Source organism: Lathyrus oleraceus, chromosome 6 (genome assembly GCF_024323335.1).
Source record: "Lathyrus oleraceus cultivar Zhongwan6 chromosome 6, CAAS_Psat_ZW6_1.0, whole genome shotgun sequence".
Classification (NCBI taxonomy): Eukaryota; Viridiplantae; Streptophyta; class Magnoliopsida; order Fabales; family Fabaceae; genus Lathyrus; species Lathyrus oleraceus.
The window spans coordinates 248,552,668-248,696,846 of NC_066584.1; positions in this window are offsets into that span (position 1 = coordinate 248,552,668).

Genomic DNA, 144,179 nt, shown 5'->3' on the forward strand with positions numbered 1-144,179 from the left:
GTTTGCTGTTGTTTGTTTTGGTGTGGATGTTGGTAACTACATGTATACCCTACTGCTGTTTCGCATGAACATAACCATGTCCAGAAATTCACTTTGTTTCATACTCTGTTTGTTGGTTAACATTGCCTAATGATGATATTACCTTGTCATGATTGATCATTGATGCTGTTGTATTGTTTGATCATGCCTTTGCTGCTTAAACCTTAAAGTTTCATTTGAAAAAACCAGAAATTTGAACTTGTTTGGCCATGTACTGTTCTATTGGCTGGGAGCCAATCAGAACATTTCGTTTTGCCTTGCCAAAACGCAGTAGTTTTGATTAATGAACCCAGAATTACTAGTTTGCCACTGCGTTGACCTATGTTGACCAATTGCCATGCCATGTTCTTCATGTTTCCATTCAAATTTCATCCAACTTCCACAATTCATTTCTAATTCATTTTAACTCCAAAAATTGTGAAATTTTTTCCTCATACTCATGAATGTGTCTAGAATTTTATGGTGAATTTTAACTAATTTTCCATTGTTCTGAATTTTAAATGATAATTATTTTCTTCACATGTGTGCATAAATGATACTTTGTGCCATTTCAATTGTGAAATTCTCATATTGTATCCAACGCCTTTGAAATTTTTTGTGGTGAAACTAGACACATTGACCTTCATTTCCATATAAAGTTTGTGCATTTATCATTTGTGGATTGAGAGCTTTGATTTTTTGAAGTTATGTGTTACATTTGGTGCTATACCATGATTATGCATTTTCCCAATTTTTGTTCACATACTTCCTCTTATCCAATTGACCCCAAATTTTGCATGAATCATATATCATATGTCTAGTTTGTGTATGAATTTTCTTGGAATTAATCTTGCTGTTTTCCATTTGATTGAGAATTTTCTTCCATATGTGGTCATTTGTTGACTTTTTGTGCTATGCATTGCCAAATCTTTTGTGAAATTCTCAAATCTTATTGTATGACCATGAAATTTCATATGTGATAACTAGACATATCAAGCTTTGCATTGGTGTTAATCTCATTCATTTCTCTTCTGTTTTCAATTTGATATGATTTTTTGAAGTTGACCTATGCTTGTTGACTTTCACCATGCTTACTTGAATTTGGTTTGACTTCATGATTTTACTTGACTGCCTTCCTCTCATCCAAATGCCATGAAATTTGACATGTATACCATGTTAGATGTTAGGATTGAGTGTGATTTATTTCATAATTTTTGGGATTGTTTGAGTTGACTTTTGAATGAAGTCTTTGCTGTTGACTTTTGTATGCTTCTCTTGCCATGCTTTGCATCCTTTTGCATATGAAATGACCATGATGCATGATTTGGTTATGAATCCAATTGAGAATACTTCTTGAATGTTTAGACTTGGTTTGGGTTGGCTTTTCCTTGCTGCCTTGACTTTTTCTCTCATCTTTGACCCTAGGCTAGCCCTAGTGGTCTTCTAAGCTTATGTTGAGTTCATCTGTTTCAGGTTAAGCACCAATGCCTTGAGGATCATTCAAATATTTGTTTGAGTTGAATTATATGATGTGCTAACATTTGTTTTGTAGGTGACTCATATGCTTGAGTCTTTGTGCCTTGCACAATTGGTCCCTCTGTGGTTGACTTTTGGGTTATTTCCTTTGATTTTGACTGTTGAACTGTTTACTAATTGGTTTGACTTTTGCAGGTGCTTTAGTTGCTTAAGTTCTTTGAACTTGCTTGCTTTGCTATTTAGCATTTGCTTTGAGGTATAATTACTTCTTCTTCATGTAGTCTGGAGACCCGGTCTGTTATTTGACCGGGCAAACTGTCTGAAGTCCTCCTTAAGAGGCAATGCCTGTGTGTGTTTATATTTGTCCTAAGCAGGAAAAGTCCTTCAAGTAAGGCAATTGGTGGAAGGTAGGGATAAGTAATCTATCCCCCACTATTCAGTGTGTCCTCTCTTTGCTCCCATTACATGGTTGAAGCAATGAGATAAATACCCAAGATCTAATCGAGTCAATAATGTGGAGAGAGTTCCTACTTTCTGAACTCCCACACTTTCTTTGATGCTCTCTCTGATTTGAGATAGAAGCAATGAGGCACACCCCTCATTCTCCTTTTCATCTGCTTCACCTAAGCCCCTCAATGGCCAGGTTAAGAGCAATCCTTACCTATTACAGTGGACTGTTAAAGTCAAACCCTCTTGTGTGAGCCCCCCATTGTTTGGCTATAGAGTGTGCTGTTTGATATTCATTGATTGACTGATTGCTTCATATGCACTTGTTTGCCTGTATGCTATGCATTTATCATCATCATCAATTGCCATTAATGCATGATCATCTCATTTATCTTTGTGATGCTATCATTGTTGTTTGCCCATTGAGGACAATTGTAAGTCCATTGCTTTGGCATTTGCTCCTATGATATGGAAGTGAGTTGTAAGACCATCATCTTGGCCACTCATCTTATCTTCTGTTTATCTGTTTGTATGTGAGGATACAGTTATAAGTCCCTGTAAGTTGGCATCTGCTTTCCTGTGATCATAGTTTGTTCATCTGTTTGTATGAGAGGTTGCAATTATAAGTCCCTGTAAGTTGGCATTTGCATTCCTGTGATCATATTGTTGCTATTGCTCTTGTATGTGAGGATCCATTGTAAGTCCCTGTGATGTGGCATTGGATTTCCTGTGAGCATACTGTGAAGTTAACCTAAGTCCAGACAGATTGGCAGTTGACTTCCATTTCCCATCTTTGTTTTTCTTTTGAGGAGATTAGTGTAAGTCCATTGAGTGGCATCTGACATCCATTTCTGTTTTAGGAGACTGGTGTAAATCCATCTATTGGTATCCGGTATCCGCTTTTATTTTCTTTGCCTGTGGAGATTAGTGTAAGACCATTGAGTGGCATCTGACATCCATTTTTGTTTTAGGAGATTGGTATAAGACCATTGATTGGCATCCGATATCCGCTTTTGCTTACTTTGCTTGTTTGTTATTATTAATTGCTATTCCAAAGGACACACTTGAATCATCTGCTATATGATTTCAAGAAGTGAACCTTCTAAGGAGTTTTACTATCCATCCTTCATCCATTCATCATTCATTACGTCCTAGACTTTTTCACACTTTATCTTTTAAACTTGACATAAGTGTTGTGCAAACATCTTCATGTTTTCTAACTAAAAACCTGGACTCAAGTCCTTGACCTTTTTCAAAACTCCATTTCATAATACTTATTTGAATTGATCTTAATTATACTTTGACTTCACTTTTCATAATCACAATCAATTAACTTCACTCATTCACTTTTTTTGGCTCTGTCCATTGTTAATCTTTTCACATTAGCCATAGGTTTCAATTATCTTTGTGGTTGATGTAAATCTTGCCTATCCTTAGTGAGTCGACAGTAAGACTTCCGTACTTCAAACAGGGCTAACCCCTCTAGTACGTCGAAGCTATCCTCGCATGGTGGATGTTGTTTTTGGTCGAGTTTTCTCCCATTGATAATGAAAAGCCTCAGTGCTTGTGTTTAAAACCGAATCCACCAACTTTTGGAAATCTTTTAGCCGAACTACGGCGTTCTGATCCTTACCTTTGATGGAAGGTACGTAGGCAACGGGTTCATCCGTTCGAACCCAATACCCAATAACAATAAAACTTGTATATTCTTTTCTCATCATCCCAATCATGTTTGCACAACATTTATGTCATAACAAATAATAATTTAGCATAACAAGTGTGAAAAGGGCTCCCTAGGAGTACCTAGGACGTAGTGGGTGCCTAACACCTTCCCATTGCGTAATTTACCCCTTACCCAGAATCTCTGATCTTTTTATTGGTTTTCTACGTGTAAAACTTCTTAGGCTTTTGTTCGCTTTTTAGCCAATCCTTTGGATAAATAAAAGTGCGGTGGCGACTCGAAATTTCAACGTATCTCTTAGCTTATGATTTAATCGATAGATCATATAGCGACGAATACACCGTCACAGAAAAGTGGCGACTCTGCTGGGGAGACCTCACCAGAATCCCTGGTTGTATTGCCTACTTTTCACCCTTGTTGTGCTATATTATTATTGTTCACTTGACATATTTTTGTACAATTTGGGATCACTGTATTGATTGTAATGTGTGAATTGCTTGATATACAATTGCTGTTTGCTTTGGTGATCTGTGAGATGAGTTCTGTACCCGAACTCGAGTGCTCTCTAGGATAGGAGAATGGCATAGTCTTGTTGACTGGTGTGGAGTAGTCCTTAGCCAGTTGACTTGCGAGCCCATTCACTTGGTGGAGGTCATGTTGAACTAATAATGTCACACAAGTTATTTGTGGATAGGCATTATTCTTTCAATCATGTTCCGCAGAAGCCAAGGACCTTAGTTTACCAAACCCATCTTGGCCTATTTTTAGGACTGTAGTGCGGAGGTCGTTCAGATGTCAGTTCTGATGCGATTGTTACGCGATACTACACTCATAAGAGTTTCTCTTGAGAATATTCTTGGAATACGAGTATTCGTTCCTCCGAAAATATTCGAAAGATGGAACGATGATTATGGGAACCTCTGATAGAACATGTCTGGCAGGTTTAAACCCTAGTACACTCCCTTTGGGTGGTTCTTAACCGAAACCCCATGCTCGTGACTCTCAACAAACCCGTGATTCGTGGTTGAGTCGTTCAAACATTGTTAATATCAATGGATCCCGGATCAGGTGTAAAAACCTAAAATCCACCAAAGCGGCTGGTTGATATTAAGAATGTTAGAACCGGTTCATGTACCGTTAATATCAATGGAACTTGGGTGTCGATAAGGTGAAAACCTAAATCCACCAAAATGGATGATTGATATTAGGGATACATAGAGCTTTCCCACGACCTTTGTTTGGTGTGCTTTGCTTGATCCTTGAGTGTGTTTGTTGCATTCATACATTCACGCATTCATCCGCATTCATGTCATCAGAAAAAGAAAATTTTCAAGGAACTCAAAGGAGTTTATTTGCAAAAATTTTCAAAACATGAAAAAACCGGGAAAATTTTTTCACCTGATATATCTGATGAGATATTCTCATGTATGATCAAAATGCTTAAATCTTTCAAAGTTTGCAAATAAAACCCTCGGGTTCCTTTGAATAACAAACAAGCATATGCATAAACACTTCATGCATCATTCGCATCAACAGGTGTTTTGTTCCGGTCTCCCGTCCTGTGGTCTGACCCTGCGGTCTTCATTTATTTTGAAGACGCATCTCGCCGGTATTATACAAGAGCCAACTCTGCCAGATTGATGGATCATCTAGGGGCAAGAGAATTGTGAACTCAAGGAGATTTTGGCCAGCCTAAGTGCTTTTAATGGATTTATTCCTGTTGATGGATTTATTCCTGCTGATGGATTTATTCCTGTTGATGGATATATTCCTGGTTAACAATCCCGGGCTGGCATTGGCTACTGTTCTGGGGCACTTAACGAGCAAGGTTTGTTCACAAGTGGAAGATTCATCCATGTTGATCAACCTTAGAAAGCTGCTGCTATCATTGAAGAAGAAGGTGCAGAAGACTTGAACAATTTTGTCATTCCTGGTGGTGTCTTGCCACAATTGGGTCGCTGTGGATGTTCCTACGGTCATCCCTAAATCAGCATGATTTGTTCACTTTGCTTAAAACCCTTCTCCCATGCCAAAAGGAGAAGTGATGACATTGTTGGCAGCATTTAATACAATGATGTTTTCATTCAATTAATGCATTGTTTAACATTTGTTTTTCCATTTGTTTTCACTTTTTGCTTTTGCATGAAATCAGTGATCACAAAAAACCATAGAAAAACAATAAAACAGCTTTTTCATCTGCATAAATGATTTGCTTGTTTAAAATTCAAAAGCTTTTCATTATCCAGAATCATTATGCAGGGATTTCTAAACCCATTGAACATAATGATCCAACGCCATCTCCCAATCTTGAAGTCCTTGTATCTGAGGCAGAGGAAGATGATGTTGAAGGGGATTCCTGATGAGATTACCCGCCTTCTTGAGCACCAGAGAAGCTCATTCAGCTGTATCATGAGAATCAGCAAACCAGTCAAACTGGGGCAAAAAAAAAAAAAAAATCAAAAAAAAAAAAAAAAAAAAAAAAAAAAAAAAAAGAAAAAGAAAAAAAAAAAGAAAAAAGAAAGAGGGTGAAAAAGATGAAAAAATCAAAAACCAGGAAATTTTTTTTTCAAAATTTTTCCAAGGGAAAAAAGAAAAAGTATACCCTCAAGTCCCTAGTTGACTGATGCTGAATGGATTCAGAGTCGTTATGACCAGTTGAATTTGATTGAAGAGAAACGATTAACTGCCATGTGCCATGGTCAGTTATATCAGCAAAGAATGAAGAAAGCATTCGACAAGAAGGTCAAGCCTCGTGTGTTCCGAGAAGGTGACCTTGTGCTCAAGAAAGTTTTGTCTTTCGCGCCCGATTCCAGGGGCAAGTGGACTCCAAACTACGAGGGTCCATATGTTGTTAAGAGAGCCTTTTCGGGCGGAGCTTTGATGCTTACAACAATGGATGGGGAGGATTTCACTCGTCCTGTGAATTCAGATGCAGTTAAGAGATACTTTGCCTAAAAAAAAAAGTATATGCAAATGAAAAAACAAATGAAAAAAACAGAATAGCTCGCTAAGTTGAAAACCCGAAAGGGCGGCTTAGGCAAAAATGAGCGTCTCGGTGGAGAACCCGCAAGGGTAATCCAGGCAAAAATTAGAGACTTGAAAAAAAAAGAACATTTGCATCCCGCTAGATTGAGTACCTCACACTGGGGCAATCTAGGCAAAAATTAGGGATTTGGCAAGTAACTGCATCCTGACAAGACTTTCTGGTTCATCAGTCGTCATTTCGTCAGAAGATTCTCGATTCGTCGTCAACTGAAGTTTCGGATACATCGAGATTCAAATTGGTAGAGAAAGGATCATTATGTTCAATGTAGCCCTCTTCCAATATATATCACTGATTTCAAATTTGTACAGATCTATGGAGTCTTGCCATTTGCAGACTACCATTCTATCAAATCAATTTGAGCTTTTTATCCAATTATTTGCACTCTTATTTGTTTCAATTCAACAAATGTTTTGCATTGTTTTAAATTGATAAAATGTCATTGTTTTAAAATCAAATTTTTTCAAAATTTTTGTTTTAAACAAAGTGAACATTCACAAGATTGAAAGGATACTCAAGAATATCTCAGTGCTCTCCCGAGGGTGGCATGATTCCCAATAGGTAAGACATTTGTTCATATTCCTGGTTTGGTGGTATCTTCTTTCTCCAGATTTTTGTTGGGGTTATTCTTCAAGCAGAGTAGTTGTTGGGGTTGTTCCCTGGTACAGTCGCGAGTAGGTGTTGTTGAAGACTTCGTTCTCTCCAGCAGCAGTTTTTTCCCCAGCATGGGTGTTTTCTTGTGAAGTTTCGGTGGTTGATGGTTTGTCATCCTGGTGTCCCGTCACTTTCTCTAGTGGGTCGTATTCCCCGGACTTTATTTGTCCCCTCAGCACAGTCATGAGTGTAACTGATTGATTGATACTCCCCTCGGAGTCGCGAGTATAGCTGTTATTAATACCCCCACCAGGGTTGCAAGTGGAGTTGTTACCGCTTTTCCCAATGCAGTGTGCCAGCAGGATTTGTCTGTTCCCACAGCACGATCGCTTTCTTTTTTGAAGATTCGGTAAGTCAGTGGTTTGATACCCAGTACTTTACCTTCTCCCCGGCGAAGTCGTCTGTGGAAGTTTTGCTATCTCTCCATCAGAATTATTCTCTCCAGCAGAGCGGGATTTATTTTCCTACTCAGTGGTTATTTGGGTTGACGTCCCAGTATATTGCAACCATCTTTCCCTCAGCTTAGTCTGCAGATTGTTTGTTGCGGCATCTTTGCCTGTTGAATACTCCTTCAATCCCAGTATGGTCGGATGATGGCTTTAGCCTCCAGTGAACGGATTTGATTTCCTGACCGTCTGTGATCCCCAGTAGAGTGGCTTGTATTGCAGAATCTACTTGTTGTGATCAGTTTGCTATGTATATTCTCCCCAAGTGGAGTGATCTGTTGCAGAATCTACTTGTTTGATCTGTCCTCCTCAGTGGTTTGTTCCCAAGAGAGTAGCCGACAGTTTTCCCCAATAGAGTTGCTTATGCAGTTAGATTCTATCTGGATGATATCATCCTCCCTCAGTGGGTTGTTCCCCGGTGGAGTTGTGTGGATTTGCTTCTACAGCAGTTCGTGCTTGTGTAACGCGCTTGTTGTTTCTCAGTTGACACTGGGATCCCCTGCAGATATACTTTGGGATTTCCCTTGTTCCCCTACAGATTTGTCTTGGTGGCTGTCTTGCCCGTTGTGACCTTCTGTACCCTGATTGGGTTGTTCCCTGATATCTCTGATTCTCTGCTTCTTCAGCAGTACCTGCAGATCTTTGCTCTTCAGCATGTAGATCTCCGCAGATTGGCTCTCCAGCTGGTTTTTCCCCTGGAAGTATAATACTGGACGTTTGTTCCTGAACCTGTTTGTGTTAGAATTGTCTGTTTTGTCAGCATTCATCAAACATCAATCACGCATATTCATGCATATTCATAAACATTCAGATATTCATGTTGCATTTCTCGCCATATATCTTTTGTTTGTCGTGTCTCCTGCTATGGTGATATAGATCTCTTTACAGATCTCCCCAAGCAGATGTTGGGTGTTTAAAATCTCTCCATATAGAGTCAACCCCATAAGCAGAAAATGCGTTTGTCTTTCCTTCTGCAGTTCCCCACTGAGATATATCCTCGCGGATGACGGTTTCTTCCGTTTCCTCCCAACACATATATTGGGATGGATTTTTCCTATTTGAGTTATATCCTCATTAGGACGTGTCTTGATTCAGTCTGTCTTTCGGATCGTTCCCGAATTGGCTATTTGTCAGATGTCTTGTGTTTCCCAGTGGGTTGTTCCCCAGCGGAATGTTTTTGGGCCTCTACCCTCATGCCCGGTAGTTGTAAGTCCTATCTTTTCCTGGCTTTCTTAACAGAATTTGTGGTTATACACCTTTTATTCTCCAGCCAGAGTTTTTGGTTTTCTACCTATTACCCGGTAGTTGTAAAATCCTATTTTCCTGCTCTTCAGCAGTTTGTGGTTTGTTATAAACCCTATTTTGGTTTCCCGTGCGGATTTGTGATTTGTTCTATCCCCACGCGGAGTTGTTGGTCTTCCACCCCGTATTCGGTAGATGTAAACCCTAATTTTGTGGTTATCTTCATTCAATTTTTGATGATGATTTTCCTTTGCTTGTATAAGTTGCTTAGATCAGCACTTATATCTCCCAGCAAGTCTTTTGCGGATAATTGCCGTATGCTAGCAATTTTATCCCCAGTGGGTCTTTTCACCGTATGCTCGTGATTTGTTCCCCAGATCATTGGTTGTATACCAATGCATCCCCAGCTAGTCTTCTTTGGATAATTGCCGTATGCTTGCAATTTATCCTCAGCGTTTCGCCTTTCATTTACCCTTTCTGTTGGTAATGTCTGTTGCTCCTTTTGATTGGTTATCATTATATACCTAGTTTGGTATCCCGATGCCTTTCTTTTCGGTTGATTTATCCGTTGTTAACCCAGTAACCGGTTGTGGATAGTCTTCCATGCGAGTATATTATTCACGTTCTGACGGTAATGAATAGTATATCTCATGCACTCTTCGGTCGAAGCCTTTTGTGTTTCCCCAGTCGAGTAAGATTCGTTATTTCCCTTTATGGAGTCGAATATTTTCTTGTTGTTGGATAATTGCCGGATGCTTGCAATTTATCCCTTTGAGTTGTCTTTCGTTTACCCGTATGCTTGGTATCGATTGTCTCTCTTTTTGGATAGTCACCTATTATATACCCAGTAACCGGTATCTCTGGTGTCTTTTCCTTTCGAGTATATTATTCACGGTCTGCCGGTAATGAATAATATTTCTCATGCGCTCTTTAGTTGGAATCCTTTGTTGATTTTCCCCAACTGAGCAAGATTCGTATTCTTTGTAGAATCGAATAGCCATCTTTAACCAATTTGTGTTTTGGATGATGAGTGTTTTGGAAGTGAAAACCAATTCACGTTTCGGTAGATCACCTATTATATACCCAGTAACCGGTATCTCTGGTGTTTCTTACCATGCGAGTTTATTATCTACGTTCTGACGGTAATAGATAATATATCTCATGCGAGTATCTTATCCACGGTCTGCCGGTAATGGATATTATATCTCATGCACTCTTTGGGTTTGTGTCCCCATTTGAGTAAGATTCGTTTTCCCGTTGTGGATTCGAATGCCCATCCTGTAAGTCGATTTGCTTTTTCAAGCCCTCCTTCGGATGATGAGTGTTTTGGAAGTGAAAACCAATTCACGTTTTCGGTAGATCACCTATTATATACCCAGTAACCGGTATCCCTGGTGTTTCTTGCCATGCGGGTGTATTATTCACGGTCTGCCGGTAATGAATAATATGTCTCATGCGCTCTTTGGTTGGAGTCCTTTGTTGATATCCCCCAGTCGAGTAAGATTCGCATTCTTTGTAGAATCGAATGTCCATCCTTTAACCAGTTTGTGTTCAGGATGATGAGTGTTTTGGAAGTGAAAACCAATTCACGTCTTCGGATTTTATCCTATAAACAACCCAGTAACCGGTTCAAGATGATTTTCCTTTCGAGTATATTATTCACGGTCTGCCGGTAATGAATAATATGTCTCATCTGAGTATTCTATCCACGTTCTGACGGTAATGGATATTATATCTCGTTCGCTCTTGAGTCAATCTCTTGATTGTTTTCCCCTCAGAGTAAGATTCATTTTCCTTGTGGAATTGAATGTCCATCCTATAAACAAGTTTGCTTTCGCTCTCTTCAGGATGATGAGTGTTTTGGAACACACACCAATTCACGCCTTGGTCGGTCACCTATTATATACCCAGTAACCGGTATCCTTGGTGTTCCTTCCTGTTTTTGTTACCCTTATACCGATAACATCTCATTCCTTTGTTGCTTCCCTCAGTGGAACCTTTTGTTGTTTCTCCCCAGGAGTCAGCTTGTGTCTTTCCAATGGATTTATTTTCCTTTGGAATTCTTTCCCCAGTGTGAGTTCTTCACTCCCCAGTGGATTCTCCAGTCTGTTTTTCTGTTTTCTAATCAGAGTCGTGTTTTGTCCACGTTATGTCAGTTTTATCTTCCCCAGTTTGGAGTCGTGTTTTGTACACATTTCCATTTCTTTTATTATCCCCATAGAGTCTTGTTAGAGTCTCTGTTCCTGGTGAGTGTACTACTCCGATGGATCGTCTTTTCTTCTGTGTGAATCATATTCCCCACGGAATTTGTGTCTTTTGCATGCATACATTTGCATCATGAGGTCTCTTAGGGACCAAAATTTGTCTCATTACTGTTATTTAAGCCCATTCTACCGCGTCGAGATGAAGATTTCTAAACTTCACTTCTCCGGCTAGAATGACCTTAAATAGGGGCATCTGTAAGACCCCAATTTTGGGCCCTAAGATCCCTCATGGCCCATATCATTCATATCATAACCTCAAGGATCATTGCATGCCTTTGCTTTCCTCTTAGTGGATAGATTGCCTTGTGGGTTTGTTTCTTGATCACCAAGCATACTTTGCATTTGTATATGCTTGCTTTTCATGTGATTATCATTCAAAAAGTACAAAAATATTGTCAGTCTAACCTTTTTGCTTGCAGTTGAAGCAATCATCAGCAATTAGGTCAAAGTCAGTCATTGATCAGTCAAAGCAATGGATGATGGCCATTCTTGTGGAATTTGGGCATCATGATCAACAATCAAGAGCTCATACAACTTGAGACATCATTTGAAGTCAAGGTCTCAAGGAATTAGGGTTTGGAATTCATCAGAAGAGGATCAATCAGTCCAAAACCCTAGAAAAGTCAACAGACAGTCAACCTTGGTCAACTGTGGATTTAATCAAGATGTGATGGATAGAATTGATCTGAAGGAGCTCATTCATGCTTGTATAAGCCTCATATATCATGTTCAACCTCATCATGGAAGAAAATCAAGCCAATCAGAAATTTTTCCAGAAATAGAAAGTGGACCTGTAATTTCAACTGCCAAAAATGGAAACTGCTTGATCTTAAACTTACATCATGATACAAGCTTCAAATGAATTTTTGCCCAACATGAAAGTTGAAGATCTTGTCTTCCCATTTTCAAAAAGTCCAAGAACATCAAAATCCCATGTATGGTTGTCAAGATATGATCAAATCATTTTCACCAATTTTTGAACTTCAACAAGCCATATCTCTCAAACCATAAGGCCAAATTTGGTGGGGTTTTTTCCTACAAACCACATTCTTCATCCTCTTTCCAAAAATATAAATTTCATGACCTAAAACCTTACCATTCAAAATGGCATTTTTTGGACCTTTTGCATTTAAAATCAAAGTTTGACCAAACTTTGACTTTTGTTCCTTTGACTTTTTCTTGATTTTGCCAATTGGGAAATGTTCTAAATTATATTTGTGACTTGTCTCAAGCCTTAAACCATCATCATACCACCATTTTCCCATCATTTTGAATCAAAATGCAAATTTGGCAATGTTGCAAATAGAAGTACAAAAGAGTAAAACCAGTACAGCATGCTGCAGCAAACCACAAACAGCAATTAGAATGTGGTCTGTACAGCCTGTAGCAGGCCCAAATCTGTGCATACAAACACACCTCCACTTCATTTGTACATAACTAGCAATTTGGCAAATGGTTTCATAAAAAAGCAAAAGCAAGGACAGCATTCATGAAACAACCAAAACAGCAATTACTTAAATGATTTGCAGCTGTTTGCAAGGCCCAACTCGAGCCAGCTTGCACCTCCAATTCCACATTCTTCCACTTAGCAAAAATGCAATTGGTCTTCATTAAGCAAAACCAGCTTACCATTTAATTAAGTGATGTTAAACAGGTGATATATAATTGTTTTTTCTGTCCAAACAAACCCTAGTTTTTGCAGCAGCCACAACCAGAATTCTCTCTCACTCTCACATAGTGCATTTTGCTCAAAGTGATTTTCTGCAAAAATCCTAAAAAACCCTCGAGCTTCCTCTTGTTCCCTTCATCATCCATCATCATAGTAAGCCCATTCCCAGTGTGAAACCACACCTGTGCAGCTCTCTCTTGGCTCTGTTTTTCAATGGGCATGACAATGGTGAACTCAAGGTTTGAGAGTTTCAGGCAAGGGTGAGCTGGTTTTCTTCAAACATTCAGCATTGCCAAGCATAAGAGCCAGCTGTTTGCACTCATATCATCAAAAGCATCACTGTTTCACAACTTGCTTCAAAAACAAGTAAGTTTTCGAGTACCTTCTTTCTCCATGCCATGATATGCTTTAGCTAGTTTGAGTTGTGCTGATTATCATGAACTTTAAATGGTTTGAAATGGTTGATTATGCTGAGAGAAACATGGTTTTCATTTTGCATGCTTGAGGTTGTTTCCAATCGATTTGCTCACATTTGGTTGATTCGAGAAAAAACATTGCTATATTCTTGTTGTTTGTTGTTTGATGATGCTACTAGCATGGTTGATTTTCACTTCTGGACATTTCGAAATTTCCATGTTGAATATTGAATGATGAATGCTGCTGTTTTAATCCCTTGTCATGTCCAGAAATCCACCTTGGTTCATGTGCTGTTGTTTGTTGTGCTTGATTTGGTGATGGACATTGGATGATGAATACCTTTGCTGCTGTTAAACTACTTGCTATGCCCAAAATCTTTTTGTCATGCTTGTGTTGTTTTGGTGTTTATGACATGAAGCACATTGAAGTTTTCTGTTTGCTTGATGCCTACATGATGATTGCATGATGTTGCTTGGTCGAATTTGGCATGATGTTGACTGCTTGAATGTTGCAAATACCATGCTGTTGTTGAAACACTAGTGACTTTCCAGCAAACTTGCCCTGTTCACATACTGCTATTGTTGCCTGTTATTGTTGTTTGTATTTGCTGTTATGTTGAATTTCAATTGATTATGATTGATTTCCATGCTCTGCTGTTCAAACCTGACCCTGCCTAGAAAATCTATGTTACATGTTCAATACCATGTTGTTGCCGTTGTTTGTGTGCTGCTTTTGTTGCCAAGCCATGCTGCTAGAACCATGTTGCTGTCTTGAACTGGCCCATGAAAATCCATATGATTTGTTGGTCATGCTGATTAAACCTTGCTTGCTAAATCCATGCTGTTGTATGCTGTTGTGTGCTGTTGTCTGCTTTTGTTTGGGTTGCAGCATGAACATCCCCATGAGCATGCTTGTTCCAATGTTGGTTGATGTTCCATGATGATTGTTGTTTTGGCTTGTTGGATTATTGATGCTGTTTTGTTGTTTGGTCATGCCCTGCTGTTGCTTTGGATATGCCCATGAAAATCCATATGTTTTAAGCTGCCATACTAATTATGCTATGTTGTTGTATGCTTAGTCTGGTTTGGTTCATTGGATGATGAATATGCTTTGTTGCTGTTTTGAACTTGCTCATAAAATCCACATGCTGCTATTTGTTTGCTTGGTCGATTGGTTGATGTTGCTTGATGTTGCCATACCATTTCCATGCTGCTGTCTGTTCTGTTTGGATGTTAATGCACACATGACACTACTGCTGACAAAACCATGCTGCATTTTTTTGAAATCCCATGAGCATTGTCCTGAAAACCATGTATACATGCGTGCTGTTGTTTGATTGCAGTAGGAACATTACCCATACTATGCTGTTGCTTAATGTTTGTTTATAATGCTAACATGATGATGGTTGTTGCTGTTGTTTTTGAAACCAATACCCTGACAGTTATTTCCATGCCATGTGGTATGCTATTGATTGTTTGATGTGTAAACATTGCCCATGCCATGTCAGTTGTTTGCTGTTGTTTGTTTTGGTGTGGATGTTGGTAACTACATGTATACCCTACTGCTGTTTCGCATGAACATAACCATGTCCAGAAATTCACTTTGTTTCATACTCTGTTTGTTGGTTAACATTGCCTAATGATGATATTACCTTGTCATGATTGATCATTGATGCTGTTGTATTGTTTGATCATGCCTTTGCTGCTTAAACCTTAAAGTTTCATTTGAAAAAACCAGAAATTTGAACTTGTTTGGCCATGTACTGTTCTATTGGCTGGGAGCCAATCAGAACATTTCGTTTTGCCTTGCCAAAACGCAGTAGTTTTGATTAATGAACCCAGAATTACTAGTTTGCCACTGCGTTGACCTATGTTGACCAATTGCCATGCCATGTTCTTCATGTTTCCATTCAAATTTCATCCAACTTCCACAATTCATTTCTAATTCATTTTAACTCCAAAATTGTGAAATTTTTTCCTCATACTCATGAATGTGTCTAGAATTTTATGGTGAATTTTAACTAATTTTCCATTGTTCTGAATTTTAAATGATAATTATTTTCTTCACATGTGTGCATAAATGATACTTTGTGCCATTTCAATTGTGAAATTCTCATATTGTATCCAACGCCTTTGAAATTTTTTGTGGTGAAACTAGACACATTGACCTTCATTTCCATATAAAGTTTGTGCATTTATCATTTGTGGATTGAGAGCTTTGATTTTTTGAAGTTATGTGTTACATTTGGTGCTATACCATGATTATGCATTTTCCCAATTTTTGTTCACATACTTCCTCTTATCCAATTGACCCCAAATTTTGCATGAATCATATATCATATGTCTAGTTTGTGTATGAATTTTCTTGGAATTAATCTTGCTGTTTTCCATTTGATTGAGAATTTTCTTCCATATGTGGTCATTTGTTGACTTTTTGTGCTATGCATTGCCAAATCTTTTGTGAAATTCTCAAATCTTATTGTATGACCATGAAATTTCATATGTGATAACTAGACATATCAAGCTTTGCATTGGTGTTAATCTCATTCATTTCTCTTCTGTTTTCAATTTGATATGATTTTTTGAAGTTGACCTATGCTTGTTGACTTTCACCATGCTTACTTGAATTTGGTTTGACTTCATGATTTTACTTGACTGCCTTCCTCTCATCCAAATGCCATGAAATTTGACATGTATACCATGTTAGATGTTAGGATTGAGTGTGATTTATTTCATAATTTTTGGGATTGTTTGAGTTGACTTTTGAATGAAGTCTTTGCTGTTGACTTTTGTATGCTTCTCTTGCCATGCTTTGCATCCTTTTGCATATGAAATGACCATGATGCATGATTTGGTTATGAATCCAATTGAGAATACTTCTTGAATGTTTAGACTTGGTTTGGGTTGGCTTTTCCTTGCTGCCTTGACTTTTTCTCTCATCTTTGACCCTAGGCTAGCCCTAGTGGTCTTCTAAGCTTATGTTGAGTTCATCTGTTTCAGGTTAAGCACCAATGCCTTGAGGATCATTCAAATATTTGTTTGAGTTGAATTATATGATGTGCTAACATTTGTTTTGTAGGTGACTCATATGCTTGAGTCTTTGTGCCTTGCACAATTGGTCCCTCTGTGGTTGACTTTTGGGTTATTTCCTTTGATTTTGACTGTTGAACTGTTTACTAATTGGTTTGACTTTTGCAGGTGCTTTAGTTGCTTAAGTTCTTTGAACTTGCTTGCTTTGCTATTTAGCATTTGCTTTGAGGTATAATTACTTCTTCTTCATGTAGTCTGGAGACCCGGTCTGTTATTTGACCGGGCAAACTGTCTGAAGTCCTCCTTAAGAGGCAATGCCTGTGTGTGTTTATATTTGTCCTAAGCAGGAAAAGTCCTTCAAGTAAGGCAATTGGTGGAAGGTAGGGATAAGTAATCTATCCCCCACTATTCAGTGTGTCCTCTCTTTGCTCCCATTACATGGTTGAAGCAATGAGATAAATACCCAAGATCTAATCGAGTCAATAATGTGGAGAGAGTTCCTACTTTCTGAACTCCCACACTTTCTTTGATGCTCTCTCTGATTTGAGATAGAAGCAATGAGGCACACCCCTCATTCTCCTTTTCATCTGCTTCACCTGAGCCCCTCAATGGCCAGGTTAAGAGCAATCCTTACCTATTACAGTGGACTGTTAAAGTCAAACCCTCTTGTGTGAGCCCCCCATTGTTTGGCTATAGAGTGTGCTGTTTGATATTCATTGATTGACTGATTGCTTCATATGCACTTGTTTGCCTGTATGCTATGCATTTATCATCATCATCAATTGCCATTAATGCATGATCATCTCATTTATCTTTGTGATGCTATCATTGTTGTTTGCCCATTGAGGACAATTGTAAGTCCATTGCTTTGGCATTTGCTCCTATGATATGGAAGTGAGTTGTAAGACCATCATCTTGGCCACTCATCTTATCTTCTGTTTATCTGTTTGTATGTGAGGATACAGTTATAAGTCCCTGTAAGTTGGCATCTGCTTTCCTGTGATCATAGTTTGTTCATCTGTTTGTATGAGAGGTTGCAATTATAAGTCCCTGTAAGTTGGCATTTGCATTCCTGTGATCATATTGTTGCTATTGCTCTTGTATGTGAGGATCCATTGTAAGTCCCTGTGATGTGGCATTGGATTTCCTGTGAGCATACTGTGAAGTTAACCTAAGTCCAGACAGATTGGCAGTTGACTTCCATTTCCCATCTTTGTTTTTCTTTTGAGGAGATTAGTGTAAGTCCATTGAGTGGCATCTGACATCCATTTCTGTTTTAGGAGACTGGTGTAAATCCATCTATTGGTATCCGGTATCCGCTTTTATTTTCTTTGCCTGTGGAGATTAGTGTAAGACCATTGAGTGGCATCTGACATCCATTTTTGTTTTAGGAGATTGGTATAAGACCATTGATTGGCATCCGATATCCGCTTTTGCTTACTTTGCTTGTTTGTTATTATTAATTGCTATTCCAAAGGACACACTTGAATCATCTGCTATATGATTTCAAGAAGTGAACCTTCTAAGGAGTTTTACTATCCATCCTTCATCCATTCATCATTCATTACGTCCTAGACTTTTTCACACTTTATCTTTTAAACTTGACATAAGTGTTGTGCAAACATCTTCATGTTTTCTAACTAAAAACCTGGACTCAAGTCCTTGACCTTTTTCAAAACTCCATTTCATAATACTTATTTGAATTGATCTTAATTATACTTTGACTTCACTTTTCATAATCACAATCAATTAACTTCACTCATTCACTTGTTTTGGCTCTGTCCATTGTTAATCTTTTCACATTAGCCATAGGTTTCAATTATCTTTGTGGTTGATGTAAATCTTGCCTATCCTTAGTGAGTCGACAGTAAGACTTCCGTACTTCAAACAGGGCTAACCCCTCTAGTACGTCGAAGCTATCCTCGCATGGTGGATGTTGTTTTTGGTCGAGTTTTCTCCCATTGATAATGAAAAGCCTCAGTGCTTGTGTTTAAAACCGAATCCACCAACTTTTGGAAATCTTTTAGCCGAACTACGGCGTTCTGATCCTTACCTTTGATGGAAGGTACGTAGGCAACGGGTTCATCCGTTCGAACCCAATACCCAATAACAATAAAACTTGTATATTCTTTTCTCATCATCCCAATCATGTTTGCACAACATTTATGTCATAACAAATAATAATTTAGCATAACAAGTGTGAAAAGGGCTCCCTAGGAGTACCTAGGACGTAGTGGGTGCCTAACACCTTCCCATTGCGTAATTTACCCCTTACCCAGAATCTCTGATCTTTTTATTGGTTTTCTACGTGTAAAACTTCTTAGGCTTTTGTTCGCTTTTTAGCCAATCCTTTGGATAAATAAAAGTGCGGTGGCGACTCGAAATTTCAACGTATCTCTTAGCTTATGATTTAATCGATAGATCATATAGCGACGAATACACCGTCACACCCTTGAGATGAAAACCGGATGACAGATGCTCTTGTAACATTGGCTTCAATGGTTGTGGTGAAGTTTTGGAATGAAGTTCCTAATTTGACCATAATGCGTCTTGATAGGCCATCTCATGTGTTTGTTGTTGAAAAGATCAAAGATGAGAAGCCATGGTATTTTGATATCAAGTGTTTCCTCCAAATTCAGATTTACCTTCATGGGGCATCTTTGAAAGATAAGAAGACTTTGAGAAGATTAGCCGACAACTTCAACCTGAATGGTGATGTGCTATACAAGGGAAATTTTGATATGATTCTGCTCAGATGCGTGGATAGACACGAAGCATACCCATTGATGACTGAAGTCCATAAAGGTTCCTTTGGTACTAATTCCAATAGACATGCTATGGCAAAGAAGATGTTGAGAGCAGGTTACTATTGGCTGACAATGGAATCTGACTATTGCAAGTTTGTGAAGAAATGCCACAAGTGTCAAATATATGCAGATAAGATTCATGTTCCTCCGACACTATTGAACGTCGTTTCCTCCCCATCGCCCTTCTCCATGTGGGGAATTGCTATGATTGGCATGATTGAGCCCAAATCTTCGAACGAACATTGTTTCATTTTACTGGCTATTGACTACTTCACAAAGTGGGTTGAAGCGGCATCGTATGCGAATGTAACCAAGCAAGTTGTTATAATGTTTATCAAGAATCAGATTATATGCCGATATGGTGTGCCAGGTAAGATCATTACTAATAATGGATCAAAATTGAATAAGAATATGGTGGAAGCTACAAACACTTCAAGATTGCACATCATAATTCTTCTCTCTACAGCCCAAAGATGAATGGGGCTATTAAAGCTACAAACAAGAACATTAAGAAGACCATTCAGAAGATGGTTGTGACGTACAAGGATTGGCATGAGATGCTCCCATTTTCCTTGCACGGGTATCGTATATCCATCCGTACTTCAATAGGGGCAACCCCTTTCTCACTTATTTATGGCATGGAAGCTATGCTCCTGGTAGAAGTTGACATCCCATCATTGCGTGTGCTGATGGAAGCCAAGTTGACTGAAGTTGAATGGTTTTAATTGAAGAAAAGAGGTTGACTGCCATGTGTCATGGACAATTATATCAGTAGAGAGTGAAGAAAGATTTGTATAAGAAGGTCAGACCTCGTTTGTTCAGAGAAGGTGATATTATGCTCAAGAAGTTTCTATCTTTCAAACAAGATTCTAGGGGAAAATGAACTCCTAGTTATGAAGGCCCATAGGTTGTTAAGAGAGCCTTTTCAGGTGGTGCTTTGATTCTTACAACTATGAATGGTGAAGAGTTCACACGTCTTGTGAATACTGATGCAGTCAAGAAATACATCGCCTAAAAGGAAAAGAACAACTTGCTAAGTTGAAAACCCGAAAGGGCGGCTTAGGAAAAAATGAGCGTCTCGGTGGATGGAAAACCCGAAAGGGCGATCCAGGAAAAAAATAGAGACATAAAATAGAAATTTATCCCGATAAATTGAGTACCCCACCTTGGGGAAATTTATGCAAAAATTAGGGATCATGGCATGTAACTGCAAGCTGTCGATCTTCAGTTTTGAAGACATTCTTGAGCATAATATTTGGTTATGATTCATCTTCAACCAAAGCCAAGATCACAGTGGATATTAAAGTTGGTAGAAGGATTAGTGATCATTGTATTCAATGTAGCCCTTTTCCATGTAAATTACCATTTTTCAACTTTTGTAAAGATCTATGGAGTCTTGTCATTTACAGACTACCATTCTATTAAATAAAGTTGAGATTCTATCCAATTGTTTCTACTCTTATTTATTCAGCTTAATAGATTTAAGTTTTATGATGATCATTTTTTGAAATTGAATTTTTAAAAATAAAAATCATGTTTTCTTAAATAATAAATGCAATTACTTTTTACAGAGCAATCGATTTCATTAAGGGATGTTCAAAGCGGTCCGAGAACAGGTAAGCCCTAAAATGCGAAGCATTGTTGGTGTTTCCTCAAGTAGTGGGCGTGATCTCTGTTTCTTCCCCATCATCTTTACAATATCTCTAGCCGAATTTTGTTGGTCTCCCCAACTAAGTTTGTATTTTCCTCTCTCGAGTTGTAGGCGCGTCATCACAACAGTTTGCACAATTCGACAGATTTTGTTTCCCCACAAGTCGCCATCAGAGTTGTCCCTGACCTCTGTTAGCCCTGACTCTTGAGCAATATTTTTGATTCTCTGCAAGGTTGTCTCCCATCATATGTACATATACATATATATTCATAGATTTCATTACTTGCATACATTTTGTAATTCATTGTTTCTCCGATCCTCTACTATGGTGGTGTCCCTTCCCCCATGCAGACTTGGTATGTCTGTCCTCTTTCAATTGTAGAGTGTTAGCCCATTAAGAAGAAATAATTTAACCTTTCTCATCCCCCATTGAGTTATTTCCTCTTGGATGATTATTATTTCAGTTTCCTCCCTAGTTGATTATCTGGATGGAACCACTCCCTTTGAGTTAGGTCCTCATTGGGTTGAGTCTTTGATTGACCGTTTCTTTCTAGATCTTACCTAGATAGATGTTTTTGGTTCCCTGAGAATTCATTACCCAGTAGCTGGTAATTTTCTTCTCAATTGCAAGTATTTTACTTCTGCCCTAAGACCCGATAAATGTAACCCTTTTCTCCCCAGCGGATTCGTTTTCACGTCTCCTAGGAAGTTTATCCTTGATATGTTCATCCTAACCGATGACGGATATTTTCTTCCCCTGCTTTAAGTTTATCCTTGATAAGTTCACCCTAACCGGTGACAGATATTCTCTTTTTTGGTATTCTACTCAGTAAAAATGTAGTTGTAATCCCTATTTCATTCCCTAGAGAGTTAATCCTTTATATGTTCATCCTATCCGATGACGGGTTTCATTCTCTTTGCGGTCTTCTGTCCAGTAACTGATAGTTTTAAATCTTGTTTCTCCCCTCTGAGTCTATCCTTGATATGTTCACCCTAACCGGTGACAAATTTCTCTTTTTGGTATTCTATCCAGTATCCGATAGATATAATTCCTACTTTTTTAGGCAGTTTATCCTTGATATGTTTACCCTAACCGGTAACGGGTATTTCTTCCTAATGTCCCTAGGTTAGTCTATCCTTGATATGTTCATCTTAATTGATGACTGATATTCTTCCATTTGAGTTTATCCTTGAAATGTTCACTATAACCGGTGACGGGTATTCTCTTTATTTGTGATCATATGCCCAGTATCTGGTAGTTGTAAATCCTATTTGGTTTTTCCCTTACATTTTATTCTTACCCAGTATTCGGTAGTGAATACACCTCCTAGTTGACCTCGGCGAGTCATCCTTGATATGTTTACCCTAACCGGTAATGGATGTCCTCCTTGTCATATTATGTTATCCCTTACCCGGCAACCAGTAATGGATAATATATTTCTGCTACTCCTGTATTGAAGATCGTTTCTTTCCCAATTGAGTTTGAGTGCGTATTTCCTCAGTGAAATCGCCATTTCCTGTTTGTATCGAGTATTTCAGCTTTATGCTAATCTGCCTAATTCCCCCACAGATGTCCTTTTATTCCCCGACTGAGTCTTTCCAGTGATTTATTTTCATGGAATCCCTTGTGTCCCCCAGCTGTTTTAAAGTCGTAGCCTGGCCTACACATAACCTTTTTCCCTAGAGTCTTTGTCTTCCCAGTGAGTTTTCCTTACGGAATGCATTATGCTCCTGCGGACTTTCGATCTCTCCAGGTTATTTTCCTTTGTGGCATCATTTTCCCCACAAAGATTATTTTAACATTCATATCATATGCATCACGAGGTCTCTTAGGGACCAAATTTTGTTTCTATATGTTGTTATTTAAGTCCATTCTAATGAGTCGATGCGAAGATTTTAACCTTCATCTCCTCAGCTAGAACGTCCTTAAATAGGGGCAACTATAAGACCCCCAAATATTGACCCTAAGATCCCTCATGCTATTCTCATCATATGCATTAGTATTGCGATCATACGTTGGCATCCTCCTTACCGCTCATTCATTAGGTTTGCATAGGGAGAGATCCCCAAGCACCATTTGATTGTATAATATTTCATTTTTTTACTAACCAAAATATCAAAAATATGTCATTGTATAGTCTAACTATTTTGTAGGTAGTACACATGCTCGCCTATGCTCTATCAAGCTCACATCCAGGGCTTAAGACCCTCAATGCAAGGAGCTCAATTAATATTGGTTTAATATAGCTCTAAGTATCACATATGGATCCCTAAGATCTTCACATGTTATTTTGGTCAAGAAATCATCAAGAAGTTGGAGTTGGTTTGCCTTGGAAACCCTAATTTATCTGGGTATCTTATGTGACTTCTTCAACAAGTTTCTTCAACAATTTATCAGATATTTCAAGGGATACCTCACATTATATCATCTTGTGCATATATGATTCTCCATGAGTTCCAAAATTCAAGAGAGTGTCAAGCTAGCAAGTTGGTTCATGTTGGTTGACTAGAGAAAGCCAACTAATCAAAACAGGGGTTACCTAGACCCTATCTCCTAAAATATTTGTCATATGAAAATTATTCCAAGATAGAAGTTACACTAAATGACATTCCAAACAACTTTCATGTTTAGGTCTAGATCTAGTTTTGCTTGGAAAGTCATTTTTTATGGTGAAAGATTATAGGTCATTTTGTCTAAACCCTAATTTGGAGGTCAACTTCCCAAGACCATAACTTACTCAATTTTTATGAGATGAAATCCATTCAAGTTTCATGATCAAATTCAAGATGTCTACTTCAATTTTCATGTTTGGAGTAAGTGCAAATTCAACTTGAAAATGTATGTGATATGAGGAAACATTATAGGTCATTTTGGGCAAATACCATTGAACAAGTGATTTTCCTCAACTTCTAAAATGCATAACTCCTTCATTCTAAATCCAAATATGGTCAAATTTCAAACCACAATTAAGGGATTTGGAATATATACAACTTTGATGAATGCACTTTTCTCATTTGAAGTCCATAGAAAAAGTTATCCAATATGGAGGAAGTGAACATATGGCTTGGTACTTAGATTTTTTTTTGATATGTTTGATTTTCCCAATTTTCACGTCCAAATTCATCATGATCCAAGCTTCAAATGAAAAAATGTTCAACATGAAAGTTGTTCCTCTTAATCTAACCTTTCCAAAATTTCGAATTTCATCCCATCTGGACAAATAATAAATGACTTGCGCATGGCTTACAATTTAATGACCATTCAGAAGATTTGAAATTCCACTTTCCATACACAAATGCATGGCCTTTCCACACGACTTCAACATTTCTTACACTCATTTTTGGACCTAAATGCATCATTACGTGGGCCTATCACACGCCCATGCATCCATGCAAAGGTGAATTGGTATTTTTGGAATTTTGAAAGGAGGGTGTGAAACCTATTGCATTGCCTATAAATGAGACCCTTCATGCTCAGAATTATGGACCCTGGCGCGCAAGCTTTGAATCAGCAACCCTAAACCCTCACATTGAAAGGATAAGCTGAAGGTTGAGAAAAACAAGAAAGGGGGTTTGAATTGTTTTGGAAATAAAAACTTTTTCAGAAATCAGACACACACAAAATAAAAATGAAATGACACAAAATTTTATACTAGTTCGCTTGAAATTCAAAGTTACTCCAGCCAACCTGACTAGGGTGATTTCCCCTTCAAAAAGGACTTAATCCACTAATCTTGAAAGATTACACAACCAATCGTCTAAGAGAATAATCTCTCAGCCCTCTCAAGTATTCAGACTACACAGAGTCACTTGAGGAAGTAGTTCAAGCAAGAGTATAGATTGTAATGTAAAGTGTTTCTAACAAATAAGCAAGAATTACAGATTGTAAGAACAATAGCTTTTCACGTAAGAGCAGCAGCTTGTGAAAGATGAGAGAGAATGAATGAGATTTCTTGCGTGTCTCAGGTGTATTTTCTTGTGAAGTATTTCGTCCTTTATATAGTCGTTGTGAAGGACCGTTGGAGTGATGACAAAATCTTGGTCATTGAAGAATGTTTAATGTCATTACTCTCCTTGTTTCTTTCTAAAACATTTTTGAGAGCCTTATTATTTCCTTCTTGAAATAGTTTCTTTCCAAATACAAATTTCTTTTCGGTTACACATTTTGAGGTGGTGAGTCTACGTTAGAGTCTTGATAGATAAGAGTTTGCCTACAGAGGATAAATATGTCTAATTGTATCAAAGTTTCTCAATGTTCTAGTTTTCTTCAGATTCAGAGTCTGGATTCAGTATTCTTTTATCAGAGTCTGACTTCTTTATGTTACGCTGGGTATCTGTGCTGATTATAATCAGAGTCTTCTCAACACATTCTATCTAAGTAGCATCTGATAATAGAATATTTTCTATCTGATGTAATTTTCTATTTTATGTTTGATCAGAGTCTTGCATACTAAGAAAAAATCTCGTTAGAGTACCATTTTGTTTCATCCTTTGTTATCATCAAAATCTTAGAGATATATTGTAGAACCAACTTTGTTCTTACAATCTCCCCCTTTTTGATGATAACGAAATAATACAGGGTAAAGATGAAACATTAAAGAAAATCTTAGATCAAAAATATAGGAAAGTGGGCTCCCCCTGAGTTAGATCCTTGGATAACTCAGATGTTCTTACCGGACTTCCTTGGTTTAGTGCTTTAGCTACTTTCCTGCATATCTTTAGTCATGATTTAGTAATAGTTTATTGAAAATGTTTGCAGTGCTTGAGAGGATTTAGTTATGTTTTCATCAGAGCTGTTTTAGTTCTCCCCCTTTTTGTCAGAATCAAAAAGACATAGCAACAAAAAAGGTTGATATTGATAAAAAAGCATTTACAGATAAGCAAAGAGAATAACAAAAAAGAGAAAGCAACAAGCAAATAGCCTAGGTGCCTAAGGGTTTAGGGGAAGAGGCATCCTTTGGAGTAGCTGGGACAATATGTTCTGAATGTTGACGTTGACTGAGTCTTGTTGATCCAGCCTGGCCGAACTATTGTTGTTCTTTCTGCAGTTCCTCTAGAGTATTCAAGACTAGAGGGACAAACCCAGAGTTAGAGTGCTCCCCCTGATTCAGTTCGTCAGCGTTGGCTTTGGCAACAGCTTCTTCAGCGTCGGCTTTAGCTTTTGCCTCATCCTTAGCAGCAACAGCATCAATAATTGTCTTTGCTTCAACTTTTTTAATTCTATGAAGTTCTTCTTGGCTCACTTTCTCTTCAACTTCCATCCTTTCCCGTTCCTCAGCTTCTCTGGCTAGGCGCTCTTGAAGTCTAATCCTAGCGTCTCTGATAAAGTCGTTGCGGACTTGTTAAGAGACGCCTTTCAGCTGAAAGGCTTCAGAGGTTATCCAACTTATAACTCTGTTCCAGTGGATCCTTACAGCAGAGGGATCATCACTGATACCAGAGTTGATGGTGTGAGACTTGACCTTCTTAACTAAAGACTCTGCAAAAACCTGGATTGCTTCTTTAAGGGTAGGAAGGGTAGTTTCTGGTTCGGTGGCAGATGCTGGGGAGGGTGAGGAGGGTGAGATAGGGGCACTTAGATTAAGTGTGGGAGTTGTTGGGTCAGCTGAAGTGATGGGTGGTGGTATGTCAGAGTGGGTCTGTGAGGATAGTTTAGGTTGTGGGGTTGGTTCAGATGTTGGTTGGGTTGGTTGTGGTTCAAATGGTGTTTAAGGTGGTTCAGATGTGGTTGGATTTTGATGTTCCGGAGGTGGGGATGTAACTTCTGGTTCACGTTCAGGTTCAGGATGTGATGGTTGTTAAGAGGCCGGAGCACGGGCTTGGAGCTGAGCCAGGATGGGGGATTGAGGGTCAGATGGTTCGGTATCAGATGAGAGTTCGTAGTAAGATGGGGATTGAGGAGATGGTGATGATGATGTTGAGGTGGTTTCATTCAGCATTTCTACTTCTGAAACTGGTAACGTTGTGGTGGCGAGGTTGAATTTCAGAGAAGGTGGGTTAGAGGATCTGGTGGTTGAGGGAGGAGTTTCAGTAGAGGTGTATATGGGAGTTGTTTGGGGAAGACAAGAAGCAATTAGTTTAATTTTGACAGAGCGAGGGAGAGATACAAACTTACCTGGAGAGACATCCAGAGGAACTGGGGGTCTTGATCAAGAGGATTCTCCCAGCTTAGCTTTCTTCGCCTTCTTTGATTTCTCAGAGGGCTCCCGCATCCTCTTCATGAAGTGAGGTGAATGCTCAGGAAGCCAATCCATAGTGAATTCAGAGATATCCACCCCTTGATTGGCAAGGTCCTATAGATAGTAGGCTACTACCTCTAGAGGGTCAATCTTGGAGAACAGGTAAAGTCCGTTGGGAATCTCCCTCTGATCTATGAGTGCTTCCCAAGAGGTATCAAGTGTTGGTTTGGCTCTGACTTGATCAATGATTCCCATGCTCTTCAGGTTCCGAGCGTTCAGAGGTCTTCCAGTGTCAATGGTGACATCTTCCATGAGTCTGAGCTGAATCGGGTGGTCCACGAGGCCACTCTCGACCAATACATCAGATATCAGTCTCCCTAGAGGGATGTAGTTCCTTGTCTTCATGTTGTTTTTGGTGTCTTTAACTGAATCTCTGAGGTACTTGAAGAGAAGTGCAGGTAGACAGAGTCTCAGACCCTTGTGAATGCAGTACAAGATACACTTCTGATCTGTGTTGATGTAGTTAGAAGAGTTTGAAGCATGACGATGATGGATGGTGCCTAAGATGATCTTCAGCCAGACCCTGAGGTTCTGATGTAGTTCCTTGTTCTTGGAATGCTTGTCTTCAGCACTCTGTTGGAAGATGGTAAGGTTGATTTCCTGGGACAAGTACTTTGACTTAGGGTTTATGTTGTAGATGCGTCTTCCTCCTGTCTCCTCCATGTTCAGAAGGGAGGCAATTGGTTTTTCAGTGATGACTATCTTGACTCCCAGAACGTAGGAGACAATGTAGTGATCATCTAAGTCTGAGAAACGCCATAACTCCTTCATCTAAGTCTGTTGAGAATCCATGAAGAACAATTGAAGATGATGATGAATGTTTGAAGATCTTGATGAAGACTGCATAAATCCTTTGAAGGAGATGAAGAACTAAGAGAGAGGGTTTTGTGAGGTCGTGGGTGTAAAGTGTGCAAATGTAGTTTGTGAAATGAGTATATACACATTTAGGGCGCATGCAAAACCACAATAGAAAGTGAGTTTAATAGTTAAGAAATTGAATGCAGCATGTTAACCAAGTAAGCACGTTTGGAGGAGAATGATTACAACCCATGATGGAGGTCTAATCCCCAAATCAGAACACTGCTCGAGGAGATATAAAGAGTCTGTCTCTTGATTTCTGCTAGACAGCTGTCTAGAAGTTCCAAGGTCAGATGCAAGGCGTACCACGTGTTACTTTATCTGATCTTCAAGAATACCAAAGGGTTGGATCCTGAGGATTTCTGACTTAGATGACTTCTAACTGGTAGTAGCATCAGAGTCAGATATAGATTCCATGTGTTTACTTCAGAGTCTTATTTTGCTATTTCGGAGGCACATTCATTCTGGACAATTTTGAATGTTTAGATTTTTCAAGATAAAAAAGAATCTATCTTCAGCCAGGGGTTTGGTAAAAATGTCAGCCGATTGATGATCTGTATCAATAAATTTTAAAGTGATTACCCCCTTCTGAACATAGTCTCTAATGAAATGATGTTTTATTTCTATGTGCTTAGCTCTGGAATGCAAAATAGGATTCTTACTTAAACAGATGGCAACAGTATTGTCATAGAAAATAGGAACGTTACTCTAAAAAATCAGAAGATCTTCAAGTTGATTCTTCATCCAGAGCATCTGAGTAATGCATAGTGATGTTGATATATATTTTGCTTCTGCAGTGGATAGAGCTATGGTTGATTGCCTTTTGCTTGCCCATGATATCAGATTCTTTCCCAAGAACTGATAGTTCCCAGATGTACTTTTACGTTCCATTATGTCCCCTACGTAATCTGCATCACAATAACCATAAATTTTATACTCTGATGTTTTCTCATACATCAGGCTTAGGTTAGGAGTTCCTTTCAGATACTTGAGTATTCTTTTAACAACTGTTAAATGAGATTCTCTAGGATCTGATTGGAATCTGGCACAGAGACATACACTAAATAGAATATCAAGACGTGTAGCATTCAAATAGAGAAGAGAGCCTATCATACCACAATAGAGCTTCTGACAAACCTTCTGGCTAATTTCTTCTTTTTCCAGAATGCAGGTTGGATGCATAAGTGTCTTAGTAGGTTTGCATTCAGCCATTTCGAATTCCTTCAGAATGTCTTTTATGTATTTACTTTGATAAACGTAGGTAGCTTCTGAAGCTTGATTGATTTGAATCCCTAGAAAGAACTTTAGTTCTTGCATTAAGCTCATTCCAAATTTTGCCTGCATTTGCTCAAAGAATTCTTGACATACATAAGGGTTAGCTGAACCAAAAATAATGTCATCAACATATATCTAGCATATCATGAGATCATTTCTAATGTTTTTATAGAAGAGTGTAGAGTCAACCTTTCCTCTAATAAAGTCATGTTCCAGAAGGAAGTTACTTAATCTATCATACCAAGCTCTGGGAGCTTGTTTTAAATCGTACAGTGATTTCTTAAGTTTAAAAATGTGTTCTGGACATTTAGAGTTTTCAAAACCTGGAGGTTGATTGACGTAAACTTCTTCTGATCTATAACCATTAAGAAATGCACTCTTGACATCCATTTGATATAGTTTGATAAAATGATTTACAGCAAATGAAACAAATAAACGAATAGATTTTAACCTGGCGAATGGGGAAAAGGTTTCGTTGTAGTTAATGCCTTCTTGTTGACTATACCCTTGTGCCACTAGTCAAGCTTTATTTCTGACAACTTCTCCTTTTTCATTCAGTTTGTTTCTGAACACCCATCTGGTTCCAATAATCTGAGTTCCTTTAGGCTTTGGAACAAGATCCCAGACGTCATTCTTTGAGAATTGATTTAGATCTTCTTTCATAGCTAGAACCCAGTCGTTGTCTTGAAGTGGCTCATCGCAGGAAGTAGGCTCAATCAGAGATACTAGTCCTAGAGGAATTTCTTCAGGTACTTTGAATGTTGACCTAGTTCTGACAGGTTCATCTTTGTTTCCCAGAATTAAATCTTCAGAGATGTTGGGGCGGCTTCTTGATTTCTTCTAGATAGTTGAGGCTTCAGTTGCATCTGGACTTTGTTTATCAGAAACTTCTGGTGCTTTGGTCTTTTCGTCAGAACCTGCAAAAGTAATCTCCAGATCTGCAAGTTTCTCAATTAGCTTTGACTTTTCAGGGTCAAGCTTATGATCAAATATAACATGGATTGATTCTTCCATAATTTTGGTTTTTGTGTTGTATACTCTGTAGCCTTTAGAGCGTTATGAGTATCCTAACATAATACCTTTTTGTGCTTTTGAATCAAACTTGTTCAAATGTTCTTTAGTATTCAGAATAAAGCAAGAGCATCTTAAAGGATGGAAATAAGAAATGTTGGGTTTTCTTCCCTTACACAGTTCATAGGGAGTCTTTTCCAAAATAGGTCTTATAGAGATTCTATTCTGAATATAACACGTTGTATTTACTGCTTCAGCTCAAAAGTGCTTAGTCACATTTGTTTCATGGATCATGGTTTTGGCCATCTCTTGGAGTGTCCTATTCTTCCTCTCTACAACTCCATTTTGTTGTGGAGTTCTAGGAAAGGAGAAATCATGGGATATTCCATTAGAATCAAATAGTTCTTCAAAAAATTTATTTTCAAATTCTCCACCATGATCACTTCTGACTCTGATGATTTTGGAGTCAAATTCATTTTACACTTTGGAGCAGAAGCTAGGGAATATGGAGTGAGACTCACTCTTGTGCTTTAGGAATTTTACCCATGTCCAGCGACTAAAATCATCAACAATAACTAATCCATATTTCTTTCCATTGTTCTGACTTACTCCATAAATCATGGATGCCATTCTGCTTCTCTCTATTCCATTTTTCAGAAACTTTTGAAAAGATTTTTCATATTCATATATTATTATGTTCGAAGATTGTGGAGCTTGAGATAACGCTTCTTCAAGTTTTGAGCATTGTTTCTTTATGGAATCTCTTTCTAATATCAAAGTTCGGTTTTCATCTTTTAGTTCTGAAACTGTCATCTCAAGTTTACCACATTCTTCGATGGTTTCTTCAAGAACCTCTTTTACGACTTTAAATTTTTGTTTAAGTTACTGATATGAGTTTAGAGTTTCAGAAAGGCATGATTCAAGGTCAGAGCAAGAAAGATAAAAAAATACCTCTTCAGAGTCAAATTCTCCATCTGATGTATTTCTGGAGGTGATAGCCATGAGCGCAACATTTGCCTATTCTTCAGAGTCTAATTCTGATGAATCAGATCCATCAATCCCTTTTTAGTTATGAATGAGCTTTTCTTAAAACCTTCTCTTCTCGAGCTCTCTTTCTTTAGCTTGGGACATTCATTTCTGTAATGACCTGTTTCCTTGCATTCATAGCATGTTATATCTTTGTTTGACTTACCTCTGGAAGTGGATTCTGAGCGATCTACCTTGGGTCTTGGTCTTCTGAAGTTATTATTCCTTTTTCTCCAGAGTTGTTTTACTCTTCTAGTAAAAAGGGATAACTCTTCTTCATCGTCAGAGTCTTCCTTCTCAGAGTCGTCATTGCCTTCCTCTTCAGCTTGGAAGGCTTTGTTTCTTTCTGGTTTGCGTCTTTCAGATCTGGACTTTAGTGCTACGGACTTGATCTTCTTTTGAGGCTCATCTTCCTCCAGTTCAATCTTGTGGCTTCTAAGTGAGCTGACAAGTTCCTGAAGGATGATATTGTTCAGATCTTTAGATAACTTTAAGGTTGTGACCATAGGTCTCCATTTCTTTGGCAGACATCTGACAATCTTTTTGACATGATCTGCAGTTGTGTAGCCTTTGTCCAGCACTTTGAGTCCTGCAATTATAGTTTGAAATCTAGAAAACATTACCTCTACAGCTTCCTCGTCCTCCATTTTGAAGGCTTCATATTTTGGGATTAGAGCTAGAGCCTTTGTCTCTTTGACCTGAGAATTTCCTTCGTGAGTCATCCTCAGAGAGTCAAGTATTTCTTTAGTTGTTTCCCTATTGGTGATCTTTTCATATTCATTGTGGGAAATGGCATTGAGTAGTATCGTTCTGGCTTTGTGATGGTTTTTGAATTCACGCTTCTGATCATCCGACATTCTGCTTCTGGGAATAGCAACGCCAGCGTATGTCATAGGTGGTGTGTAGCCAATTGTGACAATATCCCATAGATCAGCGTCGTATCCTAGAAAGAAACTTTCAATTCTGTCTTTCCAGTAATCAAATTTTTCTCCTTCAAAGATTGGAGGTTTAGCATTGTAACTATCTCTTTCATTGGTGTTGGCCATAGTTTTTCTCACGCTGGATCTCTCTACACTGTTAAGTGTTTGATTAGAAAATCAATAACAGAGTCGTAGCTCTGATACGAATTGAAGGTTGAGAAAAACAAGAAAGGGGGTTTGAATTGTTTTGGAAATAAAAACTTTTTTAGAAATCAAACACACACAGAATAAAAAGGAAATGACACAAAATTTTATACTGGTTCGCTTGAAATTCAAAGCTACACCAGTCCACCCGGCCAAGGTGATTTCGCCTTCATAAAGGACTTAATCCACTAATCTTGAAATATTACACAACCAATCGTCGAAGAGAATAATCTCTCAGCCCTCTCAAGTATTCAGACTATGCAGAGTCACTTGAGGAAGTAGTTCAAGCAAGAGTATAGATTGTAATGTAGAGTGCTTCTAACAAATAAGCAAGAATTACGGAGTTGTAAGAACAATAGCTTTTCACGTAAGAGCAGCAACCTGGGAAAGATGAGAGAGAATGAATGAGATTTCTTGCGTGTCTCAGGTGTATTTTCTTGTGAAGTATTTTGTCCTTTATATAGTCGTTGTGAAGGCCCGTTGGAGTGATGACAAAATCCTTGTCATTGAAGAATGTTTAATGTTATTACTCTCCTTGTTTCTTTCTAAAATAGTTTTGAGAGCTTTTTTATTTCCTTCTTGAAATAGTTTCTTTCGAAATACAAATTTCTTTTCGGTTACACATTCTGAGCTGGTGAGTCTACGTTAGAGTCTTGATAGATCAGAGTTTGACTTTAGATGATAAATATTGCTAACTATATCAGAGTTTCTCAATGTTCTAGTCTTCTTCAAATTCAGAGTTTGGATTCAGTATTCTTTTATCAGAGTTTCATTGAAAATCGGGTTTGAATCTCCCACTATTTTTGAGATTTAAACTCCAAGAGTCCATCACTTTCCTTGATCCATTTCCACTCCATCAAGCATCTGAAGCAAGGTCAAGCACCATTGAGAAAAAGATTGTGTCCATCTGATGCTGTAGTAAAGGTGAATTTCTGAATTTTTCATCTCTTCGATTCTCACTCAATTCTCCATTATTCTTGTTGATTTTTCGTTATCTGAAGTCCTACCAATGTAGGCAACAAGATTGAGTTGCTTAGAGGTCAAATCGAAGCAACTAAAATCTTGATCATCAAATTTCAACTCCCTATATCTTTCTATATACTTGGAGTTAGACAAAATTGAGTCCAGATTCGAGCTCCTGAGCATTTTTTCTTTAAATTCATGTCCTCCTTTTTCATTTTGGTGATGGTTGAGGGTGGACCATTCCGACGAGGTCCACCGGAGAAGAAGACCACAGCTCTGGCTCCGGCAGTGTATTGGCCCGCTTCTGAACCACATGATCTATTTAAATTATTTTAATATGGACCGTCCAAAGTGATTACCACGCGTGTGGGACATTTGACTTGGTGTATGGTGGAACGCGCGCTCAGATCCACTTGATCTGCCACCTCAATTAATGAGGGAGATCAAGTGGTCCACGTTTTTTTGTATTTTCTGATTTACATTTTAATTGCTATATTTTCATTAATTCATATTAATTTTAATATTGATCCAAAAAATATGGGACTTTCACCAGATATTTTAAAATATTTTGCTCTTTCATTTTCTGAATTAAAATTATTTTTTGGATCAATATTAATATTTTTTATGATTTAATTGTTTTTGTGCACATTTTTAATTGTTTAAAAATACTTTTAAGTTTCCAAAAATAATGAAATTTTTTCTTTAAGGTCCTTTGACCTTGTTTGACCTATGATAAATCTCTTGGCCATTTATTTGGTGTTTTGAAGAGGTTTTTGGTTTTTGATCAACCATAATTTAATTTAACGCATTTTTAATTGATTATTTATTTGTTTAATTGGGAATAAATTGTGTTGAGCTATTTCCATTGACTTATTGAGTTTGACTATTGTTGTTGGGCCTTGGTCAAGGTTGATTTGACTTTGTTGGGTTAAAATAATTAGATTTAGGGGATTAATGAATGTACCTTTCATCCCCCAAAACGAATGAATAATTTTAATTTGATGAAAGTCCTCCCATGACCAATTTGTGTTTGTCTCATTTCTCCTCCCTCTTCATATTCAATCCTCTTCTATCCCATTCATTTTATTGACCTATGATATCTCTATATCATAAGGCTAATTGGTTACAAAATCAATACAAGTATGAATGAGATTAGGTCCACCCTTTTGCCATTTTCTTTTTGTGTGTGGTATGTTTTAGGAGTATGGTTCATTATATCATATCTCTAACATGCATTAACACCAAAATTTTGATTGTCCGACCTCAAGTAGTTGTGACTTCTATATAAGTCCAATTACGATTGCTTAACATAGTGTAGCGGGGTATTCGTTACCTTTAGGTTTATTGACTAAACCAAGAGTAAACATACAATTCGAGTCGCCACCGCACTTTTATTTGTCCAAAGGAAAGGCTAAAAAGCGAACAAAAGCCAAGTAAGAAGTTTTATCAAATCAAAAACTAATAAAAATTTCAGAGATCTAGGTAAGGGGCTTGGTTATGAAATCGGAAGGTTTTACGCACCCAAAACATCCTTAGTACTCTAAGGGAACCTATTTTTTCAAACATTTGTTGTAGGTTGGTATTTGTGAAAAAATGTGCAAAAGATTGGGGGGATGAGAAAAGAATAGATTATATTTACAATTTTTGTTGTTTGAATGGATGAACCCATTGCTTACGTACCATCATAAAGGTAGGGTCAAAACCTCGTAGTTCGGGGTAAAAATCTCAAAGATTGGTGAATTCATTTGATCAAAAGCCTTAAGGTCTTTTGTTATCAAAGGGAGAAAACTCAACCTAAACCAACAATCCACCATGTGAGGAGAGCTTCAACATACTAGTGAAGGGTTAACCCTATAATATGTTGGTGTAAGCCCTAGAGGAAAATACTTTTGGTACTTGTATCGAATTATTTATTAATAATAAAAGGCATTTTCTTTATTATGGTTGATTAATAAAGTCCCTGGAATAGATAGTACGTTTAATGTATTAAGTGTGACTTAATCATGAGAGCACATTAAACATAAGGACACTATTATTAAAGTATCCGTAGTCGAGCTTTAGTGTGAAGTGGGATAACATTAAAGCATTAAGACTATTATGTTTGTAGACTGATGATCACATCTCATGGATCATGGATAAAGAGTTATCAAGTGTTAAACATAGGTATGAATATTAGGAGTAATATTTATACTGCATTGACCCGCTATGAGAATACTATATAGAAAGTTATGCAAAGTGTCATAAGTTATCCTCATGGTGATAATAGTGTATATCACTCTTCGACCTGAAACCACTATGGATCCTAGATGTAAAGTCGAGTGCTTTATTGCTGATCCAACGTTGTCCGTAACTGGATAACGATAAAGACAGTTGATGGGTACTCCACAAAGCATGCTGAGGAACATGAGTGTCCTAGATGGAATTTGCCCATCCTGCGTAACAGGATAAATGTCTATGGGCCCAATATTGAACTGGACAAGGGTGACACGGTCTATACCTTGTGTTCAATATAGACATAAGGGCAAAGGAGTAATTATACACATAATTATTATCACAGGAGGTTTTGTCAGATCACATGACATTTTCGTGACTTGGGTAGCAGTGATGTGTTGTTAGATACCACTCACTGTTTATTATGTTAAATGCGTGATTTAATATAATTGTTAACGTCGCAAAAACCTACAGGGTCACACACAAAGGACGGATTGATGAGAGATAGAGTAACTAAGGAACATCGTAAGGTACAATGCACTTAAGTGGAATACGAAATATGGTAAGGTACCAAATACTTAAGTGATTTTGGCATATTATGAGATATGGACCAAAATACACTTAAGTGGGCTTTTTAGCTTGAAGCCTACACAAGTGGTTCTATAAATAGAACCCTTGGTTAGAAGCATTGTCACTTCACTCAGACTCAAACTCAAGTGAAGAGTTGGAGTTTCGTTTCCCTCTCTCTCACTTAAAGCCTTCATTCGTACCAGCTAGCACTGAGATTGAAGGAATCCGTTCGTGTGGACTGAGTAGAGACGTTGTCATCATTCAACGTTCGTGATCGCTCCGTGGATTTGTATCCAAGGTTTTGATCGTTACAAGAGATCTGCACCAAAGGTTTGAATCGCCACAAGAGGTAACGATTCTATCACTGATCATGCCGATTCGTAAGGATCACTAAATGGAGAAATGTTTAAATTCCGCTGCGCCTTGGATGGCAATTTTCCTTCAGTGGTATCAGAGCCACTTACAAAACCATGAATCTGATAACTGTTTTTGTTCTGTATTAATATGATTAAAGACAGAATGAATCAAAGATTAAATTGAGTTCGATCAAGTCATATATGTGATATATGTAATCCTGATGCAAAATACATTATATATGATATAGTGTTCTCGTTTCGTTCATTCAAACACTCAATGATTGTTTTCCTTTGAGCGATCAATGGTCATTTGCTTCTTGATCCGACATTAGTATGGTGAAGTAATGACGTGTTGATCAATCATACTGAATCACCAATCGAGATATGTTTGACGGTCTGAAATTGGTGCATCAGGGTTAGTGACGGCACAAGGGTTGTGTTGTCAGAGAGTTATGCGATTGGGGTTGTGATTGCACAAGTGTTGTGCTTTCTAAACACTTTTCCGAACAGTGTTAACCGGTTAACGCATAAGGGTAACCGGTTAACGCAATACGAAATTAATTTTTTAATTTTTCAAACAGTGTTAACCGGTTAACGCATATGGTTAACCGGTTAACGCAAGGCGGAAAACAGTTTTCCAAGACATTTTCAAACAGTGTTAACCGGTTAACGCATTTGGTTAACTGGTTAACGCAATGCAGAAAAGAATTTTTTGAACAGATTTCAAACAGTGTTAACCGGTTAACGCATATGGTTAACCGGTTAACGCAAGGCAAAATTCACCCGTTTGGCTAACTCAGTGCTTTAAAAGTATCAAGTGTTGATGCGAAAAGCGACATTGATTTTAAATGAATTGTTCATTAAAATGTGGTGATCGATCGTCGAGATTTAATTTGGTTTTAATTAATTAAAGGAATTAATAATAAAAATAAATTTTTTATTATTTTCTTGTGGTGATCGGTTATGGCTTTAGTCTTCCTTTATTTTGTTTTGGGTTTTAAAATACGACCTGCGTGTCGTGCCTCTCTCTTAATCCCCCAAATGTAACTTCTTTTCTCATCTCACTCCCTCGTATGTAAAACGAGTTTCTTTTACGTAATGTAATGATATGAAGAAAGCAAAAAAGTCAGTGCCAAAGGAGGACAACCTTGAAGATATTGCTTGGAGAAACTTAGATCGTTGTTAGGTTAGCTTAGGTTCTCTCATTGGCTTGGGAGAACAATTGCGCTAGGGGCCATAACTGTTTCATTATGTACATATGTATGTTGATGCATGTGAATGTATGTTGATGCATGTGAGAGACGGTTTATATGATAAACAAGCCGGTGAGATCAGAAAAATTGCAATTCCCTCAAAATAAATATTAAGTTTATGCTTTCCAAGTTTTAACACTCATCAAGACTAGTATCGAATAATGTAGGTTTCGCCTACGCGAGGTGCATGTTCTATATTAGTAAGGTGCGATGGGATAATTGTAATATCCAACTGTTAAAACAGTGGGTCAAACTTAACTAAACATATTATAATAAGATTATATATATGTTTAGAAGCAAGAGTTGGGAATGATCCATATGATGGATTGGAATAAGGAGTTATTCACCCAATTGAAATTTTCGAGAATTGTATGAGATACAATTGGAAGGAGTTCCTACCTAAATAACCTAGTTTTGTGTAATCCGCCTACGCGGACTTAGAACGAAGTGAAATATGGATCTTGACCCACAAGAAAATCTTCCAACGGGATTTTCCGAATCAAATGATGGGGGTCATTTGTTTTGAATAAAATAGTGGGAGCATGTTTAATTAAAGGCCTAATTAAATATGTCAATGATACTTATATTTTCATTAATCCTTATGTAGGTAACCATGACAACAAACACCTCTAACAACATATTGCGATCAAACCTTGAGAAGGAAAAATTCTCTGGGACAAATTTTCTGGATTGGTACCGAAACATGAGGATTGTCCTCAAACATGATAAAGGGAAAGGCAAGGAAAGCGCCAAACCCAAACCCACTATTGCTGCTTTGAAGCCTAGTCGAAGCATAGAAAAAGAAGGCACCTGCTTCCATTGCGGTAAGACCGCACACTGGAAGAGGAACTGCCCAAAGTACCTGGAAGATAGGAAGAATGGAGTACAGACTCCAACTTTAGGAATTTTTGTTATTGAAATTAATTTATCTACTTCTGCATCGTGGGTATTAGATACTGGATGTGGTTCTCACATTTGTACAAATGTGCATGGACTAAAAAGGAGTAGAGATTTGGCAAAAGGTGAAGTCGACCTACGAGTTGGCAATGGAGCAAAGGTTGTTGCCTTAGCCGTAGGAACTTATGAATTGACTTTACCTAGTGGTTTAATAATTCAGTTAGAGAACTGTTATTATGTACCAGCAATTAGTAGGAATATTATTTCCATTATGTCCCCTACGTAATCTGCATCACAATAACCATAAATTTTATACTCTGATGTTTTCTCATACATCAGGCCTAGGTTAGGAGTTCCTTTCAGATACTTGAGTATTCTTTTAACAACTGTTAAATGAGATTCTCTAGGATCTGATTGGAATCTGGGACAGAGACATACACTAAATAGAATATCAAGACGTGTAGCATTCAAATAGAGAAGAGAGCCTATCATACCACAATAGAGCTTCTGACAAACCTTCTGGCTAATTTCTTCTTTTTCCAGAATGCAGGTTGGATGCATAAGTGTCTTAGTAGGTTTGCATTCAGCCATTTCGAATTCCTTCAGAATGTCTTTTATGTATTTACTTTGATAAACGTAGGTAGCTTCTGAAGCTTGATTGATTTGAATCCCTAGAAAGAACTTTAGTTCTTGCATTAAGCTCATTCCAAATTTTGCCTGCATTTGCTCAAAGAATTCTTGACATACATAAGGGTTAGCTGAACCAAAAATAATGTCATCAACATATATCTAGCATATCATGAGATCATTTCTAATGTTTTTATAGAAGAGTGTAGAGTCAACCTTTCCTCTAATAAAGTCATGTTCCAGAAGGAAGTTACTTAATCTATCATACCAAGCTCTGGGAGCTTGTTTTAAATCGTACAGTGATTTCTTAAGTTTAAAAATGTGTTCTGGACATTTAGAGTTTTCAAAACCTGGAGGTTGATTGACGTAAACTTCTTCTGATCTATAACCATTAAGAAATGCACTCTTGACATCCATTTGATATAGTTTGATAAAATAATTTACAGCAAATGAAACAAGTAAACGAATAGATTTTAACCTGGCGAATGGGGAAAAGGTTTCGTTGTAGTTAATGCCTTCTTGTTGACTATACCCTTGTGCCACTAGTCAAGCTTTATTTCTGACAACTTCTCCTTTTTCATTCAGTTTGTTTCTGAACACCCATCTGGTTCCAATAATCTGAGTTCCTTTAGGCTTTGGAACAAGATCCCAGACGTCATTCTTTGAGAATTGATTTAGATCTTCTTTCATAGCTAGAACCCAGTCGTTGTCTTGAAGTGGCTCATCGCAGGAAGTAGGCTCAATCAGAGATACTAGTCCTAGAGGAATTTCTTCAGGTACTTTGAATGTTGACCTAGTTCTGACAGGTTCATCTTTGTTTCCCAGAATCAAATCTTCAGAGATGTTGGGGCGGCTTCTTGATTTCTTCTAGATAGTTGAGGCTTCAGTTGCATCTGGACTTTGTTTATCAGATACTTCTGGTGCTTTGGTCTTTTCGTCAGAACCTGCAAAAGTAATCTCCAGATCTGCAAGTTTCTCAATTAGCTTTGACTTTTCAGGGTCAAGCTTATGATCAAATATAACATGGATTGATTCTTCCATAATTTTGGTTTCTGTGTTGTATACTCTGTAGCCTTTAGAGCGTTATGAGTATCCTAACATAATACCTTTTTGTGCTTTTGAATCAAACTTGTTCAAATGTTCTTTAGTATTCAGAATAAAGCAAGAGCATCTTAAAGGATGGAAATAAGAAATGTTGGGTTTTCTTCCCTTACACAGTTCATAGAGAGTCTTTTCCAAAATAGGTCTTATAGAGATTCTATTCTGAATATAACACGTTGTATTTACTGCTTCAGCTCAAAAGTGCTTAGTCACATTTGTTTCATTGATCATGGTTTTGGCCATCTCTTGGAGTGTCCTATTCTTCCTCTCTACAACTCCATTTTGTTGTGGAGTTCTAGGAAAGGAGAAATCATGGGATATTCCATTAGAATCAAATAGTTCTTCAAAAAATTTATTTTCAAATTCTCCACCATGATCACTTCTGACTCTGATGATTTTGGAGTCAAATTCATTTTACACTTTGGAGCAGAAGCTAGGGAATATGGAGTGAGACTCACTCTTGTGCTTTAGGAATTTTACCCATGTCCAGCGACTAAAATCATCAACAATAACTAATCCATATTTCTTTCCATTGTTTTGACTTACTCCATAAATCATGGATGCCATTCTGCTTCTCTCTATTCCATTTTTTAGAAACTTTTGAAAAGATTTTTCATATTCATATATTATTATGTTCGAAGATTGTGGAGCTTGAGATAACGCTTCTTCAAGTTTTGAGCATTGTTTCTTTATGGAATCTCTTTCTAATATCAAAGTTCGGTTTTCATCTTTTAGTTCTGAAACTGTCATCTCAAGTTTACCACATTCTTCGATGGTTTCTTCAAGAACCTCTTTTACGACTTTAAATTTTTGTTTAAGTTACTGATATGAGTTTAGAGTTTCAGAAAGGCATGATTCAAGGTCAGAGCAAGAAAGATAAAAAAATACCTCTTCAGAGTCAAATTCTCCATCTGATGTATTTCTGGAGGTGATAGCCATGAGCGCAACATTTCCCTGATCTTCAGAGTCTAATTCTGAGGAATCAGATCCATCAATCCCTTTTTAGTTATGAATGAGCTTTTCTTAAAACCTTCTCTTCTCGAGCTCTCTTTCTTTAGCTTGGGACATTCATTTCTGTAATGACCTGTTTCCTTGCATTCATAGCATGTTATATCTTTGTTTGACTTACCTCTGGAAGTGGATTCTGAGCGATCTACCTTGGGTCTTGGTCTTCTGAAGTTATTATTCCTTTTTCTCCAGAGTTGTTTTACTCTTCTGGTAAAAAGGGATAACTCTTCTTCATCGTCAGAGTCTTCCTTCTCAGAGTCGTCATTGCCTTCCTCTTCAGCTTGGAAGGCTTTGTTTCTTTCTGGTTTGCGTCTTTCAGATCTGGACTTTAGTGCTACGGACTTGATCTTCTTTTGAGGCTCATCTTCCTCCAGTTCAATCTCGTGGCTTCTAAGTGAGCTGACAAGTTCCTGAAGGATGATATTGTTCAGATCTTTAGATAACTTTAAGGTTGTGACCATAGGTCTCCATTTCTTTGGCAGACATCTGACAATCTTTTTGACATGATCTGCAGTTGTGTAGCCTTTGTCCAGCACTTTGAGTCCTGCAATAAAAGTTTGAAATCTAGAAAACATTACCTCTACAGCTTCCTCGTCCTCCATTTTGAAGGCTTCATTTTTTGGGATTAGAGCTAGAGCCTTTGTCTCTTTGACCTGAGAATTTCCTTCGTGAGTCATCCTCAGAGAGTCAAGTATTTCTTTAGTTGTTTCCCTATTGGTGATCTTTTCATATTCATTGTGGGAAATGGCATTGAGTAGTATCGTTATGGCTTTGTGATGGTTTTTGAATTCACGCTTCTGATCATCCGACATTCTGCTTCTGGGAATAGCAACGCCAGCGTATGTCATAGGTGGTGTGTAGCCAATTGTGACAATATCCCATAGATCAGCGTCGTATCCTAGAAAGAAACTTTCAATTCTGTCTTTCCAGTAATCAAATTTTTCTCCTTCAAAGATTGGAGGTTTAGCATTGTAACTATCTCTTTCATTGGTGTTGGCCATAGTTTTTCTCACGCTGGATCTCTCTACACTGTTAAGTGTTTGATTAGAAAATCAATAACAGAGTCGTAGCTCTGATACGAATTGAAGGTTGAGAAAAACAAGAAAGGGGGTTTGAATTGTTTTGGAAATAAAAACTTTTTTAGAAATCAAACACACACAGAATAAAAAGGAAATGACACAAAATTTTATACTGGTTCGCTTGAAATTCAAAGCTACACCAGTCCACCCGGCCAAGGTGATTTCGCCTTCATAAAGGACTTAATCCACTAATCTTGAAAGATTACACAACCAATCGTCGAAGAGAATAATCTCTTAGCCCTCTCAAGTATTCAGACTATGCAGAGTCACTTGAGGAAGTAGTTCAAGCAAGAGTATAGATTGTAATGTAGAGTGCTTCTAACAAATAAGCAAGAATTACGGAGTTGTAAGAACAATAGCTTTTCACGTAAGAGCAGCAGCCTGGGAAAGATGAGAGAGAATGAATGAGATTTCTTGCGTGTCTCAGGTGTATTTTCTTGTGAAGTATTTTGTCCTTTATATAGTCTTTGTGAAGGCCCGTTGGAGTGATGACAAAATCCTTGTCATTAAAGAATGTTTAATGCTATTACTCTCCTTGTTTCTTTCTAAAATAGTTTTGAGAGCTTTTTTATTTCCTTCTTGAAATAGTTTCTTTCGAAATACAAATTTCTTTTCGGTTACACATTCTGAGCTGGTGAGTCTACGTTAGAGTCTTGATAGATCAGAGTTTGACTTTAGATGATAAATATGGCTAACTATATCAGAGTTTCTCAATGTTCTAGTCTTCTTCAAATTCAGAGTTTGGATTCAGTATTCTTTTATCAGAGTCTGACTTCTTTATGTTGCGTTGGGTATCTGCGTTGATCAGAATCAGAGTCTTATCAAAACATTCTATCTGAGTAGCATCTGATAATAGAATATTTTCTATCTGGTGTAATTTTCTATCTGATGTTTGATCAGATTCCTGCATACTAAGAAAAAATCTCGTTAGAGTACCATTTTGTTTCATCCTTTGCTATCATCAAAATCTTAGAGATATATTGTAGAAACAACTTTGTTCTTACATAAGCTTGGTGATTTTCATTGAAAATCGGGTTTGAATCTCCCACTGTTTTTGAGATTTAAACTCCAAGAGTCCATCACTTTCCTTGATCCATTTCCACTCCATCAAGCATCTGAAGCAAGGTCAAGCACCATTGAGAAAAAGATTGTGTCCATCTGATGCTGTAGTAAAGGTGAATTTCTGAATTTTTCATCTCTTCGATTCTCACTCAATTCTCCATTATTCTTGTTGATTTTTCGTTATCTGAAGTCCTACCAATGTAGGCAACAAGATTGAGTTGCTTAGAGGTCAAATCGAAGCAACTAAAATCTTGATCATCAAATTTCAACTCCCTATATCTTTTTATATACTTGGAGTTAGACAAAATTGAGTCCAGATTCGAGCTCCTGAGCATTTTTTCTTTAAATTCATGTCCTCCTTTTTCATTTTGGTGATGGTTGAGGGTGGACCATTCCGACGAGGTCCACCGGAGAAGAAGACCACAGCTCTGGCTCCGGCAGTGTATTGGCCCGCTTCTGAACCACATGATCTATTTAAATTATTTTAATCTGGACCGTCCAAAGTGATTACCACGCGTGTGGGACATTTGACTTGGTGTATGGTGGAGCGCGCGCTCAGATCCACTTGATTTGCCACCTCAATTAATGAGGGAGATCAAGTGGTCCACGTTTTTTTGTATTTTCTGATTTACATTTTAATTGCTATATTTTCATTAATTCATATTAATTTTAATATTGATCCAAAAAATATGGGACTTTCACCAGATATTTTAAAATATTTTGCTCTTTCATTTTCTGAATTAAAATTATTTTTTGGATCAATATTAATATTTTTTATGATTTAATTGTTTTTGTGCACATTTTTAATTGTTTAAAAATACTTTTAAGTTTCCAAAAATAATGAAATTTTTTCTTTAAGGTCCTTTGACCTTGTTTGACCTATGATAAATCTCTTGGCCATTTATTTGGTGTTTTGAAGAGGTTTTTGGTTTTTGATCAACCATAATTTAATTTAACGCATTTTTAATTGATTATTTATTTGTTTAATTGGGAATAAATTGTGTTGAGCTATTTCCATTGACTTATTGAGTTTGACTATTGTTGTTGGGCCTTGGTTAAGGTTGATTTGACTTTGTTGGGTTAAAATAATTAGATTTAGGGGATTAATGAATGTACCTTTCATCCCCCAAAACGAATTAATGATTTTAATTTGATGAAAGTCCTCCCATGACCAATTTGTGTTTGTCTCATTTCTCCTCCCTCTTCATATTCAATCCTCTTCTATCCCATTCATTTTATTGACCTATGATATCTCTATATCATAAGGCTAATTGGTTGCAAAATCAATACAAGTATGAATGAGATTAGGTCCACCCTTTTGCCATTTTCTTTTTGTGTGTGGTATGTTTTAGGAGTATGGTTCATTATATCATATCTCTAACATGCATTAACACCAAAATTTTGATTGTCCGACCTCAAATAGTTGTGACTTCTATATAAGTCCAATTACGATTGCTTAACATAGTGTAGCGGGGTATTCGTTACCTTTAGGTTTATTGACTAAACCAAGAGTAAACATACAATTCGAGTCGCCACCGCACTTTTATTTGTCCAAAGGAAAGGCTAAAAAGCGAACAAAAGCCAAGTAAGAAGTTTTATCAAATCAAAAACTAATAAAAATTTCAGAGATCTAGGTAAGGGGCTTGGTTATGAAATCGGAAGGTTTTACGCACCCAAAACATCCTTAGTACTCTAAGGGAACCTATTTTTTCAAACATGTGTTGTAGGTTGGTATTTGTGAAAAAATATGCAAAAGATTGGGGGGATGAGAAAAGAATAGATTATATTTACAATTTTTGTTGTTTGAATGGATGAACCCATTGCTTACGTACCATCATAAAGGTAGGGTCAAAACCTCGTTGTTCGGGGTAAAAATCTCAAAGATTAGTGAATTCATTTGATCAAAAGCCTTAAGGTCTTTTGTTATCAAAGGGAGAAAACTCAACCTAAACCAACAATCCACCATGTGAGGAGAGCTTCAACATACTAGTGAGGGGTTAACCCTATAATATGTTGGTGTAAGCCCTAGAGGCAAATACTTTTGGTACTTGTATCGAATTATTTATTAATAATAAAAGGCATTTTCTTTATTATGGTTGATTAATAATGTCCCTGAAATAGATAGTACGTTTAATGTATTAAGTGTGACTTAATCATGAGAGCACATTAAACATAAGGACACTATTCTTAAAGTATCCGTAGTCGAGCTTTAGTGTGAAGTGGGATAACATTAAAGCATTAAGACTATTATGTTTGTAGACTGATGATCACATCTCATGGATCATGGATAAAGAGTTATCAAGTGTTAAACATAGGTATGAATATTAGGAGTAATATTTATACTGCATTGACCCGCTATGAGAATACTATATAGAAAGTTATGCAAAGTGTCATAAGTTATTCTCATGGTGATAATAGTGTATATCACTTTTCGACTTGAAACCACTATGGATCCTAGATGTAGAGTCGAGTGCTTTATTGCTGATCCAACGTTGTCCGTAACTGGATAACCATAAAGACAGTTGATGGGTACTCCACAAAGCATGCTGAGGAACATGAGTGTCCTAGATAGAATTTGCCCATCCTGCGTAACAGGATAAATGTCTATGGGCCCAATATTGAACTGGACAAGGGTGACACGGTCTATACCTTGTGTTCAATATAAACATAAGGGCATAGGAGTAATTATACACATAATTATTATCACCGGAGGTTTTGTCAGATCACATGACATTTTCGTGACTTGGGTAGCAGTGATGTGTTGTTAGATACCACTCACTGTTTATTATGTTAAATGCGTGATTTAATATAATTGTTAACGTCGCAAAAACCTACAAGGTCACACACAAAGGACGGATTGATGAGAGATAGAGTAACTAAGGAACATCGTAAGGTACAGTGCACTTAAGTGGAATACGAAATATGGTAAGGTACCAAATACTTAAGTGATTTTGGCATATTATGAGATATGGGCCAAAATACACTTAAGTGGGCTTTTTAGCTTGAAGCCTACACAAGTGGTTCTATAAATAGAACCCTTGGGTAGAAGCATTGTCACTTCACTCAGACTCAAACTCAAGTGAAGACTTGGAGTTTCGTTTCCCTCTCTCTCTCACTTAAAGCCTTCATTCGTACCAGCTAGCACTGAGATTGAAGGAATCCGTTCGTGTGGACTGAGTAGAGACGTTGTCATCGTTCAACGTTCGTGATCGCTCCGTGGATTTGTATCCAAGGTTTTGATCGTTACAAGAGATCTGCACCAAAGGTTTGAATCGCCACAAGAGGTAACGATTCTATCACTGATCATGCCCATTCGTAAGGATCACTAAATGGAGAAATGTTTAAATTCCATTGCGCCTTGGATGGCAATTTTCCTTCAGTGGTATCAGAGCCACTTACAAAACCATGAATCTGATAACTGTTTTTGTTCTGTATTAATATGATTAAAGACAGAATGAATCAAAGATTAAATTGAGTTCGATCAAGTCATATATGTGATATATGTAATCCTGATGCAAAATACATTATATATGATATAGTGTTCTCGTTTCGTTCATTCAAACACTCAATGATTGTTTTCCTTTGAGCGATCAATGGTCATTTGCTTCTTGATCCGACATTAGTATGGTGAAGTAATGACGTGTTGATCAATCATACTGAATCACCAATCGAGATATGTTTGACGGTCTGAAATTGGTGCATCAGGGTTAGTGACGGCACAAGGGTTGTGTTGTCAGAGAGTTATGCGATTGGGGTTGTGATTGCACAAGTGTTGTGCTTTCTAAACACTTTTCCGAACAGTGTTAACCGGTTAACGTATATGGTTAACCGGTTAACGCAATACGAAATAAATTTTTTAATTTTTCAAACAGTGTTAACCAGTTAACGCATATGGTTAACCGGTTAACGCAAGGCGGAAAACAGTTTTCCAAGACATTTTCAAACAGTGTTAACCGGTTAACGCATTTGGTTAACTGGTTAACGCAATGCAGAAAAGAATTTTTTGAACAGATTTCAAACAGTGTTAACCGGTTAACGCATATGGTTAACCGGTTAACGCAAGGCAAAATTCACCCGTTTGGCTAACTCAGTGCTTTAAAAGTATCAAGTGTTGATGCGAAAAGCGACATTGATTTTAAATGAATTGTTCATTAAAATGTGGTGATCGATCGTCGAGATTTAATTTGGTTTTAATTAATTAAAGGAATTAATAATAAAAATAATAAATTTTTTATTATTTTCTTGTGGTGATCGGTTATGGCTTTAGTCTTCCTTTATTTTGTTTTGGGTTTTAAAATACGACCTGCGTGTCGTGCCTCTCTCTTAATCCCCCAAATGTAACTTCTTTTCTCATCTCACTCCCTCGTATGTAAAACGAGTTTCTTTTACGTAATGTAATGATATGAAGAAAGCAAAAAAGTCAGTGCCAAAGGAGGACAACCTTGAAGATCTTGCTTGGAGAAACTTAGATCGTTGTTAGGTTAGCTTAGGTTCTCTCATTGGCTTGGGAGAACAATTGCGCTAGGGGCCATAACTGTTTCATTATGTACATATGTATGTTGATGCATGTGAATGTATGTTGATGCATGTGAGAGACGGTTTATATGATAAACAAGCCGGTGAGATCAAAAAAATTGCAATTCCCTCAAAATAAATATTATGTTTATGCTTTCCAAGTTTTAACACTCATCAAGACTAGTATCGAATAATGTAGGTTTCGCCTACGCGAGGTGCATGTTCTATATTAGTAAGGTGCGATGGGATAATTGTAATATCCAACTGTTAAAACAATGGGTCAAACTTAACTAAACATATTATAATAAGATTATATATATGTTTAGAAGCAAGAGTTGGGAATGATCCATATGATGGATTGGAATAAGGAGTTATTCACCCAACTGAAATTTTCGAGAATTGCATGAGATACAATTGGAAGGAGTACCTACCTAAATAACCTAGTTTTGTGTAATCCGCCTACGCGGACTTAGAACGAAGTGAAATATGGATCTTGACCCACAAGAAAATCTTCCAACGGGATTTTCCGAATCAAATGATGGGGGTCATTTGTTTTGAATAAAATAGTGGGAGCATGTTTAATTAAAGGCCTAATTAAATATGTCAATGATACTTATATTTTCATTAATCCTTATGTAGATAACCATGACAACAAACACCTCTAACAACATATTGCGATCAAACCTTGAAAAGGAAAAATTGTCTGGGACAAATTTTCTGGATTGGTACCGAAACATGAGGAGTGTCCTCAAACATGATAAAGGGAAAGGCAAGGAAGTTGCCAAACCCAAACCCACTATTGCTGCTTTGAAGCCTAGTCGAAGCATAGAAAAAGAAGGCACCTGCTTCCATTGCGGTAAGACCGCACACTGGAAGAGGAACTGCCCAAAGTACCTGGAAGATAGGAAGAATGGAGTACAGACTCCAACTTCAGGAATTTTTGTTATTGAAATTAATTTATCTACTTCTGCATCATGGGTATTAGATACTGGATGTGGTTCTCACATTTGTACAAATGTGCATGGACTAAAAAGGAGTAGAGATTTGGCAAAAGGTGAAGTGGACCTACGAGTTGGCAATGGAGCAAAGGTTGCTGCCTTAGCCGTAGGAACTTATGAATTGACTTTACCTAGTGGTTTAATAATTCAGTTAGAGAACTGTTATTATGTACCAGCAATTAGTAGGAATATTATTTCCGTTTCTTGTTTGGACAAGTTCGGTTTTTCATTCATAATAAAGAACAATTGTTGTTCAATTTATTTGAATGATATATTTTATGCTACTGCTCAAAGGAACAATGGATTATATGTCCTTGATCTTGAAATGCCAGTTTATAACATTAATACTAAAAGGATGAAACCTAATGAGTTAAGTCCAACTTACCTTGGGCATTGTCGATTAGGCCACATAAATGAGAAACGCATTTCCAAACTCCATAAAGATGGACTGTTGGACTCTTTTGATTATGAATCATATGAGACATGCAGATCTTGTTTAATTGGAAAGATGACAAAGTCTCCATTCACAGGAAAAGGTGAAAGAGCTAATGATCTTTTGGCCCTCATACATACTGATGTATGTGGACCACTGAACATACCAGCCAGAGGAGGTTTTCAGTACTTCATCACATTCACTGATGATTTTAGTAGATATGGTTATGTGTATTTAATGAAACACAAATCAGAGTCCTTTGAAAAGTTCAAGGAATTCAAGAATGAAGTACAAAACCAACTAGGTAAGAATATTAAAACTCTTCGATCAGATCGAGGTCGTGAGTATTTAGGCCTAGAGTTTGATGACCATATGAAAGAGTGTGAGATCCTATCCCAACTCACTCCTCCTGGAACACCCCAATGGAATGGTGTATCTGAGAGAAGAAATCAAACCCTGTTGGACATGGTCGGATCCATGATGAGTCACGCTGATCTTCCAAACTCCTTTTGGGGACATGCGCTGTTGACAACAGCTTACACACTTAACCGTGTTCCATCCAAAAAGGTTAATAAGACACCATATGAGATATGGAGTGGTAAGAAACCACATATGTCTTACATGAAGATTTGGGGTTGCGAAGTTTATGTGAAACGACAAATTTCAACTAAGCTTGAGCCCAAATCTGACAAATGCTTATTTGTGAGGTATCCTAAAGAAACAATAGGGTATCACTTCTACAATCCTTCTGAGGGCAAAGTGTTTGTCGCTCGAACTGGAGTTTTCCTAGAAAAGGATTTTAATTCCAAAGGATTTAGTGGGAGGAAAGTAGAGCTTGAAGAAATTCAAGAATCACAAGGCATTGATACTCCTATGGATGAATAAGAGCAGGAAACACAAATAGTTGTGTAAGAGCAACTTGCTCAAGTAGAACAAGACCAGCGTAGGTCAGGCTAGATACATCACCTACCTGAGATATATGGATATCTGATCAAGGTGATGTATCACTCATGGATCAAGAACGAACATGAGCCTTGTGTCTACAAGAAGGTTAGTGGGAGCATGACCGTTTTCCTGGTATTATATGTAGATGACATATTACTCATTGGAAACGATATCCCTACCCTGCAACTAGTAAAGTCTTGGTTGGGGAAATGATTTTCTATGAAGGACCTAGGTGAAGCAGCCTATATATTAGGAATCAGAATCTATAGAGATAGATCACGAAAACTGCTTGGCCTAAGTCAGAGTACATACATAGACAAAGTGTTGAGACGCTTTAATATGCATGATTCCAAGAAAGGATTCATACCTATGCAACATGGCATGTGTCTATTAAAAACACAATCCCCTTCAACTAAGGTAGAAAAGGAACGCATGAATAAGATTCCATATGCATCTGCAATAGGATCTATCATGTATGTCATGTTATGTACTCGACCAGATGTCTCGTATGCTTTAAGTGCAACGAGTAGGTACCAATCTGATCCGGGTGATGCCCATTGGGTAGCTGTCAAGAATATCCTTAAGTACTTGAGAAGGACTAAGGACTCATTCTTGATATATGGAGGTCAGGAAGAATTGGTTGTAATTGGTTACATCGGTGCTAGCTTCCAGACAGATAATGATGACTTTAGGTCGCAATCCGGTTATGTGTTTTGCTTGAACGGTGGCGCTGTGAGCTGGAAAAGTTCAAAGCAAGATACAGTTGCTGATTCTACAACCGAGGCTGAGTTTATTACTACCTCAAGTGCAGCAAAGGAAGCTGTTTGGATCAGGAAGTTCATTAGTGAACTTGGCATAGTCCCTAGCGTTGTTGATCCCATTGGTCTCTATTATGATAACAATGGTGCTATCGCACAAGCTAAGGAGCCTAGATCTCACCAACGATCCAAACACATACTTAGGCGTTATCATCTCATTCGAGAGATAATAGATAGAGGAGATGTGAAAATATGTAAAGTACCTACACTTGACAATATTGCTGACCCACTAACAAAGCCTCTTGCGCAACAGAAGCATGATGGCCATACTAGATCAATGGGCATAAGGGGTATGCCTGATTGGCTCTAGTGCTAGTGGGAGATTGTTGGTGTAAGCCCTAAAGGCCAATACTTTTGGTACTTGTATCGAATTATTTATTAATAATAAAAGGCATTTTCTTTATTATGGTTGATTAATAAAGTCCTTGGAATAGATAGTCTGTTTAATGTATTAAGTGTGACTTAATCATGAGAGCACATTAAACATAAAGACACTATTCTTAAAGTATCCGTAGTCGAGCTTTAGTGTGAAGTGGGATAACATTAAAGCATTAAGACTATTATGTTTGTAGACTGATGATCACATCTCATGGATCATGGATAAAGAGTTATCAAGTCTTAAAGATAGGTATGCATATTAGGAGTAATATTTATACCGGATTGACCCGCTTTGAGAATACTATATAGAAAGTTATGCAAAGTGTCATAAGTTATTCTCATGGTGATAATAGTGTATACCAATGTTCGACCTGAAACCACTATGGATCCTAGATGTAGAGTCGAGTGCTTTATTGTTGATCCAACGTTCTCCGTAACTGGATAACCATAAAGACAGTTAATGGGTACTCCACAAAGCATGCTGAGGGACATGAGTGTCCTAGATAGAATTTTTCCATCCTGCGTAACACGATAAATGTCTATGGGCTCAATATTAAACTGGACAAGGGTGACATGGTCTATACCTTGTGTTCAATATAGACATAAGGGCAAAGGAGTAATTATACACATAATTATTATCACAGGAGGTTTTGTCAAATCACATGACATTTTCGTGACTTGGATAGCAGTGATGTGTTGCTAGATACCGCTCATTGTTTATTATGTTAAATGCGTGATTTAATATAATTGCCAACGTCGCAAAAACCTACAGAGTCACACACAAAGGATGGATTGATGAGAGATAGAGTAACTAAGGAACATTGTAAGGTACGATGCACTTATGTGGAATACAAAATATGGTAAGGTACCAAATACTTAAGTGATTTTAGCATATTATGAGATATGGGCCAAAATACACTTAAGTGGGCTTTTTAGCTTGAAGCCCACACAAGTGGTTCTATAAATAGAACCCTTGGGTAGAAGCATTGTCACTCCACTCAGACTCAAACTCAAGTGAAGACTTGGAGTTTCATTTCCCTCTCTCTCTCACTTAAAGCCTTCATTCGTACCAGCTAGCACTGAGATTGAAGGAATCCGTTCGTGTGGACTGAGTAGAGACGTTGTCATCGTTCAACGTTCGTGATCGCTCCGTGGATTTGTATCCAAGGTTTTGATCGTTACAAGAGATCTGCACCAAAGGTTTGAATCGCCACAAGAGGTAACGATTCTAATACTGATCATGCCCATTTGTAAGGATCACTAAATGGAGAAATTTTTAAATTCCGCTGCGCCTTGGATGGCTATTTTCCTTCATAATAAGTATGGAAGACTTATAATCCAATCACTAAGGATGAGGTGAGATTTACATCAACCACTATGATAACTCAAACCTATGACTAATGTTTATGAAAAGTTTAAACAAAGGTGGCCATTGAAACCACAAAATCAACTTAAAGTGAGTTATATTTACAAGTTAGGTTTATTTACAAAATGAAGTCAAAGTTGGATTAAGATTCATTCACAATGAGTATTGATGAAAAGATTTTGAAAAGTCAAAAGGCATAAGGCCTAGGTTTCTAATTTGAAATAAATTTAAATTTTAAAGAAAAGGTTTTTGGGTTGGGTTAGAGTGAGGAGAAGAAGAGAAAGGCTAGTCCTAAAGCATGCAAAGATAAGAGAGAAGATAAAACCCTTGGAGTTCCTTTTCTTGAAATCATAGAGATGATTCAAGACGCTCCTTTACTTTGGACTTAGCATACAATCAAGCAATCAAACAATTTAGACTCAAGCTCCTAGGATCTTCATTTGGCTTGTCTCTCTTAACTTGGCTATTCATGACAATGGTCCTCTTTGCTATCTCAAGATGGAATCCCTATCACACAAGAGCAAACATCAAAAAGTTCACAACACAATAAGAGGAATGGATAAAGAATAAGTTTTGGAAAGGAAGTCCTTTGAAGTCAACATTGAGATTTAGCATTCTAAAGGCATGAGGCCTAGTTGCTATTCAACAAGTTTAGCATTCTAAAGGCATGAGGCCTAGTTGCTCTTGAACTCCTTTAAGCATAGGTGCGTCCTAATTCTAAGTCCTTTCTCCTTTTTATATTAGGTTCACACAAAACAAAGACAAAACAAACACAAGACAACAATATATTTATATACAATAATGAGCTCAAATGAGCAAAAGGGAAATGACATAAGCATAAAATATGTGCTCAAGGGAGCAAAATGGAAAGCAATATGAATAAATGAGCAAGAAATAAATGACATTAAAGTAAATTACAAGAAATTAAATGCTCAAATTAAAGTTAGTAATTAGTATGGTTATGTTAGTTGGTCATAAGACAATGTAGCGCTATGTTAAGCAACCGTAAGTTGACTAATGTAGTAGTCACACCTATCTGAGGCCGATCAAGAAAAATATAGGAAAGTAAACACAAGTTAGAGATCATGACTAGTAAGCCAAGCTCCACAAACTTGTCATGCCAACAGAAAAGAGAAAGGCCTTGTATGGACTTTAGGTTTTTTGCTTGACCAAGAATCAACCTATCTTGGACACAAAACAACTCACTTGATCTTGGATCAAGTTGAGTTTGGTTTGGATCAAAGAAGGTTAAACCTCTCCTTTGTCAAGACTAACCATAAGACATTAACTCATCGGCCAAAAATAAAAAGAAATGGGATGAAGATGAAATGAATGGAAAAAGAAATAAAGCATCAAACACAATTGATCAAATGTGAACCAAGTCATCGTCAACCAATGCTAAACAGAAGAGAAATGAAGATTACAAGTCAACAAGTCAAACATATTTTTTTGGTATTTTTGAATTAAAAATAAATGCAAAAATAAAATAAACAAAATATGGTTAAACCTTAAATTTAATTCAAATCAACTTCAACAAGTCCAATTAAATTCTCATAGGTCTAACATGGTCAAACAAGCTTTGGCAAATTTCCTCAACTATTTTTGAAATCAGAAACTATTTAAAAACAATTAAAAATAATGAAAAATAACACAATACGAATTAAAATCTCAAATAATTCTCAAATCAATTAAGAAATTGATGAGATTATTTTTCATTAACTTATCATGATCCACATGTGTTAAGAAACTATTTTTGGATTTTTCAAATATCAGAAAGTATTATAAAATGAATTAAACTATTAAAAACCAAATAATTCACAAAAAATATTAAATGAAGTCACAAAAATAATTAAAAATCAAAATATGAAACTAGATTTTTCAAGAAAAAATTTGGCATTGGTCTCATACTTTTGTGACTTCAAATAAAATATTTATGAATTGTTTGAAAATAAAGGGAAATAACTGAAATTAAAAGCAAAAATAGAAAAATAGGAAAAAGCGCAGCCACAGGATCATTTCATTAATTGACGTGGCAATAATCTCATGGCCCAGAGGCGCGGTCACATGATATGCCCTGGTCAAACGCGTTACACTTTGCATTTAAATGAGTCAACATAATGAAAGGCCACAATTAAAACGTTTCATCGTGATCCAAGGGCTCTGAGGCTACCACGTGGGGATGGTGATGGAAACTACTATCTTCTCCGGCGATCTAACCAGATCCAGCCACCACGCGCAGGAAATCAAATGGCAATGAAAATGAAAAATGAAGGCATCAAAATGAAGCTGAGGTGATATACATCACCCTTGTAACCATGGATCATCTTCACAGTTCCTATTTAGAGAGAAACATGAGCTTGAAGATCATGGTACATGAACTGAAATGTCTCGATTTGCAAAATTAAGACCACCACTGGCCTGCCTCAAGTGAGAGGACTTCAGAAAACAGCACAAACCAAAGGAATTCACATTGTATTGCAAGATCTAAATCAAGAAAGTTTGATGTTTTACCTCTAAATTGGAGTTTCAAACAGCACGAATCTTTCAAGCTCTTGATCTACTTTTGCTCTGGAAGTGTGATGGTGATGCTAGGTTAAGGAATTGAGCTTTGAAAATCAACTAATGATGTTGAAATTCAAGCTTGAAAAAGAGAATGAAAACTGAAAAATTCCTTTAGTGAGGGTTTGGATTTCAATTCAGCAGCACTTCAGATCTCCACTTGGTTGCCATTTGAATGAGAATGCACTCTTATTTATAGCTGAAATGTGAAGCAAGGAAATGCTTCCCTCGTGTGCATGAAGTTTGAATCCTCCTTGCATGGGCCTGTACAGGCGCATGTAAGGCCCAAGCATGAATTAAAATCCATGCTGAGATCAAATGGAAGTGAATTCGACGTGCACAAGGGACTGCACAAGTCATGTTGGGCAAAAATTCATTTGGCAGTTGGAAATTTATGAAAACTGGCTGTGAAGGTTTGGGTACAAAACATGTCTAGGTTCTCCTTTGAATTTTTTTACCAAAAGCAAGCATCTTCAAGCCCTTCTATTTTAATGATGCAAGCCTCAAATCGAAAAACCTCCAACATTAAAGTTGTATATCTCTTCAAGATGATCAATTTAGACTTTAATTTGGCATCATTTGGATTTTGCATGAGAAAGTTATGGGCATTTGAAGTTGGGCATTTTTCAAATTCAATGACTTAGGTCCAAAGTGACCTATAATGTTTTGTATTATCACATGTATTTATTTTAGATATCTTAAGATTTCCAATGCATTTGGTCTCACCTCAAAATCATAAAATTTAAGGAGGTTAGGTCCTTGGGAAGTTGACCCAAAATTAGGGTTTCAGTCAAAATGACCTATAATGTTTTGAAATGAATGAGTACCTTCCAAGTTTCAAATGGATTTTTGATGAACATTAAAGTTGTTCATATAGTTCGTAAGAACAGTTTTTCTCTTAGGGTCATCTTCATTTTACAAACACATCACATGTTGTGTCTCAGTGATCCTCAGTTTAGTCAGATGACTTGACTGGTCTACTTCACAAGGCCAAACTTCAAATCTTGATGAATGAATGATTAAGGATCCTCACATAGGCTCATATATGCATAAAATAATGAATGAAAGAACTTACATTGGTTAAATTTGATCATAGGTTGAGGTTGCTTCATGAGCAAGGCACAATCAATGCACAGTTGAATTAGGGTTTCCTTGGGAAACAATCCTCAAGCCCTTTGGGTTATCTTGATCAAATTGGAAAATTGAGATACTTGGGAGACATATATGATGATTAGGAGCTTTGTGGACCATTTTCATGCTTATTCTCATCTCCATCTAGTCACTTCATTGAGCTTAGGAGCCTCCTAGGAGCATGGGAGCACATGATCACTTGAGCTTCAAAACAAAAAGAGTTAGTGACATATTTTTGTGCTTTTGGTTAGTAATAAAAATGAGAAAAGCAATAATATACAATACAAGCATGCTTGGTGGTCTCAAACCAACTCACACAAGTCCCACCCCTAGGGTTAAGGAGCCAAATATGTTATGATCCTTGAGGCAATGCAATGTGCAATGATATGATGCCATGAGGGATCTTAGGGTCAAAATTAAGGTCTTACACATAGCACTAAATTTTGACACAAAAGGCATAGCATTCTAGTAAGTGAGATTGTAAGTCTCCCCCCTTTCATGGTATTGTGTGGAAACTTGGCCTTTTTTCCTTCCTTTGGAAGATGTCTTGGTTCAAGGATCCATGCTTATGAATAGAGGGTTGAGTGTTATCCAAAGAATGACTTAAAACAACAAAAAGCAAAAACAATACTTCTAACCAACTAACATTTGACTAACTTTTAATTTCAAGCCATTTACTTTTATGCACTTTAAATTCAATTCTTTATCATTTGCCAATATTCGTACCATTTAACTTTCTTATTTTAATGTCATTTTCACTTTGCTCACTTGAGCCATTTCTTGTGATTATATATATATTTGTTTGTGTATTTTGTTTGTGTTTGTGGTTATTTGACCTTAATGTACATAATAACAACAAAAAAACCTAAAAAATGATTGTGTGGACTGTTGGATTTGATATGAGACTTGGACTTTGAATTAGGGAACATTCCCTATGCAAAAGGACTTGGCCAATGCCAACCATTTCTAAAATCAAGTGCTTGTGAAATAAACTCTCCTCTGATGCAAGTATTGAAGATCCATTTGAGTTCATCTGCAACATGGTCTTGATACAATTGTTATTTTGAACTTGTGACTAATGACTTATTCTGAGCCATTCAAAGGATTATTTCATCTGTTACATGGGGAAGATTATGAAGAAGATGATAAAGTTGCTAAGATTTTATGCGGATATCTTTATTTTATGCCTTTCTCTTCTTGCTATTTGTGTATTTGATCTTGCTTGATTCTAAAGTCCAAGGGAAACTTGGGTTTCTATATGACATTCTTGTCTATTGGATTGCATCCCATTGGTCATATATTTTCAACTCTTAACTTTTAAATTTTTTCTTAGGATTATTCTCTTCATCTCCTCCCACTTATTTAATTTCAAATGTCTCCCTCTTTCCAAAAATCTTCTTTTCTTGTGATTTCTAAACTTAGACTTGATTGTAAATTAGAAACTTTGGCCTGATTCCATTGCATTTTCAAACTCTTTTTCTTAATCAAACTTGTATATGAATCTAATCATATTGACTTAAAATTTCAAAAGACACAAAGAACTAACACCCATTTAAACTCTTTTAGGCCTTTTAGGCCTCTTTTAAATTTAAATTTTTGTTAAAAGCAATCCACTCCCTTTAATATTGATACCACGAAGTACGAAGTTTTGATCCATTATTTTGTGTTGGTACGTAGGCACAAGTCCGAAGGTCTTGTCAAACACAAAAACATAATTAATAAATTCTTTTCTCATCCCCACACTCTATTTATTGCAAACATCATTTTATACCAAAACACATGTACACACAAAAAAGGGCTCCCTAGGAGTACCTATGACACTTTGGGTGCTAACACCTTCCCTCTATGTAACCAACCCCCTTACTTGTAATCACTGGCATTTTATTAGTTTTGATTTGAAAACTTCTTATCTTTGGGTTTTGTTCGTACTTTTCCCTTTTCCCTTGGAAATAATAAAAGCGCGGTGGCGACTCAGGTTTTATTGACGTTAAGTTTATCCATAGCTTAATGGTCATGAATTTACCGCTACAACATTCGACCGAAGCTGTTACTTTAACACTCCATCAAAGGCTAAATTTTTTTATCAGTAACAAGCTGGTAGTTATGGAGGGCGAAGAAGGTATCATGGTGAGTCACTTGGAGTCATTCTAATATGTAGAAGGAGGAGGGGAGGTGAAGGAAATCCCATTTCAATCTTTTAAGATTGTCAATATTGAAATGGTTAACCTTGTAGGGGAAGTAAAAACTACCGAATTTTTGATGGCCTCCCTAAAAGATGCTCAAACTATCATCAATAGTGGACACCCTGTAGGATGGGGAAGGATGCTAGAACTATCGACCAACAAGGATCGCTCTAGATTGGGATACAATTCCCAAGACTTGAAGAAGCCAATGTCGATGGTAATAGAGTGGCAAGTGCTCCCCTTATCAGATTTCTTCTCAAGCGCCGACCACCTTGTAGATGACCATATTTGTGCCCTGGAAAAGGATGATGGAGTTGAAGAAGAAGGATTAAGTAAAGGAGAAAACAATTGAACCATATTGGAATTACCCGAAGTAACAATGTTGAAGAAGGAATTTCCCAGTTTTTTGTTTTTCCCTTAAAAAAATCAAGGAACCCATCCCGTGCCCAAGGCATGGGAGAATCATTTTTAGGGCCTCCGCTAAATTTTCCTTTTTTTATCAATTAATGGAAATCACCATGTTTCGCAATTAAATTTGTGATCCTTGTCTTTCATTTATTTTTCTTTAGGTTTTTCTTTTTCTTTAAGTTTTATCTTTTCACTTAAAAAATGGCGATGATTTTCTTTTTCTTTAAGTTTTTCAAATCATTTTTTATTCCTTTCATAAAAATACAGGCATGAACCCTAAATCGTGCAGATTACTCTCAGTTACCACCAATAATGACACTATTATGGTCCTGTAAGACCCCAATTTTGACCCTAAGATCCCTCATGATATCTCATCATATGAACTGGCATTGGGATCATACCTTGGCATCCTCCTTACCCCTCACTCATTTGGTATGTCTTTGCATTTGTCTAACTCTTTTGTAGGTGAGGCACTTGATCACCTTTGATCTATCAAGTTCACATTTAGGGTTTAAGACCCTCATTCCTAAGAGCTCAACCAAGGAATGATCCATAATGGCTCTAGGCATCATATATGAGTCCCCATGATCTTTACATGTTATTTTGATCAAATCATCAAGAGTTTGGAATTAGTTTGCCTTAGAAACCCTAGTTTATCTAGGTATCTTGAGTAACTTCTTCAACAAGATTCTTCACCAATTGATCAAATACTTCAAGGGACACTTCAAATTTCATCATCTTATGCATATATTATCTCCCATGAGTCCCAAAAGTCAATAGAATTGCAAGCTAGCAAGGTGGTTGATGGTGGTTGACCAGAGGAATTCATCTGATAAAAACTGGGTTCCCCTAGACCCTATCTCCTACAATTTGCATCATATGAAAGTAATTCCAAGAGAAAAGTTACTCTAAATGACATTCCAAACAACTTTCATGTTGAGTTCTAGAGCTAGTTTTGCTTGGAAAGTCAATTTTTTTGTTGAAAGATTATAGGTCATTTTATCTAAACCCCAATTTGAAAGTCAACTTCCCAAGGCCATAACTTGCTCAATTTTTATGAGATGAAAGATTTCAAAGTTGTAAATTCAAATTAAAGGTGTCTACTTCAACTTTTATGTTTTGAGGAAAGACTAAATTAACTTTTATGAGCATGTGATATGAGGATACATTATAGGTCATTTTGGACCAATACCATTGAACAAGTGATTTTCCTCAACTTCAAAAATGCATAACTCATTCATACCAAATCCAAATGAGGTCAACATTATTACCATTTTTAAGGTTTTTGAAAGAGCTACAACTTTGATGAAGACACTTTTCTCATTTTAAGCTCACATAAAAAGTTAGCCAAGGTGGAATAATTGAATATATGGCTCAACACTTAGAAAATATTTTGACATGTTGAAATTCTAAACTTCCACCTAAAATTCATCATGATACAAACTTTAAATGAAAAAGTGTTCAACATAAGAGTTGTTCCCTTTGATCTAACCTTTCTAAAGAGTTCAAATTCATTCATTTTGGACAAGGTTTGAGGGGTCTGCGCATGGTGTGAACAGGGATGCATCAATTGGCAAGAATCAATCTTCAAACATCAATGCACTTTTTCCTTACAATCCAATCCACATTCTTACTCAATCTCACTTGAGTATGGACTTAATTGAGTTTCTTCATGGGCCTGTACACGCCCATGCAAGCATGCACTTCACTTTGCTAAATTTGGAAGTATTTTGAAAGGTGCAAATATGACTTGCATTTGCTATAAATAAACGTTCATTGCATCAGAATTAGGGACCCTTGCGCGCCATCTTTGCATCCCACATTTGAAACCCTCAGAATTGAAAGGAAAACCTGAGAAACTTCACTTGAAATTTGAGTTTGAATCTCACTGTTTGGAGATTCAAAAACTCCAGGATCCAAAGCGTTGTACCAATCCTAAGCTACTTGAGCAAGATCAAACACGAATTGAAGCAAGAGAGATCAAGTTCTGCACAGCCTTAAAGATATTTTTCCAAATTTTTCTTCTCTTCGATTCTCTCTCAATTCTCATCAATTCTCTTGGATCCTTGGTTGTCTAGAGTCTTACCAATATAGGCAACAAGATTGAGTTCATACACCTCAAAATTCAATCCATGTATCTCTCAATATACTTGGAGTTAGTTTGAATTAAGGTCAGATTCGTATTCAGTGCCATTTTCTCTTTAAGATCATGTCCTTCTTTTTCATTTTTGTGATGGTGATGAGAGAACTAGTCTGGCTAGGGTCATCATAGAAGATGACTGATGATTTGCTCCAGCGATGTGCTGGACACGTTCTGAGCCATTTGATCATTTCAAATTGTTTTAATCTAGAGCGCTCTTTGTGATTACCATTGGTGTAGTGCACTGACTCGTGTGTTTGGTGGAACGCGCGTTTTAGACCCACTTGATCTGCCACCTCCTTTAAGGAGGGAGATCGAGTGGTCCACATTTTTTCAGATTAATTGATTTTCATTTTATTTCTTTTATTTTCATTAATTTATATTAAATATAATATTGATCCAAAAAATATGAGAGTTTCACCAAAAAAATTTAAATAAAATCCTTTTTCATTTTTTGAATTAAAAATATTTTTGGATCATTATTAATATTTTTCATGATTTAATTGATTTTGTGAATATTTTTAATTGTTTAAAAATACTTTTAAGTTTCCAAAAATTCTGAAAAAATTTCTCCGAGGTTCTTTTATTGGTATTTTGATAAGGTTTTAGGAAATTGATCAACCATAATTTAATTTAATGCATTTTTTATTATTTTTAATTGTTTAAATGCCAAATTAATTGTGTAGAGCCATTTTAATTAACTTTGTGAGTTTGAGTTGTGTTGTTGGGCCTTGGTCAAGGTTGATTTGACTTTGCTAGGTGAAGATCATTAGATTTAGGGGATTGATGGAATGTACATTCCATCTCCAAAAATGAATGAATGATCTTAATTTGGTAAAAGTCCTCCTTTGACCAATTTGTGTTTGATCCATTCCCCCTCCCTCTTTATCTTATTCCCTTTCCTTATTCATGCATGTCATGGACCTATAATATCTCTATATCCTAAGACTAGTTTATTGCAAAATGAACATAAGTATGGATGAGATTAGGCTCCCTACTTTGTATATTCTTTTTTGTGTGTGGTATGTTTCATGAGCATAGTCCATTATACTATGTTTCTAACATGCATTAACACCAAAATTCTATTGCCTGACCTCAAATAGTTGTGACTTCTACATAAGTCCAATTATGATTGCTTAACATAGCACTAAATTTTGATACAAAAGACATAGCATTCTAGTTAGTGAGATTGTAAGTCTCCCCTCTTTCATGGTATTGTGTGGAAACTTGGCCTTTTTTCTTTCCTATGGAAGATGTCTTGGTTTAAGGATCCATGCTTGTGATAAGTGGGTTGAGTGTTCTCCAAAGAATGGCTTAAACAAAAGCAAAGCGAAAGCAATACTAACTTCTAATCAATTAACAACTAACATTTAATTTCAAGTCATTTACACTTAATGCACTTTATTTTTTAAGCCTTATTCATTTGCCATTATTCATACCATTCAAGTTGTTTACTTTATTTTCATTTTCACATTGTCCATTTGGACCATATTTTATGATATTTTGTGTTTGTATATACTTGTTAGATTGTGTGGTTTTTTTACCTTAATGTACATAATAAGAACAAAAACCCTAAAAAACATCTTGTGTGGACTGTTGGTTTGATCTGAGACTATTGGAGTTAGAATTTAGGCAAAACTCCCTATGAAAAGGACTTGGTCAATGCCAACTTTCATGAAACCAAGTGCTTGTGAAGTGACCATTCATCTGATACATGGGCAAACTTTGAAGAAGATCATGGAGTTGCTAAGCTTGGATGTGGCTATCTTTATTTGATGCCTTGCTCTTCAACTTGCTATTTTGTGTATTGTTTCTTGATTCTAAAGTCCAAGGGAAATTTGGGTTTCTATATGACATTCTTGTCTATTGGATTGCAGCCCATTGGTCAGATCTTCTCAACTCTCAACTTTTAAATTTGTGCTTAGGATTAGTCACTTCATCTCCTCCCAACTTCATTAATTTCAAATTTCTCCCTCCTTTTAAAAATCTTCATTGCTTGTGCTTGTTTTCTAAACTTTGACCATATTGAAAATTAGAAACTTTGGCCTTAGGCCATTGCATTTTTAAAACTTTTTCTTAATTAAACTTGTAAATAAATTTAACTATACTTGACTTAAAATTTTAAAAGCCAAAAAGGACTAACACTCATCCAAACCATTTTAGGCCTTTTTTTCCTTTGTTAAACTTAAAATTTTGTTAAAAGAAATGCATCCACTTTGAAATTCTTACCACGAACTACGAGGTTTTGATCCCTCATTTTTATGTTGGTACATACGCACAAGTTCGAAGGTCTTGCCAAACACAAAAATATAATTAATGAATTCTTTTCTCATCCCTCCATTCTATTTATTACAAACATCATTTTGTACAAAAATACATATGCACACAAAAAAGGGCTCCCTAGGAGTACCTAGGATACTTTGGGTGCTAACACCTTCCCTCTGTGTACCCAACCCCCTTACCTGTAATCTCTAACATTTTATTAGTTTTCATTTGAAAACTTCTTATCTTTTGGGTTTTTTTTGTACTTTTCCCTTTTCCTTTGGAAACAATAAAAGCGGGGTGGCGTCTCTGGTTTAATTGACGTCTAGCTTATCCATAGCTTGATGGTCATGAATTTATCGCTACAGGTCCCATATGACTTCGACAATCCGATTCATCACGTTAACGAAGAATGTGATAAAGATTGCGAGCTCCCTGGAGAGCTAGTACAACTACCCAAGAAAGAGTTAGCGGTCATACAACCGCACGAGGAATCAGTTGAAGTGGTCAATCTAGGAACAGAAGAGGAAGCTAAAGAGGTCAGAGTAGGCTCGGATCTACAAGAAGATATAAGGGCAAAGTTGGTCAAGATCTTACAAGACTACATGGATCTGTTTGTATGGTCTTACCAAGACATGTTAGGGCTTGATACTGATTCGTGGTCCATAGTCTAACCCTTAAAGAGGAGCTCCCTCCAGTGAAGCAAAAGCTAAGAAGGACTCGTCCTAACATGGCTATGGATATCAAGTTGGAAGTGCAAAAATAGCTCAGTGTCAGTTTGCTAGCATTTTCTAATTACCCTAAGTGGATTACGAATATTGTACCCGTTCCCAAAAAGAACGGAAAAGTAAGGATGTGTAGATTAAAAATATTTGAATAGAGAAAAACCCAAAGAAGACTTCCCACTACCCCACATTGATGTGCTAGTGGATAACACCTCTCAATTCCTGACCTCAATTGCAACTCTTTCATGGATGACTTCTCTGGTTACAACCAAATCAGAATTGCTCCAGAGGACATGGAGAATACTCCATTCATAACCCCGTAGAGTACCTTCTGTTACAAGGTTATTCTCTTCGGATTAAAGAATGCTGGTGCGACATGCCAATGAGTCATGGTCACACTCTTTCATGATATGATTCCTAGAGAGATCGAGGTCTACGTTGATGATATGACCCCCAAATCCCAAACCAAAGAGAAGCATCTTATCAATATGGAAAAGCTATTTGAACGGGTAAGGAAATTCAAGTTGAGGCTTAATCCCAATAAGTGTACATTTGGGGTAAGATCTGGAAATCTGTTAGGTTTTATCGCCAACCAATGTGGCATTGAGGTGGATCCTGAAAAGGTAAAGGCCATACAAGATATGCCTGCACCCAAAACCGAGAAGGAAGTCAGAGGATTTCTAGGTAGATTGAACTGCATAGATAGATTCATATCTCACCTTACGGCCACTTCTGAGTCAATCTTCAAACTGCTTCAAAAGGATTGTAAGACCCCAATTTTGACCCTAAGATCCCTCATGCTATCTCATCATATGCATTGGCTTTGGGATCTAACCTTGGCATCCTCCTTTCCCCTCATTCATTGGGAGAGATCACCAAGCACATTTGATTGTATCATACTTTGTTTTTCATTATTTACTAACCAAAATACCAAAAATATGTCAATGTATAGTTTGTTGCTTTTGTAGGTAGTGTGTGTGTTCACCCATGCTCCATCAAGCTCATATCTAGGGTTTGAGACCCTCAATGCAAGGAGACTAATCAAGAGATGGTTCACAATGATTCTAGACATAATATATGGATCCCTATGGTATTCACATATCATTTTTATCAAGAATTCATCAAGAGTTTGAAGCTTGTTTGCCTTGGAAGCCCTAATTCATCTGGGGATCTTGTGTGACTTCCTCAATAAGCTTCTTCATCATTTGATCAAATATTTAAAGGGATACTTCATATTACACATATATGATCCTCCATGAGTCCTAAATAACAAGAGAATGTCAAGTTAGCAAGATGGTTTATGGTGGTTGACCAGAGAAAGTCAACTGGTCAAAACTGAGGTTCACTAGACCCTATCTCCTACAATTTTTGTCATATGAAAGTTATCCCAAGAGTAGAGTTACTCCTTATGACATTACAAACAAATTTTATGTTGAAGTCAATATCTATGTTTTCTTGGAAAGTCATTTTGTATGGTGAAAGATTATAGGTCATTTTGTTTGAACCCAAGTTAGGATGTCAACTTCCAAAGATCATAATTTGCTCAATTTTTATGAGATGAAAGCCATTCAAGTTTCATGATCAAATTAAAGATGTCCTATCCACCTTTAATATTTGGAAGAATTTCAAATTCAACTTGCAAATGCATGTGCCAAGAGGAAACATTATAGGTCATTTTGGACCATTACAATTGAACAATTGATTTTCCTCAACTTCTAAAATGCATAACTCCTTCATGCCAAATTAAAATAAGGTCAAATTTGTTACCAAATTAAATAGGTTGGAAGGAGATACAACTTTTATGAAGGAAATGTTTCCATTTCAAGCTCTTAGCAAAAATTATTCAAGGTTGAAGAAGTGAACATTTGACTTGGTACATAGAAAACTTTCAAATATGTTTGATTTCTCAATGTTCCACCTCAAAGTTCACCATGATCCAAGCTTCCAATAGAAACGTGTTCAACATGAAAGTTTTTGCCCTTGATCTCACCTTTCTAAAAAGTCCAAGATCACCTCATTTGGCCAAGAAATGTAGGACTTGCACATGGGTTCTTTTTAAAGTTTCATTTGGATGGATTTCACATTCACTTTCCAATCTCCATTGCATGAGTACATGACATGATTTCAGCATTGCACATTGGTAATTTTGGACCTGATAGCATCATTTGATGGGCCTATCACTCGTCCATGCAAGCATGCAAGGAAATTGCTAGATTTGGAAAATTTTGAAAATGTGTGAAAATGAATTACAATGCCTATAAATATAACCCTCTTGGCACAAAATTAAGGACCTCATGCCCAAGCCTTGAACCTACAATCCAAACCCTCACCATTAAAGGATAATCTTGAAGGTTATCATTTGAAAATCGAGCTTTAAATCCCATTACATTTTAAGATTGAAACTCCAAGAGTCCAAGCTTTTCTCTAATCTAATTCATCTCCTACAAGCTTCTAAAGCCAAGCCAAGGTAAATTTTAAGCAATATCAAGCAAGATTGAAGCTCATTCGAAGGTAATTTTCCAAAATTTTCATCTCTTCGATTCTCTGTCAATTCTTTACTATTCTTTGTATATTTTGGTTGGATGAAGTCCTACCAATGTAGGAAACAAGATTAAGTTGCTTTGAGGCCAAATCTAAGCAACACGTTTCATGAACCTCAAAATTCAAATACATGTATCTTTTAATATACTTGGAATTGGAGAAAAGTGAGGCCAGATTCGAGCTCCTGAGCATTTTTCATTTAAATCCATGTCTTTGTTTTTTATTTCTATGATGGTTTGTGGTGGACCAGTTAGGTGAGGTCCACTGGAGAAGAAAACCGGAGCCCTACCTCTGGTGATGTGCTTGCGTGCATCTTAACCATCTGATCCTTTTAAAACGTTTTAATCTTGACTCAGGTCTTTGGTGGAACGCGCATGCTTGGCCATCAAATATGCCACCTCAATTAATGAGGGAGATCTGATGGGCCTCTTTTTTTTTGTATTTTCTGAATTTCCATTTAATCCACTTATTTTATTTAATTCATAGAAATTTCATTTTTAATCCAAAAAATATGAATCTTTCACCAAAAATCTTTAAATATTTTTCTCTTCCATGTTCTGAATTAAAATTATTTTTTAGATTAATTTTGATATGTTTCATGAATTAAATGTTTTTGTACATATTTTTAATTGTTTAACAATAGTTTTGACTTTTCAAAAATCATGAATTTTTTTATCCAAGGTTGTTTGACCTTCTTTGACCTAGAATAAATCTCTTTGGCCATTTATTTGGTGTTTTGAAGAGATTTTAGGTCTTGACCAAATAAAAATATATTTTAATTCATTTTTAAATGGATTTTTAATTGATTAATTGTGTAAAATTAAGTTGAGCCACTTCTGTGGTCTTGTGATGTTTGACTATTTGTTTAGGCCTTGGTCAATATTGATTTGACTTTTGTTGGATTAAAACCATTGAATTTAGGGGATTGATGAAATGTACATTTTGTCTCCCAAAATGAATGAATGGTTTGAATTTGATAAAGTTCCTCCCATGACCAAATTGTGTTTCTATTTTCCCCTCCCTCTTCATCTCCATCCTTATTCTTTCCCATTCCTTTCATTGACCAATAAAATCTCTAATGTCTTAAGACTAATTGGTTCATCAATGACCTTGTGTCAGATGCACCAATACAAGTATGAATGAGATATGTCCATCCCTATTGATCTTTTTCTTTTAGTATGTGGTATGTTTTAGGAGTTTGGTTCATCATACCAAATCTCTAACATGCATTAGCACCTAAATTTTTATTGCCTAGCCTCAGATAGTTGTGACTTCTACATAAGTCCAATTACGATTGCTTAACATATAGCTAATTTTGAACCTAAAGGCATAACATTCTAGTAAGCGATATTGTAACTCTCCCATCCTTCATGGTATTGTGTGGAAACTTGACCTTTTTTCCTTCTCAAAGAAGAAGTCTTGGTTCAAGGATCCATGCTTGTGAATGGATGGTTGAGTGTTCTCCAAATAATGACTTAATCAATTAAAAACACCACTTACATTTGACTAACCTTGACTAACATTTGACTAACTCTTATTAATATTGTTTTACTTTCAATTCATTTACTTTATGCAATTTAAATTTCAGTCATTTATCATTCATTGCCAGTCGAGTAAGGAATTCCACCCTTTGCTAGGAATCATCGTTGAACAACTTATTTTCCCCACAGAGTCGGGTATTCTAGCTGTCACTAAGAATCGTCATTATGCCTCATCATTCTCTACAGTTGAGTCAAGTATTCTAGTTTTTGCTAGGAATCATCACTGAATCCATATATTATCCCCACTGAGTCAGGTATTCTAGCTGTCGCTAAGAATCATTGCTTAATTCACTTGGTTGATTCCCAGTAGATGTCAAGTATTCCAGCCTTTGCTAAGAACCATCACTGAATTTATATTTCCCCATCATAGTTAGGTTTTCCAACCGTTGCTAGGAATCACCATGATTTTTATCCCCAGTCATTTCTAGGGGCAGTCAACCCTTTCTTTTTCCAATATTCTCATTCCCCAATGAAGTTTCTTCTCTACCCTTTCTCTTAGAGTCTTGACGTCGAACTTCCTTCTTGGAGGAGTTACTTATGTTACATACATCGTAGTGCATGCATAATCATCATGTCCATATTCATTCTCCCCAGTAATTGGTCTCATATTAAGATAATTTTCCATCCCATAAATATTTTCCCATATATAATGACAAACAAATCATAACACTCTCATCCCCCATATGGCAAATTTTTGGTTACTCCTTTTAGTATTTAATCCTTTCTTACCTTGAATGCATTGGAAGTCGTTGCTCTTCATACATTCAAATTAGAGAAGATTAAATAGGGGCAACTGTCATACCCTCAAATTTACCCTACCCCCACATCACATATGCATTCATACTTAATGATCCATAATAATCAACAAACCCAAGGCATGTGATTCATCTGTGAAGCGTCAAGACCTTATGGCCATGTTGAGGTGTGCCCAAGCCACCTTAACCCTAATATATATCCTAAAGCATCCAAAAATTCTTGGAGGATCATTTAAGTCATCTCACTCATTCTCCAAACCCAATTTGGATGGTGAATCCCCATTGAAGACACATCAAGATTCATCTGGTCACCCAAGGACCCTAACCTTAGCTTTTGACCTTCATTGACTTGTACAAGTCATGGTTCACCATGGATCTTGACCATGTCATTGAGGACCCCTAAAATCCAAATATTTTTCATTCCCCAAACCTTTGAAACATCTCAATACATCTCTTACACCTCAAAACCCTAGTTTGACTAAGTATGGCGCTTAATGAAACTTGTGGTTCAAGAAACCCTAGTTTGTGCAATCTATTGATTCTTTTCTTGGCCCCATTTGACCATCCCATCATTCAACATATCATTAACCTTCAATTCAAGTCATTTTCAACCTTTTTTTCCATCAAACAAACATCCATTTCACCATGGGACAATGCCTTTGTTTGGCTCTTGGTTCATCATTTTCAACGCTTTGGTTCACCCATAAACATGACCTAAAATCATCCCAAAAATCTCCAAGTATCATTTCCTATCATGATATGATCATATGAACTTAAAACATCCACCATTTTTCCTTGAAAATCAAGAAATCACAAAATCACATTTTTAGGCCATGTTGGTTGGTCACATTTTGGAAAGAATGGCCCATGGCAAGTTCCAAAGATCATAACTTTCTCATCTTACAATATTTTCAAGATATTATTTGATCCAAATGTCCTAATTAAGTTCCTATCCAACTTTGTTTCAGGATCCGAGACCTAATTCATTGAGCAAGGACCTCAATTTTTGCATTGGCCAAGCTAGTCCAACATGCCTACCATGCCCGAAAACAGGACCAAGACCAATAATTTACCAAATTTACATTTCCAAACCATAAATTCATTTGACCTAATTATTTTTGCATATAATCAAGGACATGTCAAGAAACATTTGGCACAAGTTTCATGCAAAATGCACGAGCCAATTTCATTTTGCCTTAGTTCTAAGATTGGAGATCATCGTGATGCACAAACTAGACAGAGTGCAGTCAAAATTTGCATCTTGATGCACCAAGCCACCAAAATAATGTGTTTTGATCCCTTTTGGCCCAAGATACATTTCATAACATTCCAAGAAAATATTACAAAAAGTGAGGTTTTTCCCAAAATGGCAAAAAGACAAAGACATAACAGGTCATATCAAAGCCTTTTGTTGCACCTATGTGATGCTAAGGGGCAAAACAAATTGGTATGGAGTGCAAGCAAGGTCAGAACACACTGTAATACCCTAATTTTGACCCTAGGATCCCTCATGGCATCATATCATTGCTCATTGCATTGCTTCAAGGATCATAGAAAGTTTGGCTCCTTAACCCTAGGGGTGGGGCTTGTGTGAGGTGGTTTGAGACCACCAAGCATGCTTTTATTGTATATTATTGCTTTTATTATTTTGTTTACTAACCAAAATCACAAAAATATGTCACTAACTCTTTTGTTTTGAAGCTCAAGTGATCATGTGCTCCCATGCTCATAGGAGGCTCCTAAGCTCAATATAGTGGCTAGATGAAGATGAGAAAAAGCATGAAAATGGTCCATAAATATCCTAACCATCATATAGGATTCCCAAGTATCTCAATTTTCCAATTTTATCAAGATAACCCAAAGGGATTGAGGATTGTTTCCCAAGGAAACCCCAATTCAACTGTGCTTTGACTGTGCCTTACTCATGAAGCAACCTCAATCTATGATCAAATTTAATCAAAGGAAGTTCTTTGATTAATTATTTTATGCATATATGAACTTATTTGAGGATCCTCAATCATTCATTCATCAAGATTTGAAGTTTGGTTTTGAGAAGTTGACCAGTCAAGTCATCTAACTAAACCGAGGATCACTGAGACACAACTTGTGATGTGTTTGTCAAATTAAGATGACCCCAATAGAAAAAATTTCTTACGAACCATATGACCAACTTTAATTTTCATCAAAAATCCATTTGAAACTTGGAAGGTAATCATTCATTTCAAAACATTATAGTTCATTTTGACTGAAACCCTAATTTTGGGTCAACTTCCCAAGGACTTAAACCTCCTTAATTTTTATGATTTTGAGGTGAGACAAAATGCATTATAAAGCTTAAGAGGTCTACTTCAAATGTTATGTTGGACAAAATTTCATAATCCTAAAACAAATACATGTGATAATACAAAACATTATAGGTCAATTTGGACCAAAATCATTGAATTTGAAAAATGGCCAACTTCAAGTGCCCATAACTTTCTCATGAAAAATCCAAATGATGCAACATTTAAGTCTAAATTGATCATATTGAAGAGATCTACAACTTTTATGTTGGATTTTTTCCATTTGAGGCTTGCATCGTTGAAACAGAGGGGCTTGGAGATGCTTGCTTTTGGCAAAATTTTCAAAGGGGAACTTAGACATGTTTTGTACCCAAACTTTCACAGCCAGTTTTCATAAATTTCCAATTTCCAAATGAATTTTCGCCAACATGACTTTTGTTCCTTATTTCAAGGGCTTTCCATCCATTACTCACATTAATTTTTTCGATATTGCATGAGTGAGTTTCAAAGAGCTTAATGTTTATGTTTATTTTTTGCATTTCACATTATAACTTGGTGTGCAAGCTTGTGCAGTCCCTTGTGCACGTCCAATTCACTTCCATTTGATCTTAGCATGGATTTTCGTTCATTCTTGGGCCTTACATGCGCCTGTACAGGCCCATGCAAGGAGGATTCAAACTTCATGCACACGAGGGAAGCGTTGCCTTGCATCACATTTCAGCTATAAATAAGAGTGCATTCTCATTCAAATGGTAACCAAGTGGAGATCTGAATTACGACTGAATTGAAAACCAAACCCTCACTAAAGGAATTTCCAGTTTTCTTTTTCACTTTCCAGCTTGAATTTCAACATTATTAGTTGATCTTCAAAGCTCAATTCCTTGACCTTGCATCACCAACACACTTCAAGATCAAAAGTAGATCAAGAGCTTGGAGAATTCGTGTTGTTTGAAGATGCATTTCAGAGGTAGAACCTCAATTTTCTTTGATTCAGATCTTGCAATACAATGTGAATTCCTCTTGTTTATGCTGTTTTCTGAGTCCTCATGCATGAGGCAGGCCAGTGGTGGTCTTAATTTTGCAAATCGTGCCATTTTAGTTCATGTACCATGATCTTCAAGCTCATGTATCTCTATAAATAGGAACTATGAGGATGATCCATGGTTACAGGGGTAATGTACATCACCTTAGCTTCATTTTGATATCCTCAGTTTTCTTTTTCATTAAACTTTGATTTCCTACGCGTGGTGGCCGGATCTTGTTGGATCGCCGGAGAAGATGATGGTTTCCACCACCATCCCACGTGGTAGCCTCAGAGCCCTTGGATCATGTTGAAACGTTTTAATCGTGGCCTTTCATTATGTTTACTTGTTTTAATACAAAGTGTAGCGCGCTTGACTCAAGTGTTTCGTGTATCCGTGCCTTACAGCCACATGATCATTACCACGTAAATTAATGAAACCATCTGAGGGCACTGGTTTTTTGCTATTTTTCTTATTTCTTGTTAATTCCATTTAATTCCTTTTATTTTCAAAAATTCATAAATATTTTATTTGAAGTCACAAAAATATGAGACCAATGCCAAAAATTTTCCTGAAAAATCTAGTTTCATATTTTGATTTTTAATTATTTTTGTGATTTTATTTAATATTTTTTGTGAATTATTTGGTTTTTAAAAGTTTTAATTCATTTTAAAATACTTTTTGATATTTGAATTAAAATATTTTTCCTAACACCTATGGTCATGATAAGTCAATGAAAAATAGTCTCGTCAATTTCTTACTTGATTTGAGATTTATTTGAGATTTTAATTCATATTGTGTTATTTTTCATTATTTTTAATTGTTTTAAATAGTTTCTGATTTAAAAAATTATTGAGAAAATTTGTCAAAGTTTGTTTGACCATGTTAGACCTATGAGAATTTAATTGGACTTGTTGAGGTTGATTTGAATTAAAACTGAGGTTTGACCATATTTTGTCTATTTTATTTTTGCATTTATCTTTAATTCAAAAATACCAAAAAAATATGTTTGACTTGTTGACTTGTAATCTTTATTTCTCTTCTGTTTAGCATTGGTTGATGATGACTTGGTTCACATTTGATCAATTGTGTTTCATGCTTTATTTCTTTTTCCATTCATTTCATCTTCATCCCATTTCTTTTATTTTTGGCCAATGAGTTAATGTCTTATGGTTAGTCTTGACAAAGGAGAGGTTTAACCTTCTTTGATCCAAACCAAACTCAACTTGATCCAAGATCAAGTAAGTTGTTTTGTGTCCATGATAGGTTGCTTCTCGGTCAAGCAAAAAACCTAAAGTCTATACAAGGCCTTTCTCTTTTCTTTTGGCATGGCAAGTTTGTGGAGCTTGGCTTACTAGTCATGATCTCTAACTTGTGTTTATTTGCCTATATTTTTATTGATCAGCCTCAGATAGGTGTGACTACTACATTAGTCCACTTATGATTGCTTAACATAGCGCTACATTGTCTTATGACAAACTAACATAACTTCACTAATCACTAACTTTAATTTGAGCATTTAATTTCTTGCAATTTACTTTAATGCAATTTACTTCTTACTCATTTATTCATATTGCTTTTTATTTTGCTCACTTGAGCACATATTTTATGTTTATGTCACTTTCCTTTTGCTCATTTGAGCTCATTATTGTATATAAATATATTGTTATCTTGTGTTGGTTTTGCTTTTGTTTGAGTGAACCTAATGCAAAAAGGAGAAAGGACTTAGAATTAGGACTTACCTATTCTTAAAGGAGTTCAAGAGCAACTAGGCCTCATACCTTTAGAATGCTAAACTTGTTGAAGAGCAACTAGGCCTCATGCCTTTAGAATGCTAAATCTTAAAGTTGACTTCAAAGGACTTCCTCTCCAAAACCTATTCTTTGTCCATTCCTCTTATTGTGTTGTGAACTTTTTGATGTTTGCTCTTTTGTGATAGGTATTCCATCTTGAGATAGTAAAGAGGACCATTGTCATGAGTAGCCAAGTAAAGAGAGACGAGCTAAATGGAGATCCTAGGAGCTTGAATCCAAATTGTTTGATTGCTTGATTGTGTTTGCTAAGTCCAAAGGAAAGGAGAATCTTGAATCATCTCTATGATTTCAAGAAAAAGGAACTCCAAGGGTTTTATCTTCTCTCTTATCTTTGTATGCTTTAGGACTAGCCCTTCTCTTCTTCTCCTCACTCTAACCCAAGCCAAAATCTTTTTCTTGCAAACTTTGACATTGCTTTCAAATTAGAAACCTAGGCCTTATGCCTTTGACTTTTCAAGAATCTTTTCATCAATAATCATTGTGAATAAATCTTAATCCAACTTTGACTTCATTTTGTAAATAAACCTAATTTGTAAGAACAATCCATTTCAAGTTGTTTGTGGTTCCAATGACCACCTTTGTTAAAATCTTTTCATAAACATTAGTCATAGGTTTGAGTTATCGTAGTGGTTGATGTAAATCTCACCTCATCCTTAGTGATTGGATTATAAGTCTTCCATACTTATTATAGTGTTAACCCTTCACTAGTATGTTGAAGCCTTCCTCACATGGTGGATTGTTGGTTTAGGTCGAGTTTTCTCCCTTTGATAACAAACGACCTTAAGGTTTTTGATCAAATCAATTCACCAATTTTTTAGATTTTTACCCCGAACTACGAGGTTTTGATCCTACCTTTGTGATGGTACGTAGGCAATGGGTTCATCCATTCAAACAACAAATTTGTAAATATAATCTATTCTCTTCTCATCCCTCCAATCTTTTGCACATATTTTCACAAATACCAACCTATAACATATGTTTGCAAAAAGAGGTTCCCTTATAGTACTAAGGATGTTTTGGGTGCGCAAAACCTTCCCATTTCATAACCAACCCCCTTACCTTGATCTCTGACATTTTTATTAGTTTTTGATTTGATAAAACTTCTTACTTGGCTTTTGTTCTCTTTTTAGCCTTTCCTTTGGATAAATAAAAGTGATGTGGCGACTCAAATTGTATGTTGACTTTTGGTTTAGTCAATAAACCTAAAGGTAACGAAAACCCCGCTACACACACCCACACTTTTCCAACAAGTTTCAACCTTGAACATGTTTCGGGCTTCACACTTTTCTGAAGCAAATCACTTTATTCTCCCCCCTGTAAGACCCCAATTTTGTCCCTAAGATCCCTCATGGCATCATATCATACCATATCATTGCCTCAAGGATCATTGTGCACCTTGCCTCCTTCCTTGTGGGTTGGTTATCCTTTTGAGAGTGATTCTTGATCACCAAGCATATTTTGCATTTGTATATTATTGCTTTTCCTTTTATCACTAACCAAAAGTACAAAAATATGTCATCTAACCCTTGTCTTGCAGATGAAGCAATCAACAGTCAAAGCAGTCAAAAGGCATTCATTGAGCCATAAATGGTGGCCATTTTTGAGAATTTGGACACCACAAGCATTACCAAGAGTTCATATGAGATATGACATCATTTTGAATCAAAATCTCAAGTGGTAGAGGCTTGAATTTCATCAGAACATTTTCAGGTCAACTGGAAGCCTAGAAAGTCAACTGTTCAGTCAACTGTTGGATTTGGAGGTGGGAAGTGATTAGAAATACTTCATTCATGGTCAAACAAGTCTCATTTGACATTTCAAACATCAACATTGAAGAAAATAAAGTCAGGTCAAAACTTTCCAAAAATAGAAAGTCACCTATAATTCAAAATGGCCAAAAAAGGAAAGGTTTTAACCTAACTTCAACTTCAAATTACATCACCAAAAAAGCTTCAAATGAAATTTTGTTGAACATCAAAGTTGTAGATCTCTCTCTCCCATTTCCAAAAATTCCAAGATCATCAATTTCTCATGTGTGGTTAAGGAGATATGATCAAAACATGGCAAAGTGTACATTGAACTTCAAATGTGCATAACCTCTCAACCAAAGCTCCAATTCAAGTGGTTCTTTTTGCTAAATTCTCATTTTGACCTCTAGTTTCCAAAACATACATTGCATTGCATAATTTGTCATCACATAATCATGTGCATTTCACTTGATTTTTGGAGGGAAAAATTGAAATTTAAAATTGGTGAATTATTTGAACATTTGGCAATTACCATTGATTTTAAAATGTGGCTTTAAGTGAAATTCAATCCAATTCGTGTACTGTTCACATGCAATTTCCATGCATAAGGGTGAAAGATCAATTTTGCCAAAACACCTTGAAACTTCACTAATCCATTTGTATTTTGATTAAGGCCTAATTAAACATGATTAGGAGGGGGTATATAACCTAAACCCTAACTGTTTTTCAGAAAAACAATCACAATTTTCAGATCTAGAAAAATTTCTCAAACTTTTCTCTCAAATTTTCTTCAAATTTTTTCAAAGCAAATCACAATCCATTACTTGATTCATCACTCTGAAGCATCATTGATCATTATTGAGCATAGATCCAAAGGAATTCGTGCACAGTGAAGCATCTTGAAGCTTGAACTCAACAATGGCAAATCCAAATTCTGTTGAAATCAAGAACAATTGAGCTTTGATCTTTCATCCATTCACTTGTACAAGCTTCCTAGAAGAGCTTTTGAGCATTGCAAGGCCTGAATTCGTCCAATTCCAAATCTGCACTTCATGAGGTCACAAGTTTGATTCTCTCTTTTCTCAAATTTCTTATGCTAATGTTGTAGATCTCGTTGTTGTGGTTGTTCTGAGCTTTGAATCACTGAAATCCATGCCTTATTGACTGAGATTCGATTGTTTAAAGTTGCATGAATGAAACTTGATTTGCTCGATCCACTTGATGTATGATGTTATATGCTTAGCCAATGCTTGATTCGTGATCTAGGATGTTTAGGCTACATGTTGATATGCTTGTTTTTAAAAACTGGGAAAATTGTTCTTCATGTTCATGATGATCTCACTGTTCATACGCGTGCTTGTTGAAGAAGACGATACAGGTTTTAGGCCACGGTTTTGGATCTTTCCTGCCACGAATTTGCGTTGCCTTAGGTGTTATTAGGGTTAGCACGTGAGTGGTTGCATGGACCGCTCATGCATGCTTCTGATTGGCTAGCGTTGGCGTTTAATGAAACGCCGCGTTTTGGTACTGGGGCCAATTACATTCAAAATGTTACTTGGTTCGATCCTCTGCCGTGCCAAAATTCAAATGCCATGCCTTATTTTCCAATTTCCCTCCATTCATTCATATGCTATGCTTCATCATTTTTTTTTATTTTTTCTCCATCTTTAAAAATTCATAAATAATTGAAAAATGCTCCAAAAAATATGAGGATTTTTGCATTGCATTCCTTATCTTGTCATTATTTTTTGATGAGTAATTTCAAAATTTTGCATGGCTGGAAATTATTTTGTGCTAGGGTTTGTAAACATGTATGCCTTTTGTACCTTGCCTTGCCATATCATTTGTGAAATGCTGAGCTTTTATCCAATGAATATGAAATTTTACATGTTGAAACTAGACACTTTGATTGAAGTTATGGTGTTGATTTGGTATTTTTATCATGTGTCATTGCTGTTTTATGATCATGTTAAGGTAGGTGTGACAATTTGTGTCACACCTTTGCTTGTTCATCTTATGTGATGTGATTTCCATATCAAATGAATTCCAATTTCTCTGATTTTTTGTGTGTTGACTATATGAGATGTCTTGAATATGCATGAATTTTTCCAGATTTTTGTGAATCATTTCGGATTTAATTGAGATTTTTCATTCTGGTTGGTCACATTTGAGCTTTAAAATAGTCTTGAACTTCAATTGATCATGAAATAGATTTGGTATATGATATTGATGTGAGACCTTTTGGATTGTTTCAAGACGTGTTTGAAGTTGATTCATGTTAATTTTCAGCTTCTGTTTTGAATTTTGTCTCCATCTTTGACCCTAGGCTTTGACCTAGTGGTTTGCCTCTCATGTTTGAGCTTTGATTTCAGGTTGAACATCCAAGTTATATGGTTCATGATGCTCCATAATTTTTTTGCATCTGATGTTTGCCTTTGACTACTAATATTGTGTGTTTTGTAGGGTTGTTAATTCATTTGAGCTTGACTTGTGGCTTATGCCCTTTGCTTATTGGGTTTGACTGTTGATATTAACTGTTGGTTGTTTGTCTGTATAGTTGTACTGATTTGTTTGATGTTTCCACAGGTACATTAGTTGCTTAAGTTCATTTTGAACTTGCTTTTGCTTGGTTGCTTAACCACTTAGGTATAACCTCTCTTCTTCATGTAGTATGGAAGACCTGTCCTGTTATGGGGGCAGTCACCTGTCTGAAGTCCTCCTTAAGAGGCAATGCTTGTGATTGTTTACTCTTTGTGCCAAGCAGGAAAAGTCCTCTTATGAGGCAATTGGTAGATAAAAGAGATGTGTAGTCCATCTCCTACTATTCAGTGTGTCATCCACTTTGCTCGCATAATATGTTGATGCATTGTGGATATTAACCTAAGATCTTATAGAGTCAAATCACTTGTGGAGAAGAGTTCCAACTTTCTGAACTCCCACACATTCTATTGTTTAAAGCTCTCCCAGGCCAGGGATAAGAGCTATGAGGCACACCCCTCATCTCCATTTCATCTGCTTCACCCCAACTCTCAATGTTAGGGTTAAGAGCACAGATTACCCCATTCCAGTTGACTGTGAAGTCTAACCTTGCTTGAGCCTTATTGCTTGTATATAGTGTGTGCTAATTGACTTTGATTGATTGCTTACTTGATTCATCTGTGCATATCTGCTTGAGTGTGCCTTTGTGCATTTATCATCATCATTTGTATATCATTTCATAAACTTTGCTTTATAGCATTTTTGCTTTGTCCATGGAGCAGACAAGCATAAGTCCATTACTTGGCAGTTGTTCCTATGATATGGTGGGAGACTAGTATAAGTCCATATATTGGCATCTGGTATCCTTGTTGTTTTGTTTTAGGAGATTGGTGTAAATCCATTGATTGGTATCCGGTATCCATGTTTGTTTTGTGAGACTAGTATAAGTCCATATATTGGCATCCAATATCCATGTTTTGTTTTAGGAGATTGGAATAAGTCCATTGATTGGCATCCGGTATCCAGTTTTGTTTTGTGAGATTAGTGTAAGTCCATTGATTGGCATCTGGTATCATTGCTTGTTTTGTTTTAGGAGATTGGTGTAAATCCATTGATTGGTATCCGGTATCCATGTTTGTTTGGGAGATTGGTGTAAGTCCATTGATTGGCATCCGGTATCCGTTTGCTTTGCTCACTTGCTTATTGCTCATTGCCCTATTCCAAATGAATCACTTGAATCATCTACATATGATTTCAAGAGGTGAACATCTAAGAAGTTTTACTTCCTCACCCTTCCACCTTTTGTTTCTTTAAACCTCCATTTGCATGCTAATCCAAAACCTGAAAAATATTGTGCAAACATTTTCATCCCTTTCAAATTAGAAACCTAGGCTTTAGGCATTTGATTTTTCCAACTCCATTTCATAATACTTCTTTGAATTGAATTCTAATCATACTTTGACTATCTTTTGTGAATAAATCCTAATTGGTTAATTCCACTCATTCAATTGTTTTGTGGCTTTGTCCATTCTTGATAAGTTTTCATACATTAGCCATAGGTTTGATTTATCCTAGTTGGTTGATGTTAATCTCACCTTTTTGTCCTTAGTGATTGAATTGTAAGACTTCCTTGCTTATTATAGGGTTAACCCCTCATTAGCAAGTTGAAGCTTTTCTCACATGGTGGACTTCTTGTTTGTATAAGGTTGAGTTTTCTCCCATGGATAACGAAAGACCTTTGGGCTTTTGTTTTAAAATGAATCCACTCATATTTTGGAAATCTTTTAGCCGAACTACGGCGTTTTGATCCTTACCTTCCATGGAAAGGTACGTAGGCAACGGGTTCATCCGTTCAAACACAAAAATAATAAATTGTATATTCTTTTATCATCTCTTCCATCCATGTTTGCACAATAAATATTTCATAAACAAATAAAATTTCGTACAACAAGTGTGAAAAGGGCTCCCTAGGAGTACCTAGGACGTTTTGGGTGCCTAACACCTTCCCATTGCGTAATTTACCCCTTACCCCGATCTCTGATCTTTTCATTAGTTTTCTATGCGAAAAACTTCTTAGGCTTTTGTTCGCTTTTTAGCCATTCCTTTGGATAAATAAAAGTGCGGTGGCGACTCGATTCTTTGTATGCTTTGCTTTTGGTTTAATCAATAAATCATAAAGTGACGAATACACCGCTACACCCCCCAAAACCACTTCATCACCTTCCATATAAACAAGGGAATGTGTTCCATCAGAAAACCAAGCTTCAAAAGCCCAATACACCTTACTACAAACCCGAGCTGAACCATCAAAAATAGAGTTACCAAATAACCACCCAAAATCCATCCTTGAACATCACTCAAACTTTCCCAAGTCCTAACTCACCTTCCCAACACCTTTCCTGAGTTGCACCAAGTCATCATAGCACCACTCTGAAATGGATTCTGATCAGATAGTTCCAGTCACCCCCTTCACTCAAACAAGTTACCATTTAACTCGAAATCCTTCACAAATCATTAACCCCATACTTTGAGTTTTAATGAACCATTATCCAACATTTAATTTTTAAATTAGGTTAACTTGTTCATCTAAGTTTCTTGAATATACTCCACACTCCAAGCCAATAAATGGCTCATGAGTGTGGAGGTTGATTTGAATATGTGTATGCAAGTTATATCCATGATTAAATCCAGTGAAAAACTTGGGTTCTGAGGATTTGATTTTGGCTGTTTTGAGGAAGAAGACGATGTTCTTCGTGCAATTTTGAATTCAAAAGAATCCAGTGTCCCACTTTGATGGGTGGTTCTCACGCGTGTTTTATTTTTAGCCTTTATTTTATTATTTTATTTTTTGAGCGTGTTTATTATCATAAGTGATCGCTTGGCCCAGTGGGAGACGGGGTTGATCCCCCATGAACCCAAGGTCAGGGGTTCAACCCCCAACGCATGCAATCTGTCTTATTCTTATTCCTTTTCACTTCCATTTTATTTATTTTCATCCCATTTAATTTGTTTTTCATTTTATTTTTCACCCCATTTATTTTATTATTCTGAAAATATTTCCAACATGGACCCTTGTTTATGCCTTGTTTATGTCATTTGAACAATTTTCCATGAACTTATGAGGTCTTGAACCTAGTGGCTAATGAAGTATATGTTTGTCATGATATTGGATTGTTTAGGGTTGCTTCAACCTTCCATGTTTCAAAACTACTAATGAATGATCAAGTGTTCATTCATGGTGCTTTGAAGCATGGATAAGTTTCCCCTACATCAACCAACTCAGGTCATTTGACATGTAGATGAAGCCTTGTTTATGCATATAGTAACTTGTTGATTTCAACTAATTCATGTTATTCCTTTTGCTCATACTAACCCACTAACTATTTTGCTAACTTGTCCATTTTTTACACTAACCCTTACTATCTTATTCATATTGTACATTGATCTTTATACATTTTCTAACTTAATCACATGATCAAAACATTAACTTTTAACCCTTGAGTTGGTATAGTCTTCCTTTTGTCAAGCTATTGATAGATGAACTTGGGGTTTACAAAACTTTCACTGTTACAAATCTATTGTAAGTTGATCATTTGATCATGTTCAATACTTTGCATCAGTGACAAGTTATCCCCTGATGCGCCATATTTGGAATCTTTTGACTTAAGGATAGATGATCCTTAAATGTTGGTCTTGTTCATAATGGTAACTTAACTTAACTTTAATAACTTTAATTTTAACTAACCATTGATATTACCATTGTTATTTTATTATTTACCTTTATGTTGTTACTTTGTAGATTATATTGAAGTACTCATCATCATCATATTCATTATATAAACTCATCATGCATGTTTGTTATTGTCTTATTGTTATCATACACTAAAAGCAATAAAAACATGATAAAATGATAAAACCCAAAAGGTTTTATTCCACTTAATCAACTTGGACTTAGAAGATCTCATCTTAGGACCTTTGCTTGGAGGACCTTTCATTACTTTGTGATACTCTGTTAACCTTGGATTTCATCTATAACCTACATACCAGTTGTAAGAATGGCATCATGGCACCATCTTAGGGGGACATGTTTGTAAGACCATTATCCTTTGTTTAGCTTAGGTCCCTTTTGCACACACAAGGCTTTCTCTTGGACTACCTTACAATGAGACCCTTTATTTTCTTGTTGGTTACTTTGCATACCTGTTACATTACCCAATTTCATAATCAAATAAACAAACCCTTGATTCAACGTCAAGTGGCATTTTCATAATAAAATTCAAAACACTTAAAACTATGATTAGTATTGTGCACCATGATCCTTAAGTGGTGGAGAATGAGTAAGAATGGAGAATTCCTACCCTTATTCTGATTATTTTGGATGTAAGACGCTTGGCTTGTTGTCTAGAATTTTAACCTCCGCCCATAGACTTTAGTGCAATCTAATCACAAACATTCTTTTCATAAACCCTTATTCAAGGTAAAAACAACAAAGCCCATCAAACCTTATTTTTTGTTCCTTAAGGAATCACTCTGAAAACCCTTTTTTCAAAGGTAAAATAAAATAACACATAAACATTTTCTACTTTGAACTACGGAGCTCTGATTCCTCATCACCCGATGAGTGATACGTAGGCACAAGGGACACAATCCTTGGCGAGCATAATAACAAAACCCCCCAAAGTCCCATCACTTTTTTTACATACTTTTGAAAAATAAAACAATAAACGAGATAAATACCCACATACGTAAACAACCCGAAAGGTTCCCATGGAGTATCATGAACTTGAGGGGTGCTAATACCTTCCCCTTACGTAACCGACTTGAACCCAAGTCTCGGTTGTGAGACCGGTTCTTTATCCTTGCACTACCCATGTGCACCTTTTCTCTTTAAGGATTTTATCGACTATTTTCCCTCTCCTCTCCCCTAGAGGTTATCCAAATAAAATTCGGCGGTGAGTCTTCTGACTTTGCTTTCCTTTGTCAATTCTTTAGTTCAAGTTCGTCTGGTTCCTCATTATCTGATTAAACATCCCGGTAGCGACAATTATCAGCCAAGTGATAGCTTAACAAAGGTAATAAGCTCAAAAGGAAATATTACCAACTTACAACCAAGGGATAGCTTAACAAAGGTAACCAACCAAACGTAAGAGAAATATTACCTAACTATCAGCCAAGTTATAGCTTAACAAAGGGAATAAGCTCAAAAGGAAAAATTACCAACTACTAGCCAAAAGTAATATTTTAATAAAGGTAACCAACCAAAGGTAAGATAAATATTACCTAACTATCAGCCAAGTAATAGATTAAGAAAGGTAATAAGCTCTAGGGACCAAAGTTCAACCCAGGAATAAACTGGAGAGAAACGGTCAAAGACTCAATCCAATTAGGAAATGAACTCAAATGGGGATTTATTCCATCCAAATAATAAACTGGAAAGGAAAACTGAAACAAAATATTTCTTGAGGATCAAACTCTGTATGGAATTAGAAAGGATAAGCTCTTTCTTCTTAAGGTCGACACTCTATTGGAGAGAGGACAGACACACTCTATGGGGATAAAAGCACCAGAGAGCGGGGAAAACACCAACAAATCCAAGATGCAAGAATAAACACCATGATGCTATGCATATGCATATGACTATGTGCATGAACATGTGTATGAACATGCTGACAAAACAGACACAAAGGGTTAGACTGATAACATAGTACAATCGGATACTCGGCTAGTCTCAACAAGGTGGAAATGTTATTGGAGATCTTGCTAAGAAACATCCGAACAAACTCTATCACGACGACATGTTGGCATCGTCACTGGAGATTCTACCATTCCTACAATCTCATGCTAGGGAAGCTTATGATCCAGTATACATTCATAAGGAAAATCCTGCCTAAGGAGAACATTAAGCTTCTCTCTTCAAGATATTACCATCCTTGAAATCATTGTTGACATTCCTTTTTTATATTGACAAATCGAGGAAAATATTTTTTGTAATTTTCAAAAACATGATTGTTTATATATCTTTTGTTTCAAAAATTATTATAAAAATAAAATGAAATTTCGTAAACTGAAACAAGATAAGAATAACAAACAAATGGGCAAAAATCTCAAAATTTATTGATAGCATGGTAGTCCGCAAATGGTGTGACTCCATGGATCATTACAAAGTTGAAAAATGGTAAATACATGGAAAAGGCTACATTAAAATACAATGACCACTATTCTCCCTAACAACTTTGAATTCCATTATACTCAGAACTTCAATCGAGGATGATTGAATGTGAATGTTTGATAGGCATTGTTGCTTCAAAGGATCTAGTCTGGCATGATGCAGTTACTTTCCATCATCCTTAACTTTTTCCTGGAACGCCCTTTCGGGTTTTCAATCCACTAGGACGCTCATTTTTTCCTAAGCCGCCCTTTCCGGTTTTCATCTTAGCGAGTTGTTCTTCTAATTTTTCTAGGCGAAGTATTTCTTGACTGCATCGACATTCACAGGACGAGACAGCTCCTCACCATCCATAATTGTAAGATTCATTGCACCACCAGAGAAATCTCTCTTAACAACATATGAGCCTTCATAATTAGGAGTCCACTTGCCCCTAGAATCAGTTTTCAAAGACAATATCTTTTTGAGGACAAGGTCGCCTTCTCTGAATACGCGGGGTCAAACCTTATTGTCAAATTCTTTCTTCATTCTCTTTTGATATAATTGTCCATGACACAAAGTTGTCATCCTCTTCTCTAAATCAAATTCAATTGATCATATCTACTTTGACACCATTCAGCCTCACACAATTTGGCTTCCACCAAGACTCGCATTGATCGGATCTCAACCTCTACAGAGAGCACTGCTTCTATGCCATACACAAGAGAGAAAAGGGTTGCCCCTGTTGAAGTACATACAAATGTACGATACCCATGAAAAGCAAAAGGGATAATCTCATGCCAATCCTTATACGTCACAACCGTTTTCTGGATAATCTTCTTAATATTCTTATTTGCAACTTCAAGAACCCCGTTCATCTTAGGTATGTAAGGAGAAGAGTTATGATGTTCAATCTTGAAGTTGTCACAAAACTCTTTCATCATCTTATTATTCAAGTTCGAACCATTATCAGTGATGATCTTACTTGGAATACCATATCGGCAAATAATGTGATTCTCGATAAATCTGACCACAACCTGCTTAGTCGCATTAGCATAAGACATTGGGTCAACCTATTTGGTGAAGTAATCAATAGCCACCAGTATGAAACGATGTTCATTCGAATCTTTGAGTTCAATCATACCATTCATGTCAACTCCCTATATAGAGAAAGTCCATGGGATGAAATAATATTAAGAAGTGTCGGAGGCACGTGAATCTTATAAGCATAAATATGACATTTATGGCACCTCTTCACAAATTTACAACAATCAAATTCCATTGTTATCCAATAGTAACCTGCTCTTAACATCTTTTTAGCCATTGCATGTTCATTAGCATGAGTACCGAAGGATCCTTCATGAACTTCTTGCATTAACATATCTACTTCGTGTCTATCCACGCATATGAGCAAGGCCATGTAAAACTTTCTCTTGTACAACACATCTTTATTCAGAAAGAAATTTCCAGCCAATCTTCTTAAAGTCTTCTTATCTTTACTGGATGCCCCAAGCAGGGACTCGTGATTTTGGATGAAACATTTGATATTATGATACCAAGGCTTAGCATTTTTGACTTCTTCTACTTAAAACACATGAGCATTCCTATTAAAGTCCATAATTATGATCTGAGGCGCGTCATTCCAATGATTTACTTTATACATAAAAGACAAAGTAGCCAAAGCATCTGCTATCTGATTCTCTTCACGAGGTATATGATGAGACTCAACTTCGTTGAATAAAGTCAACAACCTCCTTGCATAATCTTTGTAAGGAATCGAGCCAGGATGACGAGTCTCCGATTCTCCTTTAATATGATTAACCACCAAGGCTTAATCTCCATATACATAAAGAAGCTTAATTCTCAAATCAATGGCTTCTTCAAGACCCATCATACAAGCTTCATATTCTTCCATGTTGTTCGTACAATCAAACATCAATCTTATAGTGAAAGGGATATGAGAACCCTGAGAAGTAATGATGATTGCTCCAATTCTATTAAGTAATTCTTCATCACAATCTTTAGCTATTAAGTACATAACATCTTCATCAGGGAAGTCAAACTTGATGGATTGATAATCATCAATTGGCTTGTGAGCTAAATGATCTGCAATAATACTTCCTTTAATCGCTTTCTGAGTATGGTACTCAATATCATATTCACACAATAGCATCTGCGAAAGAGCAATCCTTCCAGTCAAAGCAGGCTTTTCAAAAATCTACTTGATTTGATCCATTTTGGATATCAACCAAGTGGTATGATTAATCATATACTAGCACAGACGTTTCGAAGCCCAGGCTAAAGTATAACAAGTTTTCTCAAGCATGGAGTACCGAGACTAATTGTCTATAAATTTCTTCCTCAGATAGTAGATGGCGTGCTCCTTTCTACCGATTTCATCTTGTTGTCCAAGTACACAACCCATGGACTTTTCTAACACAGTTGAGTACATGATCAATGGCCTTCCTTCCACTAGAGGAGACTAGATTTGAGGTTCAAGCAGATACTCCTTAATGTTGTCAAAATCTTTTTGGCAGTCTTTTGTCTAAACATAACCTTGATCTTTACGGAGAGTCTTGAAGATTGGCCCACATGTGGAAATCATGTGAGATATAAACCTGAAGATGTAATTCAGACGCCCGAGGAATCCTCAGACTTACTTTTCTGTCTTTGGTGTAGGTATCTCTTGAATAACTCTGACTTTATCAGGATCTACTTCAATACCTTTATGGTTGACAATGAAGCCTAAGAACTTTCCTAAACGGACACCAAAAGTACACTTACTAGGATTCAAGGGGAGTTTAAACTTTCTCAAATGCTGAAACAACTTCAACAAACACTCAACATGATCTTCTTCAATCTTCAACTTAGAAACCATACCGTCGATATAGACCTTTATATCTTTGTGCATCATGCATTGTAAAAGAGTAGTCATGACCCTCTAGCACGTTGCAACAACATTCTTAAAACCGAAAGGCATCACTCCATAGAAGAATGTTCCCCAGGGTGTAATAAATATTGTCTTTTCCATGTACTCGGGTGCAATCTTGATCTGATTATAACCGGAGAAACCATCCATAAAGGGGAAGACATTGAACTTAGTTGTATTATCTACCAATATGTCAATGTGTGTGTGTTAGCTCATATTTTCGACGGCCATTAAGAATTACCAAAAAAGGAAATCATATGTATAGTTGTTTTTCGACCAGGAGGTGGTATTCGACCAGTCGGGGGTGATTCGACTGGACAAGGGTAATAAGGATTAGCATACAATTAAGACTCCATAAAGATCTTTTAAAAACGGTTGAAAACGTTTTTCGATCAAAGATTCAAATTTCAAATAAGGGAGGGAACTTCGCCATTATCAGAAACCGTTGAGAATACATGTGGAGCATAGTAGATAATTGCGTATATGCAAGGCGCCACGTGTCTCGACGTGATTGAAGAACCATCAGAAATGGTTATCTCGATCGAGTATAAATATAGGGTCTTAGTGCTAGAAAAAGTGTGTCAAAGTATGTACAAAAACCTATAAATTTACCAAGTATTCGTGTGAAGAATCATCGTAAATCACAAAATGTACGTTTGTTTACACCATTGTAAGTTACTTCAAAGCAATACAAATTTACCTTTACTCTTTTTTCTTCCAGAAATATACTTCTTTATATATTCATTCCAAACACTCTGCTTTTACTTCGTCATTTACAGTCTTAAGATTTTCTTGCTTTCAACATTTACTTTTGTTAGTTGTTTATTTCTACAAGTCCTTTACAATTTCTCTCATTCATATCAGCCTTTCTATTAGTTTTCAAACTCTAATTTTACGCTTATTATTGCACTGTTTGTTATTACCGAAACTCATTTTTCAAAACAATTAGCACATGTCCCAGGATCAATCTGATCGATCCTGCAAGTAACCAAATTTAGAAGTTTGGAAGATCAACGGTTGTTTACCGATTTTCAAGGTAAACAAATTGGCACGCCCAATGGGATGAGTGCTAACGTTACGAATTGTATATAGTTGTAGTTGTTAAGTTTTTTTTTGGAAAAAGATTCGTTATATGTTATTAAGAAGTGGTAAAATAACCATAAACAAAAAATAATAAACAACGAACAGGGAGAGAATCCCATACGAGGATGGAAAATGTGAATACGCCAGATACCCAAAACTCTCAAAATCCATCAACCAATAACATAACGCCCCCTTCTTCTTCGATAAGGGAAAACACTGCCACATCGCATGTGTCTGAAGTAGTTCCCTCCATGGTGAGTTCGACGCTTACGCATTCAATCTCCCATACTGAACCAATCTTAACCTACATTGGGCCTAGGGGACCTCCTTATACTCCCCCACCAATTAGAGATATTCCAAATAGGACGTTGGTACCCCCTGGTTTCCCAATACCATTTGGTAGTCGAGAACTGCCGTATGGAATGCAAACTTCAGTAATGGCCAGTTTACATAACACTGGTTCTACGTTTTTAGAACCAGTGGTTAACATAAATTCTCCAGTACAAGGGTCTGGGGTTATCATGCATCGAACTACCCAATCTTCAGGTTTAAGACACCCAACACAGCCACCAACTCTTACCAATAACTTTGTGGCAGCATGGAGGTAACAGATGGACGAAAGCAACCATGAAATGGTTCAGATGTTGACTCAGACTTTGACCACAACATTGAATCCTCTGATTCAAAATACGACTTAGTTGAATCAACAAATGACCGTACAGGTGGCACGAATGTTTGAATTCCTTTCTCTACCTCAGCACCAATGACACCCTCCTAGAGATTGGGTAAGAGAAAATCAAGAGGCCACTTTTGAAGAAGACCTCACTATTAACCAGATCCCACAAAACCAAGGAGGAGGAACACTACCCCCTAGGATCGAACCATAAATACCCAGGGAACCAAGGGTATTAATGGTAAATAGAAACCAAAATGTTGATGATATCATACGGAAAGTTCGACATGACGATTTGGCAGTAGATAATAATCTAGCAGCTATAGTCGAAAGAATTATGGTTCAAAATTGGGTAAATTTCAGCCTTAGAAGGCCAAATTATACGTCACCTTTGCCAGAGTATATCTTGCTGGAAGAAGCACCCCCTATAACCAAAATCCCCAAATTCTCTAAGTTTTATGGGGATACCACTGAATCAACTATCGAGCACGTGGCTAGATATTTAATTTAGGCTGGAGATATGTGAAACAATGAGAGCCTTAATTTTTTCCAAGTTCTTTCACAAAGAATGCTTTCACATGGTTCACCACTTTTCCCTAGAGTTTGATCCATACTTGGAACCAACTTGAGAGAATGTTCCATCAACAGTTTTACATGGGGCAAATGAAGATAAGTTTAAAGGAATTGGCTAGTATCAAATGAAAGTTCACTGAGCCAATTGATGACTATCTAAATAGGTTTCGATTACTCAAAGCTAGGTGTTTTACACAAATACCAGAACATGAATTAGTCGAAATGGACGTTGGGGGCCTCGACTATTCGATTAGGAAGATATTAGATACTCAATACCTGAGGGATATGGCCCAATTGGCTGACAGGGTTCGACAGTTGGATCTTTTGAAGGAAGAAAAGCCTAGGGCAAATAAAGGTAAAAGGGTAGCCTATTTCGATTTCAGAAATGATGATGAAGGTTCCTGTCACAGACCTTCCAACTTCGACGACAGTGAGATCGACCTTGCTGAGTTGGCGTAAGGGCCACAATATGCGTGCAAAGTTTTAGCACCTTCAAATGGGAAAAATCCTGTCGAACTAGAAAAGAGTGACAAATTTCCTAAGAAAACTTATACATTCGACGTTACAAAATGTGACGAAATTTTTGACTTGTTGGTTAAAGATGGTCAAATGATAGTACCTCCGGGTGCTAAAGTACCCCCTTTAGAGAAAAGAAAGAAAAAAGGGCTTTGCAAATACCATGGTTTTCTAGGTCATAAAACGTCTCAATGTTTTCTTTTCCGGGATCTTGTGCAAAATTCCATCCAGGAAGAAAGACTAAAGTTTGGAGATAAAACACGGAGCCAGATGAAGATCGGCTCTGATCCTCTACAAGTAGCTAAGGCACATTATACTGAACCAGAAGAAGTGAACCTCAATGAAATCTCTGAAGATTTCAACATGACTGAAGTCACTAAGGACTTCGTGAATGAACCTATTATGGTGAAGGTTCAAGAATACTTCAAGCAAAAACCTCTTGATGATTTTGCTCCAAAGGCTGTAGGGGATATCACCAACAAAAATGTTGATACCTTCAACACTGAGGACATTGAGAGTTTAAAGATAATGACGATCACCAAAGAAACCGCTAATGGTTTTGTCCAGATCGACAAGGCCATTGAGGTCCTTCAAATATAATTTCAAAGGTTAGATATCACTGAAGATATCCACATGGAGGGCAATATGGTCGAGGTATCTCAAGAGACCTCTATGGAGGTCGATGATGAATGTCGACAGGAGGAGTATAACAAAATTGCCTTCCCTCAAGAGGAAGAAACGCTGTCTGACTTCCTCCGAAAGTGTTAGAAAAAGAAGTCGGAAGTCATGTTGTGCCCTCGATGCAGTGTTGTATTCGACAAGAATGCAACTTAAAATCTTGAAGGGGTTAGGAGAGTAAATCACCGAGATGGTCGTAAAGCCGTCCAAAATCATCAGGTGGGTAAGCCAAGAAGGTCTTTTGACCCCAGGAGGTATCCTGATCCAAGACGGCCCATGGCGAAACTTGGTGAAGCCAAGCAAGCAGGGCCAGATATCAAACCCATTTCCTTCAAGCCTAGTGTCGAAGTGTCAAATGGAAAGTGGGTTAAACAAGCTGATGGTAGGAAACACGGTCATGGAAAATGGCAGAACTTCGAGGTTGAGAGAGGTTCGTCATTGGCTTACCGCAAGGAATTTCGAGCTGACAAAAGGACCTCACATGTGTCTGAGAACTATAAGGGAAAAATCCTATGACCAGATCTCAATGGAGGAGAGAACAAAGAAGAAGAAAAGCCCAGAGAGAAGCTGGTGAGAGAGACCAAGCTGAGCCAAGTACCAATGTGGCTGCGAAGAAAAGGGAAGACTCAAGCTTCATCAAAAGAAAGGTTAATACTCCAGTCAAAACGGCCAGTGAAAGATACAATCAAGTGGTCGTTGAAGATGAAATGTTTATTGACAACTTTGAATCACGGTCGGAAGCCTCCCTAGACATCCTGATCGGGGTGGTATCCGTGATGCCAAGGCAATTCGATCAGATCACTGAAGTCGAAGACACTGACAGCATCACAGAGAGAGAAGTGTCTGCTCACAAGACATTGTGTTACTATGTGATGAATAATGACTGTGTTGAAGAGCAAAATGCCTTCTTCGAGAGGCCCAATAAAGCCATGAAGAGCCACCTCAAACCCCTATTCATCAGTGGAAAAGTCGAAGACGTCCCCGTTAATAAAATATTGGTGGATTATGGAACGACTGTGAATTTAATGCCACACCGCTTGTTGAAGAAAATTGGCAAGTACGATACTGATGTCAAACCTCTTAATATGGTGCTAACCAACTATGAAGGTAAAGTAAGTTCCATTATGGGAGTCATCCAAGTTGAATTAACTGTAGGGACAGTTACACGATCCACAATGTTTATGATTGTGAAAACAAAGGCTAACTACAATCTATTGCTTGGAAGGGAGTGGATACATGGGGTCGGAGTTGTCCCATCTTCAATGCACAAGACGATAATAATTTGGTGCCCAGATGGCATTGTCAAAAACATAGAGGCGAAGCAGGGGGTACTTTAAAACCCCTATCAATCATGTCGACAGGCGCCAATTTGACAAGCATTTGGCCATTATAACTCCCTGTGATTTGGCTGAGTTTGCATTTACCCCTTATGAAAACGCTTATTGTTCCCTGTCACTGCACCCCCATTATGGTTTTTGTTGGGACAGAGAGATTGTAGGCGAAGACGACTTCAGATATTTGGGAGTGTCTGGAATTGACCCCACAAGATGGGGAAGTGAATTCAGTAATGATGACTGAGTTTACAGCACTAAAGAGGATTTTGGCTTATATAGCCGAAAGCAAGCAACAATTGGCCTTAGAGGCCAAAGTCAAAAGCATGAATGTCGAAGCCAGTGAAGTTTCTCAATCGATAGGTCATGGGAAGGACTTTGACCCAATGCCACCTGACAAGGGTCAGAATGAAGAGCAAGACCATACCCTCGATGTGATCTATGACGATGAGCCTTTGGGTTTTGAGAAGGATCCGTTACCAGTAAACATTAAAATGTTTTCTTAGGATCCCCTAGAAGAATTAGACTTTGGGAGAGAGAGTGACAAAAAGGCCAACTTACATTAGTGCCAATATTCATCCTCAACTCATGGTCGAAGTGGTCTAGTTGCTGAGAGAGTTTAAGGACTGTTTCAGATGGGACTATGATGAAATTCCTGGTTTGAGCAGAGACTGGTCGGATTGAAATTTCCGATCAAGCCTGGAAAGAAGCCTGTGAAGCAGAACCTAAGGCGATTTGCCCCGGCAATACTTTCGAATATTAAAGAAGAAGTCAAAAGTCTCTTTCGCTGCAATTTCATTCGCACGGCCAGATATGTCGAATGGCTCGCTAATAATTTACTAGTTGTAAAAAAGAATGGTACTTTAAGGATTTGCATAGATTTGAGAGATTTAAGTACTGCAACCCCAAAAGATGAATATTCAATGCCAGTGGCAAAAATGCTAGTTGATTCCGCTGTAGGTTATGAATATTTAAGCATGCTTAACGGGTATTTTGGGTATAATCAAATATTTATTGTTGAAGAGGATGTTCCGATAACATCATTTTGATGTCCTGGAGCATTAGGCACCTACGAATGGGTGGTGATGCCTTTTGGTTTGAAAAACGCTGGGGCAACCTACCAAAGAGAGGTGAATTCGATCTTCCATGATTTTTGTAGAGACTTTTATGCAAATCTACATAGATGATATCGTCGTTAAGTCTGTTTCAAGGAAGAGTCACATCGACCATCTTCGAATATCTTTTGAGAGGATAAGAAAGCATGGTTTAAAAATGAATCCTTTAAAATGCGCTTTTTGTGTGCAGGTGGGGGATTTCTTAGGCTTTGTTGTCCATAAAAGGGGGATCGAGATAAACCAGAATAAGACCAAGGCCATCATGGAAGCGAAAACGCCATCAACGAAGAAAGGTTTGCAGTCACTACAAGGCAAGATCAATTTCCTAAGGAGATTCATCTCAAACCTTAGTGGGAAGACACAAGCTTTTTCACCATTGCTTCGACTCAAGAAGGAAGGGTTCTAGTGGGGGCAGGCTCAACAAGAAGCATTTGATAAGATTAAAGCATACTTGAGTCATCCGCCAATCTTGGCACCGCCTTGATGAAACAAAAGTATGAGATTATATATATCTGTATCTGACAAGACTTTAGGGAGCATGTTGGCTCAAGAGGATGATAATGGTGTCGAAAGAGCCATCTACTACCTCAGTAGAGTCTTAAATGATGCAGAAATTAGGTATAGCATAGTTGAAAAATTATGTTTATGCTTGTATTTCTCTTGTACAAAATTGAAGCATTATATAAAACCTGTTGATTTTTATGTTTCATCTCATTTCGATGTTATTAAACATATGTTATCTAAACCAATTTTCCATAGTCAAATTGGGAAAAAGGCATTAGCATTAACTGAATTTTCTTTAACATACATGCCATTAAGAGCTGTTAAAGGACAAGTGGTAGCAGATTTTATAGTCGACCACTCAATGGATGCAAATGCACTAAACTATCTCGAATTGAAACCTTGGAAGTTGTACTTCGATGGGTCTAGTCACAAGGATGGTACAAGCATATGGGTTGTAATTATTTCTCCTAATAAAATTCCAACAAGATTCGAGTACAAAGTAGAAGGTATCTATTCAAACAATGAGGCTGAATATGAAGCCCTCATAGCAAGACTTGAAATATTGTTGGAATTGGGGGCAACTCGAGTCGAAATAGTGGGTGACTCAGAGTTTGTCATAAAGCGAATCACAAAGGAATATAGATGTATTAAGGAGAACTTAATTATGTACTTCATAATAGCCAGTCAACTGCTAAAAAGATTTGAAATGGCAACTATTCGACACATACCTCGACTAGAAAATCAAGTGGCTAACGATTTAGCTCTTATTGCATCCGGGTATAAAATTTCAAAAGAAAATTTGCATAAAGTCATTGAGGTAAGAGGAAAGGTCGTGGCAACCAGATTAATGCCCCTAGACTTAGAAAAGACAAAGCTAGGATATGTTGACGAAGGGAATTTCAAAATATTGGCAATAGACAATTTAACAGATGAAGATTGGAGAAAACCAATAGGGGTGTATCTACAGAATCCAACGGTGTCTACTGATCGAAAAATTAGGTATCGAGCATTGAGTTATGTTCTTTTGGGTATAGGGTTGTTTAAAAAGTCTCCTGAGGGAATTTTTCTTAAGTGCCTCAGTGAGTCAGAGGCGTACTTAGCCCTTTCGACTGTACATAGTGGAGCGTGTATGGCACACCAAGTTGTTCATAAGATGAAATGGTTTTTATTTCTCCAAGGGATGTATTGGCCTACTATTTTGAAAGATTGTATTTAATTCGCAATGGGATGCCAAGAATTTCATATACATGCAGGTATACAATACGTCCCTGCAAGTGAATTACATTCTATCATCAAGCATTGGCCATTTAGAGGTTGGGCTTTAGATTTGATTGGGGAAATTATTCCCCCAGACTTGACCTTTTGCACTCCGAGCAAAATTACAATTTCAAAACAAAAGGAAAGGAAATAGAGCATGCACTTCCAAAAGTTTTCAAGATACAGGTATAAGCATAATTCTAAGTCTAAGATTCAAGAATATGGTGTTAGTAAGTAAATTTTTGTGACATTCAAAGCAGATAGAAAAACAGATTACCAAAAAGTACATCAACAGCAGTAAGATCCTCACAGGATATAATTCACTCAACTCTCAAGTGTTTAGATTAACTGTTTACATTCAAAGCACAACATGAAAATTAGTACTACCATAAGCTTGAAAGGACTCTAACATCCACAGTTGAAATACATGCACACAAATATCAAAAAGACTTTTAATTGGTTGTAACGTGGCAAAGGTAAGGGTGAGATAAATCCTAAGGGGTACTAGGCTAAAATTCAAAGAGATAAAAGAGACTTGAAAGAAACAGCGGGAGTTGAATTTAAAAAATATTTCATTCACTTGAACAACTCTTTAGCAATTCTTTTCTCTTCTCCTTCCTCTTTTTATTCATTTTTTTAAGGATTATGTATTGACATGTATTGAAATATTACAAACATAATTCCTTTTTTTTCCCTCTTATCCTTCTAGTTTTTCTTCCTCTTATCCTTCTATTTTTTCATTCCTTTTTTTTTTCTTTTCTATTTTCTTTTTCTATTTTTTTTCTTCTTTTTCTGCCAACTTCTGAAATATTACAAACATAGTTATTCAACCCCACACAACTCCAAACAAGACTCTTTCAACCCTTTGAATAGGGCGATAACATTGTTTTTCACTTCTCGGCTTGTAATGAGTTTTAAACAAAAAAAAAGGATAATAGGCTCAAGGGGGTTTCAAACAAGGGATGATATTATTTCAGGGTTGGCTTTTTGGCTAACTGGCTAAAAAAATAAAAAACAAAACTGCCTTTATCATATCAGTATGCACAAGTAAACAACAACATCAACAAGAGTCAACTTAAGTTCTAGAGACTAAAAAAATAAGTGAATCACACAAGAAAGAAAGAGATGGATTTTTGTATGTTATCCATATATAAGGCTCAAAGCTCACCAGGGTTAATGATCTACTGCTAAAGATATACAATTTAAAGTTTAGTCATACCTATCATACTAAAAATGCACAGCAAATTTTTCACATCACACCACAAGACTTTAGTCAAGAGAACTAAGAAAAATACTCATAATTGTAACTCAAAAACCAAGGGAAAAAACATGCAATTTATTTATTTATTTTAAATTTGAACCAAAAACAGAGGGAAACTGAAAACAAAACAAAGAAAATAAAACAAATAAATGGTTCCCTCCCCCACACTTAAAACATACATTGTCCTCAATGAAAGAGCATAAATATAAAATAAGAGTGAGAGAAAGGAAAGAACACAACCGAGGAGTCAAGGTGGATAAATGATCGCATAAGCAGCCTTTCCCAAAGAGAGCTCTTCTACAGTCTCTTCTTCCAAAGTCGGGTTCTCATGGAGTATCTTTGGGTAGTGTCCATTGACCTTGAAATTTTAATTAGTGCATTTGCTTTGTATTCCAGAATCAAAAAAGTATCTTCGATAAGTAAAAGTGTTGAATGGTACGTGAAGGTGATCTCCTTTTCACAACATCAAGAATTAAAGGATTACGGGGCTGCCTCACTACTTTTGTTTCGTCTTTAAGTGAGATCATATGCATACATATGGATGAGCTAATATCATGAGTGTCAGCCAAGGTCCATCCAATTCTCTTCTTATATTTCTGCTTAAGTTGAAGCTTTGATGAATAATATGAATCCTCGGGAAGTGGTTTAGGCTCTAAAGAATATGGTTGTTCGATGGATGGTATGTTTGGGGCAGCCGGAATGTCAAGAGCTTCAGCCACATAAACAACTTCGTTTATACTATCACCCTGCAAGGCAACATCAATCTCAACACAAACAACACAAAGGTTAGTGTCAGTACAATCATCACATGAATAAACATCACCAAACCTAGATAGAGATGGAAAATCAAGTGAAAACAATTCAGAAAAAGTTTCATCAACTAACTCAGAGATCAATTCAATATGAAAAACAGAATGCTCCTCCAAGGGATGTTTCATGGCATCGAAAATGTTAAATTTTGCGACAATGACACCAAATTCCATGGACATGGTTCCATCGTCGACATCAATTTTTGTTTTTGTTGTTTTCATGAACGGTCTGCCTAAAATGATAGGCGATCTGCTTGAATTTGTTTCTCCATACATGTCCAGAATGTAGAAATTTGCAGGAAAAATCAAGTCATTAACTTGAACAAGCACATCTTCCACTACTCCAATAGGGCGAGCATTACTTTTGTTCGCTAGTTGAATGATTAAACCTGTATGCTGTAAAGGACCAAGATCAAGGTTATTATAAACAGAAGTAGGCATAACATTAATGCATGCTCCCAAATCAAGCATGCAATTGTCTAATTTACTATCCCCAATGGTATATGGAATAGAAAAAGTTCTTGGATCCTTGCACTTTTGGGGTATGGCCAGATTGAGGGATGAAATAGTAGCTTTTTCAGGTGAATGTTTAGGCTGGATAAGGGCTGAAATATTTCATCCCAAATTTACTCTCTAATTTCCCTTCAACCTTTTCTTACTTGTGCACAAGTCTTTTAGAATTTTTGCATACTTTGGAACCTGCTTAATAACATCAAGAAGCGGAATATTTACCGCCACTTTTTTGAACACATCTAAAATCTCTCTCTCCTTGTCTCCATCACCAGTCCTTTTATTTTTTAGTATTTTATGTGGGAAGGGAACTGGTGGCACATACTCCTTCTCTTTTTCTTTTTCAGTTTCTACCACAACAGATGGTTCAGTTTCTATCACAACGGAAGAAGGTTCAGGTGTTACCTCAAGAATTTTTTTATTTTTTTCTGGGGCTGGTTCTGTTATCTTCTCGGATCTCAAGGAAATTACACTCACATTAGCATTAGGGCCTTTTGGATTCACAACTGTTTAGGCAGGAAGTTTGTTTGATCCTTGGGCTTGCTGCATGGCATTCATTGAAGTGGCACGATGTCCAATCTGTGTCTGCAAAGTCTGAATACTGGAATCTGTTCGTTGCTGAAATTGGAGATTGTTAAAAGTCATTTGTTTGAAAGGATCCTCCAATGAAGGTCCGGAAGGTGCAGAGGTGGAGACATGGGGAGTGGTTTGTGGTTCTGACAGGGGTATGACTAATTGTTGTTGGGTGGGTTGTTGTTTTCCATATCGAAGGTTTGGATGGTTCCTCCAATTGGGATGATATTTGTTGGTGGACAAGTCAGGAATGTTGTACCCTCTCTGATTGTTGCTTTGGTTGAAAAAGTTAGTTGCATATGCTTAAGCCAACTGAGTGACTGAATCATCTTGAAGAATAGGACATGTGTCAGTTGGATGTTCAGTAGAAGTACAAATACCACACAACTTTGTTTTTTGAGGTTTACTCACTGCCATTTGTTTCACTAAAGAAGTAATATGTTCAATTCTGGTTTCTAAAGCCTTGTTGGAAGAGGAAACCTGAATGTCATTCACACTTTTTGTTTGGACCATATAATTATTTCTGGTTGTGAATTGTTGGGAGTTGAGTGACATGTTCACAATCAGGGCTTTAGCAGCAACTGGAGTTTTATCGACAAGTGCTCCACCACTAGCAGCATCAAGAATGTTTCTATCCATTGGTAACAATCCCTCATAGAAATACTGAATAAGAAGTTGTTCGGTAATTTGATGTTGAGGGCAACTGGATACTAATTGTTTGAATCTCTCCCAATACTCAGCCAATGACTCATTTCCCTGTCTAATATCACATATTTCTTTTCAGATTGATGCAGCCCTGGAGACAGGAAAGTATCTCTCTAGGAAGACTCTCTTCAAATCATTCCAAGTCGTGATAGAATTCGGCTCAAGATAATATAACCAATCCTTGGCAGCACCCTGTAGTGAAAACGGGAAGGCTCTCAGCTTGATGTGATCTTCGGTGATTCCTTCAAATCTCAATGGTGTAGAGAAAACAACCTGAAATTCCTTAAGATGCTTATGCAGATCCTCACCTGCAAAACCACTAAACCTTGGCAACAAGTGTATTAAACTGGACTTCAACTCAAAAGGAACAGTAACATCAACATATTCAATACATAAACCATTGTAATTCATATCAGGAGCAGCAAGTTCTCTCAGAGTTCTTTGGTCAGCCATATTAAACTCAATAGAAAAAAAAATCAACAAACAATGAGAAAACACATAACTAATTCAGCAATGCAGCAACAAATAGGAAAATACCGACAATGTCCCTATTAAGTAAAAACAATTGAAATACGAAAAAAATGATTAAAATAAAATACAAAAAATACAAAAACATGAAAATTAATCTAATAACGTCAATTAAGAATTTTTAAGAATTTTTGCGGAATTTTCTGAAACTGCCAAAACAGAAAATAAATCATAAGAAATAGAAAAATAGGGAATTTTGATATATATTAGGGAGACGTCCACTATTTGGTTCGTAAATAGAGGCTTTCGATCCCTGATTTTTTCCTAATGAATTGACAAAGAATAGGAATAATCTGAGACGATTTTCTTAAAAAGATTTTTTTTTTTATCCTAAACCGCAAAAAGACCAAAACGCAAGAATGTTAAGGCAAAAAACTGCTAAAAAAACAACAACACCTATGACTATAATAATGGTTAAAATCTACAAGAGCCCCCAGCAACGGCGCTAATTTGATCCGCTGTCGCGCATGGGTCAAAACGAGTAATTAGAAAACTATAGTTTAGCGGAAGCGACAACTCGAGTATTGTATCGCAAGGATTCTTGTATTATTCTTAACCTAATAAAATCGATTTAAGGGGGGTTTATGTTTTAGTGGTCTATTTAGAAAACAAAGCAAAAAAAAAAGCGATTAAAATAAGCAATTATAAAATAAGTCAATCTACTATTTTCGGTTTCCGGCTAATCACTGGTTTTTACCTACCAATTCCCTAAGCGGCTTCGATATCTATTCAATTCAAATTCAATTGACAAGCACAATAGATATATGATAGATTTATATTCCTATATTCTGAATTAAGCAAACGGATAAATACAATCGTGAATTAAGCAAACACGATTTACAAACGCAATTTAACGACAAAGCGACGAAAACGGAGATTAATAGTTAGGAATGCAATCATACGAATTTAATCAAAACCATTCCACAAAATACAGATTAAGCAAATGCAATTTCATAGAATGGAATTAAAAGAGAACAAAATTAAATTGATAGAATAAAAACCTCAAAGCCTTGGAACTTCGGTTATAGCAGATTGACTTTAGGAGATTAGTTTCTTTTCATGATCGCACAAAAGCAAAAAGTTATTGTGAATAATGTGTAATTGCTACAGTACCGTGGCTGCCCTTTTAAACAGAATAAGGGTTTCACTAATAATTCAAACTGGGCCGGAAAACCTAAATTCGGCCCAACAAATGGCCCAAATGAAAATATTTCCTAAAGTATGAAATTTCAACGAATTATTTGAGACGTCTTCACTCCAAATCAGCTTTTGGCTTCAACATAAAATTTGTAGCTCTTTCTCTTAGATTTCCAACGCATGTTAGAACTTGCAAAACGGCATCCTGTAGCTCAAGTTATGATCCGAACAGTGGACATGTATCAAATAACCGCTAAAACTGAAAATAGCAAACGAAAATAGATTAAAGGCAAACATGAACTTAAATCTAAAAACATAATAAAATAGTAAAATAAGCAAAATAAACTAGATAAATGCCTAAGTACAATTATATAAGAATGTGCATCAAAATGCACTGATCAAAATTCGACCTTCATCATCTAAAAATCAAAGATATATATTGGTGGGAGTTGATTATTTTACGAAGTGGATTAAAGCTATACCCTTACCAAATGTGAATCAATAAGATGTGATCGAGTTTATTCAGAAGCACATTATTTATAGATTTGGAATCCCATAAACGATTACAACGGATCAAGGGTCAGTATTCACTGGTCGGAAAATGCAAGAATTTGCCAAAGAAATAGGCTTCAAACTGTTAACTTCGATGCCTTATTATGCTCAGGCCAATGGACAAGTCGAAGCTGCCAATAATGTGGCCATTGGTTTGATTAAAAAGCATGAAGGGAAGACGCCTAGGAATTGGCATAAAACTCTGGACCAAATTTTTATGGGCATGTCGTACTTCTCCCAAAGAGGCCACTAAGTCAACCCCTTTTTGGCTAGTCTTTGGCCATAATGTTGTTCTACCAGTAGAAATTCACCTACAATCCATAAGGATTCAAAGGCACCATGAGCTTACAACAGAATCATATTGGAGCATGGTGTTGGATGAATTGGTTGACTTAGATGAAGAAAGTTTAAATGCCTTGGAGTTGTTAAAACGGAAAAAGAAGAGAACATAAATATCTTATAATAAGAGGGTAAGAGTCAAACATTTTGCGCCTGAAGATTTGGTCTGGAAAGTGATCCTTCCAATGGATCAAAAGGATAGAGCCTTGGTGAAATGGTCCCTAAAGTGGGAAGACCCTTTTTCAGATTTTGCAGGTATTCTCTAATGGTGCCTATGAAATCGAAGAGCTTAATGATGATAAAAGGATTCTAAGAGTGATTGGAAATATTTGAAAAAATATAAACCAGTACTCCAAGAGATAAAAATAAGAGCCAAATAGTTATATAAGTAAAATAAATCCAATACACTAAAAAAGCCAAAATGGTTATATTGAATTCGAAGGCCCAAAGGACCAATATTCATTACAAAGAAAATTATCGTTACATTGCAAAATAGACAAGGTAAAACTAGAAAGGAAGGTTGGCCTTGATCTAAAGATACTTGACTTTAAGAAGCTTCAGACGTTTCTCGCACAAAGATCTCTTTGATCGTAGGAGTTTGAGGTCAGACTCAAGTTGTCATCTTTTTCAACAAATTCCATGCCAAATGATAGCTCTTGAGCCATTAAGGCTTCATCAAACTCTAATAGTTGATCTTTACTTCTTTCGGCATCAGAAATCTTCGCCTGAAGTTCTTTTGTTTGCTTCCTCCAGGAAGAAATGTTACGATTATGACCTTCGATCTTTTTTTTTTTTTTCTATTTGGTCTGCACCAATTCTATCGCCTTATTGGTAGATTCGGTGGCAGCATCCCAGGCAGCAGCCTTAGAACCAGACTTCTTCTAAATTTCCCATGTGAGTTGAGGTAACAACTTATGATCCGCAACAGCTTGGTCGATCATGGTACCTATTGTGAAGACATGACTTCTCAAATGTTTTGATGACGACAAACTACTATACAAGTCTAAGATTGATTAACAAAAAGGATTGATCAAGATTCAAGCTCATGAAGGAAGTTTTCAACTAATGATCAAGTATCAATGAAACTCATGAAGAATCGTCTTTCAAATGGATAGGTATAACACTTGACCTCTATATATTTATACAAGTGTTCAAAACATGTCTCATTCATGCCATAATCATTGAAAGTATTTTTATGCATCAAAGAAATCATAACACTTCATTCTTTTAACTATTTTTCAAATTTGTGACAAAGTAATCGATTATCCATTTTATGGTAACCGATTACTCTGTGTAAAATTCAAATATTTTTGCACGTTGGATGCAAGTAACCGATTATCCATATTAAGGTAATCGATTACCACTGAACCAGAGGCAAAAATCAGTCCATCTCTTCATGGAAACTTTTCTATTTTCTTTACCATGAACCATGGCATCCTTTGGGTATTTGCATCCATCTGAGGAAGTGTTTAGACAATATATATACATCATTTTTTTTCATATTTCAAATTCACCTCCTTGCAAAAATTTCAAATCAATTACACACATTCTTTCAAACACTTTTTAGTGTTCTTCCAAACTTTTCTTAAGAGTGAAACCTTGCATAAACTTTCCTTTTCAGCATCATAGTTTCATTCCATACAAAGAACACTTGTATAATTATTATGAGAGTTAAGTGTTACAAAGGAGAAGATCAATTGATAGACTTCAAAATTCCAACTATTTCATCTTCTACAAAAATTCAGAATTGTATTTCTTGATTACAACTTATTTTTAGGATTGTTAAGAATAAGTTTGTAAGGTTTTATCCTTGCTATCCGGTGTGTGGATGCAAGAGGTCCTTTTGTGCGAAATTGAGTCTCGATTGGACTTTAAACATTGTAAATCCAAGAGGATTGTTCTTGGTGTGTTAGAATTGGATAGAAAGACCTTAAGGTGTCTTGTTTAGGAATCTAACATTATAGTGAATTCTCTTTCGTGTTGAAAGGGGAGTGGAGTACTCTCAATCTGTGAGGGGAACCACTATACATCGTGGTGTTCTTTACTTTCCGTACTTTACCGCTTTTCATCACATAAGCATCTCAAGAAAGTAAAAGTCATAAACCGTAAAAAAATTGGAAAATCGTCTAATTGCCTCATTCACCCCCCCCCCCCCCCCCTGTAAGGCACTCCTTAAACTTACAATTGTCATTAGAGCAGGTTATAGGTAACCTGTACCTAAAAGATCCGCATGGCTTCCGCAAGCACGAATCCGGTTTTTAAAGACGGTGGAAGTAATAACAAACCACCACTGTTCTCTGGAGAATATTTTGATTTTTGGAAGATCCGTATGAAGGCACATCTAGAAGCCCAAGGAGAGGGCATATGGGAAGCCGTTGAAGATGGTCCACATAATCCTATGAGTGTGGTCAATGGCATTGGTACTCCAAAGATAAATAGTTCGTATGATGAAGATGATAAGAAAAAAATCTTAAATGAAAAGAAAGCAATAAACATTCTTCAAATTGCTTTAAGCATGGACGAGTTCTTCTGCATACCTCAATGCAAGTCGGCGAAACAAATATGGGACCCCTTAGTGGAGACACATGAAGGCACCGCTGAAGTAAAGAGATCAAGGTTGAATACATTAAGTCAAGAATATGAGATGTTTAGAATGCTTCCCGGAGAATCCATCGTGGCGCTACAAAAGAGATTTGTTCACTTGACTAACCACTTGATTGCTCTCGGAAAAACATTTACAAATAACGATCTCAATCTTAAAGTACTAAGATCATTGACTCGAGAATGGCAACCGAAGGTGACGGCTATCTCCGAAAAGAAAAGTCTTTCAACAATGACGTCCGCATCACTCTTTAGAAAACTTCAAGAACATGAGTTAGAACTTGGTAGGCTTGAGAAACATGAAAATCAAGAAAAGAAATCTAAAGGGATTGCCTTGAAGGTAGACTCAAAGGAAGATAAAGATGATGACGCATTGGAGGAAGATGAGAATTTCATGCTCCTTGTTAAAAGGCTTGGTAAGTTCTTTAACAAAAATGATAAATCCTTTAACGCTAAAAAGAATAGACATTTCAGGAAAAGGGAGGCCACCACATCTACACAAGATGTAACATGCTACGAATGTGGAAAGCAAGGCCACATAAAGCCGGAATGTCCTAAACTTTCAAAGAAAGGCGGATTCAAGAGCAAGAAGGATTTCAAGAACAAAAAGGCATATCTTGCATGGGAGGATAATGAAATTAGTTCTTCATCCTGATCGGATAGCGAGGAATGTGAAAACTTGGCGCCAAGGGCTTCTCATCATTTCGATGATGAAGAAGAGGTCAGTAATAATTTTTCTCTTTTTGATGATGATGCACAAGATGCAATTAATGAATTGTTAAATGAATGCAAAATTCTTTATAAAACTATATCATCTCAAAAGAAACAAATTTCTTCCTTGGAAGAAAAGATTGAAAGTTTTGAAAATGAAAAACAAAAGATGATTAGTGAAAAGAAGAATTTTGTATGTCTAGAGTGTGAGTCTCTCTCTTTCCAAATTGTCCAACTTAAAAGAGTCCTTGAAAGGTATGAAAAAGGACAAATTGGTTTGGAAGGGGTTCTTAGCCAACAAAGGTACTCAAATGACAAAAGTGGACTTGGTTACTCCACATTTTCTAAACCAAGTTCAAATAAAACTATCTTTGTTAGGCCTAAGGATCAATCTCCAAAAGAAAGAGTCAACACACCAAAAGTTGTGCATCAACATCCTAAAAAGAAAAGGTTCACAAAGAAAAAGTCCTATTTTCCTAGATATAAAAGCAATTTTGAACCAACTTGTTTTTATTGTGGTATTATTGGCCATACACCTAATGCTTGCTATATTAGAAACTATAGGGTAGCAAAGGGGAATTATGTATGGGTTGAGAAAGGTACTAATTATAAAGGACCCAAAGAAATTTGGGTACCTAACAAAACTTAATTTTGTTTTGTTGGTATGCTTGAAGGCCACATCAAATCTTTGGTATTTGGATAGTGGGTGCTCCAAGCATATGACCGGTGATGTGCATAATTTTTCAGATCTAAAGCTTAAGGCCAAGGGTTATGTTACTTATGGAGATAACAACAAAGGAAGAATTCTGGGCATAGGCAAAGTAGGTGCACCAAATTTCATATCCATCGAAGATGTGCTATATGTCGAAGGACTAAAGCATAAGCTCTTAAGTATAAGCCAACTTTGTGACAATGGATTAAAAATAAGGTTCACAAAAGATGAATGTTTAATTGAACACGAAGTCACACAAGAGGTAGTGCTTATAGGTAAGCGAATTAATAATATTTTCATGATTTCCCTTGATGATGTCTCTTTGAAGGTTAAGTGTCTTATGGCAAATAACAATGACTCATGGTTATGGCATAAGAGATTTGCTCACATTCACATGGAACACTTGAATAAGTTTGTAAAACATGACCTTGTCATTGGATTGCCAAAGATAAAATTCATCAAAGATAGACTTTGCGATGCTTGTCAAAAGGGGAAGCAAACCAAATCAACTTTCACATCCAAGAATGTGGTGTCCACTTCTAGGCCACTACAATTGTTACATATGGACTTATTTGGTCCATCAAGAACAAGAAGCTTCGGAGGTAACTTATATGCTTTAGTTATTGTTGATGATTATTCTAGAAATACTTGGACATTCTTTTTAATGCACAAAAGTGATCATTAACAATTGCCTCCATAAGAAGCGATCATGGTGGAGAATTCTAGAATACCTCTTTTGAAGAAATTTGTGAAGATCAAGGAATATTTCACAACTTCTCGGCTCCAAGGACTCCTCAATAAAATGGAGTAGTTGAAAGAAAGAATAGGTCATTGGTGGAACTTGCAAGAACAATGCTTAGCGACTCAAATCTTCCTAAGTATATTTGGGCGGATGCGGTTAGCACGACATGTTTTGTAAGTAATAGAGTTAACATAAGACCTATCCTAAAGAAGACTCCATATAAACTCTTCAAAGGAAGGAAACCCAACATTGCTTTCTTTCATATCTTTGGATGCAAGTGCTTTGTCCTTAACAATGACAAAGACAACCTTGGTAAGTTCGACGAAAAATCGGATGAAGGTATTTTTCTTGGTAATTCTCTTACAAGTAAAGCATATAGAATCTATAATAAAAGAAATTTAAATATAGAATAATCCATGCATGTTAAGTTTGACGAATCTAACCCCTCGAAAGAGGAAATTGTTGTTTATTATGATGATGATGATTTTGTAGAAATTCCTAAAGAAGATACTTCAAACAAGAATCAAGAAGATCCAATTCAACAAGAGTCAAATGAAAATGATATACCTAAGGAATGGAGGACTCATAAAGATCATCCTATTGACAAAGTAAGTGGTGACATTAGTCAAGGTGTTGCTACAAGATTGAAGCTCTCGGAGATGATCAATGGATTGTTGCTTAAACATGGCGTTCGTTTCACAAATAGCACCCTCTAGAATTGATGAAGCTCTCGGAGATGATCAATGGATTATTGCTATGCAAGAACAATTAAACCAATTCGAGAGAAATAAATTTTGGGAACTTGTTTCTAGACCAAGTGGTAAGCACATCATTGGAACAAGATGGGTGATTAAGAACAAACTTGATGAGAATGGAATAATTGTTCGAAACAAAGCAAGATTGGTCGCTCAAGGGTATAATCAAGAAGAAGGAATCAAATTTGAATAAACTTTCGCTCCGGTTGCAAGGTTAGAAGTTATCCGTTTATTACTTGCTTACGCATGTTCAATGAATTTTCAGTTATTTCAAATGGACATCAAAAGCACCTTCTTGAACGGCTACATCAACAAAGAAGTCTATGTCAAACAACCCCCAGGCTTTGAAGACTTCAAGCATCCTTCACATGTATACAAATTGAAGAAAGCGCTCTATGGATTAAAACAAGCACCAAGGGCATGGTATGATCGTCTAAGTAATTTTCTATGTGAAAAAGGTTTTGAAAAAGGCAAAGTATATAAGACTTTATTTATCAAGAAGATAAAACGGAACACCTTACTTGTTCAAGTCTAGGTAGACGACATAATCTTCAGTTCAACCAAGAAAGAACTTTGTGAAGAATTTGCGTTGATAATGCAAGGTGAATTTGAAATGTCTATGATGGGAAAGATGAACTACTTCCTTGGGTTGCAAATCAATCAACTAAAAGACGGAATCTTTATCAACTAATCAAAGTATTGCAAAGAGTTATTAAAAAGATTTGAAATGGATGGATATAAAGCAATGTCAACACAAATGGGCTCCAGAACCTATGTTGATCAAGACGAATCGGGTGTTTCAATTGATATTACGAAGTATCGAGGTATGATTGGTTCTTTATTATATATGACGGCAAGTCGTCCTGACATAATGTTTAGCGTGTGTTTATGTGCTCATTTCCAAGCAAATCTAAAGGAGTCACATCTCACGGCGGTCAAAAGAATCATGAAGTATCTCAAAGGAACAACCAACGTTGGCTTATGGTATCCTAAAGGTAGTGTTTGTAAGTTAATTGGTTATTCTGATGCGGATTATGCAGGTTGTAAAACAGATAGAAAAAGTACTAGTGGAACATGTCACATCCTTGGTAAGGTATTAGTCTCATGGTTATGTAAGAAACAAGCATGTGTTGCTCTTAGTACGGCTGAAGCAGAATACATAGCAGCGGGTAGTTGTTGTGCACAGAATCTTTGGCTAAAGCAACAATTAAGTGACTATGGAATCGATCTTGGATGCATACCACTCCGATGCGACAACACAAGTGCGATTAATATTACAAAGAATCTTGTCCTGCACTCAAGGACCAAACACATAGACATTCGACACCATTTCCTTCGTGATCATGTGCTTAAAGGCGATGTCGAAGTTACCTTTGTCGATACTCATAATCAACAAGCAGACATTTTCACAAAACCACTCGCAAAAGAACCAATTTATAAGATTCGAAGAGAACTTGGCATTTTGGATGAAGGTGATATATAAATCTTCCATAATTTTATAATAAGGCCAAGGTACACAAGTTTTTAATTTTTAATTTTTGTGAAATTTCTCTTTAAAATGTGTATATGAACTGTTTGCGTTTTGCTGATTTTATATTAGGTAAATTTAGTTTTTTATAAAAAAAAATTCACCCAAAATTGCATTAGTATGTATATTACCATGTCAAACTTAATTTTTTTTGAAATCTTTCATTTTTTTGGGATGTGCAAAGCTACTGTTTTTCACTTTTCTCTCTGTGTAACCGATTACTCCATATTGGGTAATCGATTACCCTGCATGCTTTTGCCTTCCTCACGCATTTTTAATCTGTGTAACCGATTACTCCATATTAGGTAATCGATTACCCTGCCTGTTTTTGCCTTTCTCATGCGTTTTTAATCTGTGTAACCGATTACCCTTTTTAGAGTAATCGATTACCACTGTTTCTTCCAGATTTTTTTTTTAATTTTTATTAACACACGTGAGTTGTTGCATTTTGTCTTAAGTGCTTTTTTCTTGTTCTTTTTGCTTAAGTCAATCACTTCAGCATTGGTACTCTCTTTCCAACCTTCACATTCATCTCACTCTTCCATCTTCCTTCTCCTCCATTATCTCCATTAACTCCATTCAAAGCAAAAATTAAAACCTCACTCACATTATCACCCTCAATAAACTCCATCTCTTACAACTCAACTCACCATATTCACTCTCCAGCTAGAATCCAAGAAACCCTTCCAAAACCCTAACTCTCAAAAGCTTCCATGGCACCTCCAAGACAAGACAAAGGAAAGAAGAAAATGGATGAAGAAACCTCTCAACATACAGAAGAATAACATGCTGGCACTGTGAAATCCAGAAGGTTGAGCTATGTTGTCCGGACTCGAACTCTCATGCCGGTAAAATATGTTAACTTCCAAGCTTTTCCTTCTCATAGCTTTACCTTTCAAACTTTGCTGAGAAATTCAGGGGTAGATAAGTTACTTTCTGATATTGGTGATTATTATCCTGATATGATAAGGGATTTCTTTACCACTATAAAGTTTGGAACCGATGATTTTGGTGATTTGGTGTTTATTGCTAAGGTTAAGAATATTGAAATTTGTATGGATCTAAATCAATCGGGAACCTGTCTGGAAATCCCTTTTGAAGGTGAAGCATTCCGTCACGGAACTGAACCCGACAATGATGCCTGGAGCAATTATAACAGTTTGGAATATTTTGTTTCAATTTCTAGAGGATCTCAGGATAGCCTCATGAGCCGGCAGAAATCAGAATCCTCAAGGGTGGTGAAATTTGCTAACCTCTTATCTGTGAGTGATAGGATGCTCCATTATGTTCTTGCTTATGTTTTGGTTCCAAATCATTCAAATCATGCCCAAGTTAGTGAACTTGAACTGCAACTTATTAGAGCTTTGAAACTGAACATGAAGATTAATTGGGCTTATGTCATTTACCATCACATGAAGCATCAATTATCCCTAAGTGGTGGACTTCCTTATGGTAGAGTTGTTTCAAGAATTTTGGAATTCCATGGTGTTCCGCTTCAAAGAGAACCAAAGACTCCTATGACGGTTAGACATTGTGAAATCAACGAGATTACCGTAACTAAGAACACCGACATTAGTATCGAACCAAATGGAGTGTTTCGGTACAAGGATACGGTTGCTTCTTCCGCTCCTCCACCAATTCCGGAAGGTGATATCACAAATGCTATGCTTTATAACAAGATGTGTTCCATTGAGACCACCATGAATCATAATCACAGTGTCACCCAACGTGGAATCAAATCCCTTCGGAAACTCTTCCTTTCTACGAACCATTAACATGTCCCAAATGAAGAAGGTGATGAGGAAAGTGAAGAAGAAGGTGAATAGGATGATGGAGTCGATATGTCGTAAAATGATTGAATTAGCCATCTCTCTTTCTTTTTTATATTCACTAGTTTACGGTTTTTAAGTTAGTACATTTCTAGTTTTATTTTAAGACTTTGCTAATACCGTTGGTTTATATTATGTTTGCATTATCTTTTGTGTTATGTGGTGATTGGTATATATTGTTTACATGTTGTTACTTATTTCCTTATTTCACCCTTTTTGTTAATGACAAAGGGGGAGAAGAGATTGTTATTATGTTATTTCCTTGTTTCTCTGTTTCTCTCTAACAAAATGCAGATTTCAAAAGACTCCTTAAAACATAAATTAAGGGGGAGCATTTGCTAGAGAAACATGCTTGGATCAAACTTTCATTTTCCGGGTTGTCATCATCAAAAAGGGGGAGATTCTGAAGACATGACTTCTCAAATGTTTTGATGACGACAAACTTCTCTACAAGTCTAAGATTGATTAACAAAAAGGATTGATCAAGATTCAAGCTCACGAAGGAAGTTTTCAACTAATGATCATGTCTCGATGAAACTCATGAAGAATCGTCTTTCAAACGGATAGGTATAACAATTGACCTCTATATATTTATACAAGTGTTCAAAACATGTCTCATTCATGCCATAATCATTGAAAGTATTTTTACGCACCAAAGAAATCATAACACTTCATTCTTTTAAATATTTTTCAAATCTGTGACAAAGTAACCGATTATCCATTTTATGGTAACCGATTACTCTGTGTAAAATTTAAATATTTTTGCACGTTGAAGACAAGTAACTGATTATCCATTTTATGGTAACCGATTACTCTGTGTAAAATTCAAAAAGTTTGCACGTTGGATGCAAGTAACCGATTACCCATATTAAGGTAATTGATTACCACTGAACTAAAGGCAAAAATCAATGCATCTCTTCATGGAAACTTTTCTATTTTCTTTACCATGAACAATGACTTTGGGTATTTGCATCCATCTGAGGAGGTGTTTAGACAATATATATACATCATTTTTTTTCAGATTTCAAATTTACCTCCTTGCAAAAATTTCAAATCAATTACACACATTCTTTCAAACATTTTTAAGTGTTCTTCAAAAATTTTCTTAAGAGTGAAACCTTGCATAAACTTTCCTTTTCAGCATCATAGTTTCATTTCATACAAAGAACACTTGTATAATTATTGTGAGAGTTAAGTGTTACAAAGGAGAAGATCAATTGATAAATTGATATACTTCAAAATTCCAACTATTTCATCTTCTACAAAAATTCAGAATTGTATTTCTTGATTACAACTCATTTTTAGGATTGTTAAGAATAAGTTTGTAAGGTTTTATCCTTGTTATCCGGTGTGTGGATGCAAGAGGTCCTTTTGTGAGAAATTGAGTCTCAATTGGACTTTAAACATTGTAAATCCAAGAGGATTGTTCTTGGTGTGTTAGAATTAGTTAGAAAGACCTTAAGGTGTCTTCTCTAGGAATCTAACATTTTAGTGAACTCTCTTTCGTGTTGAAAGGGGAGTGGAGTACTCTCGAGCTGTGAGGGGAACCACTATACATCGTGGTGTTCTTTACTTTCCTCACTTTACCGCTTTTCATCATATAAGAATCTCAAGAAAGTAAAAGTCATAAACCGTAAAAAAATCTGGAAAATCGTCTAGGTGCCTCATTCACCCCCCCTCTAAGGCACTCCTTAAACTTACACCTATCTCCAATATAATGTTGGCCACTTCAAGAGAAGCTTCCAACAGGTCGACTTGGTTGAGAAGAGCCTTTACAGTCAAGGGGGAAAAGGGATTATCCAGCAACAATAGAAACAAGTGACCTTTGAAGACTTTGTCTTTGATATTAGAAACTACTTCGTCTACAAGAGTGCTCGAAGGTTGATCTTCAGAGAATGAAGTACTAAGACTTTTGTTTGAGGAACTTTCCTTGCAGCTTAACATAGCCTTCAAATACTCAAGGGGTTGGCTTCATTTCAAAATAGCCAATCTTTCTACAGAAAGACCCACAGTATTATTCGTCGAAACTCCGGCCGTTGGAACATCTGCCATAGTTGGAGCGACAAGAGTTTGAGTTTGAGCCTTCTCTTCTCCTTCCTCAGCCTCCCCCCCGCCCCCTCGAAGCCTTCGTCATCAGGGACTGGGGTGGGGTTTCCTTTGTTCTCCTCCTCCATAACTATATCTTCAACATCTCCACCTTCTCCCTAGGGATTATTTGTTCCTTCAATGTTATATAAATCATCCCCAAGGGCATCTTCATCTTCAGCTGATTCATCCACAACCATGGGTTCTGGATTACCTCCAGCCTTACCTTCTTCGATTGAATCAGTTTCGTGACCGGAGTCGCTGGTTTGAGAATGTTGAGTCGCGGTCTTCGATGGTGAAGCATCAAGGTCACCAGAGGGAGGTTGGTTAATTTGACATATATACCCCTTTTCATATGATGGTCGATAAGTGGATTCTCCATCACCATTTAAAACATCTGGTGCGGAGATAGGCCTAAAGGAGGTTATAGTCTTGGTTCGAACGACAGTGCTTACGCCACCCTGAAATCAATACGATTGAGATTTATAAATGGAAAAAGACGGTAAACAAGTTATGTAAGGTAGAAAGAAGTTTGTTATACCTTGTCACCTTCGACCCCAGGGCTGGAGTTGTCGCTCTCACTCTGGGCCGCTGTTATCTTCGCCATCTCTTTAGGAGTAGGCTCTTGGATAACAAGTGTAGCAGACCTTTTCCTTGGAAGTTTGGCTGGAGGTTGGTCTGAAGCATCAGTGACCTTTGGTTGTTGCTTCCTCTTCCTAGAAGTTAGGTCTATTATGATGGGGATGTCAAAAGGTTTTTGGATTTTCATGGGGCTTACTAGAGGTTTTAGAGCATCCTGACTTAAGAATGGAATTATTAGCATCATTAAAACACAACAAAAGTAAAAGAAACGAGAAAGCAAAAGGATACCTTTACTAGCTTGCTGCCTCCTTCAGTCTTCGACTCGACTGGTTTCTTGGTGGTGGGTTTTTTACGTGGAACCCTGATAGCTAAATAAAAATAACGTAAAACAGTTAGTGTTAGCTAAAAGTAAATGGCATGAAAAGGGAATGTACTTCAAGGAAAACCTCCTGTGTCACACCTTCATATATGTCCGATTCGATTTGGACATCTTCGATCCCTATATGAAGATGTCCTTTGAAACTGTCTAGAGTATGCTTAGTCGCAACCATCCGCTGAGCTTTTTTCTGAGATTGTTGTCGAAGTATTTTAATGGAATCTCCACAAATAAACCAATCTGGAAATGGAGGGGCAATGGACACTTCGAAGTCAGCATTAGGCAGTGGAGGAAACTTTGGGGGAAACAATTCAAGAGCCATTTCATAGCATTTCTGATGAGGAATGTATGAAGGAATCTTTATGTTTTCCATTTTATTTGAAAAAATTTCTTTAAGTGTGACAGCTACTTCGTGGATGGTTCGACTAAGATCATCAGGCCTATAGGCAGTTTCAAAGTAGTTTTGAAAAGCTTAGATTTCTTTTATAAGCGTATAAGTACCTTTTCTGGTCTTTTCCTGCACAAGAAGAAAAGCTTTTTCAAATATTTGAATGAAAGAGGTGACATCAAAAAATTCTTCGACGTAATATTGAGTCCACCATTTCCCAAACTCTTGACTGTAGAGGAAATTGGGCTCAAAGTTGAATGGAGTAAGTTGGGTTCTGCCAGTATATATGGCTATTTGTTTGAGGGCAGTAGCTTCGTTATGGACTGCATTATGGAGAAGGAGACTACCCATTTTTTCATACAGGAACTTTGGAAGGACCTGAACTAACCTGAATTGTCGAGCGACAAGGTTGGGTTGATAGGTTATCAAAATAACCTGAACCTTCGAACGGTTAAGTCGAAGGGTTAGAATCCTAGGGGTTAAAAAGGCTTCCCAAATCGACAAAGATTTTGTCTCCTGTTTCTTGGATGGAGATGGGAAGGTCCTGGTAAACCATTTGGGACTGTGCTTTCTAAAGGCAAATGGGGCCATGCTCGAAGTGAAAACATGGCGCTTAGCAAAGATCATTATATAGCCCATGAAAGTTAGTTTGAGGGCTTCTCCTTCATCATTTGGAGTCAACTGATCTAGTCTCGTGCCTTCGAGCCTTTTGTTCTTGATCTCCTCATCATCTTCGTCGACGAGGCCTTTATTCGGCAGGTTGGCCTCGAAAGTTGCATTTAGCCAAAGTTGCAATAACCATAACGGGCCAGACAGGAGAAGGTTCCCTTTATCCCCCAAATGTTTCAGTTGAGCCCCTCCATCGCTCAAAGAGTCATAAAGACTTTCCAAGATTATATCGCTTAGGCAGATATCATGCCCCACGTGTAGTTGGTTCACCAAAGTGAGGTATTTCTTGGCAACTTGTAAGGATTTCGAACAAAAAATAGAGTGGGACAACCACAATGCTAAAAAAGAAATATGCTCCACTTCGGAGATGGCGTCAATATCTTTATAATGGTAATGAGCAATGTGTGTCGAGTATGCTGCTCTAGTGGTCGAAAAGGCGACGGTGTCCATATCGTCAATGTCGGGATCATAAGTGTGTCCAGTAGGCTTCTGTCCTATGATAGTGGCCAGGTCGAAAAGGGTTGGCGTGACCATACCACAAGGAAGGTGGAAAGTTTAATGTGTATTATCCCAGAAGTATAATGAGGAAATCAACATAGGAGTCATGTACTCTAAATTAAGCTTCGACAACATAATTAGGTCATAAATTCCTATGTCTTTCCAAGTCGGGGCCTTAGCTTTCTCTACTTTAGTTAACCAGTTTAGATAATTAGTAGGATCTTTAAAGGTGGGAGTAGCACGGAAAGCTCTGAAACCATTATTCATAAATCTTAGATCTATAATATCACCAGCCTTAGGGTCTTCGGTGGAGGTGGTTTCAGTTCTAGGGTTTCTAGCTTGCCCTATGGGTTTACATTTGTGATAAGAGGGAAAGAATTCTCTAAGCTTACTAGAATCAGCATGTAAATCAGCTAAGGGTCCAGATAATGCGTAGTTTTTTCCAGAACCAGAGACAGGAATGAGTACCTGAGAAGCGTAAATTCTGCGTTGTTCTTCTGTTTGGGGCTCTAGTATATATTGTCGATTGCCAACCGCGAATGGAGTAGACAACATGGCAAATGGAGGAAGCCCTGAGATCTTCTTTGGAGCTTTTGTCCTGTTGGCGGTGGTTTTGACGGATACACTTGTTCCCTTAAGAGCTTTGCTTGAGGTTTCCATTGTTAAAGCTTGAAGAAAATCTTAGTTTGGTTGAAGAATGTTTGATGAAATAAAAAGCTCGAGTATTTGGAAATTTAGAAGGAGTAAAAGCATGAAATGGGTAAGTTTATGGGTTTTATAGGAATGCTTGGAAGAAAGAGCGTTTCATATCAGTATTAATGGTTAACAAGTTAGTGGGACACGTGTCTTCCTTGGGTAGTGTGATGGAGATGTCAACTAATGTTGCAGCCCATGATTTCCTAGAGTCTAAGAAACGTGATGAGTGAAAAGGTTTGGTTGTGGTCTGAAAGGACATGGGTAGGAAAAAGATAATGATGAATCCGACATCACCAGACAAGTTAGAGAAACTGAAAAGTTTTGCTAACATTGGGACACTTGGCATAATGTCAGAGTTATTAAGGCGTCAAAACAAGGTCTCAAAAAATGTCTTTTTCTCACAAGTGTAGGAAAAAACATTTTTGGGGGGAAATGTGTTAGCTCATATTTTCGACTCCAATTAAGAATTACGAAAAAAGGAAATCATATGTATAGCTGTTTTTCGACCAGTAGGTTGGATTCGACTAGCTGGGGGTGATTCGATTGGACAAGGGTAATAAGGATCATCATACAGTTAAGACTCCAGAAAGATCTCTTAAAAACGGTTAAAAACGGTTTTCGATCAAATATTCAAAATTCAAATAAGGGAGGGAACTTCTCCCTTATCAAAAACCGTTGAGAGTACATGTGGAGCATAATAGATAATTGTGTTCATGCAAGGAGCCACGTGTCTCGACGTGATTGAAGAACCATAAAAAATGGTTATCTCGATCGAGTATAAATATAGGGTCTTAGTGTTAGAAAAGGTGTGTCAAAGTATGTACAAAAACCTATAAATTTACCAAGTATTCGTGTGAAGAAGAATCGTAAATCACAGAATGTACGTTTGTTTACACCATTATTAGTTACTTCAAAGCAATACAAATTCATCTTTACTCTTTTTTCTTCCAGAAATATACTTATTTATTTCTTTATTCGAAACACTCTGCTTTTACTTCTTCATTTACAGTCTTAAGATTTCTTTGCCTTCAACATTTACTTTTGTCAATTGTTTATTGCTACAAGTGCTTTACAAATTCTCTCATTCATATCATCCTTTTTATTAGTTTTCAAACACTAATTTTACGCTTATTATTGGAGTGTTCGTTATTACCAAAACTCATTTTTCAAAATAATTAGCACATGTCCCAGGATCAATCTGATCGATCCTTCAAGTAACCAAATTTAGAAATTTGGAAGATCAGCGGCTGTTTACTGATTTTAGGTGCCATCTTGATCTGATTATAACCGGAGAAACCATCCATAAAGGAGAAGACATTGACTTAGTTGTATTATTTACCAACATGCCAATGTGTGGTAGAGGAAAATCATCCTTTGGGCTAGCTTTATTCAAATATCTATAATTAACACACATTTGAACTTTGACATCCTTCTTTAGAACAGGCACAATGTTGGCCACCTATTGAGGATACTCAGAAGTAACAAGGAAACTAGCATCAATCTACTTCTAAACCTCCTATTTGATCTTAACATCCATATCAGGATGAGTTCTTCTAAAATTTTGTTTAACTGGCGAACACTATGGCTTCAATGATAATCTATGCTCCATAATATTAGTATCAAGACCTGGTATATCTTGATAAGACCAAGCAAATACATTCACATATTCTTTAAGAAGCTCTACCATCCTCTTCTTAGCATTTGGAAAAAGCATTGCCCCAATCTTGATTTCCTTCTTATTCTCTTCAGAACCCAAATTAATCACTTCCAATGGCTCTTTATGAGGCTGAATGGTCTTTTCCTTGTGCTCAAGCAAATAAGAAATCACATAAGGAATCTCTTCAATATCCTCTTTTTCCGTTTCAAACACGGGGAATTAAAAGTTGTGAGAGGGTATAGGGTTTTTGTTTTCAATGGGTTTAACAAGCAATCTGCACAATGATTTTATGCTTGATTTTAGAATATGAACAAATAAACGCACACATATGATACAGATATAAAAAATGATTATAGTCTTGGTTTTTTAGGCTACCATTTTTCAGAAAAAGAAAAAAGAGAAAACATAATATGGATAAACAAAATATAATTTTATTAATGATGATAAAACTTGAAACAAAGCCCACATAGATTCACTTTCACCTTGGGCATAGTGAACAGATTTTAAAAAAAAAACATATTACTTTGAAAAGTGAACAACAAAGGGAATCAATAACAGTCGAATTCCGGAACATCAATCCATGCGTCACAAAGTTTGGCGCTTCTTGTTCTTGATCATCTTCTTGGATTGCAACAACAAATTTATCTTTGGAGTGGATAAAACCAGCACTATAAAAAACTTCTTGAATATGCTTCAAATCCCTACGGGTTGAACTAGGGGGAGAATCCTAAACCAACTATGTTTTTGTTCTCAGCAAGTTCATCTGCTTGATCCCATCCAATAAAGTGACCATTGTCCACAACTTGTTGGGTGTCTTTTGAAGAAGTCATGGATGCCCCATTCTTCTTAAAAGCATCAACGTCAGAAAGAGCTTAGAATGGAGTTCCCACAACTTCGTCAACATTAACATATGAGAATGAAGAGAGATGACTTACCAACATGGCTTGCTCTTCACCCATATTCACTAACTTTCCATTTTTCACAAATTTTAACTTCTGATAGAGGGCTGACGTCACTGTCCCAGTTTTATGAATCCATGGATGACCTAGGAGACAACTATAGGAAGGATGGATGTCCATTACTTGAAACCAAATCTGAAATAACCATGGACCTATCTTCAATAGGAGATCAACTTCTCCAATCACAATTTTCTTCGACCATTAAAGGCTTTCACAACAACTCCATTAAACCTCATCGGAGCACCTTGATAAGAGAGCTTGGACAAAGTAGACTTCGACATAACATTCAAATAAGAGTCAGTGTCAACCAGCACATTGGACATAACATCTTCTTGATAATTCATGGAAATGTACAAAGCCCAATTACGATTTCTTCCTTTCTCAGGAAATTCCTCATCACCGAAGCTCAGGTTGTTACACACAATAATGTTGGATACAATGCCATCGAATTGATCAATTGTTACATCGTGATCCATATATGCTTGCTCCAAGACCTTATGCAAAGCCTCTCTATGAGCTTCCAAATTTATCAACAAAGATAAGACATATATTTTGGACAGGATATAAAATAATTGATCAACCATATTAAATTCACTCCTCTTAATAAACTTCATCACTTCATCATAGTCAGATTTCTGGTTTACAGTGCTGGACTGGCTAGACTTCATAACAGGAGTTTCCATTTGGGCTTGCTTACCCATTGAAGTATCTTTAATTATTTTAGGAGACACAAAAGAAAATACTCAACCACTTTGGGTTACACCACTCACATCAATAATATTCACAATAGAAGAAAGGGAAGGGATGGGAACTTCTTTTCCATCTTCCAACATTGTAGCATGGTATTTGTAAGGAATAACTCTATCAGATTCATAGGGTGTAGGACCCGCCAGACGAATAACCAAAGGAGAAATGATTTACTTTTGATTATTGTAGGCAATCACAACTAGTTCTAGGATATTGAAATGAGGAACTATGACATTCAGAACATGCTCATCTTCATCCCTATCTTTGGTAATATGAATAAGATTTCGATCTAGCATCTTTTGTAAATATCTCCTTACCACATCACACCCACGAGGGTTTCTTGAACATATATGGCAAGAAACATGATCGTGCTCATAATAACCCAGCTCGTACAAAGTTGCATGCATCTCGACCAAGGATATTCTAATCAGATTGACATCAAAGACACAGTACTTTCCAAGATATCCCTAAACCATATTCACAGTTTCACCACCATGTTTAAGCAACAGATTGGCTTGCACGTCAGGACCAGAGTCTTCAAAAGACAAAATACCGCTTTGCACTAGTCTTCTCACCTTAACTTTCAAAGAAAAATAATTTTCAATGTCATGACCGGGTGCACTTGATGGAATGCACAATGATGATCAGATTTATACCACCACATAAGTTCCTTTCGAATAGCTGGTGGAGTCATAGTCTATACGAAATTCTTTTGTATCAAAGCAGGAAATAATTTCTCATAGGACATTGGAATTGGATCAAATTGAGTTTATCTTTGGACACAGTTCTCTTGATGAGTACATTGTTGAAAACGTTGTTGATAATTTGGTGCTACTTGAATAACTGGAGCATGATTAATAACCGGGGTAACTGACACCACATACTGATAATGTTGGTTGCTTCTCGGATATCTCCTACGCTTTTCTTACGAAATAGAATTAGCATCATATTCCTTCTTTGTGGATAAACCATTCCCATACTTCCTAGAAATGTCAAACAAACCACTCTCTTTTAATAGCCCCTCGCGGACGCCCTCTTCTAGTTTCATCCCAATGTTGACCATTTCGATAAAATCACTAGGAGCACTTGCAACCATTTAATCATAGTAAAACGGACTCAAAGTCTTCAAAAATAACTTTTTCATATCTTTCTCTTCTAACAAAGGACTGGCCTGCATGGAAATCTCACGTCATCTCTGTGTGTACGCTTTGAAAGTTTCCTTATCCTTTTGGTACATAGCACATAGTTGATCTCGGTCCGGCACCATGTCAAATTATACTTGTATTGATGAACAAAAGCTTCTCCTAGGTCATTTAAAGTAAATATTTGGGTGCTATCAATTCCCATGTACCACTTTAAAGCAACACCATGTAAGACCCCAATTTTGACCCTAAGATCCCTCATGCAATTCCATCATAAGCATTAGCATTGGGATCATACCTTGTCATCCTCCTTACCCTTCTTTCATTGGGTTTGTTTTGGAAGAGATCACCAAGCACTTTGTGGTTATATCATATTTTTATTTTATCATTTCACTAACCAGAATACCAAAAATATGTCTTTGTATTTATCTAACTCTTTTGTAGGAAAGGCATGATCTCATTGATTCATCAAGATCACATCTAGGGTTTGAGACACTCATGAACAAATAGCACAACCAAGAATTGATTCAAGAATGGTTATGAACATCATATATGAGTCCCAATGTTCTTTACAAGTTATAATGATCAAGATTTCTTCAAGAGTTTGAGGATGGTTTGCCTTGGAAACCCGAGTTTGACTAGGTATCTTGAGTGACTTCTCCAACAAGCTATCACACCAATTGATCAAATTTCTCAAGGGACACTTCAAATATCATTATATTATGCATATATGATCTACCATGAGCCAAGAAAGTCAAGAGAATTGGAAATTAACAAGTTGGTTGATGGTGGTTGGCCAGATGAATTCATCTGATCCAAACTGGGTCTCCCTAGACCCTATCTCCTACAATTTTCACCATATGGAAATGATCCCAAGAGAAAACCTATTATAAATGACATTCCAAACAACTTTCATGTTGGGATCTAGAGCTAGTTTTTCTTGGAAAATCATTTTCTATGTTGAAACATTATAGGTCATTTTGTCTAAACCCTAATTTGAAAGTCAACTTCCCAAGGCCATAACTTGCTCAATTTTTATGAGATGAAAGATTTCCAAGTTGCACAATCAAATTCAATGTGTCTACTTCAACTTTGATGTTTGGATTGGGATCTAATTCAACTCTTTTGAGCATGTGATATGAGGCTACATTATAGGTCACTTTTGACCTATACCATTGATCAAGTGATTTTTCCAAACATAAAAAATGCATAACTCTATCATTTCAAATACAAATGACATGAAATTGGTGACCATTTTGAAGGTATTTGAGACAGATACAACTTTTATGAAGAGAGTTTTCTCATTTGAAGCTCCTACAAAACGTTAAGCAAGGTGGAATGTTGAGACATATGGCTTGACACTTAGAAAAATTTTGATATGTCAAATTTTTCCAAACTTCCACCTCAAATTTCTCCAAGTGCCAAGCTCCAAATGAAAAAGTGTTCAACATCAAAGTTGTTCCTCTTGAACTCACCTTTCCAAATAGCTCAAATTCATTCATTTTGGATGAGGAATGCATAGGATGCGCATGACTTAAACATGCTGATATCATTTGGCATGGATCCAACTTCAAGCAACAATGCACATGTGCCTTGCAGTCCAATCAATCTTCAAAGCATCTGAACTTCAAATTTGGACTTTCAGCTATCATGCCATGAGCCTATGCGCGCCCATGCAGCTTTGCATCGTCATTTTGCCAATTTTGGAAAGTGGAAGAGAGTGTGCAAATATCACATGATTTGGCTATAAATACAACTGCATTTGCTCATAAATAACACACACATTGCGCCAGCTTTGAATCTCCATTGAAAACCCTTCACTCTCATAGGATAACCCTGATAAATTCATTTGAATTTGAGCTTGAATCTCCCCTGTTTTGGAATTCAATTCTTCAGGAGTCCATTGCTTTTAAACCTTTCCATTCCTCTCCTACAAGTAATTGAAGTGAAGCCAAGCACAATTTAGATCAAGATCCATCGTGTTCAAACCTCCATAGAAGGTAATTTGTAGAAATTTTAAACTCTTCGATTCTCTTAAATTGTTGCTCAATTCCATTGATTCTTTGGTTGTCTGAAGTCCTACCAATGTAGGCAAGAAGATTGAGTTGCTTTGAGGCGAAATCGAAGCAACTCAGATCATGTACCTCATTTTTCAATTCCACATATCTCTTAATATATTTGGAATTGGAGGAATTTGAGGTCAGATTCAAGCTCAATGATGTTTTCTCTTTAAAATCATGTCCCTGTTTCTTTTTTTGGTGATGGTTCATGATGACCAGTCCGGTGAAGCTCACCGGAGAAGACAACCGGAGCTTTGGCTCCGGTGATGATGTGTCTTGTATCTGAACCACTTGATCCAAGTCTCATGTTCTAATCTGGATCATTCCTTGTGATTTCTCCTTTTTCCACGCGGTTGACTCAGGTGTACGTGGAGCGCGCGTTTTGGATCATCAGATCTGCCACCTCAATTAATGAGGGAGATCTGATGGTCCACGTGATTTAGCATTTTTTGAATTTTATTTTAATTCACTTTTCTTCAATAATTCATATTAAATTTAATATTGATCCAAAAAATATGGGACTTTCACAAAAAAAATTCAAATATTTTTTTCTTTCATATTTTGAATTAAAATTATTTTTTGGATCATTATTAATATTTTTCATGAATTAATTGATTTTGCATTTGTTTTTAATTGTTTAAAAATATTTTTAAATGTCCAAAAATTATGAAATTTTTTCTCCAAGGTCCTTTGACCTTGTTTGACCTATGATAAATCTCATGGCCATTCCTTTGGTGCTTTGATGAAATTTTAGGAATTGGACAAAACATATTTGAATTTAATGCACTATTTTATTATTTCTAATTGAATAAATGCCATTTAAATTGTGTTGACCATTTGTATTGACTTAATTGAGTTTGATTGTTTGTTGTTGGGCCTTAATCAAGGTTGATTTAACTTTGTCAAGTTAATATCATTGGATTTAGGGGATGGATGGAATGTACATTCCATCTCCCAAAATGAATGAATTATATTAATTTTGTAAAAGTACTCCTTTGAACAATTTGTGATCTCACTCATCCCCTTCCCCTTCATCTAATTCCCCTTCTTCATTCATTCATTTCCATTTGGCCAATGACATCTCAAAGTCCTAATGCTAGTTGATTGAAAGATTAACATGAGTATGGATGAGACTAGGCCACACCTTTTGCATATTTTTTGCGTGTGGTATGTTTAATGAGCATAGTTCATAATACTATGTATCCAACATGCATTAACACCAAAAGTTCACTGCCCGACCTAAAATAGTTTTGACTTCTACATAATTCCAATTACAATTGCTTAACATAGCGCTAAATTTGTGACATAAAAGGCATAAGCATTCTAGTTAGTGAGATTGTAAGTCTCCCCTCTTCCATGGTATTGTGTGGAAACTTGGCCTTCTTTCCTTCCTTTGGAAGATGTTTTGGTTCAAGGATCCATGCTTGTTGAAAGTAGGTTGAGTGTTCTCCAAAGAATGTCTTGAAATTAAAAAACAAAACAAAACTAACTACTAACTTACTAACTATTAACTTTTAACTTCAAGTCTTTACTTTAATGCAATTTACTTTTAGTACTTTATATCATTTGCCATTATACATATCATTCTAATTGTTTATGTTAATGTAATTTTCACTTTGTCCATTTGGACCATATTGTGTGATATTATTTTGTTTGTGTTACTTTGTTTGTTTGTATGGTCTTTGACCATTAATGTACATAATAACAACAAAAACCCTAAAAAACTTTTGTGTGGACTTTTGGCTTGATCTATGGACCAATTGGACTTAGAACTTAGGCAACATTCCTTTGCTAATGGACTTGGCCAATGCCAACTTGTTGAAGAACCAAGTGATTCCTATTTGAAATTCATCTGATACATCTTTGAAGATCTCTCTAAGATTCATCTGCAACATTGATCATTTGTGAAGTTGTTATTGTGAACTTGTGGCTTGTGGAATTCACCTGTTGCATGGGCTATTCTGAAGAAGATCATGAAGTGGATAAGCTTGGATGAGGCCATCTTTATTTGATGCCTTTCTCTTCAAGAGAATATAGTTGTGGATTTGTGTATTGCTTGATTCTAAAAGTCCAAGGGAATTCTGATTTTCTATTGACATACTTGTCTATTGGATTGCTACCCATTTGGTCAGATCTTTTCAACTTTAAACTTTTAAATTTTGTGCATAGGGTAGTCTCTTCATCTTCTCCTTCATTCTGAGTTTCTTTGTGTGAACTACTTTTGTTCTAAACTTTAACCACTTTCAAAAAGATAGAAACTTTGGCCTTATGCCATTGCATTTTCAAACTATTTTCTTAAATCAAACTTGTAAATAAACTTAACTATACTTGACTTAAACTTTCAAAAACCCAAAAAGAACTAACTCATTCAAATAATTTTCAGGCCTTTGTGCCTTTCAAACTTAAATTTTGTTAAAACAACACACCCATTTTGAAATTTATAGCACGAACTACGAGGTTTTGATCCCTCATTTTTATGTTGGTACGTAGGCATAAGACCGAAGGTCTTGTCAAACACAAAAAATATAATTAATGAATTCTTTTCTCATCTCCCCATTCTATTTGTTTGTAAACATCAGTTTATACCAAGTACATATGCACACAATAAGGGCTCCCTAGGAGTACCTAGGACACTTTGGGTGCTAACACCTTCCCTTTGTGTAACCAACCCCCTTACCTGTGATCTCTGACTTTTATTAGTTTTTATTTGAAAACTTCTTCCTATTTGTGTTTTGTTTGTACTTTTTCCCTTTTCCCTTGGAAACAATAAAAGTGCGGTGGCGACTCTTGTTAATTGATCTCTAGCTTGTTATTAGCTTGATGATCATGAATTTCCCGCTACACACCAGTCATACTATCTTGAAAGTAATGAATCAACAGTTGATGGTTATCAGTTTGAGTTGACATTTTGCGATCACACATCACCAAATGACTCAAAGTAAAGAGTTTCCCTTATATTACTTGAAATCTGGAACCTTGAACTTATAAGGGATCTTCATATCTGGAACTAAGTAGAGATCATGAGCGTTCTTTCCAAATAATTCTTTTACCCTTGGAGGTTGAATCTCTTTCTGCATTGCTTGAAATTGATCTTGAAATTTATCCATCCTTTCATAGACACCAACACTCTCACTCTGATCAGCATGGAAAATGGGTTCTTCCACATAAGGAGAAGCATGGACCATAGGAGGTGGTACAGACATAACAGGTTAAGCAGCATGAACTTCAATAGCTGGTTGATATCCTTCAGGAACAAAGTTATGAGGCATCCCCTAAGGGAAATCAGGAGGCATTTGGGGTTGTGGAGCATAGGTCGGAGCCACATAAATGGGTGCAGAAGTGATTTCAGAAATCACATTCCTCTGAAGTGGAGTCTGAGGAGGAGGAGGAGGCTGATTATGAGTAGTCTCTAGAGCCTCTATCATGGCAGAGAGCCTTTCCAAACTTTCCCTCAATGCAGTCACTTCTTTACGGAGTTCACGATTCTCTTGCTCTAAATGATCCATCTTCTTATGTTGATTAGCACGGATGTTGTATTGGAGTAACAACTTGTCTGAATGAAGATTAAGAAAAGGGAGAAATAAGACTTCAGGAAAACTTACACAAAGCAAGACGAAGATACAACATGATGCTTGATATGCAAATGCAAATGCAAAGTTTTCAAGGAACTTCAAAATATAAAGCAAATTGCAAACATCATAAAGGAAATAACACATTTTAAAGTGCTGAAAATCTCATTTTATTAATAATGGGTAGGATTACAATCTGAAATACAATCTCAACAATCCTAAAACGTAAAAGAAAAAGAGTTAGATCTATGGAATCATATCCACTAATGACCCAACTCCAAGCTAATACTTCTTGCGAAGTCTTTTAATTTCTCTTTTGTAGTTGCTTTTCATTGCATCCTTCACCATCATGAGCTAATCTACAATGCCTTTCCAAACACCGAAAGTAGGAAGATGAGTAGATGATGAAGTGTTAGAGGAAAATAAATCTTATTGGTTACTTGACCTCTTCATGGTACGTTGCTCAGGAAACTCAATCAAGTTATCATTTTCTTTCAACTACTCCTGCAATTCTATCTTCTCGACATTTGAAGCGTGAAACTTGTCTTCCTAAGCATCATTCTCTTGCTTCATCCTATCTAAATTTTCTTTCAACTCCTTTATGCCTTTAATATGAATAGTGGATGATTTGACCACTACTAAAGACATAGGTCTCTCATAAGCGTAAGGCATCTTGAATTATTTTAGTCTCCTCTTCACCTAACTAGTGTAAGGCTCCAAAGCTACACAATTCTTCAATACAACCTCACTTTTTCTTTTCCTATGAATATTGTGCCAAGCATGCACCACACAAAGATCACCAAGCACTAGACAGAACAAACAATAATAAACAACAACAAACATAATATACACAGATAAACAAAGATAGGCTAAACCCACTGAGGACTACTCCTTAGCAGATTCGCCACTTTTCTGTAGCAGTAAAAAAATTGTGATTAAGTTATTGATTAACTTAACTCACAAAGCAAGAATCGCCATCGCGATTTTATTATTTCCAAAGGAAAGGGAAAAATAAAGAACAAAACCCAAAGAAGTTTTAAACAAAACTAATAAAAAGAGATAAGGGTTTGTGGGTTAGCTATGCAAAGGGAAGGTATTAGCAACCCAAACATCCATAGTACTCTATAGAAACCTATTTGAAAATCTCTGCATTTTGGCTTTAAAATGGTGTTGTTTGCAAAAGATTGGGGAGATGAGAAGAGAAATGTTCCTTTATAATTTTGTGATTGCCAAGAATTTTTTAGCCTTGTGCCTACATATCAACAAAATGCAATGGAGGATCAAAACCTCGTAGTTCGTGGTAACAATAACAAAGATATTTGTTTTGATTCACTTTTAATGAAAAGATATTTTGTCATTTTAAGAAGAACACTCAACTAGTCACCCACAAGTATGAGAACTTTGCATCACCATAGAGAATGGCTCCAACTTGGATAGTGATCAATAAGTATGTCACTAGCTGTCTTAGATGGAAAATAATTATCATCAATATTATGGGGATAAGAGAATTATATCTTAGCTATGGAAATGACTCATGTCTAAACTTTAGAGGAAGTTTTAAAAGAAAAAGTGTACAAAGGACACAAAATAGTTTGGATGAGTTATGTATTTTTGAAGTCTTTTGAAATTGGTTTTTGATATGCTTATTATGTATTAACATTTATTAAGAAAAGATTTTGAAAATCACTTGATAAAAGTCAAGGTTCTTCAGAAAATGGTTCAAGTTTGAAAACAAGAAGGTTTTGAAAAAGGAGAGAATATTTTGAAAATCAAATAATTGGAGGAGAAGAATAGACTATCTTAGAGCATAAGTAAAAGCTAGGGAGGAAATATCTAGCAAAGAGATAGTAAGCTTGATGACATAAGTCAAGAAATAATTCCTTCCTTTGGATTAAGCCTCAAGAAAGCCAAATAAGCAAACAATAACCCATGTATCAAATGAAACCAAAGTAACCCATCAAGTCTTCAAAAGAAGTCAAAAGTCAAAGGTACCAGATGAATCCCAAGGTCTCAAATCACAAACTCCCAAAGCAAGGGTCAAGAACCTAGTTATAAGTCCATCACTCCACAACAATACCAAGAATAGTAACATCAAGTCCATGGATCAAGAGAACCAATTTTTATAGGGGGATTTTCCTTTATTGATGTCTTTTAAAAGAAAAAGAAGTCCAAATGGACAAAGAGAAAATAACATAAGCATAAACAATATGATATGAGATGCTAAAATAAAATCAGAAAGTAAATGGCAAAAGAAATAAATAGCATAAGATAAATGACATTAAAGTAAATTTAATGCAATAATATGTTAGTAACTTGTGTTAGTAATAAAAAATGTAAAGACAATTGGTCATTTTTTTAGAACACTCAACTATTCACCCACAAGTATGAAAATATGAACCTCTACATCACCATGAGAAGGGCTCCAACTTGGATAAAATCAACAAGTATACCACTAGGTATCTTAGGTGAAAAGGGAACATTATTTTTCACACAATACCATGGAGAGTAGGAGACTCAAAATCTCACTTATGAAAATGACTTGTTTTTTAGGAAAATTTAGTACTATGTTAATCAATCGTAATGGACTTATGTAGAAGTCACAATTATCTGAGGTCGGTCAATAATAATATTTGTGTTAATACATGTTATAGAAATGACATGTTAATTATTATCCTAAAGCTATGTCGCACAAAAAAAGGGGATTGATCAAGCACAAATGTTAGAAGAGTGGTCCATTACATCAATCAATACTTCATTATACTTAGGACAAACTTATGCATCAATCCAAAGTACCTTAAATGATTCATGCTCAATTAGAAGGTACATTTGAAATGATGAAAGTTCATCAAGTACCAACCCACTCACCATGAACAAGATGGACACAAACCATCCAATTGATTAGAAGAAAAAGGAAGAGAAAGAGATGAAGAAAAAGAGGACAAGAGAAAACAAATCTGAATTGGATCAAAGGCTTGATCAAGTCATCATAACTATCAATAATCCATTTTGGTGGATTAGGCTTTTCACCCCATCAACTCCCAAGATCCATTGAGTTTGATGAGACCTATGATTAAAACAACCATGATCCAAAGCCAACAAAAGTCAACAAAGGTCAAGAAAACATAAAATAAAATAAAATAAAATGCATCAAAAATATTTTTAAAATGAATTTTAAAAGGGAAATAAAAGAGAAAATCCATAAAGCCCTTCAAAACACCAAATAAATGGCCAATAAAATTATGGAAGATTAGAAATAAAATAAGAAGCATAAAATAAAATTTTAAGAATTTTTAAATGCATAAAAGTATTTTTGAACCAATTAAAACAAAGGAGAAAAGAGAAAATTCAAGAAAAATAGAAAATCAAGAAAATAAAATATGGAAAAATAAAAAACAGATGAAGAAAAATAAAAGAAAATTTTAGAAATCATTTTGGGATTTTTGTGATAAAAGATGAATTTTCTATGAATTTTAAAATAAAATGCAATTTAAAATAGAAAAAGAAAAAGAAATAAAATCAAAAAAAATGTGGAGCGTTGGATCTGGCCTCATTAATTGATGTGGAAGATCCAACAATCCTCAGGCTAGGACGCACGATGGAAATTAATAAAATTAAAACACGCGATCTAATTTAAAATAGACCAATCAGAATATTTCAAATTGCCAAAGTGTTAGAAAACTCAGATGACCTGAGATAACTCTGGTCATCTTCCCCGATGATCCCTCACCGGAGTTTCATTATTTTGCAAATTCAGAACATGAGACTACCACCAATGTGATCGCCTCCTCGTCACAAATTCAACCTCATGCTCAAAATTCATTTATCTAAACTAAGCAAGGGGAATTGCAGAGAAGTTTCAGAAACAAGCAAGCCACAAAAAAATAAATTAAATGATGAACACGATCAATCAACACAAGATAAGTTAGGGAAAAGCATCAGAGAGTGAAGGACTACATTGTGGTAACTTATTTGAGTTCAAATGATGCTTAGAACTACCTTGTCCAAATGATGATCCAAAGTTGATGAAGCTTGATCTGATCAGGGCACTTTAGAATGTCTTAGAGCTTCGGAATTGTTACAAAAGCGTTAAAGGAGACCAGAGTTTCTAATGGAATCAAGAAATTGGATTGAAACAACCTAAAATTCAAAACATGATAGATCAATTTTCTTTAAAAAATACAGAGTGAAGCAGGGGTTTGTTAACTCTCAAAAGCTTGGAAATGAATGCAATATGTTGCTCTATTTATAGGAAATGTGTTGGGATCTAGATACCTGTGAAATGATGCTTAATTCATGCAAAATGAATTGCTCATGATGTGAGAAAAGTGTGACTTATAAAACCATCAAAAATAAGACAAATCATGCGGTTTAAGAGTCAATTAACTTATGGACTAAACATGTTTAGGTCCAAAATGCATGGTAATTTGGCTTGTAATTAAGATTACTGAAGTTCAAAATTCTGATCATGGTAATTTCTTCAGTTCTAAGTCACCATGTTCAACTCAATAGGGCATCTTGCTCAGGAGGCTTTTTTATCCCATTCTTCTTGCAATTTGTTGACATCATCTCAAAGATCACAATATGCCAAGAAAGGTTGCATTTGGATGCTTGAGCATAAAGTTATGACATTTTGAAGTTGGCACTAAAATCTGGTAATGTAACTTAGAAAATTCTAAGTCCCAAATGGCTGAAAATGACCCATAATGTCTCCAAGAAATTCACGGTCTTTCAAGCATAAAATGACTTTTCTCCTTGAAGCAAACTTGTAGAGGGCATCAAAAATGATATTTTGAAAAAAGAATCATCCTAAAATATTGAAAATTGAAGAAGCTATGAATCTTGACAGTTGAGAAAAAGTCACTTGAAAATAGGTCAAATTTCATTAAGTCCACAAATGACCTATAATGTCTCCAAACTTTTGATGATCCTCCAAGTATAATTGGCTCTTTTCATGTAAATAGAAGTTGTAGAGGATATTGAGAATAGTCACATTCAAAAAGAAGCATTCAAAAATATTGAGAATTGAAGGAGTTGTGATCCTTTGAACTTTGACTTTAAATATTGTCTTTTTGGTCAAACCTCTTAGAATAAACTTTTGTACTTGGAAAATCCTTGCATTTCAAGGTACATGGATGATCACATGAAATCAAAATAAGGTGTCCTTGAATTTATCTTAATTGAATTGCTCAAAGTTTGAGGTAACTTATTGAAGAAGGCATGATAATAAACATATGAACCTTTGGCTTCTTCTCTTGAGAAATAAGCAACAAAACTTTGAGATGCTCTTGATAAAAATGAGTTTGAAAGATGTTTGAGAAACATAGAGATCATACTTTGAGAGATAAGCCCTTTGAAAATCAATTATTGAACACTCTTTGACTTGAAGAATCAACAAAACCCTAGTTGAGGAGCCATGCTTGATGCTCCTGATGAAAAAACCCTACCTTGCACAATAAACTTAAAGAACAAGACATATTTTTGCTATTTTGATTACTAGTTAGATAAGTAATGAACATATAAACACAAAAGGTAAAATACCTACAAATGGCACACCCAAAGATGAGAGGGAGAAAACAAAGATGTGACCTTTCTCGCATGCAAGGATGCAAATGGTATGTGGGATCTTAGGATTAAAAATTAGGATTTGACAGGCCTGTCCGACCAGGTTGTTATAATATGTTTATTCCCTTGTATGCGACATGTGTGTGAAAATACTGTCGGTACTCATTTGTCTTTCTAACCACTAGTTTACAAGAACGAGTTTGAAACAAGTGGCGGAGAAGCTTTTGGTTCTCTTAGATTTTTCAGATTTGCGGACTTGGTCCAGCGTGCCGATATTGTAGGGATACATGTGTGGTTTGGAAGCTTGAGGGTCAAATGAGAGAGTTATATCCGACTCTTTTGCTAGGAATTTTTCGAGGGTGAAAATTCTTTAAGTGGGGGAGATTTGTAACACCCCAGTTTTAATAAATTATTATATTTTAATTTAATTATACTTTTTGTGTTTTTATTTGTATATTTATTTGATTATTATGTGTGAGTGGATAGATGAAAGTGAGATAGAGAGGGTGATTGACCTTGTAGTAGGGTATGAAGAGTAATTAGAGAAAGATAGAATAACTTAGAATTATTTTATTAATTGAAATAATATTTTGATTTTATTATATAAGTAATAGTGTTTTAATTATTAAATGAAATAATATGAGTAGTAACATGTTTTAGTGAATTTAACTATTTTGTTATTAGAGATAAAATAATAAGAATAGAGCAATTAAATATAGGAAATAAAAGAGAAAGGATATTATTGGGTTTTTGTGAGTAAGTGAGGATAGAAAGGTCAAACCAAAATTTAGGAGTCTTTTTTATTATAAAAAGAAAGTTAGAGGGTTAGATGGTTTTTGACAATAAGTGAATTGGAAAAGTGAAAGAGTTAGGCAAAGAGAAGAGAAAGAGGAGAGCTAGCATAGAAGGAGAGGAGAACCAAGAACAGAACCAACCATTGCTGCTAGGAGAACAAGAGAAGAGGGAGAAGAGCTTTCAATAGGGCTTATGCATGAGGGGTAAGGTAGAGGAGTCCTTAACCTCCAATAAGGCATTGGGTTGTTCATGAATTTTTGATTTTCTATGATATTATGATTTTGATTGGCTGAATTCATGTATATTTTCGTGTATAATTTGGCATGTAATTACTATTTTGAAGTAGTTAATATTTTCCACCATTATCGAAGGTTTGAAGCTTTGGGATTAATATATTTTTGAGAAAATTGAGAATTATATATGTGTAAAATTGTTGTTTTACTCATTACTACCTTCATTCTCTATTATAAGGAAATATTAACTTTTAGGTTCACTCAATAAATGATATATTTAGACTATATATAGACCACATACATCAGTAATTCAATGAACCTAAAAGTCAAAGTTCGACTATAAAAGAGAATGAAGAGAGTAGATAATTGTAGTACGTTGAATTCAGAGATCAGGGTTTTTTTACTGAATCGAAGTCTGATGTCAGGAAGGGCTTCTATAATGGAAAACACATAAAAGTAAATTCTAGGTATTTACCCACGGATTCTAAGAGTTAACGATGAACTGGTCGTGGGAAAAAATCCAGTTCTAGATGACGTCCGTCAACCCTTATGACTTCCGTTATGCCTAACGAAAAATATCATAACTTGAGATCCATGACTTTGTTATGGAAGCGGTTCGAAGTGTTGAAAATATAACATGTAGTACTATCTCATGGTGACGCCTTAAGAGGCTGAATGAGCACTTAGTGACGTGAATATACTATTTTACTTAAAATTTAAGGTTGGTGGCTCTGTTTCTAGCTACTGAGTTGGGTTTTGTGTTTTATGTTGTCGTGTGATTCATGTTAACTGTTGTAGGGTATGTTTTGGGTGACTTAAATTAATTAATTGCATGATTACATTATGTTGTTGAGTGTTAATAATTAATTTATAAAAATTATTTAATTGTTATAATTAAATCAATAATGATATTTGATATTGTTATGTGATTAACGAAAGATGATGTTTTGTATGCATAAATTTGTTGTATAAGGTGTATGAATATTTGGCTAGTGTGATGCTTGTATGTGGGTAAGTATAATTATTGCTGTGGTGGTGGTAGTTCAAAGGGGGAACAACATTGTTGTATTTTTTATTTATGTTTTGATGTTGTTTATGGAACATTGTATGATTAATTATTGTGATCCTCGTGTTTGCATAATGAGTTGATTAAATTGAAGCGTTGTTTGAAATATAATTATGTTGATATGAATTATTATCATGCTTGTGTTGCACAGTTGATTGATAATGTGCATTTTGTGATTTTGGTGTGATGTAATCCAAAGAGGGGGTTGCTAGAGTTGCAATGCGTTACATTAGGATCAGATTGGGTCTTAACACATTGATTTGATAATATGATCATGCATAATAAGAGTTGGGTCAAGAGGCATGTATGCTAGTTCCTAATAGGGGACTAGTCATTTGTCCCAAGCTCAGAAGACGAGGCTTGGATCTCAAAAGAGGGGGCTCATGGGTTTAGAAGAGTAGACGTGATTCCAAAGAGAACCAAATATTGAGTTGGTACTACATGCATATGCATAGAATTGCAAAGTCGAGTTGCATTACATAATAAGTTATATGCATAATTGTTGAGTTGTGATTGATGGATGAGTTTGGGGACGAGATTGTGATGAGATATACTGTAAATCAAATTGTGTAGAGGATATTATTTTATTATCCTACCTTATAGTATATTGTCTATTATTATGGTTTGTGATTTATCACCCCTTCTGTTTGAATGTTGTCTTTATATGAGCATCATATAGTTATTCAAGAATATCGTCGCGGTTGTAAATGGAAGCTTGTTCCTCGAGCTATTCATTTAATTACATTATTTTAGCTTTGGTTATGCTCTGATATTTAACACTGAAGAGCGATTTCTTTATTTTATGTTGAAATTTCTGAGAGACAATGTATGCTCTCGTACTTTATGTTTGGGTGTAATAAGCATTTGGAGAAGACTTACGACTCGATGCTTTTTAATTACGATCTCGGATTTTAATTTGTGTGTTTTAATTAAGTATTTTCGCTGCGATGATACCCTAAGTGAAGGTGAGCATGAAATTACAAGTGTTGTAACATCCCAGTTTTTATTAAAGGGAATTTTCGAGGGCAAAACTTCTTTAATTGGGGGAGAGTTGTAACATCCCAGTTTTTATTAAATTATTTTAGTTAAGTTATTTGTAATTTATATGTATTTTATTTAATTAATGTATGTGAATAATTAAATAAATAAAAGGGTATGAGTTTATGTTCTATAGATAGAGGTGTAGAGAATTTATTTCTAAATGAATAGATATATAAGTGTGATAGGGTGTGTGACGTTGTAGTAGGGTGTGGAAAGTAATTAGATAAGGATAAAATAATTTAAAATTATTTTATTAATTAAAATAATGTTTTAATTTTATCATTTAAATAACAATGTCTTAATTATGAAATGAAAGAATAAGAGTAGTAGCATTTTTAGTGAATTTAATTATTTGGTTATTAGAGATAAAATAATAAAAATAAAGTAATTAATTATAGGAAATAAAAGAGGAAGGATATTCTTGGGTTTTTGTGAGTAAGTGAGGATAGAAAGGTAAATCTAAAATTTAGGAGTTTTGTCATTATAAAAAAGAAAGTTAGAGAGTTAGAGGGTTTCTGGAAGTAAGTGAATTGGATGAGTGAAAGAGCTAGGGGAAAAAGAAGAGGAAGAGGAAAGTTAGCATAGAAGGAGAGGAGAACCAAAAACAAACCCAATCATTGCTGCTAGGAGAACAAGGTAAGGAGGAAAAATAGATTTCAATAGGGCTTATGATGAGAGGTAGGGTATAAGAGTCCTTAACCTCTAATAGGGTATTGGATTGTTCATGATATTTTGAGTTTTTATGATAATATGATGTTGATTGGCTAAATTGATGTGTATTTTTGTGTATAATTTGGTAGGTGCTTACTGTTCTGAAATTGTTAATATTTTCCACATTGTCGAAGGTTTAAAATTTTGAAGTTAATATATTTTTTAGAAAATTGAGAATTATATGTGATAAATTTCTGTTTAAATCATTAGATAATTGTAGTGCATTGAATTCTGAGATTAGCGCTTTTTATGGAATCAAAATCAGAGGCCAGGAAGGGCTTCTATGTTGGAAAATGCAGAAAAATAAATTATGGGTATTTACCCACGAATTCTGGGAGTTAGCAGTAGACTGGCAGTGAGAAAAAACACAGTTCTGGGTGACATCCATCAAGACTTATGACTTTTGCTATGCCTAACAAATAATATCATAACTTGAGATCCGTGACTCTGTTTTGGACACGGTTCAAAGTGTTGGAAAGCTAACTCATAGTAATATCTCATAATGATTCCTTAAGAGGCTGAATTTTCACTTAATGACGTGAATATACTATTTTACTTAAGGTGCAATATCAGTGGATGTGTTTCTACCTGCTGAGTTGGGTTTTATGTGCAGTGTTGTCACACGATTCATGTTAATTGTCAGTGGGCATATTTTGAAAGACTTAAATTAATTAATTGCATGACTACATTGGGTTGTTGAGTCTTATTAATTGATTTAGAAAAATTATTTAATTGTTATAATTAAATCAATAATGATATTTGGTGTTGTTATGTGATTAATGAAAGATGATCTTTTGTATGCATAAATTTGGTTGTATATGATGTATGAATATTTTTGTTATGTGATGCTTGTATGTGAATATGCATAATTGTTGTTGTGGCGGTGGTAGTTTAAATGGGGAACTAAGTTGTTGTATGTTATTTATATTTTGATGTTGTTTATAGAACATTGTATGATTAATTGTTCTAATCCTCATGTTTGCACAATGAGTTGATTAAACTAATGTGTTGTTTGCAACATAATTATGTTGAGAGGATTTATTAGCATGTTTGTATTATAATGTTGATTGATAATGTGCATTTTGTGATTTTGATGTGATTTAATCCAGAGAGGGGATTACCAGAGTTGTCAATGCATCACATTAGGATCAGAATAAGGGTTTTAACACAATGATTTGATGATATGATCATGCATCATAAGAGTTGTATGAAGAGGCATGTCTGCTAATTTAATAGAGGGGACTAGTGTCCTATATGAAGCTCAAAAGAGGGGGCTTGGAGCTCAGAAGAGGGTGCTCATGGATTCAGAAGACGGGACGCAGCTCCTGAGAGAACCATATATTGAGTTAGTACCACATGCATATACATAGACTTACATAATCGAGTTGCATTGCATAATGAGTTATATTTATAATTATTGAGTTGTGATTGATTGATGAGTTTGGGTGTGAGAGAGTGATGAGATATACTGTGAATCAAATTGTGTAGAGGATGTTGAGTTATTATCATATCTTGTAGTATATAGCTATTATTATTGTTTGTAATTTCTCACCCCTTATGTTTGAATGTTGCCTTTACATGGGCATTATGCAGATACTAAAAAGTAGAGTCGTTACTGTGAATGGAAGCTTGTTCCTCGGGCTATTTCTTTAACTCCTTTATTTTAGCTTTTGTTATGCTTTGATATGTAACACTGGGGAGTATTTTCTTTGTTTATGTTAAGATTTCTAAGAGACAATGTATGATCTTGTACTCTATGTTTTAGTGTGATAAGCATTTGGAGAATACTTACGAGTTGATTCTTTTTAATTATGATATGAGATTTGTTATGAGATTTAAATTTGTGTGTTTTAATTGAGTATTTTCGTTGAACCCTAAGTGAAGGTGAGCATGCGATGACAAGTATTATATGTTTATTTAAATTAAATTTTACATGATCAGTGTGTGTGTGTTTTGACATGTGTAACACCCTATGTGAAAATGTTGTGAAAAATATATGATTTATTTATAATTATGCGTTGGGGAACTAAGGTGTTACAATGCCTTGCTCTGATCATGTAACATCAGGTTGGGGATAAGCGCTTGAATTGATTCTTATGTCGTTTATGTTTGAATTCTGGACTATTTCTATTCTTGAGATTTCTAAGTTGTTTTGAGTTGAATGTTACGAACTCCTTTTGCTTATGTTATGAAGTTAACATATATGAGACTCGATGTTGTGAGTTGCAATATTGTTGTTAAGTGCTTTATTAATGATTCCGTTGTGATGATACCTTAAACATCTGGATGAGTATGCGATGGTAGGTTTTGAATGCCTTATTACATGAGTACGTGATACATATTAGATAAATTGGATATTATGTAAATATACCAAGTACAATAGTGTGTATTAAATTATTATACTGTAACCCATGTTACAAAGCATGTTATGTGTTTGTTGTGTGTGACACCCTGAGTGGTTGTATTATGTTTAATCAAATTCCATGATAATTTTATGTGTGGGGTTTAGGGTGTTACAATCCACGCACATTCTGACTTTACCATCCTTTATTGGGACTGATACTATGTTTGCAACCGAATGAGGATACTCATATATAGTTAAGAATCCAACATTAAATTATTTCTTAACCTCTTCTTTGATCTTGAGTATCTTGTCTGGTCTTGTACTTCTGAGGTTTTGCTTGACATGCATTCATTTAGGCTTGAGTGGAAAGTGATGCTCAACAATGTTAGTGTCTAAACTAGATATATCTTGATACGACCATGCAAAGACATTCACATACTCTTGTAGTAACTTAGCCAACTCCATATTGTAGCACCTCAAATTTGCACCTTCCATTGTGTACATGCATTTTCATGAATAGTTCATTAACATAACATAGTCCACTGCATAGCATTGCATTGTCCTTTGCCCAAGTGCAGGGCATCAGACAAAATTAGGTCAAGATGATCAGGAGATCAGTCAAACAAGCAAGCAAGTGCATTTCTCAAGGAAACAAAGCCCTAGGGTGGGTTTATCGAGTTCATATGATTATGTGATCATTTTGAAGTGGATTGGCCAAAGATTTGATGATCAAAGCTCAACAGTCAAGCTGAATTCCATCTGAAACCCTAGAAAGTCAACTGTGGTCAACTGTGCCTGATTTTATGGATTTGAAGGTGGGAGATGGTTTGAAAGGCTTCATTCATGTCCATACAAGTCTCATTTGACATTTAAAAGATCAAGATTGAAGAATTTGAGGTCAGATGAAAAGTTTCCAAAAATAGCAGGTGACCTGTAATTGGAAACTGCCAAAAATGGAAAGTTCTTCTCCTCAAATTTACATCATCATACAAGCTTCAAATGGATTTTTGTCCAACATGAAAGTTGAAGATATTGCTCTCACCTTTCCAAAAAGTCCAAGAACACTCATTTCTCATGTGTGGTTGGCAAGTTATGATCAAATCATTTTCAGAAAAAGTTGAAATTCAAAGTGCCATAACTTTTGAATGGAAAGGCCAAATTGGGTGATTCTTTTTTGAGCAAGTCACATTTGACATGTACTATCATATTGCATCATCACATTTCATCAAAAATCATCATAGCAAAAGTCCATTTTTCAAGTGTTCATTTTGCATTTTGGTGGGAAAAATAGTCAATTTGAAAAAACATGTCATTTGCACTTCAAACCATTTCCAACACATTCTAAATGAAAAATGTGACTTGTTTCAGCTGCACTTTTACTGTTCCATTGGTTATAATTGGAAAAGGGCATTTTGGCCACTTTGTTTAACATGTGCATTACACTAATCCAGTTGAATTTGCTTAATCTTGATTAACAAAGTGATTAGTACATCATATAAGTTCTTAATTGTAACTGTTTCACATAATCACAATCACAATTTCAGATCCAAACAGAAAAATCTCCAAATTCTCTCAAACTTTTCCAAACTTTTTCAACTTTCTTTCATCATAATTCATCATTCTTTCTGCTTGTTCTTGCTTGATTCATCATTTGCAGGCTTTGGTGAGCATCTGTTGAACAAAATCGTGGCCAAGTCCATGCTGAATCACCACTGTTGAACATCAAGCTTCACATGGCATTTTGAATTTTCTTCGAGCTGGAGCACAATTGAGCTAAAGAACCTACTTCATTCATCTTCCTCAAGATTATTGCGCATCTGTTTCAACATTTCAGGCCTTGATCTGCACGAATTCAACATCTGCTACTTCAAGAGGTTGGATCTCGAATCTTTCAATTGTTAGAATTATGATGTGGTATTTGTAGATCCTGTCATGTAGATCATTATGCAATTCGAATCGTGCGATTTCATTAAGTTTTGATCGAGTTATGCTGATTTGAATTTTTGAGTGTGAAACTTAATTTGATCGATCCCGTTGATATGGTTAGAATTAGAACAAATGCTTGCTGAATTGTTGTTATACATGATGAGACGAGTGGAACGGTATATCATTTGTTGATTTTGGCAACAACTTGTTCATCATCTGGAAATCCTGAAGAACGCATGATGAACTTGTCCAGAAAACCATTCCAAGTCGTGTTTGATCCGATTAGCCTGGCATTCGCATGAGTTTGGTAGTTTCCGCGCCATGAAGCCAATAGGATTACGCCACGCATGCTAAGTGAAACGCGGTGTTTCACTTAGTGACTCCATAATTACGGATTTGCCACTGCGTCCATTTAATTCATCTTATTTCATTTTCTTTTCAATTTTTATTTCATTTTGTATGCTGATCTTAGAAAATTCATAAGTTCTTCAATATTTGTCCAAATTGGCTGGGATTTTTGCACCATGTTCTTCATGATCTCTAGTTTTTTATGGTGATTTTTAATAATATTGTGCACGTGTGGAAAAAATATTTGGCTAGGGTTTGTTTGGACATGTCCTTTTGTGCACCATGCTCACTCTTTTAATCATAAAATGATGATGCTTCATTAGAAATTCATGAAATTTTTTGTACTTAATCTAGACTCATTCCTGGTCATTTTGATATGTGGTTTGTAATTTTTGAGTTCCTGGATTGAGAGTTATGACATGATCTTTAGAGGTGTTACATTCTATGCCATGCCATGTCTTGTGCATCTTCCTGATTTTATTTGCTATACTTGTTGAACTTGAATTGAGCTGGATTTTTGCATGAGAATACTTGTGAATATTGAGAATACATGTGAATTTTTCTGGAATTTTTGAATCCATTTCCTATTTGATTGGGATTTTATTTGATGTTTAGTCATTTGTTGATTTTTTGTGAGATATGCTTCCATTTGATTTGTGAAATCCTGGTTATTAATTGGATGGATGTGAAATTTGGCATGTGTATTGTAGACATCTTGAAGAGCATTTTGACTTTGGTCTCATTCATTTATCATGTTTGATTGCTGTTTTATGATTGGTTGAAGTTGATGCTTGTTTTGATGTCATGAATGAGCTTGCTTGAATTTGTGTTGACTTTCTGAATTTCATTGACCTGCTTCCCTTGATCCAAATGAGCTGAAATTTGGTATGATTGACATGTTATGAATGCTGTTTGATCATGATTTTTTTGAGGATTTATTGAAATGTTTTGATATTGATTTGATTGTGATCATTCTGTTTGGTCCTTTGTGATTCCAAAATGCATAGTTTGACATGTTTTGTGTATGAAATGGATTTGGTTCATAGTTTTGATGTGAGACCAATTGGATTCTATTCTTGTTTGATAAATCTTGATTTTGATCAATTATCACTTGCTGTTTTGGATTTTTGATCTCATTTTGACCCTAGGCTTGTCCTAGTGGTCTTGTTTCTCATGTTTGAGTTTGCTTTTCAGGTTAGGAAGCAAATGCTTTAAGGATTTTAATGCAAGTTGATTGAGTTTGGTTGATTGTTATGAACTAACTTGTTCTATTTTGTAGGATGCTTAGCTCACTTGCTTTGGGTTTGTGCTTTGCACATGTGATTGATAGTGTTGACTGTTGATTCTTATTTGCTTGTTTTGACTTTGTGATTGGTATACTGACTGTATTTGATTGATTTCAGGTACATTAGTTGCTAATAGTTCTTTGAGAACTTGCTTTGCTTTGCTTAAGCATTGAGGTAGAATCTCTTGTCTCCATGTAGTCTGGAAGACCTGGCTTGTTACCTAGCCAGGCACCTGTCTGAAGTCCTCCTTAAGAGGCAATATTTGTGATTGTTTAACTTTGTCCCCAAGCAGGAAAAGACCTCATATGAGGCAATTGGTAGACATAAGAGATATGTAGCCTATCTCCTACTATTCTGTGAGTCACTCACCTTGCTCACACCACATGTGTTGATGCATAGTGAGTAAAAACCCAAGATCAGTTGAGTCAGTGTCGCAAGTGTAGAAGGGTTCCCACTTTCTGGACCCACACTTCATTGTCTGAAGCTCTCCCCGACCAGGGAAAAGAGCTGTGAAGTCTAATCTTCACTCACCTTTCATCTGGCTTCACCTTGACTCTCAATGTCAAGGTTAAGAGCTAACCTCACCTTGATGCAGAGGCTTGTTTGTCGAGGTTGACATGACCCCTCGACTAAAGCCTAGCCTTGATGTTTGGGCCCCTTGTTGGTGTGTTTACTTCATGCTGTATGTGTTTGTGTGGTGTGATTGTATCCCCTAGGTTTGCTAGACTCCGCGTAGTCTCGTTTGCATGTCAATTAAGGTAGCACGGTTCCTTCGTATAGGACTTCCTTTCTTGCTTGAGCTTTCCTAAAACACAAACAAACATTATCCCCTCTTAAGGATACGTCAACTCCTTCTACTACAGGTGAGTAAGTCTCCAAAGGTCGAGCATCCGGTAGATTGCGTAGTGACGTGGTCCACTTAAAAAACACAAACCAACAGGAATAGTTTAGCCGAACTACGGCAACTCTGATTCTCATGTCCAGATGAGATACGTAGGCACGAGATGCGATGTCTTGTCGAGTTTGACTAACGACTAACACTAATTCTTTTCTCTCGCCCTCGTTGCGATTGAGACCTTCCCTTTCTCTTGCCCTGGTTGCAATCGAGACCCTTCTTCTTCCTGTGTTGGTGTCAGGAGATGGATGTAAGCCCAGCGATTGGCATTCCGTATCCTCTTGTTGTATGCTTGGAAGCTGATGTAAGTCCAACGATTGGCATTCGGGTTCCAGTGTGGGTGTGTTTGGTTCGGAAGCTGATATAAGTCCAGCGATTGGCATTCGGGTTCCACGTTTGGCCGTGTCTGTTGTGTTTGGCGTGCGTGAGCCGAGCTACGAATGCTCTGATTCTTCTTCGTCCAAGAAGATACGTATGCATAGGATGCGACATCCTAGCGAGCATGTTTTCCCCCAGTCCGAACTACTTCGACTCTGATGTCTATGCTTGATAGACTAAGTAGGCCCAGGATGCGATATCCTGCCAAGTCAGTCTTGTCTGTTTTCTTGTGTCTCTTTCAGCCTGTGTAGATGTTTGTTTGAGCAGCGTTTAGCAACCATTTTCCTTCCTATTGTGCGTGGATCCCGTCGAGTACGACGGATGCGTAGGGGTGCTAATACCTTCCCTTCGCATAACCGACTCCCGATCCCATTCTCTTTGGTCGCGAGACCATGTCTTTTCCAGGTTTACTCTGAGCGTTTCCTTTCCCTCTTTTGGGATAAATAACGCACGGTGGCGGCTCTGTTGTTTTCGTTTTCCGCCGGTTTTTCGCGTAATGCGACACATATGCACATGTTTCTCTAGAGATTCCCCAAACTTTATCTCCTTTCTGCCTTCTTCAGTCCCTAGATTAATGACCTCTACTGGCTCTTGGTGCGGGTCAATCTCTTTTTGTTCTGGTTCAAGACTGGCTAATTTAGCTAACAGTTCACCATTTTCCTCACTATTGTCTTTGGTGTGTTTAATTGGGAGCCCAGAGTTACATGGGATTATAACCATGTTGTTATCAATGGATTAATTATTTATGCACGTTTATGAGATTTATTTTAGAAGTATGCTTGTGAAAAAAAGTAAAGAAAAAGAAGTTTTTTTCATTCATTTGCGAACAAATGAAAATAAAGGAAAGAAAAGGAACACTATTTTGAATGAAAAATACTTTTTATTGATTGAAATATAATACTTTTAAACATATGGAGGCCCTTTACAAAGATATCATCTTGCCTCAGATGGGGATAAAGGATTTAGAAATACAAATGCATTACTTTGATATTAGATTTAGAAAATACAAATGCATTACTTTGATATTGAAAAAACTACAGGAACCATGGAAGTCGTCTAGTTATACAATGCAAATCCATGTGGACACCATCAAATGAAGCTTTGAATTTCTTCGCTTGCATCTCCCACGACTGCCACCAGGTTATCGTGTTCGAACCCAACACTGCTAAACACTTCTTGGATATCTAAGAATTTCTTCTGGTCTTCAAGATTAGGCATGCTTGATGATGGACGGTAGCCAATACCAAACAAATTATTCTTCTCAGTGACGTCTAGCACTTGTCTCCAACTAGCAGCTTTACTTTTTTCAAGGGTCTCTTTAGCGCAAACATGATCAATTCTGGAACCTTGTCAATATTAGATGTAGCGGTATTGACATTATCAAGTTCCGGGTAGTGAAAGGGGACCTTTATCGCACCCTCGTCGATTTCGATGTATCGAAATGAGAAAACTCGCTTATAAGCAGATATACTTCGCCGAAGAAAATAACCAACTTATCTTCCACCATGAATTTCAGCTTTTGAT